This window comes from Rhinolophus hipposideros, assembly GCF_964194185.1.
Source record: "Rhinolophus hipposideros genome assembly, chromosome: 8".
Classification (NCBI taxonomy): Eukaryota; Metazoa; Chordata; class Mammalia; order Chiroptera; family Rhinolophidae; genus Rhinolophus; species Rhinolophus hipposideros.
Window position 1 is genome coordinate 74898005 of NC_138054.1, and position 144179 is coordinate 75042183.

The 144179-nt window shown below is 48.9% G+C and overlaps 1 pseudogene across 1 annotated transcript; it reads left to right on the forward strand.

Moving 5' to 3' along the window:
- The first annotated feature begins 34085 nt into the window (after window positions 1–34085).
- On the forward strand, window positions 34086–35487 carry LOC308500770 (CBY1-interacting BAR domain-containing protein 1-like; annotated as a pseudogene). Its single transcript has 2 exons — window positions 34086–34768; window positions 35348–35487. The product of its transcript is annotated as a CBY1-interacting BAR domain-containing protein 1-like (transcript).
- Window positions 35488–144179: the final 108692 nt, after the last annotated feature.

Sequence of the window (144179 nt, forward strand, 5' to 3'; positions counted from 1 at the left end):
CTTTCGCATCCGTATATAGTAATCGGGGTACCAGGATTTTAGCCTCAGTGCCTAATGCCACATCTCTGCCCCTGGTGACCTTTCCTGATTCGTCCACGGCTGCCTTTCTGAGTTTCAGCCTTCTCTTGATTTCTCGGCTGCCGTCTCCGTTTGAATTGATGACTGAACCAAAGTAAGTAAAGCCTTTACCAATTTTGCTGTCTTCATGGGCTGTGTCAAAGTGGTGTATTTCTTCCATAAGCATGATGTTTTTGTCTTCTTGATGTTCAAATGCAGTCCTGCTTCGACACTTTCTTCTTTCTCTTTCATCAGAGGTCGTTTCAAATCATTGCTACTTTCTGCCAGTAAGATGTCGTCATCTACATACCTAAAGTTATTGATATGTCTTCCACCAATTTTCACTCCTCTTTCTTCTGAGTCTAGCCCAGTGTGTGTTCTGTGTACAGATGAAACAAACATGGGGAGATAAAATGCACCCGTCTGACACCTTTGACCACAGGAAACCATTCTGTCTCTCCATATTCTGTCCTGACAGTGGCTTTCTGTCCGTAACACAGGATACGCGTCAGGACCATCAAATGCTGAGTCACAAGCACTTCTTTCGGAGCAACCCATCACTTTTTATAATCAACACAGTCAAAGGCTTTACTGTTCCTCTCTAAAATACAGACTGACCTTCTGAAATCCTTTGGAACGCTCCAGTATCCAATGAGTGCTCACAGTCAGACCTCGAGTGCCTCTTCCTTCTCTGAATCCAGTTTCAGCATCCACATTTCTTGCTCCGTATAAGGTATCACCTTGATCATCACTTACTCGTGGGCCTGAGCTTCAAACACAGACCTGTTGTATAGCTGTACAAAAGTATTTTCTTTTATTTATATCCTTATTCTATAGGCTCTTTCTGTTAATTTTTTTTTTCTTTTTAAACTATTTTTGTTAAAAACTAAGCCACAAACACATGCATTCGTCTCGGCCGATGCAGGGCCAGACATCAATGTCACCATCTCCCACCTTCACATCTCGTCCCCCTGAAAGTTCATTAAGGGCAGTGACAGACGTGGAGCTGTCACCTCCTATGATCACACTGCCTTCTTCTGGAACCTCCTGAAGGACCTGCCTGAGGCTCTTCCTGAGGAGGTGTCAGTCTTTCCGGAAATATGTCCGTGGTGGTTTGCTTGCTTTGTTTTCTTGTTTTCATCCTAGGTTTGGTTGTGAGCAGGTCGTGCGCCATGAACAGTTTTCTCTATTAGGAAAAGCTTTCGGTGTTGGGGGTCCATCTTTTCAAGCTTTTAAAGGATCTTGTTGAGGTCTGCAAAAGCTTCTGAAAACCCTTCGCTGTGAATTTTCTCAGGGGTTCTTCTGATAGGACCAACCACTGTCGTATACGAGTATGTGGTCCATCGTTGGCTGAAATGTCATTATGCAACACGTGGCTGTATAGACAAAAGGGAAAAGGAAAGACCCAGAAGGTGGAAAGGAACCGACAGCCAGGGTGGCAAGTGTGCGAACTAATGCAGTGGCTGCCAGGTTGGATGATGGAAGTCACAGGCTGAGGGGTTGGGAGGACACCACCACAAGAAGGAAGGAGTAGGTCACACATACAGAGCTGAGCAGAGAAGCTGGTGAACTTGCATTGATCATATAACAGCAGAGCAATAACAACAACAATTGTGATGTAACTAATTTGGGGGGTAAATAAGGGTGGCGCCATGACACTAAGATGGGAGGGGTGGTGAGAATTGATGTATTCTAGGGTGTCTGCCTTGTTCAGAGGGAAGGGAGAAACATGGATTCACCTTAGACTGTGTTACGTGCATTTATTAAAATGTAAAGATGAACCAATTAAAAGAGAAATAGAATGTACAATTTTCAAACCAGTAGAAAAAAAAAGGAATCAAAATTTGATTGATATGATGTGGCAGGAAATGGATTGTCTGTGGATGGCTATGGCAGGAAATGAGCCAAAACAAACAAACAAACAAACAAGCTGCAGAGGAAATCCTAGTAAGTTGAGAGTACAAAGAAGGCAGAATCCCGGCTCAGCCATTCATATTTGTGTGTAATCTGGGGCAAAGCACTTAATGATTTCACCCTCTCTGAGCCTCAGTTTCCTCATATGTACAATGGGAGGATGATGACCCCTTGCAGCTGTTGTGTAAGTAAAGAGACTGCTTATCCAGGGCGCCACAGGCTGGGGCCAGTGGCTGCCCTTCGCCGGTTTTCAACCCGCGACCTTGTGTAAGAAACGGATTTTATGGACACTGAAGCATGAATGTCTTCTTTTTTCTTTTTTTCCTTGATGATAAAACTTTCTGCAGTCAAGCTTTATTTTATCAGAAAAATAAGAGATGATCAAACTGGCTCCAGCAGTCTATCAAGGAAATTTCCAAAGGGACAAACAGGCAAGAAGCCTCTCTCCCGAGACAACCTCTGCTTTATCTTTATTCTTCACGTAGTGGATAACAGCCGCAACCACGTTTTGAGTGATTTCTGTGTCCCAGGTGCTGCGCTGTTTTACCCGTGTTCTGTCATTTCAATTCGCCTGTGACCCTGTGAGAGAGGTATAATTATCTACTTTAGAAATGAGGAGATGGAGGTTTGGAAGTTGAAGCTAATATCTTGGCTTTCCCCCACTTTTGTTCTTTGAATCAAAGTCCCAGGTGCAATAGGATGATCCTTCCTGCCTCCTCTCTACTTCTGCCTCATTGATCTTTCTTTATCTTTAACTTATAATTTTAGAAGTTGGAAGGAAGAAATCTTAGAGATGAAATCGTCCACCCCCCTTGTTTTACACACCGGGGACACTGAAGCCTAGGGAAGAGGAGCAACAGGCTTGAGACCACCCTGCCAGTCTGGGGCAGAGTCTCGATGTCCACCCAAGGGTCCCAGTCCTGCCCCAGCCCCGTTTTCTTGCTCTGTTGGGCTCTACCTCTCCACTCTCTGAGGTCACCTCTGACCTTGCCTTGGAATTCTCTCCAGATATTTAAAAAACAAAACAAAACTCAACATACTGGATGGCTGCCTTTGAATGGCTGAATACCTCAGGGCTGTTTTATTTCTTTTTAAACACACACACACACACACATTTTCTGATCTAAACTGTCTGTCAATTTCACTCCAAAAGAAATACACATGATCTGTTACCCATGTGAACACAACATGGCTATTGACGTAATTATATCCAGTTGAAATCCCAATGACAAAATGTAGTATAGGAAAGAGTTTCATTTGGGAAAATGTAAGTCACCACACACACGTATCTCTTTTCTCTCTCAAAATTTTTTTAGACCCAGAAAGAGCAAATCATTTTTAAAGGTTACCTTACCCTTAAAAATATTCTGGATGTGTATCTTTCAAGCACATGGTGAATGTGTGAATGTTAATGTTTTGTCACTTATATAATCCAGCCATCTTGTCTTTTCCCACTGTTTTGAAGACCCTGGCAAACAAGTTACCCCCTTACTGTGTCATTGGCGATTTGTCTTTGCAGCTTGAAGATTTGTCTGTTTTAATCCCCTTTGAGAGAGTGAACATAGCTACTGGGCCTCGGAGAGATGAGGGCAGGCAGCCAAGAGATTCCATCTCAGATTCCTTGGCTCCTTCCATATACTGATCGTCACAGTTACCATCTCCGGAGGGCCTACTGTGTGCCAGGCACTGTGCTGAATGCTTTTTAAAAATTCCTCATCTCTAACCATCATACTCTCACTCCGATTCCGTCCTCCATGACCCACAGCCTGGATTATTCCGCCCAACGGTCTTCTCCCTGATTCCTCCCTTGCCCCCTATGGTCTGTTCTCCACTGAGCACCAGGAAATAACCTTTAAAAATGCTGGTGCACTAGACTTCTCGGGGTGATTTCTTTGTAAGGTATAGAACTATCTAGTCACTGTGTTGTACACCTGAAACGAATATAATACTATGTCAACTGTAATTGAAAAACAAAACAAAAAAATTTTAAAAATGCCAGTACAATTACTTCCCTGTTCACACCCTCCATGGCTCCCGTGTTTCTCAGGGTAGAGCCCGAGTCCTTCACCAGCCCCCAGGACCCCCGTGACTTCCCCTCCTCCAGCCCCCCCCCCCACTCTGCCCCCGCCACCTTGCCCTCCTCACTGACCCTCTAGCGCGATGCGCACACTCACCTTGGGGTTCCCGTGGCTTGGGGCGTTCTTCCCGGTCCATTCCTGGCTCACAGCCTTATGTCCATCCAGGCTGTGCTCACACGAGTGAGGCCCTTCCTGACCACCCATATAAAATTGTACTCCAGCCTCTTGACACTTCTCCCCTTCCCCTTTCCTGATTATCACCTTAGCACTTACCACTACGCGCCATCTTCTGTATATTTTATTTATTTACTTTGCTGATTGTCTGTCTGTCTCCTCAGCGATAATGTAGACTCTATGAAGAAAAGGGTGTTGGACAGTTTTGCTCACAGCGGAATCCCCAGCTCCCAGCACATAAATATTTATTGTAAGAATGCATGGAAGAATCTTGTTTTGTGTGTGTGGGGCCGGGGCATTCAGACAAGAAATAAGCAACAAGTAAAAATATAAATTCAGAACCATGTGGAAGAGAGAGATCAGGGGCTGCTTTAGGCTGAGGTCCAGGAGAGCCTCTTGGAGGAGGTGTCGTTTGAACTGAGACCTGGATTTGACAGACCAGGCAACAGGCCCAGGGAAGGGACGACTTGCCCAGGGCTGTACAGGTGGTGAGTTGGGGAGCAGGTGTTGAGGCCATAGGGAAGGTGTGCCCAGGCTCCTGGGGTGCTCTCCTGGACACCTGAAATCGACAGAGTCCTGGGTCCTTTAGTGCGTGTGCTGACCTGGCTTCACAGCCTTTTGCCCACAGTGTTGTGGTCACTACTCACATGTTCCCCTTCCCCACGGGGCTGAAAACTGCTGGAATCTCAAGTAGGGCCTCATGCATCCTTGTATCCCCAGGGCCACCCGCAGCGCCAGCAAACGGTGGGGCCTCTGCAAACGGTTTTGAATAAATCTCAGGTGGGGCAAGAGAGGGGGTGTTGCAGAATGTAAGTTTCACTGACTATCAAGCTGTGAGCATCCTGGAGAAAACGGAGTTCACTTTACTCAAATGGAGCAATTGAGCCCCAGGGTAGGGAGGGTATGGGTGTGTCTGCGGTCCTAGACGAGTGAGTGTCAGCATTCAGACTGGAACGCTGGTCTCCTTTTCCTGGTTCTTCCCATACCACTGCCCTGGGAAAGGAACACCCCAGCAGCCTGGTCCCTGCCTGACACAGGAATCCAGGTGACTTGGAGAGTTTAGGGCTCCTGCACCTCTCGGGAGGGCATCTGGGGAAGCACTGGCTGCAAATGGAATAAAAATGAGGCTCTGCCAATGAAGTCCCCAAACCCTTACAAATGGAAAATGCCATGCCCTGGAGTCAAGGGTGACTAGTGTCTCCTGAGGGTCAGAGCTGGAGGAGCCTTAGAGAGGATCGGGCTCCGGCAATTTACTGTAGAGGTGGGGAACCCAAGGCCAGAAAGGCTGAGTGACTGGCCGGAGGCTGCGGGGACAGCCGGGGACAGCCCAGCCCAGATTGTCAAGGTGAGATGCTCTGGAGGGCCAAAACCACCGTGCGTCCTCCTGCTGCCCTCTGAGCTCCTTACGTCAGTCCCTTCAATCATCTTGCAGCTGTTCTTTCAAAGCTCCTTGCTCTCTGGGGGATTTATTTTTTTCTGGCAAGATTCTCGACAAGACGTAGTGTACGTGGAACAGAGAGTGGAAGTGTCTTGATTCAGTGTGGAGTGTTGGTCCCCTGTGTGATTAGTCCAGAGGCTGTAGTAGAGAGGAGCTCAGGTCTGAATTTGTCACTGTCATAGTGAACATTGGGATTAGGTTGGGGAAGGGCTGGGACAGGGTTGGGCTAAGTTTAAAGTGAAGGTTAGATTACCATCAAGAATTCTCCGACCCTCTTGTCCTGTCCTGACTGCTGTGTGTGAATGACCCCATCTGACCTATCCTTGCAACTATGAAATGTATTAGGAGGAGGTAGGTCATTATCCTCATTTGAAAGATGAGATAATGGAGACTTAGTGAGGTGACATCCCTAGTTGGCAGCCAGTGCTGGTTCTCAAATCTAGCTATGTCTAGTGCCAAAGTCTATTTCTTAGGCTCAGGGTCCAAGGTTGGTTTGGTTGAAACAGATGAGGATCAGCTCAAGAGTAAAGTCAGGATCAGCCTCACGGGTAGGGATGAGGCTAATCTTAGGTTCAGTATTCTAAGCTGGGGTTAGTGTAGGACAGAGGTCAGCGCTGAGTCAATGTACAGAGCAAACTGGAGGTTAAGGTCAAGGCGACCTCTCATGAAGATGCTTCTTAGAGCAGGGCAGATACTCTTCCAGGGACTCTAGAGGCATAAACAGAAATGATCCTCCCCACAAATAAAACATTCCAAAGGCTGGTGGTGTGTCTTAAAAATCTCTGTGAATTTTGCAGTCAACTCCATAACACAGTTGTATTTATTTTAGTAAAAATGTTGCCCTCCAAACCTTGAAGTAATTCTCACACCCTGGAAAGATGTTCAATGACTGGCTCCCCACCACATTGAAAAGCAGAGATGTAGGAATGCATGATGGTTTGGTTGCAGTCTGGAGTTCTAGTAGAATGACCAATTGTCCTGGTTTGCCCAGGGCTGAGGGACTTTTTGGGATGTGAGACCTGCTGTGCTGGAACCAAGAAAGTCTCCAACAAAGAAGGCTCAGTTAGTAAATACAGTTAGAGTAAGGGTGAATCTAGAGTTAGCAAAACAGGCCCCTTAAGAGAGGGTAGAAAATAGTGGTTAAGAATGTGAGTTTTGTTGTAAGCAAGACCCAGGTATTTTGTTCATCTCTCCCGCCAATTATTCCCAAGTCTCTTTGAGTCTTAGGCTCTTCATTTTTATGGAGCCAACAATGGTATCTCTTTTCTGTGATTATCATGAAAGTTACATGGCAAATGGTCAGCAGGCAGCATCATTGCTATTTGTACCCATCTTAGGATTCTCAGCTCACTTACATAACCAAAATGTTTGGGGTCAATTTCCCTACCACCTATAGACATGGCTATTGGCTGGAGGTCAAGAGTCAATCCCATTTCTGGTCCCAGCTCTGCCAGTAACACTCTCTGGGCCTCTATTTACCCATCTAGAAAATGAAGGGGATAGATGGAACAGTTGCCAAAGCCCTTCTAGCTGGAATATTCTCTGAGTCTTGGGGCTGCTTTTTTGACTTGGAGGTCTTTGCGATGTTTCATGAGGTCACTTATTAATAAGCTTTTGAGGACATCTCTAATTAGTTTGGCATTGATGGGCACAGCTACATTGATTAGTCATCCATCAAACTGCTGCTGCGTAGGGCAGAAGGGGTAAAATGCTTGCAAAGCAAAAGCACTGTATGTCATCAGTAGAGCCCTAAGGCTGTTGGGGAACTTTTCCCCAAACAGGGTCAAGATTAGAGTTGGGAGCTATTGTCTGCCTCTTGTACATCACACCAGGCATCCTAGAACCATAAGATTTAGGGGTGCTGGGGCTCACGGAGAGAAAGTATTTTGCTCAAGGTCGCAAAGCACACTCAAGGCTTGAGTTTCTAATCCAGTGACCTTTTTATCGAAACAAGTCACTACTTAATTCAATGCTCTTAGGACTTGTTTACTTGCAAAATGTAGAAACAAAATGTACTGTTGAACGGAAATGGCCTCTGAGGTTCCTTTCCATCGCGTTAGTCTCTGGAGTTGGGTAAGGGGGCTTCGTGGCTGCTGTCCAAGGTTCTGAAGGAGACAAAAGACCACCCCCACCACAGCGTATATGACCCCAAAGGGAAGAGGACGCACTTCCTTTACCCTAAAAATTATTTCTTCTTCTGATCCACTTTCCCAGACCAACATATCCTCCTCCCTATAGCCTTAAGGACCTTAGATGGCAGGTGCCTTTGGAAACAGGACCAAAGTACCACAATGCACTGGGGTTCTCAAATGGTGGTAAGGAAGCATCATGGAATGTGTTTTCTTGGCTGTATCTGCCCTAGGTTGGGGTAGTCCAGCATCAGAGATACCCAGCCAAGCTCTCTCATCTGCCTGAACAGCCTTATGTGAACTCTGGTGTCAGAAGGCAGTTGGCCTCTCAAATTGGTGGAGGGAACTGGGTGTGACCTGCCCTCAGTAGGTGCTGGATAAGTGAGGAAGAAGTAACACCCAGGGGTCATGGTCAGGCTATCATCCAAGATCCTAGATGGGTTGTAAGCACTGTGGTGGGCAGCCTGGAAGATGGGAGATTTGGGTCAGGAAGGGCAGAGAGCTTCCAACAGATCAGACTCACAGTTTGGAATGAGATTAAGTCAGAGAACAGACCGGCAGCAGGGAAGATAGATTTGAAGATGAAGGTAAAATACTGGTTGTGCTTGATGATATCAAATCCTCCTCTTTTTAAATCCATTCTACATAGTCACTGAGCACTATGTTAGCCAGTTATACATGTGGTTTCATTGAATTGTTTTAGCAGCCTAAGAAAGAAAATGTCATCACCATTTTAAATTTAGGTATGGAACATCAGAGGTTAAGGGACTTGCCAAAGCCTCTCAGCTGGCAAAGCCTCTTAACTTGAGATTGGAAATCAGCTGTCTCTGCCTGTGACGTCTACACTCATTAACCACACCGTTTCCTCACCTACCAGCATGATAAAAACAGGGCCGGCCCTGCCACCAGAGTGGATTCTGGTCATTGAGTGAGTGGGGGTGGGGGTGGGCTTAGAAGTGCACAGAGTCCCTCGTGCTGTCAGACCCTGGCCAGGTCCTGGAAGCCCATTCCCGTCAGGAAGGGTAGTGTGTGCTGACGGGCATCTCATGGCTGACCGCAGCTCAAAGGGGCTGCAGGGGCAGAGAGATGGTCTCGCTGCTGGTCAAGCCAGCAAAGACAATTGGCCTTCAGGTCACCCTTGGTTTCGGGCCAGGAGTCATGAACACTGGCTTACCCACTAGCTGTGTCTGGGACACTGACAGCATGTGATTCCTTGAATAAATAAGAGCCATTTGTTGAGCCTCGGGCTGCTCAATTTCAGGCATCCCCTCCACCCTAAATCATATGCTGGCATTAGTTTTTTATTTCCTCAGAGCTGGTAGAAAGGGAAAAACAGGTGAACAGAGGACATGTCAACGAGCCAAGCAGGGAACCTCTTCCTGTTTATTCCCATAAAAAAATAACCAGTTGAACTCAAATTAATTTGAGGCTCACCGTAACTGAAAAATAAAAATGAGCCAGTTAGATTCATTTTCTTAGTTTGGGACTAATCTATTCATCAGCTTAGCTCACGGGGAGAAAATACACTTCTTGAATAGTTTTCCAACTGAAAATAAATGCCTCATTAAGTTAAACATATTAACCTGAGAGCAGTATTGATGTCAGACAGACTAATGAATGTCATTGTAGAGAGTGCGCCGTAGTCCTCTGAGGGAACCGACCAGCCATTAGGAATTCTCCGCAAATGTGCTCCGCTATTGTACAAGGGGTGGAGTCATCAGGGAGAGAAGGAGATGGGGGACAGAGGACAAAGGGAGACAGAGAGACAGGAAATGCTCCTGAAGCCTTGACTGTCCGTATGACTGACGTTGCCTGATTAATTCAGGCATTTTTGGCCACTTAAGAAAGGGCATATGAGTAAGAGACGATCCTTGTGTCATCTTATTCCCTGTTGTTTCCAAGACCATAAGCTGGTTTTAGCCTTTAGACAAGAGGCAGGGCTGCAGGGGTTGGGACCAGGCATTTAGTCCCAGGTTCAGCCGACCTTTATTGAACTAACAACATGCTTTTACATATGTCATAGAACATACATACATATGGAACATACCTATAGAACAATGTACGTATGGAAGCCATATGGACTTATCAGTCAGGTATTTTTGTCCAGGATCGAACACAAGGGAACTGAGAAGCATTAAGAGATGGGTGCAAGGTGACACAGTTTTAAGTGAGCCAACTGAGATTTGAATTTAGGTCGGTGTGACTTGGGGTGGAGAGACCCCATCACAGCCCACACTGACCCTGTCTTGGGTGGGATGTCATCGAAGGCCCTCCCACTCTCACCCTCTAAGAGTCTGTAGAACTACAGCTACAGCTGGGTGGTGAAGAGTCCCTATGTGACCACGCAAGAAGCAACAGTGTAGAGGACGTATGTGCACCTAGAAGCCGCCTGACTTCGGTACAGATCCTGGCTCCGGAACTTACCAGCCATGAGCCCTTGGCCAAGCTACTTTCTGAATCAGTTTCCTTAGCAACTAAGCAGAAATGGATAATTCCCACCCACAGGCTTGTTGTGGGGCCTAAACGAGCCCCACAAAGAAAGGCCCCTGACATGCAGCAGGTGCTCAGGAAGCATTGTCACTTTTACTCTGCATGGGGCTCCTGGTCCGTCTAGTTGGGATAGGGTCCTTGGCCAAGGGCCCCAGGGGGTGACCTGTGGAGGAGCAGAGCTGCCCTCCTGACCTCTAGCCCTAAGCCTCAAGAGCCCCAGACATCCCCCAAGGGCCCACCATGACCCAGGTGCCTGGGGGAACATAGGACAACATGCTCTCTGATACCTGGGTGTTCACAACTTAGTGAGGAAGATGGGAAAATGGCACCAAAGAACCCAGGCCCAAAGGTAGGGCAGGGAAGAGATGGAAGCATCTGGATATAAAGGTAGAACCACTGGAAATGGCACAGGAGAGAAATGGCAGCTTGAGGAGGTGTGTGCACTGGGCAAGTGAGACTTCCCCTGAGCACTCTGGACAGCTAAAGGCCTGGCGCAAGGTTGAGGTAAGAGAAGAGGACGTGCATAATTACAATCTCCAACACCCCAGCCACTCTTGGTACCCACATGCTCTGTCTTGTGCAAATTTATTAATGAGGGAGTAAACATTTGTTAGGCATGTGTCAAGACCCACATATGCTCCTTTACATTTATGATTCATTTGATTTTGGACCCCCCACCCCAAAACCCTGAGAATTGGTGATTATCATCTGCATGTGTCCAAGGAGGGATGGAGACTCACAGGTGCCGAGTAATTGGACTAGGGTCATATCACTCACAAGTGGCAGAGCCATGGCTCACCCCCTGGGCATCTGGCTCTAATGGCCAAAGTTAGAAATTTTTGTTAGAAAGTTAGAAATCCCCACTCTCCATGGTGCCTCTTACATCAGCAGGTTCTGCTGGGCAGTGTTTGTTCTCTCCGTGGACCTTCTCTTCCTCCCTGGAGTGGCTCCTAGTCAGGATGGGACCTGTGGGAGATTATGAGAACTTGCCGAGCTCGTCCTATCTTCCAGCAGAAGCTCCCTCCCCAACCCCCACCTTCGCCCTCCACCACGTGTCAGTACCGTCCTGAGGACCTTGGCAAGGCCGGCGAGCTCCTGTTGTGATTCAGAGCTGATGTTCTCACCACGCAGGGCAAGCCAGCTCTTCATTTACAGGTGTTAGGTCCCATCCCTGCGATGACCTGCTTTCTCAAAAAGTGCCCTCTGAGCATTGAGGTTGCAACTTAATTTCAGGCTGGCGTGCCTCATGCAAACCCAATGAAATGCTATTTCTTTCCAACGTTATTATTTCTGCAATTATTTCTTTAGTGCCAATATACCCTGTATGTCTAGAATGGCAAGGACCATGTACCCTGTACATATAGTGAACATAAAATAAATATTTGTTGAATGACTGAATGAAGGAATGATTGAAGGCAAACATGGGTTCTCTAGACATGGAAGAAATTCCTCTGATTTTTGAGGAGTGTGGTTGAGTGAGAATTTGGAAGAGACAAGGTACTGGATGTAACATTGAAAGATGGCTGAGTACAATTGCTTTGAAATCAGAAAATTAGGGCGTATCAGTTAGCTATTGCTGTATAACAAGCTATCTCAACACTTAGTGGCTTAAAATAAGCATGTATTCAGTGTGGAAGTCTGTAGGTCTGCTGGGAAGTACTGCTGCTGGGGGCTGGGCTGGTCTTGAATGGGATTATTAATATCTCAGGGCATCTGCTGCGTTGGCTGGAGGCTGAGTAGTCTAGGATGGCCTCGGCTGGGATGGCTTATCTCTGCTCCTTATGTTCACTCATCCTCCAGTGATGAGTTGTCCTCATAGTAAAGGCAGGTTACACAACAGAGAATGGAAGTACACAAGGCCTCTTGCGTATAGGCTCAGGAATGGCACCAAGTCACTTTTGCAGCATTGTATTGGCCAAAGCAAGTTATGAGGCCAGCTCAGATTAAGAAAAGGAGAAGTAGACTTTACCTCTTGATGGGAAGAATTGCAAAGTCATGTAGCAAAGGGCCTGGACACAGAGGGTATGCTAATAGGAGTCAGAGGGAGGCACAACAGGAAAGTGAAGTGCTTCAGCTTTGGCAACAGACAAACCTGGCTTTGATTTGCAACTTGGGTGCTTGAGTGCAAATGACTTGTACTCTGTGAGCCACAGTTTCCACCTGTAAAATGGAGATAACATTACCTATGGCATTGGGTTGAGAGGTTTAAACGCTACAATACATGCTAAGCATGTAAGGTCAAGCACGTAGGAGCTCCCAGCGGCTGAGAGCTGAGGGCAATACTACAGTGCATGCTGTATTTTTTTATTTTTACTTTTATTGAGGGCATTCTGGCATCCGATGTGGCCCTGGGCCTTTGTCCATTCCTGGAATTCAGAACCTTGGGAAATAATATGTCTATGAATAATTAGAATTAGGAGACTGTCTCCCCTGACCATACCCCCGCCCCCCCTTCCCCCGACCCCTAGCTCTCACTTGGCCTCTAGAAATAGTCTCTGCTGGTTCAGAATCTCCACCTGGCCTCCTTTGCCTGACAGACTGTGGCACTCAGGGGGCATTTCAGGTATCCTTACTTCCCACTGCTCCTGCACTTATAAGGATGCCCAATGCCCAAACCATGAAGGGGGGCAGGATGTGGGAGCCAGAGGCTGCTCCCTGACATATTCACTGGGTTTGAAGAACAGAGACCTCTTTGGGAGGGACCTGAGAGGGGCTCCTTTGTCCACCACATGAGGCTGATTTGCTCTCTGATGAGTCTCCCTTAATCATAATGGACCTAGAAATGAAGTTTAATTTCAGCTGGAGGAAAAATAATTAAGACTCATAAAGCCTGGTTGTAAGTGGTGCTCTAGGGCTTCCAGCAGAGTGGCCCAGTCAGAGCTTTTATCATCTTCTTGGTCTTACTCAAAGGCCCCCTCTGAGATTGGTCACTTAGCATTTGTTAATGGCTTCAACTTCCACAGACTCTAGATCTCCCCATGAGAAGTGGGCTTTGGAGACATGAGATGACCATCACAGAGTCTTAAGAAGAGAAAGCAATGTGCTTGAAACATACCTGCCAGGGAAATGAAGAGCTTTTCCACTGGGAGGGCGAGGGGCCGGGGGTTGGGGCGGAGAACATGTATGGTTGTTCGCCAGGGGATGGAAGAGGAGAAATCAACATTTATTGATGTTTATATCAACATTTATTGATATTGATTTCAACATTTACAGACTTTTATAGAAACATTTCGTAAGGGACTCCGTTTCTCCCCCACCATTGCTCATGAGGTGGTGTCTCCATGAGGGTTGTTTGCTTGCGTTCTGTATCCATTTATTAGCAGCAATAACTTTTCTGTGGCTCATCCCTTCCTCTACTTTCAGTCCATGGATGAGGCAGCACCTACACAGGTGGGCCACATGACCGAGGTTTAAACGAATCTATTCAGACCATTCCTCTATCTACAATGATTGGTTCAGGGATGAGCATGTGAGCCAACCAGAGCCATTGTTTTACAAAGAGTCTTTTACTAGGGCTTCTGAGTAATAGCCTCTTGCTCTTCCCACTGAACTTGAACATGGAAGTTCAGTCTAGAACTGTTGCTACTATCTCAGTGTAGCCTAAGAAAGAAGACAACATATAGGGAGGAGAAATAGAGAGTCTTTTGGTCTTCACGACATCATTGGAGGCCCCCTCATGTTATTCCTGACTTAACTCTACCCCTTTAAGTTCCCATTACACCAGTCGTTGAATTAATTCTCTTTTTGCTTGAGCCAGAAAGTGAGACTAACTGGTTCACAAACCCAGGCAAAGAAGTTCAAGTAGAAACAAGATTTAGAATAAGAGTACAGCGATGCCTCAGGTCTCAACCCACCAGGCATCTTGGGACTTGAAAGTCACCTGGCAGAGACTCTCTCTGACTCTCCATGCCTCTCTTCCTTTTTCCCTGACTGAGTCTGCAGCACGACTCCTTGCTATTTCCCTTCTCCCATCTTCATTTGCTCTGCAGACTGGATTCTTTGCTCACTCATGACCTGGCATGGTCACACCTAAGTGATAGCCTCTACCCCTGGGCTGATGTGATTAGTTTTAAAAACTATTTAACTTTGTCCCCATGTTCCAAAATGAAATTCCCAGGAAAGGATCTGATTTATCCAGCCTGGATGAAATGCCCACTCCAGGTCTGTTAAACTAGGGGTTTAGGAAGACCCTTATCAGACTTGTGGGCTGACAAGGAGAGATGTGCCAGGAAAAAAATAACTGGCATGTCTGCACAGATGGGAGTTAAACAGTCTCTGATTTGCAGATAGGAAAACAGACTCAGAGAGGTAGAGTGACCTGCTCAGCTCTCAGAGCTGGCAAGTTGTAGATTCGGGATTCAGACCTTATGCCGCTGGACCCTGAACTCCATGGTCTTTCCACAGCTGCCTTCCCAGAGCTCTTCTGTGGCTTGCTGCCTGCTCACTTCTGCCAGGATGACCAGAGCAGGAAGCAAGAGAGCTGACTTCCCAAGAAGAGAGGTGACCACAGGGGCCAGTGAGGGGGCAGGCCCGTATTCACCCCAAGCAGCTCCTGCACATTTGCAGTTTCCCATTGGAGCAGGCAGGCCCTGGTTTCTCTTCCAGAGACAGGCCTGGGCTGTCAGTCCTCAATTATTTAACACAATTAAGAATTTCATTAAAATTTCATGGCAGTCATTGTATTTTTCCCAAATAGCTGATGGCCTTGCACGTTTGCCTGTGCAACAGTCCCACCGTGGAGATCTTCCTCTGAAGCCTTTCAACCTCCACACATCAGTTTGGATAACAAGCCCTCTTGGGGTTGCCACGAAGTCCAAAGTGGGCCAGGCTTAGGGGCCTGTCGGCTAAACAAGGCCCTCTCGGGAGCAGGGCTGAGTGTCTGCCAGCCTCGTGGCGCCAGCCTCCGGTTCTAGGAGACGTTCTCTGACATTTACTTGGCATTGATTCCAGGCAAACAACAGTCAGGAAGGACTCAGGAAGGGGGTCGTAGTACAGGCTGTACCCCAGTCATGCCCAGCAAAAGCATGATTGTACCCCAAGTCAGGGCCTGGGCCTTGAGCCTGATGACATCCTCCATGTGCCATTTGGTGGGACCTAGAGATGGGGCAAGGATGTTCTGCCTGTGTTTACTGGTAGACCAGTTGCCACAGTTCTGCCAGCTTCAGGGGGAGGGATATAGGACCCACCTCTCAACAGGAGGAGTGTCAGGGAATGTGTAGACATGTTTTAAAACTGCTATGGACCACATCTATCATTCTCACGCAGAGTTCTCATGCGAAAAACTCATGTAGAGTTCTGAGTGTCTTCCCGTGTCTTGCCATTTCTATCAAGGATAGAGAACGAGATAATACTTGCTCCTTGGTGTCTTGAAGGAGATAAGAGAGCTGTGAGTAGATGTGAACCCTGGGCTCCATTTCTATCCCATGGTCAGAACCCCTGCTTTGGGAAGAGTTGTCCAAACTTGCTGGTAGAGGCTCAGTTGAAGATAGCTGCCCAGGTACCTGCCCCGCCCTCCCAGACCCCAAAATCTGTGACGTGAGAGATTCTGGGATTCAGGCCAATCAGATACATGGCAACTCCCCACTGCAGACTGAGGGTGGGGACGGGAGGTAGCAATTGCATATTTTGGGCACTGCTTTTCCTAGGGAATAGAGGGACAGAGAAACTCTTTGGGCCAGCTTCTCTCTCTTGGTCTCCTGACTTTCTGTCTTGTGATAAAAAAATGATCAAAGTTTATCTGATCCTGAGAGGATGAAATATTTGTAATCTGAGCAATTCCTAAATAAACCCCTAAATATAATAGTGGGTAATCTGGAGGGGTGGGACAGGAGACATAGGAGGGAGTGGCTTTGTATGTCAGTGTCTACTGTATTTAATATTTAACTATTTAATATTAATACCGGGGGTGCCAAAAAATGTATCCAAGTGGACACTTTGGTCAACGTTGCTCAAGCAGTAGTTCACCATCATCAGAAGTGTCTGGATGCTGATGGTAACCACTTTCAACACCTCTTGTCATTGCAGAAGTCAGATATGATTTGTATTCATCTTTTGTTATTGGTATATATTGAGTATTACAATTTTAATGTTTTTTTTCCTTTCTTCAAATGTATGTACACTTTGTTGGCACCCTCTGTATTTATATATTAATATTCTGTGTTCAACATTAATATTAATATTATACGCATATGCATATGCAGACACATGTAAATTCACAGGACCCTGAGTGAGGGATATTTACTGTACAAAGGAATTCTACACTTCTGCACTTTACAAAAGGATTTGCCAAAGGCTTCCTTGAAGTGCTGGCTCTCCAGGGAACAACAGGAAAGGCTTTGGATTTTCAAACAGTTTCTTTTCATCCTCCGATGCAACCTTAAAAAAGTGTGTTCAATTTCTGTTTCAATTTCTGTTTGATTCCACCAGTATTTTCCCAAGATCTTATTAAGTGCTGGGCCCTGTGCCGGGCACGGTGGGGGAAGAAAGATGAATAAGATCCATGTTCAAAGGGAAACGGACTCTGTAAATGCTTTCACAGAGGCGGCTTAGAGAATAATGTGCTTGGGAAGATGTTGTCAGGGGCAACTCTGCCAGACCCTCAGCGTTGTTCATAGATCCAATTAACAGCCGAGGCTAGAGAGGTGCCCCTCGTGTCTCAGGCTGAGGCCAGGAAGGTCTGCGAGAAGAGGAGGGAGGAACGTCAGCCCCTCTCCTCCCTTCTCCCATCATCGTCCGTGTTCCCATCATTAGAGAAAGCCTGCCACCAGTCCCAACCAAGTACACCCTGAGGAGGCCGGTGAGGAGTGACAGTGCCTTGAGAGATTTGTGGGCCCCCAGTGAGCAGGCAAATTCTTTGTGATGGATCTCATCTCCAGAGTCATCCATGTGGGAAGGTTGTGGATCCCTGGGGTAGGAGGCAGTTACTTCCTTTCTTTTTTTCCTTTTGGAGAATGAGTTAGAAGCAGTGAGCCTCGAGTGCAGCCGAGACAGGTGCAGGTGAGGACGTCAGGAGCAGCCCAATATGGAGTGGAACGTGCTTTATTATTTGTATACCTTCTTTGGAGAAATGTTTATTCAACTCCTTTGCCCATTTTTATATCAAATTATTTGGTCTGTGTTGTTGAATTGTAGGAGTTCTTTATATATCTAGATATTAATCCCTTATCAGATATATGATTTGCAAATATTTTCTCTTACCTTTTCACTTTTGTTTGTTCCCTTGGAGATGCAGAAATTTTAAAGTTTGATGTATATAGTCCCATTTGTTGAGTTTTGCTTTTGTTTCATACGCTTTTTGTGTCATATTCAAGAAATCATTGCCAAATGAAGTGTTATGAAGCTTTTCTTCTAGGAGTTTTATGGTTAGGTCTTTAATCCATTTTGAGTTAATTTTTATACATGATGTAAGATAAAGGTTCATCTTCACTTCTTTGCATGTGGCTATCCAGTTACCCCATCACCATTTGTTGAGAGACTATCGTTTCCCCATTGTGTAGTCTTGGCACCCTTGTCAAAGGTCATTTGGCCATATAAGTGAAGGTTTATTTTTGGACTCTCTATTCTGTTCCATTGATGTATATGTCTATCTTTATGCCAATACCATGCGGTTTTGATTATTGTACTTTATAATACATTTTGAAATCAGGAAATGTGAGTCCTCAAACTTTGTTCTTTTCATGATTGTTTTGGCTATCAGGGGTCCCTTGAGATTCCATGTGACATTTAGGATGGGTTTTTCTATTTCTGTAAAAAATGTCACTGGGGTTTTGATAGGACATTAAACCTGTAGATTGTTTTGGGTAGTATGGACAGTTTAACAATATTATGTATTCTAATTTGTAAATACGGATGTCTGTCCATTTATTTGTGTCTTCTTTAATTTCCTTCAGCAGTGTTTTATAGTTTTCAGTGTACAAGTATTTTCCTTCCTTAGTTAAATTTATTCCTAAGTACTTTATTCTTTTTGATGCTATTGTAGATGGGATTTTGTTAAATTCCTTTTCAGACTGTTCATTGTTAGTATATAGGACCATAACTGATTTTCTGCATGTTGATTTTGTATCATGCAACTTTGATTAATTTACTACTTCGAACTTTTTTTTTTGGTAGCATCTCTAGGATTTTTTACATAGAAGATTACGTTATCTGTGAACAAAGATAATTTTACTCCTTTTCCAATTTGGAACTGAGGCACAGAGAGGGGGAGTAACTTGCCCACGGACACAGAGACAAGAAGTGGCCTCCCTAGATTTCCAGCTCAGACAGAGGAACCCACACACCTTTGCAGGAGAGCGGAAGAACAAATGCATGAAAGGAAGTTCTTGAACATTGTTCCACACAGCCCCTTGTCTATGTCCACAGTGGGGGAGACATGGCCAAGCAGTAGCACCTGCTTCTTTTCATTCATTCATTCATAAGCCTATACTGAGTGCCTGTTACACATCTGGCTCTTGGTGAGGCACTGGTGGGCCTGAGGTGAAGAAGACAAGAATTCTGTCTTCACAGAGCTCAGAGTCAAGCAAGGAAAACAGAACACTGGAGAAGTCATAATAGTAAAATGTAAAGATTTTCACGAAAGGGGTTTTGGCAGGAGCTCTGAGAACATACACAGGGGGACTGAATTAGATCATAAAAGGCTGACCTTGGGAAATCTCTTCTCCCATCAAGAGGTAGAGTCTCTTCTCCATCCCTTGACTTCCTTTGATCAATAGAATGCCGTGGAAACAGTGACGTGCCAGAGCCCAAGTGCCCTTGTGCACGGTTTCCCTGTCTCAGAACCCTGCCTCCACTCTGAGAACAAGCCCGGGCTAGCCTGCGGGAGGCTGACAGAACTTGGTGCCCAGTTGTCCCAGCCTGCAGCCTGCTACCCCCAAGCCAACCTGCAGAAGGAGACTGAGCCGCTACCAGCAAGTTTGGACAGCTCTTCCCGAAGCAGGGGTTCTGACCACGGGTAGAAGTGGGACCCAGGGTCCACATCTGCTCCCAGCTCTCTTATCTCCTTCAAGACACTGATGTGAGAAGGCTTCCCAGAGGGACTGCCCCCGGAGCTGCATGTTGAAGGAGAAGTTAGGAGGTGACCCGGAAGTAGAGGAGGCAGACCTGCGGCTTGGGCCGGGGCAGCAGAAGCAGGGGTGGTGTGGTGCTTTAGCGTCTGCCTTACTGCCCTGCCTCCCTGGTTTCTGGCAGGTCAGTGGTGCAGCTGAGCGTGTGGAAGCTGTGAAATGGCCCTGGTCACCAGCCAGCTCCGAGGTGGTGAAGGTGGCCTTTGGTCTGAGGGGATGGCATAAAGACAGCTGAGTCCAGCAGTGAGGTTGAGCCGGGCATTCCAGAGCCCCTCTAAGACTGAAGAAAGACGACATTGGCCAATGGCCCTTCCTGATCCCTGGGGAAGGAGCTCCTGGGACAGAATTCTTTTTGAGCAGTAATGAGGAAGAATGACAGCCTGCTGCTCCCTAAACCCGTCATGGAAAAGAACCACCGCTGCCCTCCCCGCCACCAGGCCCTGTCTCCCTTTCCCCTCCCTCCCTCCAGACAGCAAGAGATGGATGACTTACACGTCTAGTTCCCATCTGCTGTAGTGAGGGGGATGAGCCGGAAAATGATACAAACCCAGAGGCACCTTCAGAGCCAGGTCATCAATCATCCACAAGCCCTCGCCCTGTACCCACTACTTGTTCCACCAGCACAGGCCTGGTGGCCAAGAGAAAGTTAGTGAGCATCTCCCATGGGTCTCCCCACCCTCCCCACTGCAGAGTCAGGCCCTCCCCAGCTCCTGCCTAGACAATGCCCAGTTCTCCCCATTCCCCCCCCTTTACCCCCACACTGCCTCCAAGTGTGTTTCTAAAGTACAGGCTGATGGTGTCAACCTCTGATACATTTGATGGCTCTTCATTTCCTATTGGAGAAAGCCACTTCGTCTCACGGGCCCGGCTGCCATATTCAGGCCTGTGACAGCAGGAGGGTGGGGCAGTACAGTGGTTAAGAGCCAAACTCTGGAGCCAAATCCCAATCTGGTCTCTGCCACCAGTACTAGCTGTGACCCTGGGCATGTTACTCAACCTCTCCAGACCTTAATTTCCTTGTCTATTAACTGTAAACAATAATATCCACCTCATGGGATTGTTGTGAGGAGAAATGAGATAACACATGTACCTTGGTACGTGCTGACTCTCGTGCATATTGTTTTCTTCTAGCGTCATATTTTCCTCTGCTCAGGCCCTCCTCCCATTCTTGCCTGTCCTTGGACTGACCACTCAAATGAGCCAATGCATTTCCTTTTAAACTCAGCCAGGGTGCGCTGGCTTTCCTGCCACTTGCAACCAAAGATCCCTGACACACAGGTCATGTCTGCCTCTGCAGCCATGCTCGTTCCTTCCTGCTCCCTGAATTTTCTGCCCAGCCCACTGACTGGCCCCTCAACAGGCCCTGTTCCTAACTCTGTGCTTTGTTCTTGTCATTGTCTCTGTCTGGAATGGCCCCTCCCAAATCCTTGTTCTGCCCAAGGGCCGCGTGTCCTTCAGTGGTCCCGTAAGCTCACTGACCTTGAAGCTGAGATCAGGGTTCCTCAGACTCAGCACTATTAACATTTTGGGCTGTTAATGGGAGGTGGACTGTTCTTTATATTGTAGGATACTTGGCAGCATCCCTTAGATGCCCGTAGCACCCCTGAGTCATGACAATTGAAAATACCTCCGGGAATTGCTAAATGTCCCTTGGGTGGGGAGGGGGGAATCCATCCCTTCCCCACCCCCGGCTGAAAACCACTGATGTAGGGGAAAAAATAGACTTTGGCTTAGAGATAGCAGTTTTGGTCCCTGCTAGCCCCTTACTTGCTGTGTGACCACAGACTTGTTCCTGAACTGCTCTGACCCTCTGCTTGTACGTCACGCACGTGCGGATGGTAATACCAACCTCACAGGGCTCTTCAGTGGATTACATCGGCCATTCACGGGAGGAGGCCTGGTGCCCACTAGATGGTCAGTAAATAGTGGGGGCTGTAATTGGCTCACAAAAGCCAGGGAGATTGCCCCAGGTCCATGCGTGCCCTTCACCTCCAGGAGGGCACGCATGGCTCTGGGGAAATCTCACCCAGCATCCTCGTCTAGAGAAGAGAAATAGAAAATATTCTGATTTCAAAGTTTAAATGTCAGAGGCTTGGGAAGATGTATGAAAATAAACGTTCTGCACAGAAGAGAAGAAAGAAAGATGGGAGCGAAAGGAGGGGGTAGAAGTGGAGGCCCAATGTTTAAAAATTGGGATATCACACATAAAAATCAGATTTCCTTTTCTCCTGAATAATCGGGAGGTCTGACCACCCTGGGTGTGGCCTGGACAATCTCTGGAGCTGAGCAGCTTCTGCCCCCAGACGGCCTCACTTAGGTTCTCTGCTTAGACTTGGTCCCCACCACTTCTGAGGGCCCCTTAGCTCTAAGGCTGAGAGCCAGAATCATGTTTGCCCTGCTGTGTTCCTGTCACCTGAACACGTCACCCCCAAACTCAGGAGGGTTCCAGGTAGTGACCCCCAGGCTAGAAGATCAGCCCCAATATCCTATGACTGTCTCAGCTCAAAAGCCACCTCCTCCGAGAGGCCTTCTTGACCACCTGAGACAAAAGAGTCCCCACCTACCTGCTTCATGCTTCATTCCTTTGCTCCACCGGGAAATGGCAGCAGGGGATGAGCTGGCTGGCCCTGGGCTGGCATCACAGTGGCTGATGGAGGACTGTTCCCACACTTGGGTCGGAGAGGGATTCAGTCTCCGTCAAAGGCCGGATAGCTGCTCAGAGCTCAGGATGCTGCTTCCTGCCTCTCCTTCACTTGGCCATTAAACACAACCCGGGACACGGCCAGCACACAATAGGTCCTTATTATCACTTCATCATCATGGCAGCTGAAGAAGAGGGCTCAGCAGGCCTGGTTCTGGCTCTTTCTGATGGTCTACCTGCCTGTGTGTCTGTCTGCCTGTGTGTCTCTTCCTTTTCCTTATCGCTCTCCATAGGGAAGGTCAGGCACAGTGCGAACCGTTTCTACATGTTACCTCTTTTAATCCTCCCCAGAATCCTGTCAGCAGGCTCTGAGATTAACCTCTTTTCCCAGGGAGGGACTGAAGCTTCAGGAAGCTCAGAGACTCCTGTCAGATGAAGGGGCCAGGAGGTGGCAGCTCTGGGATCTGAACCCAGGTTGGCCAATTCCCAAGGCCTTGTGATCATAACACAACATGGTCCCTCATATGACCGGGGACAAGGCACAGATAAAAGATAGTAAGAAAAAAAGTGGCAAGAAGGAAAAGGGTGCAGAAGAAGTGAGAGAAAAAGGAGGAGAGAAAAAGATGTCTTGTCTCGAAATTGTGGTGAGACCTTGAGAAAACCACTTCTCTTTGAGCCTAGTTTCCCCTCTGAAAAATGGGGGGAAGGAGGTGTGAACTAGATGGTTCTAAGCAGTAGGCTCTAGGCCCCTCCCCGTCCCGGGAAACCACACCCTCTCCATTGTCCGCCGGCCACTCAAGTGAGGACCATCTGCCTCCCAGTCCAACACAGGAGAAGCAGCAGTAACAGCACAGAATTTCCCTAAGTTCCTTCCTCCAGGCCCTGTGACAGGGATGTGGCTGCCCTCTGAGCATTCTTGGGAGGGCAGAGGGCCAGTCCCACCCGGGAACTTTGGGCCTGCTGAGCAGCGTGGGCAGGGGACAAGCCTTCAAAGCCCCAGGGACGTTAATGCTGTGAACCTCTGAGGCCCCCTTGCAGTCTTGGCTGGTCCCTGGGTCCTACCCGTGGCAGCTCCTTCAAGTCCTTCCTCAGCGTCCTGTTTCCCAGAGGCCCCCAACCTGGTCCTATGTGACCTGGCTACCAGGCCCTCACTACTTCTGTCCCTTTCTCTGGATTCCCCGGTGACAGGGGGAATCCCCAGGTCCCTGTGCAACCTGGGAACAAAAAGACCTCCTTGCTCCCAGCCAGGCCACGACTCCTCTGCAGCTGAGACTGACACTTGTCCCCTCCCTGGGATCTGGGTCCCGGATGGGGTGGTGGCCCAGCCCTGGCTTCTGCCCTCAGAGGCCTCAGCGGACATCTGGGCGCTGGGAGCCAGCAGATGATGGCCCAGCTGTAAATCAGAGAGAGGCTTTGATCACAGCCTGGGGAGACACAGGCTCCAGCAGGATGGGGGCAGGGGGTCACAGAACTGGGAGGACTGACTGCCCCGCATCACTCATCCATGGTTCAGTGACCTCCTGATGGTGCTGGAAGGCTGCTCACCAGCTGGAACTCTGGAGGGGCCAGGGAAGCAAAGAGGAAACCACCGTTTATTGTATCTCAGATACATGCCAGACCCAGACACCAGGGGCTTTGCATGAGATATTCCATTTATTCAATTGTTTCATTAGGACAGTTCTCTTTGGGCAAGCCATTGCCCTCCTCTGGTCCTCAGTTTCTCCTTCTGTGAAATGGGGTGGTAACAACACCCCCATCCCTGGGACTGGAGGAAGCAGTGAGAAGTATTTGTTGGGGCAGGGGGTGGGGGCATCGGTCCGGAGCACTTGGTGGTCTCACTCCACCCACCCCATCCCCATGACATTTGCTGCCACTTCCTGGGATAGAGCTGAGCCATCACAGGTCTAAGCTTTTCAGCAGCATTTTATTTTTTTGTCCTTACCATGGTCTCTTTGAGATGCAAAACTTCTTGCGTCCCCCCCAACCCCCCACCCCCCGGCTGGTTAAACTCATCAGAGGCCCCTCTGCTCCTAAAGCAAAGACCCAACTTTAAGCCTGGCTTTCAAGGCCCTGTGAGTCCAGCTCCTGCCCTGCCACCCTCCAGCCCAGGCACAGGACTCAGGTGTGGAAATGACTTGCTCAAGGCCACCCAGTCAGGAGAGGGCAGAGCTAGATTCAAACCCAGGCCTGTTGGGATCAGTCCCAGACCCACTGCCTCCAGAGCCGGTGGTACATGCCCACCAGTGGGTCCTGTCACACCTGGCAAAGACGCTTCTTCCCCGTGTCCGTGTTTCATGGTCACGGTGGTAATATCCTGCCCAGCCCAGAGCGCTCATGGACCTGCGGCCCCTTGCCTCTCACCCCAGCTCCTGGCTCAGGCTCTGGCTCACCCAGTTTGCTTCCCCCCAACTTCTCCAGATCCATCCACATAGAAAGGAGCTGTGGGAGGCTCTGATGGGTGGCAACTTATTTGATGAGGACACAAGAGCCTTTGAGGGGATGAGTGACTCATAATGACAGTGGTTTAGTCCTGCCTGAGGCTCAGTGCCTCGGGTTCCTCATTAAAGAGTTACTAGGGTTGGTTTTGAAGGAGCCAAGGACAGCACAGCTGATGTGTCTGCCCTTCATGGGGTCTTTAGAAGCATCTAGATGTGGGCACAAAGAGACCAGTTAAAAGGCCTCTGCTATGATTCAGGTGCAGATGAGAGCAGAGCAGCCATGGTGGAGATGGCAGGAAGTCAGCGGATCCGAGTGTGTGTGTGTGTGTGTGGGGTTCTGAGAGGACTTGGGGCCAGTGAAGGGCCTGGCATTGATTGCTGTCCCAGAGCATAGGTGCTGTGGAAAAGCTGACTATGCTGGCCGAGCGCTCTGCAGGCCACCAGCAGGAAAGACAGACATGTTCTGGAAGGGCACTCTGCAAGGGACGAGTCTCATGGTGTGAGCAGCACTTTACAGGGCTGGGGGCCACAAGTGACAGTGGTGGTGATGTGAATGGAGGTGATAAAAACACCTGTGTGGGGTTTATAATGAGTCAGGCATTGTCTTTAGTGCTTTACATGGACATATGTAATAATCCTCACAACAGCCCTGAGAGATAAGTGCTATTTCACCCCATTTTGCAGATGAGACCCAGAGTGGTTTATTAACTTGCCCAAGGTCACACAGGAAGTTAATAGCAAAGCTGGGGCTTGAACTCAGGCAATAGTTCCTGAGTCCCTGCTCTTAACCATTATTTTGGGAAATAACTATAAAGTTAGTATAGTGAGCTTTAGTGAGCTTCAAGGCCATAAAGTAAAACCCACAGGCAAACTGGATGAGAGATAATTTCTGGGGAGTAGGCATCAGAGAAGGCTTCCTTGAAGAGGCATTGTAATGAAGTCCTACAAGGTTGGGAATTTTTGATTAGTCTAAAGGGTAACCTATCAGACAGGGTTGTTATTTCACATAACACAAACTTACTCTGGTCAATTTAGCAGAAACGTTGTCAGGAACATTCTTTCCAAATTGTGGGCTGGAATATCTTTCATTGGAGGAAACTGGTCACATGATTGCATCTAGCCTGTGAAGGAGATTGGGAAAGAAAGCCTCTGGTATGTTTAGGTTCTAGCTCTCAAAAAACTGGGAATTCCATAAACAATTCTGTTGCTAGGTGACCACCAACAATGACAGATACTCACTCCATATTATAATAGAGGCCATTTGAGCAGAGAGGTCACAAACACACGGGTGTAGTGTAGAAGAAAAAGCTCCAGACACACTGGAGCAGCCCCTCTGTTTGGCAGGAGCAGAAAGACGCCACAGGGTTCTTTCTAGTGAAAAGGAATGAAGGGAAACCTCGCTAATATAGAGTCGGGAGGCCAGAAGAGGGAGCTCTGTCTCAGTCCATGACAATTATAGGAAGAATTGTCAATTAGGGACCTCAACAGAGGAATCCTCAATGGGAAAGAATCATCCGTTATAGGCCCCAACAGGAAAGATGTACATTTCATCTCCTACAAGAAATCGACGACCTTAGCAACTCCGCCAGTGAGAACACTCCTGCCTGCCCTGCCCAGGAGAAACTTACCTCCCTGAACTCTTACTTTTGTCCAATAGACTTTCCTTCAGAACAAGCCCTCCCAACCTCCTCCTTTTTCTCCATTAAAATAACATTCCTCTTCTTTGTTTGTTGGCCTTGACTATGGCTTTTGCTGTAACGTACTTGTCCCGAATTGCATTTTCTTACTGTTCCCGAATAAACCTATTTTTGCTGGTAAAATAATTGACCGCTTTATTTTTAAGGACAACAATCCTAACCAAAACCTGCACCATGGCTCCCTTTGAGTTAGAAAAACGAAGGAAGCTGGGGCTGGGCAGGTAGATTCAATGTGTTTGTTAAAAAACGGTCAAAAAAAGTTGGGTGAGAAGATACATCGACGAGGGTCTTTGTTTTTGAGACAGCCTACAACATCAGTTCATTGCTCTCATCTCCTCTTGTCTGACCATAGTGTGGACTAAAACGGTACACAAGCAGGCTGAAATGTGGTGGCTTCGCCACCCTCTAGGAAGCTTCCTACTTCCTCCATGTCTGATACGCTTCTGTGTCACTTTCTGCAAAAATAAGGAAGGGAAAGGGAATCCGGTTTGTGTGGGTTCAACTTCCAAATGGCAAAAAGAAAATCAGATCATTCTTTAGGCTCTCCCATAAAGATTCAGAAAAAGAAATCGGATTCCTGAAGAGGCAGGGAGCAGTGGCCTACGAAAAGCAAAGAAAGTAGGTTTTAATTTTCTAGAATATAAAGGAAGTATTTGCATGCTTGAAAACAAGGGATGAGGAGGATATTGAATCACTTTAAACTTTCTCTTCAAGTTGATAAGGAAATCCAAGCCAAAGGTTTTTAAACCTTTTATTAAATTCCTTATGCCATATCCCAAATTTCAAACATCCACGAATGTGTTATTTTTTACCCATCTCGGTCCTTCACAGAGCGTCAATTACCATTCAGACTATAAGTGCTCTATTATTAACCAAAAGCTTCCTGTCATTCTTTAAATTTTCGTTGTCAGCTTTCCATAATCTTTTTAAAAAGCAATCTCCACTTTGATTCACTCTAGCTTGAATTCCACCAACCCTACTCCTCAAAAAGAACCCCAAACCCAAGCCAAACCCCAAAACTAATTCAACCTCTAGATATAACCAGTGTAGAAAATTTGGAAAATACAAAAATCTTTTCATCCAGAAAGAAAACAAGATGAACACCATGGTCTATTCTCTTTCTTTTATATAAATCCAGAAGAATAAAAACAAGATGAGGCTAAAACTACACACACAACTCAGTGCTCAGTCTTTTCAAGAAACTAATCATGTTTTTTTAAAAAAGATTTTAATGACAGGAAAATGTTCATGATAAATGTTAAGCAAAACTTTTGTGTACAAAACCTCTATGGAGTGAAAGACATATGTATGTACTATATAAAAACATACCAAATATCATTAGTGATTATCTCTGGATATAAACCTATTATCATATCCTGTACTACCAACTTCGCAAAACAAACCTGCATTGCTTTTAAGGATAAGGAAATAAATAAGGCCAGATGGAAGAAAGACCATGGAAATATTAGATTTCTCAGTAATGGAGCCCAGGCACGCTAAACAAGTGTTTAGTTTCCAAAGCAAAGAATTGGGTAGGCAGCCAATGTGAGTGCCATGTCATGGCATTGTGACACTCTGGCAGGTGAGCGCCATGTCACTGCTTTGTGACACGCTGGCATATAAGGCCCTTGTGCTGATCACACCTTGCTACTTCACCGTCAGTCTCCTGGGGCTCACAGTCCTTCCGTCTCCAGAGCACCGAGCACAGGGAGAGCGGACATGGGAAGAGGGACATTGATTAGGCTGCAACTCGGACTGCTGCTTCTGGCATTGCTCATAACCCAGCAGGTTTATTCAGCCCCTACTACCATGGCACGGGCAGGATCGACCCCGGCAGCCCCAGTGACCCCAGCTGCTACTCCTCCCAGCAGCACCAGTGCTCTGCAGTCTACAGTCGGCTTCTTCGTTTTTTCCCTCTCTTCTCTTCTTCTCCATCTCATCTATTGAGAGACTCGGGCCGAGAAACATTTTCACTTCCCAACTCATCTTTTACATCGCAGTCCAAATGGCTTCTGGAGGTCCAGTGCACGGAGGAAATATCAAGTCTCCTAATTCCACTCTGTATTTTATTTATTGACACAGCATTGAGAATGTCACCTTGGACCCAGGGAAGGAAGAACATCCAAAGGATTTGACCAGATATTAGACCTGCCGGAATCTGGTATACAAGGCTGAAAGGAGACCGAACGGCGAAAATTAGCTAACAATCTGGTGTCACTAATCAAGGCTTAAGGAATATGAACTTTTAAAACTCCACCTGGAAAGTAGGAATCCATTTCACCTTGACTGAGAGAGAAAGGATGGACTCTGGAATGGAAATGTTTCATTTTGATTCACCGAATCTGTAAGGCCATTAAAACAATTCGGTAACACCGAAAGCTTCTGTGATTCTCTTTATGTGCATGGGAAGGGCGTCCGGGTGTTACTGTAAATCAGTACTAATTTATTGCTGATGTACCCTAAAGTTTTACATTGTTAAGCTTTCACTGTTTTCTTGGGAATTGAACTCTTTCCTCTAAGGCTTTGGATTTAGCTTTGTATGAGTAATTGATACATGTCAGAGCAGTGATGGATTGAAATTACCCCAGATCCAATCATAATGAGTGTATCTTGTTTACATCCTTGTAAAAGCAAATGGTAGGCTCTTCCCGCCACACATTCCCATTTAACAAGTGTGCCGGATTTATTTAGCTGCCATACTTAACCTGGTTCCAAAGAATGGAAGTGCGTTGACTTCAACAAATCTGAAAATGCTGCTGTTTAAGGAACAGATAGATGGGGGCCCTGCTTTCTCTGAGCCATGCTAACGAGACTTGCCCCCCCCTTAGAGGTAGGTGGTGGCGATGGTTATCATTTCTCAAGAGAAATGACACTCCAAACGCCATCTTTAGTCACAAGGTTTGACCTGTAGCATTTGTTTTGCTGCCCAAAGGCCTGGGTGGAGGTCCAGAGGGGCCCCGAAGCCAGCACTGGGCAGTAATTGCTTTGGCCAGGTGGGTTCCCCAGGTTTCAGTTGCAGGAGCAGCCAAGCATCCCAGAGTTCCCCAAAACATCAAAACAAAATTGTGTTCCCCCCCACCCCCACAAGTCATGAAGCTATAACCTCAATGATGCTCACAGGCCTTCTGTGTCCACGTCATCAAATCCCCCGTCTTTCAACAGGCCTTTTGTGGGGGCTTGGCTAAGTCCCAGGCCTTGGGGTGCATTTTCACACTTTTTATCTCATGTCTTCTCAAAGGAATGAATGGTAGAATTTTAGGCACTATTCACCGATGGAGACAATCAGGTGGAGAAGTTAAGACCATAGACTTATGAGCTATGCAGACCTGGGTTCAAATTCTGACTCTGCTAAGCATCAGGAGATGACCCGGGAAAGTCACTTTGTGTCTTTTGGCTCCAGTCCCATCCTGTGCAAGATCACAATAATAGAACCTGCCTCGTGGGACTGTTGATTAAATGAGACACTACAAGTTAAATGCTTACCATCATCCTGACACAAAGTTGGTGCTCAACAGACAATAGTTTAGTGGTTACCAGAGGGTAAGGGGGTAGGGGGGAGGGAGATGAGGGTAAGGGGGATCAAATATATGGTGATGGAAGGAGAACTGACTCTGGGTGGTGAACACACAATGGGATTTATAGTTGATGTAATACAGAATTGTACACCTGAAATTATGTAATTTCATTAACAGTTGTCACCCCAATAAATAAATTAAAAAAAAAAAGTTGGTGCTCAAATAAATCAGTGAATGTGAATTACTCCTTAATCTGTCTCTTACAGTCTCTCAGAATTCCTCAGCCCCTGGTAAAGATCCCTGAGGCCCCATGCCTGCCTTATCCACTCCAGGGACCCTCTCCCCACCCTCCCCACCACACACACCCAAGTTCTGGGCAAGGGAAAGAGCACTCATGGAGATTCAACCCCCTGACTGACCCTGTGTGAAGCATTTTCAAGCAAATTCTCTCTGTCAGTTATCACAGGGAAAGGAGCTCCCCTTATCTCATTTTTTTCAGATTAGGAAGTGGAGGCTCAGGAAGGTGAAGAGCCCTCCTCCCACCAACCTCTCACCGCTGGTAAGCGCCAGCCCCAGGACTGGAGCCCAGGTCTCTATGAAACCAAAATGCATGTGCTTTTTTCAGTACCTGACATTTCCAGGGGCGCTTAGAACTGGAAGGATCAGCCCAGGAAAGGGCCTCTATGCCCGGATCAGGCACTTGCTGGATGTCAAGTCAGGTAGGAAGCAGATGGAGGAGAGTAAACCACCAGGAGCCAGCCAGGCAGCCTGGGCTCCAGCGTGTGGGGATTCCTGCGTGTACGTGTCATTTGGGCCAGTCACGAGGCACGCTGCCTGGATTGCAGCTCTGCTGCCATAGGACCTTGAACAGGTTACCTAACTCTTTTGTGTCTGTTTCCTCCCCTGTAAAGTGAAGATAACAATGATTTCTCCATCTCACGGTTGTTGTGCATAGTAAGTTACAGCCACTGGCCCTGTGCCTGGCACAATGTTAGTGCAGAATAGGAGTTACTGTTATAGCGTAGGGCCGCCAGTTGGTGGGCTGAATTGAGCATGGCTTTTCCTCGCAGTCACAGTCCTGAGACAGAGCCCGGACATAACTCATCACACAGAAGCCCAAGATCTTGCCTTTCACAGGTTTTTAAAGAAGAAGGCTGTTGATCAAATGTCTGGGTCACAGTCTCATATGAATAATGGCCAAACTTCTTTCCTCATGGGAGTTTCAGGAAGAGAGTAACAGTGTGGGTTTCACTGTGGTGACAGAGGCCTCTGAGCAGAGGGACAGGCCTAGCTCTGCCTGTAGGGGTTCAAATCCTGACTCCATCGAGGACTAACAATTTCCCCACCGCCTTTTGAGCCGCTTCTTTGTACCAAGTCTGGCATTAGCAGGTGTTATTGTCCCCATGTACAGATGGGGAAACCGAGGCACAGACCAATGAGCTGACCCACCCATTGACACCCTGCAGTTAAGTGGTGGAGCTGGGATCAGGTTCTGGCTGGGTGACCCAGAAGTCCACGATGCTTTGACAAAAGGCTTTGGTTGAACCACCTAATGGCTCTGAACCTCAGTTTCCTTGTCTGTAAAATAGGGCTCATTTTGCAGCAACTATTTGTGGAGCAGACACAGAGCTGGGCTTTGGGACTAATAATCTCTGTTCCTCGTGTTAAAGATATTTCCAGTTATGGCCAAGTTACCTATTACGAAGGCCCTTGGTCTCGCCTTGTGAGTTAGCCTCTGTTTATTTGCAGGAGGGGAGTTTGTGGGAGGGTGAGTCCTGGGGGACTGTGCCCAGTGTCAGTGGCCAAGGCAGTGGCAGACGAGGACCCAGGGCCCTGAGAATGAAAGCACTGATACTAACAGCTCCCCCACCCCATGGGAGCTGAGCTTCCAGTGAGTGGTGGCCTGAACCCCATCCAAAGCCTCATCCAGGCAATATGGTCAGTGTTCCTATTGGGTCTACTCTGTGCCAGAGGGTGCCAAGTTCTGATCCTTCCTCAAGGCAGGAACAAAGTAGCACGTCTTCTGTTGCCCCTGGAGAGAGAGGGTGGTGAGATTCTAATCAGCAGTAAGTTAGTCTCTCTGCCCTGGTGCCTGGCTCCTGAGATATGTCCATACAGGTGGACATATCTCTATGCTCAGGAGATTGGGTAAAGGACATAGGTCCTCCCCACCCTGCATTTTGTGTGCCAACATTCTAGGCTCTTGCCAGAAGGAAGCTTAGATATAATTTATTAAATGATTTTATACACATTTTTATAGTATTACTAAGGATCACCTCCCTTTTTTTCAAATGGAATATGACATGCATTCTCTAGATGCAAAACTAATAGTAGCAGAGCTTCCCAGGTTGAAATGGGGAGGAGCCAACTTGGCCCTACCCTTCTCCGCCTCTGTTCTGGCCCTTAGGCACCTCAATGCCAAGGCCAGCACCTCAGTGTCAACCTCTAGCCTCTTTATCCTAGAGTTTATAGTGCGCCCTCTGTTAACCTGCCCCTCATCTCCCGCCCCTGCCTTTCCGTCTCTTGCCCATACCCGTCGGAGCTCCTCCCACTTCCTTCTATAACATGCCTTTCACACCTCTGCACCTTTGCCGATGCTGGTCCCCTTGCCTAGACCACCCCCCACATCCTGACCTCCACCCTCAGCTTTTCCACCTGGCAAATGCAGAAAGTAGCATCCCACAGAGGATCGGATTCTGAAGTTGTCCTATGCAGCTAAGACCGATGATACACCCTGAACTTGCTTGTCTTTCCGGGTCAAAATCAAATGTCTCCTCCATGGCCTCCCTTGGGAGCAATGAATGACTTCCCTCACTGCACTTTGGTCTCACTTCTATGTTATACACTTTCTTTTAAAAAAATAATTTAAAAAAATTTCAATGACAATTGACATACAATATTATGTTAGTTTCAGGGGTACAACATAGTGAATATATAACTTACGAAGTGACCGCCCTGATGCGTCTTGTACACATGTGACATTATACATGGTTATTACAATATTATTGACAATAGTCCTTACACTGCACTTCACACTCCTGTGACTATTTGTAACAGCCAATTTGTACTTCTTAATCCCTTTACCTTTCTCACCCATCCCCTCAACCCCCCTCCTATCTATTACGCTGATAAACCTAGTACCCATCTGACACCATCCATAGTTCTTACCGTATTACTGACAATATTCTGTAGCTGTACTTTACACGCCCCGTGACTGTTTCGTACACTTTCTTACATTTGCACCATGCGTCTTACACTGCATGACAAGGTACTCAAGAAAAACCACGGTATCTCATTCAGTTCTTACTTCTGTTGCCTAATATGGGCCTGGCCCGTTGTAGATACTCCACACAGATCTGTCCAATAAACAAGGGAAAGGGGAGGGAGTTCTTTGCTCATTAAAAACAATGGGATTGGTGAGACAGTGCACAGGCAGTTGAGGGAACTGGGCCAGTGTTAAAGCAACCGTGCATTTCTGAGATAAACCTCGCTTGGACACCATGTCATTTTTCATATTTCTGAATTTGATTTGCAGTTTTTTAAAGGATTTCTGCATCAACAACATTTATGAGGAATATTAGTCTGTCGTTGACTTTTCTTGAAATATCTTTGGTTTTGTTATCAAGGTAACCCTGCTTTCAAGGAATGCGTTGAGGAATGTTCCCTCCCATGTTTTCCAAAAGAATTTTGTAAGATAGCTGTCAGTTTTTATCTAAATAGTGGGTAGAATTTACCAGTGAACCAATCTGGGCCTAGAGTTTTCTTTGTGGGAAGGTTTTTAATTAGAAATTCAGTTTGTTTAATAGATACAGGATTATGAAGATTTTCTGTTTCTTCTTGTGTTCCTTTTGGTGATCTGTGTCTTTCAAAGAATTTGACCATTTGACCTAAGTTGTTATTGGTATGTTATTATTAACATTATTTTTTTATTATCCTTTGAATTTCGATAAATCTGTAGTAATGTCCCTTATTTCATTCTTGATATGTGATTCGAGACTTTTCTTCCTTTTTCTTAATCAGTCTACCTAAACACTGGTCAATTTTATTAATCTCAAAGAACTGGTTTTTGGTTTTTATTAATTTTTCTCTATTTTTGTCTGTAATCACAGAATTATTTCCACTCTGATGTTTACTGTTTCTTTCTCCTTATTTTGGATTTCATTCACTCTTTTTTTCCTTTTAATGTTTATCATAAAAACTTAGGACATTAATTTTATTCCTTTCTTTTTTTCTAAGTAGTTCAAGGTGTAAATTTCCCTCTAAGTAGTGAATTTACAAATTTTGATATGTTGTATTTTCATAGTTGTTCAGTTCAAAATATTTTAAAATTTTTACTTGTTGGGGCGATCACTCTGGCTCCGGGGGCCACTGCTGACGCCCCAGGGTATGCCAGGCACCCCAGAGCCCCATTTTTGGGCCCCAGTCCAGGGTCCCAGCAATGAGCCAGGCAAGATGCTGAGATGCAGCTTGGAAAACCGGGACACTCAAACCAGACAACTGCAAGATGATGTCACAGATGTGTAGAAGCATTTTGGAGAGCTGTGTCAAATCTTTGCTGCTCATGTGCAGAAAACTGCCGGACCGCGAGACAAAGCAGACCTCGTGAATGAAATCAATGTGTCTGCCTCTACAGAGACCCCAAATTTAAAGCAGGGCCTGGAAAACTTTGCTGATGAACTTGCCACAATTCAGTATTATTGACAAGCAGAGGTTTAAACACTTGAAGCCAGAGTAGCTGAACCACTGAAAGCTTGTAGAACCATTGTGAAAAAGCAACATTGACAACAAGGGATCAGGAAGCTAAACAGTTAACTTAGTCAGCGAAACCCACCTGACGGGCATGTTATTTCACAGGCAGAAACCAAATTACAGAGAGCTAGATGGATGCTATCTGAACAACTTGTCATCTGGAGGAAACTATTCACAATTTTGAAAAGCAGAAAATGGAGGCTATAAAGTCTATATTTTCAGAATTTATGGCTATTGAAATGTTATTTCATGGCAAAGCTTTAGAAGTCTACACTGCTGTCTACCAAAATATACAAAAGATTGAAGAAGATTCAGAGATTTTCTGAAATTCTCTGTATTCACCAGATTATTCATCTTGTTCAGATATTGTAAGAGCAGATACTGACGTAGGAATATTTTTCCTGTAAGTCCCCCAAAAATGTAGATGATGTTGGATCTGCCGGCAGTTTCTGGGTGTGGGCCAGGATCATGTCTCATGAGATCAAAGAATGGAAACACGGACCCAGGAGAGGCAAAGAGTTTTAAAAAGATGAAAGCAAAGAGTCAGAGCTCCTGAGCGAGCGAGCGAGGGGATCCCGAATGGGGGTGCCCAGTGACTGAGGCAAAACTCTTACTTTTATACCTTCCCTTGCCTATTTGGGGCAGGGGAGCTGTTTGAAGAAGGGAACTGTTTGAAGAAGGGAACTGGTGCCTTCTAATGAAATTTGTCCACCAGGTTTGTTCTGCTTCCCCATCCTAAAGGAATTAGCAAAGTAACATACATACTCTTATCTATCAGATCTGCTCCGTTTGTCAGGCCAAAAGAAATTTTATGATTAATCTCAAGGCCTTGTTACATTTTTGTCCTGGAGCAAAAGAGTGATTTCAAAACCTGGAGTTTTAGGATAAGGCTGTCTTTGTTTATTCCACCAGGGACCTCCCTGTCTACCTGGGGACATGCTCACTCTCCTGTCTCAACACTGAAGTCACTCCTACAGAGATCACTACAGCTAAGTGTGTATCTGGAACACGACAAGTATCCACTTGTTGACTAAGAAAAGATCAACAAGCAGAAGATGATGGGGAAGAGGATGAAGACTTAAATGTAACAGAAGAAGAAAATTAATTTTCTTAAGTAAACTTCGCATTTCCATTTTTTATCTTAAATGACTTGGAATCCAGAATTACTAAATTGTAAAACTTTCTACGGGCTTGATCCATTCAACCTCAAAATGAAATCCTACTGGAAATGGAAAATAATTAAAGGAAATTTATGCTGACAAAATGAATGTTTTAAAAAATACTATACACTAGTCATTTGAACGTCCTGTCGAGCAGTATGTGATCTTTTTGTCTAGGTTCCATTTTTTCAAGAAAAGATTATGTATTTCAAAAGTATTTCATATTAATGCACATACCTATTTGAGGTCATGATAATAAGTAGATGACAAATATTTAACAATTCCACTTACTTCTTTTAGGTTAAGACAGTATGCTTTCATTACCAGAAAAAGGTTCTAGATAGTTGATTAAATACAAATTCTATTTCATAAAGCCTTAATCTAAAAGACGAGTCTTTTATTCCTTTACTTTCCCCCCCCACTTTTACTATAACTTGAAGTTTCATCATTTAATACATAAACTTACTTTTCAACAAGAGTGTTAATAACTCTTGATTAAAGGTAATGAAAACCTAGGATATCAGTGTTTTACAACTATACATAAAGCATACATTTTGGCTTTAAAAAGAAAGCCACACAAAACTGCTGTCATACTAAAGCAACACATGGTACTACAACTTTTGTAAAGTTGTAATTTGGTGGAATGTTGCCTAAGAAACCACCATGGAAAACCATAAATCATTAAAAATTCTATAAAATTTTACCAAATTACCATCTCATAAATGGGTATATAGTCACTCTTATTCCTGAAAATGTAAAAATTTAATCCGAGTCCTTTAGTATGTCTGATGCTTTTGTTTCTTTGGGTGGAGAATTGTACTTTATTTCATGGATCCCATCCAGGCATATAAAAATTACGAAATTTATAAAATCACTTGGGAAACAACAAAAAAACAATTATTCGTAACAGTAAAATACTTTCTAGAAGACTTTTTTGACTTTGTTATTCATGGATTTATTCTTAACAAAGCACTGCTTCCTGAGAATAGTTCTAATTGATAAAATTACTTCAGTACTTTTTAAATAAAATATTTAAAACACTTAAAAATCCTAAATAAATTGATTTCTTTGTTGTTGTTGTTTTAAAGATTTTATTGGGGAAGGAAGGGGAACAGGACTTTATTGGGAAAGAGTGTGTACTCCCAGGACTTTTTTCCAAGTCAAGTTGTTGTCCTTTCAGTCTTAGTTGTGGAGGGTACAGCTCAGCTCCAGGTCCAGTTGCCGTTGTTAGTTGCAGGGGGCACAGCCCAGCGACCATTGTGGGAGTCGAACTTGCAACCTTGTGGTTGAGAGCCCACTGGCAGCCTTTGGAGTTAAAAGCATGGAGCTGCAACCGCCTGAGCCACCGGGCCGGCCCGATATTCTTAAGGTAAAAAACAACAAAAAAAAAACCATTTTACTTGTGATTTCTTTTTTGACCCATGGGTTATTTAGATGGGCATTCTGTTTTCAAATATTTAGGCATTATATAGAAATGTTATTGATTTATTATTGGTTACTTTGTGGTCAAAGTTCTTATCCGTAGAATTTTAATCCTTTTGAAAATGTTTTGAGACGTGTTTTGTTGTTCAGCATGTGGTGTGTCTTGGTGTACCTTCCATGTACACTTGAAAAGAATATGTGTTCTGTTGATTGTAAGTATTCTGTAAATATCAATTAGGTCAAGATGGTGTTTTACAAGTTTTCTGTATTCTTACTGATTTAATTTGTGGACTTCTCTATTTCTTCCCTTGGTTTTTCTCAGTTCTTGCTTTATGTACTTTGAAGCTCTGTTCTGTGGTGATTTGATGTGTACACATTTAGAAATGTTATATATTACTGATGAATTGGCATTTTTGTCATGAAATGTCCTTCTTGATCTCTTTTACTATCCTTGTCTTAAAGTCTACTTTGCTGATATTAATATAACCACTCTAACTCTTTTTGATGATTGGTGTTTACATGGTATATCTTTTCCTCTTCTTTTCTTTTAACTAATCTGTGCTTTTGGTACATAAAGTGAGTGTTTCTTACAGACAGCAGAGAGTTAAGTCTCTGTTTTTTATCCAGTCTGACAAGGTCTGCTTTGTAATTTGAATGTTTAAACTATTTGCACTTGGTATAATCAACAATGTGGTTAGTCATTCAAGCCTATCTATGAATTGCTATTTATTTTCTATTTGTTTCATTTGTTATTTTGTTCCCTTTTTCCTCTTTACCTGCCACATTTTGAATAGTGTGCGTTTTTCAGTATTCTGTTTTATCTGCTCTATTATTGTTTTATTAGTTATGCCTGTTTTTTGATTTATTTTTTTTAGAGGTTCCCCTATGGTTTACAATAGGGGTTTACAATAGGGTTTACAATAGAACACAGCACAGTGTATCTTCAAATAGTATTGTATCACACCACATGTAATTTCAAAACCTTACAACAGCATACTTTTATTTCTCCCATCCCATCCTTTGTGTTATCGCTTTCATACTTTTTACTTCTACATTTCATAGATCCTGCAATACATTGTTATTATTTTGGCGTTAAATAGTTACCTTTTAAAGAATTTCTAAAAATGTCTTTTATGTTTATTCACATAATTACCATTTCCAAATGCTCTTCATTCATTTGGTGAATCTTAGTTTTCATAGGTTACCATTTTTCTTTCACAGCTGTGTCCATTCTATTAATAAGCCCATTGAAGACATCCTTCATTTTGGTTATGGTGTTTCTGGTCTCTACTATTTCTTTTTGGTCCTGTCTTAGGCTTTCTGCCTCTCTGATAGCATTGCCTGTCTGTTCTTGCATGCATACTGTCTACTTTATCGATGAGAGCCCTTAGCTTACTAATCATAGTTATTTTAAATTCCTGGTCTGATGATTCCAACATCCCTGCACTGTCTGGTTCTGACGTTTGTTCTCTCTTCAAATTGTGCTTTTAACTTTTAGTATGTCTTGTACTTTTTTTTTTTTTTTTGATAGTCCACCATGTATTGGGTCAAAGGAACCGCTGTGAATAAGTGTTTAGTAACGTGGAAGTGAGGTGTGAGGGGTTGGGGAATGTCTTATAGTCCTATGATAGGTCTAATTCTTTTCGTAAGCCTACACACCTGCACGGTGAACTTCAAAGTTTCTCTCAGTTTTTCCCCCTGGTTAGGTGAGACGGGATGGCTGTATTGGGCGGTAGTTGGGTATTTCCATTCCCCTAGATCAGTTAGGCTCTGTTAATACCCCAGAAGTTTAGAGTCTGGTTAACTAGTTCCTCTGGGAGGCGGGCCTTTTTAAGAACAGGATGCTCTAGCATATTTCAAGATGGTACCTTTTCCCCTCCTTCTGCTGGAAGCATCATGGGATTTTTTTTCTCTACTATTTGCTGTGAGAACCTGGTTGAGCACCTGGAGGTAAAACTCAGAAAAGTGTGGAAGCCCTCCTACCACCAGGTTCTCCCGGAGTTTTTAATTCTCAGAACCGTTCGCATTGAGCTTCCAACAATTCATCAATTACAGTTCAGAGTTTCCTCCCCAAGCTCTGTGTCATGCAGGGCGGCAGGCGGGGTCTCTGCTCCCGCTCCCCACATAAGAACGCAGGACATGGTGAGGCCAAAAAGGAACACCCACGGAGCCGTAGATAGGGGAATCAAACCAATATATTCTCGCTGGCGGCTGGGCTGGAGACACAGGAAGCAGGATCTACATAATCTGCCTAACAGCAGTCCGCGCTTGCCAGCCACCATCTTCTTGCTAGCCCCCATTTTTTTCTGCTAGCGTAGCCACAGCCATTATATTAGTGGCCAATGGCTTACGGGTTACAGCTGACGGCCAACTAGCCACAGCTGATGGCCATCTGGTCACAGTTGATGGCCGTTTACTACCCGAGCCAGCACCTTTCTATGTGAGGCCGAGAGCCTGGAAACTGCTTTTTGGGGCTTTGTCCCCACACTCTGGTTCCCGTGGTGGTATCCACTTGTGAGACTGTTCTGGTAAGCCATGATGATCTACATACATTTGCCTGTCTCTCCAACCTTGGGGGCAGCAGTTTACCCTGTGTTCTCACATCTCTTATGGATCCAAGAAGAATTGCTGATTTTTCGCTTATTAGGTTGGAGCGGGAACTTCCATGTTCCTTACATACGGAATCAGAAGTCCTATCGTTTTCTCTTAATCTATAGAAATATTGTTGAGTTTCCCGTAGTGAAAAATTGTTTAGCTTTTGTTTGCCTGGAAAAGTTTTTATTTTGTCTTCATGTTTGAAGGATATTTTTTCTGGAGATAGAATTTGTCACTGCAAAGATGTCATTCCAAATTTTGTGGTGTGTTTGTTTTTTTGATTGCATTGTTTCTACCACAAAGTGTGTAGTCATTCTTATCTTATTTCCCTGTATATAATGTCTGCTTAAAAGTCTCTCTCACTGTTTATTTGTAATGTGGTTTCGTGTAGGTTCTTAGTATTTATCCTGGTTGGGCGTTGTTGAGATCTTTGGATCTGTGTATTTATAATTTTCATAAAATCTGGACAAAATTCAGCCATTCAAATTTTTTTTTCTACATCCCTCTTCTCTTCTTAGAACCCCAGTTTCACCTATGGCAGACCTCTTGATATTGTCCCACAGATTTAGATTCTGACTCTGCCAGTTACTTACTGTGTGACCATAGGTATGTCACTCAACTTCTCTGAACTTGTATTTTCTCTTCTATAAAGTTGTTGACATAGACTCTGCCTCTCAGAGTTATTGTGGAGATGAAATGACATTGTATATATAAAGTTCATCACATACTGCCTGGCTCATAGTAGGTCTACTTTATATAAAAGTATTATTATGAGTATGTGGTATAAGACACCACAATAGCCAAAATCCTGGTACCAAAGATCCCCGAAGACTGGCATCTCTCTGCAGCCCTACCTGGCCTTTCAAGTGATTAACTGTACGTTTAAATATTTCAAGCAGCCTTAGCTGCTCTGCATTAAAAGTTAATGAGTTTCTATTGAGCTCCTGTCAGATGATTTTAACATCCTGCCCCTGGTCCATTCAAAGCAGGTGTCTTCTCAGGTGGCTCCAAGGGACCTGTGGGTGATTTCCAAGGTGTCAGGACAGAGGAGCTGTTGCTGGAATCTTATTCCAAGGCATGAAGGGACTCCGCATTCTGCCCTCCAGACCCTCGCTTCAAGTTTGCAGAAAATCAGAGCCTTGCGCGGTAACTTGCTTCCCATCAGGAGTAATGTGGAAACTGGACTTCTGAAAGGCAGGCCCTGGAGGAGGCATGAATCGTCCCAGCATTGGGGGCTCCCAGGGCACCTTTGAGGAGTGGGAGGGAGGAGCAGGAAGACAGGAATCAGGGGAGAGAAGTGAAATGAGGTCAAGCCTCCAAGTGGGTCTGTTTACTCCCATTCACTCCAGGTTATCTTTAAACGGGATAAAAATATCCCCTAATCCTCTTTATCTCAGTTCAGTGCCTCTAGAGAAGAGAGTTGACATTTAATGTGGTAGGAAAAGGAAAAAAGTACAAATATGAGATATACACCCTTGTCAGCGGAAACTGTAGAAGGGAGAAATTTCAGGGAACTCACAGTAGGAGCCTTTATGTCTCAGAAAATGAAACCAGGTGAGGAGAGAAGGTGAGACCAACACCGGCAACTCCTGCTGGGAAATGTTTTCAGGCTTCCTGACCTGCATTCCTGTTCCGATGAGAAGGCAGAAGTTTTGCCTTTATGTCCTACACCTGGCCTCCCCCATTAAGCAATGGGGTTGCCACATCCCCTTATAAGCCTTTTTGCCATTTCAGCCCGGCCAGCTTGTCCCTCTGTCATCGGCTGCCTGCCTGCAAAATAATCCTTTAGGATGAATATACGTGCCTCCTCCCACCCCGACCTTCCCCTTTCTTTCCTGTCTGTATGTTAATTTCCCACAAATAGTGAGGATGAGCCATGCAGGGTGGTGAAAGGCTGGGGTTGAGCAAGGCAACCCCAGGGCATCACATCACCCTGAGGCTGAACGCTGGGGGCGGAAGGTGGTGGGAGGTTGGGGCGCCAACAGCGCTGAGATCTGGGAAAAAGGTCCTTGGTCCCAACGCTAAGAGAGACAAGCTTCTTAGTATCTTGAAATGCTCTGTTTCAGAGTGAGAGGCAAAGTATGTCTGCAATTCCTGCATCAGTAGGCCAGAAGCAGATATCTATTGATGGACAGAGATGTATCATGCCTGGTCTGTGTCAAAAAAATAGGTCTGTGTTCTTAGAAACAGTGTCATTCATTTGAAATGTGTTGTCTCCCGCATCAAAAATAATCCAGCAACTTGATTATGATGTGACTTGGGATTATTTTCTTCATTTCTTGTGCTTTGCTTTGTTGAGATTCTTGGGTCTGTGGATTTATAGATTTTTTGTTGTTGTTGTTGTTGTTTTGATTTTTATTCAACTTTGGAAAGGTATTGATCAATATTTATTCAAATAGTTTTTCTTCCCAGATCGCCTTTTTGGGCAACTACTGAGGCTGCTTAAGCTGTCTCAGAGAATACTGATGCAGTGTGCTGTCATTGTTTTTGTCTCTTTTCTCTGTGTTTTATTTTGGATAATTGCTATTGCTGTCTTCAAGCTCACTAGCCTTTCTTCTGCAATTAATCCCATCCAGTATATAGTTCATGTCAGACAATGTATTTCTCCTCTCCAAAAGTTTTATTTGGCATTTAAAAATATCTTCCATGGCATATGTTTTCCTCTGCCTTCTTGACTATATGGGATATAATTAGAATATCGCTTCAATCTGTCTCTCTACTAATTCTATCAACTGTGCCATTTCTGGGCCTGTTCCTAATGACTGATTTTTCTTCTCACTATGGTTTGTATGATTCTGCTTTTTTTGCATGTTTCGTAATTTTGGATTGGACACCAGACATTGTAAATTTTGCCTTGTTGAGTGCTAGATACTTTCCTATTCTTTTAAATATTCTTGATCTTTGTTCTGGGTTACAGTTAAATTACTTGAAAATAGTTTGATTCATTGAAACTCACTTTTAAGCTTTTTTTTGGCAGGACTAGAGCAACCCTCAATCCAGGGCTAATTTTCCTCACTAGTAGGTAATGCTCTTCTGGCTACTCAGCCTGATACCCATATGTGATGAAGTTTTATCAGTCTAGTTGGTTGGGAAATGAACTATTCAAGCCATACTGTTCCACTTGCTCTGTTCTATTGCTTCCCCCCATCCTAGTCTTGGGACGTTTACTCACATGCTTGTGCTCATCAGCTAAATGTTCAAGGGGAATCCTTGGAAGTTCTCCGAAGTGCTCTCCTCTCTGGACAGTTTGCCTCTCTCTAGTAATATTCCCTGTAAATTCTAGCCACCTTGACCTCCTGGAATCCTCAACTGTTTCCTCTATTCAGGGAGACTTCTGGGCTCTGCTGGGGTTTCCCTTCCTATGTGGGGCCTGGAAACTCTTTCAAGGCAGTAAGCCAGGGAAACTGCAGTCATCACCTCTTTCACTTTCCTGTGCTGCCTATGGTCCAATATCTGAAAACTGTTACAGCATATATTTTGTCTTATTTGTAAGTTATTTCAGACAGGAGAGTATATCGAGTCCTTGTTACTCTGTTTTAGCTGGGAGTGGAAGTCTTCTGGCTTTATCTTGAGAGTGACAATGATGATATTGAGACTTAGCATTGGTTGAGTACCTGAACCATGAACTAAAATATGTCCCATGTCGAGTGTCCTTTAATTCTCACCACAGTTTCAGGGTATGATTGATGGACCTGTGCTGTGTGTTTCTGCTGAGGACACTCCTGCTCTTCTTCTATATTCAGCGTCATCTCCATTCCTTCTATTGCTTCCCCACTCACTGAGTTTTTGGAGGGTCTTGTCCCCTGGCCACAGGGGTAAGCATGTGGCCCAGAAGTGGCTGCCATCCCAATCAGTGACCACTGTGATTCGTGAGTAGGCAGTACATAGCTGAAGTGTAGCCAATAAGAATTTGTCCCTGGGGTTTGGCAAATGGATGCGCGGCTGGGTAAGGCCTCCTTTCCCCTGGGATCACTGGCTGGGCTCAGGTAAGCCTGGAGCTGTCTTTGCCATGCTCACTGCCCCCTCCCCCATATAGATCTTGGAAGAGGCCTGTCTGTGGTGGGTGAAAATAAGCTGGGTTTCTGTCCCTTGGAACCGTAGGATTCCTAGCTACAATGGACACCTATGCCATATACCTATTTTATGCATAGGGAACACAATGCCTAGAAAGTTGAAGTCACCTGTCCAGTGTCATTCAAGAAATGGCAAAGCTGGGGTTCTAACCAGGTCTGTGTGACTTAAGAGCCCTGCTCTTCACTACTCATTTCACTGCTTCTCAATGTGTGTGTGTGTGTGTGTGTGTGCGCGCGCGCGCGTGTGTGGTGAGACTGGAAGAGACAGGGTCAAATGGTACCTGCAGGGTGGAGGGTGAACAGGGAGGAATCCGCCCAGAAGAGGGAGACTAGGGAGGGCTGAACTGTCCTCGTGTGAGATGGCAAAGACAGAGGAGTGAGAACGCTGAGCACTCTCTGTCCCCTGCCTGGAACATCATTTCCTAAGTTGTGGGGACTCATGGAGAGAAAACAGGGAGAAACCCCAGGGAGCTAGTTAGGGCCAGTCCAGTATCTGAGCAGCTGTGCAACAGAGGTGGCATCTTTCCCAGGCCTTCGTGCCCTGGGGGGCCTGGCTGTGGGTGGCTATGGTTTGGCTCTTATGTTTAGCCTAGTTGCTGATGCAACAGAAATCAATTATTTGAAGCATTTTCACTGTGTTCTTTCCTCCAGCTCTGTAACTGTAGAGTTTTCTAAGTGGAAGACATACCGTTAACAAAGTTGTGAAGAGATTTTTATCACTCCCACCACCTTCGGCCACTGCTTCTCAGTTTTCTCATCTGTAAAATGGGAGTTGGGGTCCTTGTCCTCTTCCTTGATGATTCATAACCTTCTTCTTTGTTTTATATGTATCTCTTCCTCTCTAAGTCTTTCTCTGGGTTAAAATTTACTGTGTGCATCTGAGCTGCCAAACACTGTGCTGTCGTGCTCCCAATATGTGTCTAAATAAGCCCCTCTTCCTGCCTGGCCTGCATGGGAGTTAATGGAAGGATTCGAGCCCAAGGCTTATGGCTAACTTGCTCAGTGGCCTTTGGTTAATTGTTTCCTCTCTCTGGGCCTCCATGTTCTCATCTGTGGAATGGTGACAGCCCGCAGTTGGTTATTCTTTAAAGGACCAACATAGTCATTGGTTCTGAATCCAGAGTTGAAGGCAGCTGAACCCTGCATAGTCCAAAGGATCCTGTCTCTGCTCTATGGGACACATCCATGACTGTGGCCTCCTGCTATTGTCCCCAACTCTGCCTATAGTTCCAATCTCTGCCTGGGCCAAGGGGTTCTTCAGGGCAGGGCTATACCTGCCTTCTGTGCTCCCCTCACTGCAGAGGCTGCTCCCTCTTGACATACGAGGTTTGACAATTAGGTTCGCGAACTTGTTGCATCGATGGCAGCCACTTTTGGGCCACATGCTTACCCCTGTGGCCAGGGAACAACTTGTTGCATTTGATATCAGAGGGATTATTCATTATGAATTTGTACCAACTGGACACACAGTTAACCAAGTTTACCATTTGGAAGTGCTGAAAAGGCTGCGTGAAAAAGTTTAGACAACCTGAACTTTTTGCCAACAATTCATGGCTCTTGCGTCATGACAATGCACCAGCTCACACTGTCTGTGAGGGAGTTTTTAGCCAGTAAACAAATAACTGCATTGGAACGCCCTCCCTACTCACCTGATCTGGCCCCCAATGACTTCTTTCTTTACCCAAAGATAAAGGAAATATTGAAAGGAAGATGTTTTGATGACATTCAGGACATCAAGGGTAATATGACGACAGCTCTGATGTCCATTCCAGAAAAAGAGTTCCAAAATCGCTTTGAAGGGTGGATAAGTGCTGGCGTTGGTGCATAGCTCCCCTAGGGGAGTACTTCGAAGGTGACTGTAGTGATATTCAGCAATGAGGTACGGAGCACTTTTTATAGCTAGGATGAGATCGCGAACTTAATTGTCTGAACCTTGTATGCAGGCTCCCAATGGGACAATCCTTCCGTCCCACCTAATGGCACCTTTCAGAACACACAAGGTTACCAAGAGGGGGGCCAAGTGTTTCTTCCCAACCCTTTCCTGACACACGCACCATTCTCAGCATGTTTAGCCGCTTGACTTGCCTCAGTGGGTAAGCCTGTGCTACTTCCTCCTTCCTCCCAGTGGAGAGCTCATTTCAGGGGACTGATTGCCTTTCTTACCACTGGGCCTCAGTCACAGTGACCTGGACCTTTTAAGATCTTTGAATCTCAGTGAATAGGAATTGATTGCTTGTTGATTCCCTCCCAGAAGGCCCTGGGCTACTTAGGAAAATTACCCATTCTAAATCCCGTCATCCTTCATGTCCATGGTTCAATAGTTTTTCTTACAAACAGAAAAGCAAAAAAAGAAAAACAAAAGCAAGTCAAGTTCCAACCTGCTGGATACATTTCAGCATAAATAAATAGGTTTTCTAGTTCAAGATAACAATTGCAAATATTTGCTGAGTGATTTCCATGAGCCTATTGCTGTACTCAAGTTACACCATTCTTTCCTTACCAAGTCACTGTGAGGGAGAGACCTGTATCAGTCTAGGTTCAATCAGGGGACAACCCACACAGTAATTTAAACAGGGGAAGTTTAATATAAAAATCATTTATTCCAACATGGGAGTACTCATAAAGTGGAAAAGAGAACAGTAAAGAATACACTAGGCTTGTTGGGAGAGGATTCAAGGATAGAGACTCTTGAAAGGGACCCCCTTTGTAAAGTTGGGCTGCAGACCTCGTTGGAGAATGTGTGCTTGCAGCCACTGGCTGGCAGAGAAGTTTATTGGGTTGTTTTCTGCAGTTTCCAGGCAAGCAGGAAAAACCCCTGGGGGTTCAGGTAAATGGAGGTTAGTGGGCAGGACCACAAAGGGTGTCCTATGCTGCTGTGAGCGTGGGGGCTGATGGCATGGTATCTGTGTAGAGGTTCAGCTTCACAATAATAGACACGTGGTCTGGATTTGGATTGTCCTCCCTGCCCATAGCTCCTCTGCCAGCATCATCTTCGTCATCCATGAACTTCCAAAATGCCTCATCCACCATCATGGCATCCCTTCTGGGGAATTCATGTCACAGCAAGGAAAGTGCAGCCATTGGCTCATGTCCATGGGATTAACTGGTCTTACCACATACCTGAAGTAGCTGGCCTAACTAAAAGGCGGAATGGTTGCTGAAGACTCTGTTGTGGAGTCAACTGGGAGACAATACCCTAAGAAGATGGGGTTTTCTGTTACAGCAGGCTGAATGTTTTGAATCTGAGACCATTATCTGGTGTTGCTTTCCTGATAGTCGAGACACGTGGGTTCATGGAAGTGGGAGAGGCTCTTACCGCTGCTACTTCTCATAACCCAGTCACAGAGATTTTGTTTCCTGTCTGGCCACTTTGAACTCTTCTGGTTTGAAGAGCTTAGTCCACCAGTGATGGAAAACAAAGGAAAATCAAGGAGAGTGACAGTGGTTCTGTGGAATTCGAAGGTAAAACTGCCATCTGGTCATTTTGGGCTCCTTGTGCCACAGAACCAACAGCCCGTGAGAGACGGTTAACCTTTATTTTTCCAACTACCAAGGGGAACGTAGGTTGCTGCAACAAAATGGAGGCAAAGAGGTCTATGTCTAGAGCTCAGGAGGTTCTCTGGTTTGCCTTTTAATACTTCCATGTTCAATAGTAAAGGTTAATGGAAAACACAGCAACCAAAAACGGTGGAATAAATAAAGATTCAGGCCCTTCAGAAATTAACGTTTGGGATCCACTACCAGGTAGAAAACACTGACGACCTGAGATTCTGACTGAGGGCAATGGAAATATGGAATGAATAGTTGAAAAAGGAAGCCATGGATATCAACTCTGGCCCCTTGGTCAATTATAGAATATGGGACTGCAACAACTTTGCATATTCCCTCCTGGTTTGTTTCATGCAGGTGTTCATTTGTAATATTAGCATTTTCTTCTTTGATCTCCTTCTTCCCAGTCTTATTTTATATACAAGTTGTTTCATGTTAACTTTACAACTTAGTCTTTAGGTCAGAGAATATTCATTCAGTGGAGTCATCACTAAATTTCAGCAGCAATTAACATAGTTAGTGATGGATACAATAGTGTTGGGACTATATAACTTCCCATGGTGGAAAGGATGAGCATTTGTTCTCTTAAAACCCAAGAGTAGCTGTATCCTGTCAGGTAACAATATAGAGCAGTCTGCTGTAGTATGGCACTCAAGTATGTGTAGAAACATATGGAAGTTAAGCAGCCGAACGGGTGGACTGTTCCAGCATCAATCTGTTGCCTCTCACTTTGAAATTCATCCTTCAGTACCTGCTCTGTCATGATGACTGGACTCTTTACGCATGCGTTCTTTACAGTGAGCATGTTGTTAAGCTTCATCATTAGAGGGCACTGGAAGGACACTGAAGGAGGAAGGGGACTTCTCCTTCTTGTTCTGGTTGCTGTGTTCTTGCTCCAGCTGTGTAGGCCAACATTGGTTGTTCTGTGTTCCCAGCCCATGGTGGAGAGGTCCAATGTAATCAACCTGCCATCAGGTAGCTGGCAGGTCCCGGAAGGGAATGGTTCCACAGGGTGGCGTCAATGTTTGTCTCTGCTATTGGCAGATTGACTCTCAGCAATAGCACTGGCCAGATCAGCCTTGATCAGGGAAGGTGCATGTTGTTGAGCCAGAGCATGACCTCCATGCCTGCCACCAGGTCACTTTGTTCATGAGTCCTTTGCTCTTTTAAACCCATTCATTAGGGTATAGTTTGTTATGTGGCAGAAACTAACCCATGCATGCTGGAAAGAGCCAGGTTGTAGAATACCTTCTTTACTAGGAGAGGGGGGTTGGGAATTCTGGACTTTATACCCAGATGCCCAGAGTTCATCTCGGGTCTGTCATCACCAACTACGGGGTATTGACTAAGTCACTTAATGCTCCTCGCCCCCATTTCCTCTTCTGCTAATTGTGCACAATAATAGAATGTATGCTTCATGCGATATAGAGAGGATTAAATGAATAACTACATATCGAAATATTACAATAGTGCCTGGCCCACTGTAAGTGCTCGGCAAATGCTGGCCACTAACGGTTACCTCATGTTGTGGGTTCCCACTGGCCTTCTCTGCAGACCTCTGGGGCTCTGGCCCCTGTCAGCTGACTTGTATCCCCAGGGCTGGCCAAGAAGTTTGTGACTCTTCTGCTATGACATATGTATGCCCCTGACAGGCTATGCCCTGGGTCTAACTGGACAGATCCCTGGCCCTGGCCTGCCCATTGTGGCACAATGTCCTCTCCCTCGTATAGCTGAGACTGCCTGGGTTTTAACAGAACTATAGCAAGCACAGGCTCTAGGGAGAGCATAATTCCACATGCACAGGAGGCAGGAGCCATATTGTTAGTTGTCTCTAAACAGCTGGAACCTTTGGATAACGACTGCATTTAAAATGCTGTCAAAAGAAATAGAGATGACACCAATATTTCTAGGACAGGCTGTTTGGCTTTACGATCAGTTAGTAGAACGTTGAACCAACTCCAGTTATGGGGGCCTCTTCCTTTGCTTTGAGACAATGGAGTGGAGACCCTTCACCTCTGGTTCCCTCCACCCCAACCTCAGAACATGGGGATCTCAAAGATGGGGTGCCTGAGGGCAGCATCCTTTGGGGACCTAAGAAACGAGGACATGGGGGAAGATACTGTCCCTAGGAGGGGCTGAGGTGTATGATGTAGAAATTAGAGGTGTGTGATGACCTCTTTTCATCCTTACAATGAAACTATAAGGAAACGTGTATTATTCTCCTCATTTTATACATGAGGAAACTGAGGCGAAGAGAAGTGAGACAACTGTTCTAAAGTCACAGGGCCAGGAGAAGGTCATTGCAGCAGCTCTGACCTCAGGGTCGTCTCTGCTCCAGGAACTTTCCCTATGGTCTCATTTAAACCTTCACAACCCTATAGCGTTGCTGTTGCCTCTCCTGCTTCATAGATGGGGCACCTGAGGCTCAGGAAGGACCCAGAATATTAATCTTTCTAACGCAGATGGCCCTGTCCTTCAGCATTTGTCATGACTTAATGAGGCCCACGGCAAGACCCGTTGTGGCAACGAAAAGGAAGTCTTGCCCCTTGAGGGCCCAAGGCAGGCTTGGGGACAGAACAGGCTGCAGGACCCCTCTGGTCTGGACTGAATGGTAAGGCTCAGGGGGCTCAGCTGGGACCTGAGCCAGAGCATCAGAGAAGGTCTCAAGGGGAGCTTGAGGGGGTCCAGATACTCTCCCGTGGAGGCAGCTCCCTGGAGTTCACCTTGGGGCAGTGTCCTGAGGAATCAAGTCTAGTCTGCTTCTGAGGTTCCCCACCATCACCGCCACCATGGTCACCAGAGTAACAGCCACCTCTGTCACCGCTCCCAGGAGAGGAGAGCACGGAGCAGAGTCGCACCCCCACCTTTTTCAGTCCTTAGGGACCATTGGGAAAATGAAAGCGTGACTTCCAGCTCAGGGTCCTCCTGCCAGGCCTCATCGGCATCTCTAGGGGCCGACTCATACCAACCAGCCCATATAGCACAGGCTGGAGGTGCTGGGTGCAGGGAGAGGACAGCTTTGGGGCAGTGTGGCTGAGTATGGACCCCCAGCTGCCCCTTGGCCTGGGGTGCATGCTCTGGGGGCAGTGTCCACCCTCGGGTCCACTTTAGGAGCTCAGACCTGGGCAAGAGGGGCAGACAGGCTCCTCAAGGGGGGCTCAGGGACATTTGGGCAAGAATCCCAGGGGCCCTTAAGAGGGCCAACAGTCTCCCTTCCCTTGGCCTTGCAGAGTCCTTTGCCCCCGTGGGTGGAGCTCAGTGGAAGAGAGCTCAGAGGCAGGGGTGTTTTTGTGTGATCCTCTAAAGGCCCTGGGCCTCTCCTGACCTGGTTTAAGGGCCGTTCTGCCCTAAATGTTTGTCATCCCCCTTCCCCAATCTCTGCCCTAAGCTTGAAGACCCAAACAAGCCCACCTGGTGGGCGCCCCCTGCCAGAGCTGCCTGTCCTCCGTCCTCTCCTCCAGCTCAGCTCCCCCAGTCCACCAGCTCTGCCCGATGCCCAGCCCGGCCCAGCCCACCCTCCACTCAGCTCTGCTCAGATGGAACTTGATCGAAACCTCTAAAAATGAGTTTTCTCTGCACGCCAAGGCTTTGTCTCTCACTGTGCAACTCCCTGAGCATTTCATAGCACAGAAAAAGGGAAAGAAAATGAAGCCCAGACTTATGTTTGTTGAGATAAATATTGAGAATCTGAGAGGCCAAAATGTTAAAAATGCTTGTGCCACTGGTGCTGCCAACACTGTGAGTGCTGCCTGAGTCAGGTTTTCATTCTCTCTGGAAGAGTCTCCGTGCAGAGACAGGGGGCTCACTCCCACCTCCCCTACCCCCTGGCGTTCAGGCTGCAGGACAGTCTGTGACCCTTGTCCATCCGGAGGTGGCAGTGATTCTACGCAAATCCACTAGGACCACCTCCAGAGTCTGCAGCTGGGTGCAATTCACTCGAGCCAGTCGATAAATTTTCCATCTTTTTCTAGTGTAGGAGGACAAACAGCCACCCTTTGAGGAAGGAGGTGAGGTGAAGAGGGTCACTCACTCATCCCTGGGTCTGTCCATCATCTACTGGGCATCTCTGTGCGCTGAACACTTTACGGTGCATGGGGAATGTGACAGTGACCCATATGCAGTCAGTCACTATACTTAGAAGCTGGAAGGGGAGCATGTGATGACGAGGGAAACATAAAACCTAAGGGTTCGTACCAAACCCAGGCTGGGAGCCTTCTGGAGAGGATGCAGAAGGAGTGGTGAGCTGACAATGCAGACGCAGAGCAGTTAGCCAGGTGAAGGAAGGTGGGAAGAGAGTTCCAGGCAGAGGGAACAGGATTTCAAAGGCCTAAAGGATCAGAAGAGCTCAAGGTACAGAAAATAGGTCAGAGCAGACATTTCCTAAGGTCACGTGACTGGCTAGAAAGGCAAAGCCTGGATCCTAACCCAGGCTGAGCTCCTGCGAGCACAGGGCTAGCCAACACCCATTAAGGTGAACGGGTCAGTCTCAGCAATCTGAGGAGAGAGGGGACTCCTTGAAGTCCGGGGTCCCTGGGGGTGGTTAGGAAGCCAGTCAGAAGGGATGTGGCCAAGGTCAGGGTCAACTGGTGGCAGCCTCAGATCTCACTAAGCTCCAGCCCAGAGACCTAGAGCTTCCTTGCGGTGAGTAGCAGGGAGGCTGATGAGGGCTGGGCTCTGCTAACTCCCCCTCCCTGGAGGCTGCTGGGGGCCGGGGGTGGGGGAGCCCATCTGACCCTTCATGTCAGGATGTATTTGGTTGAGAGCAGAGCCTGTGGCCATCACATCTAATAAAAAGGGTGGGGGGGGGCTATTTCCAAGGCTGCACGAATGAGGGGGTAATATTGCTTTTGTGGTTGTTAAAAACTTCCAAATATTGAGCAGTGACTGTGTGCCAGGTTCTATGCTGAGAAATGGACACAGATTATGTCATTGCATCTTCAGAGCAGACCCATCCGAGGGACACATTGGTATTTCCTCGTCACAGATGAGAACGCCCCCAAATTGTTCCATTAACAGGGGAGGGGACTGTGGCTCCAGGGAGGTGGAGCGAAGGGGCCAAGTCACCCAGCCAGGAAGGGGCCCACTGGGATCAAGCTGTCCTCATGGAGCAGGGACGGGTCAGGGCCAGGAGGAAGAGGTTGGGGGCTTGGCTGAGTTGAGCACCAAGGTCGTGGAATGGTCAGGAAGGCCCCTCTGACCCACGGGGATATGACGCCAAGGGCTGCAGAAGATGCAGGGGGAGGAGGGCAGAAATGCAACCTGGGGCATGGGAAGCGCATGGCAGTCGGCAGGATCTAGCAGTGTGTCCTTGGGCAATGCACTTGACCTCTTTCCTCATGTCTCTGAAGGAGAATTCTAGCCCTCAGGCAGGGGTGAGGAGTGAGGGAAAGGAGGCGAGTCAGCGTCTCTGAGACCTCAGGCCCCTGGCCTGTCTCTGCTATTGTCCTTCACCCCACCGAGGTTTCCTGAGCTCCGACAGTGCTCAGGCCCTGTGTTCCCAACCCTGCGTCCATCATCCTGACCCCCCACCCCACCCCGCCGCTGTCTGGGATCACCCACTAGAAGGGAACTTGTGGGCATTCACAAGGCTGGTGAGGAGAGAGCGGCGTTCAGACCCCATGTGGGAGCCCCTGCTCTCTCCCAGGCCCTGGTGCCCGGGTTTCTCTCTGGCTCCTGGAATCTGGGACGTGTCCAGCTCAGTACAAAATGTAAGGAATGTGAGGAATGTTCTGCTCCAGAAACCTCTCAGACCTACACGGGGTGCAGAGTAATTTCTTCCTGGTGAAGCAAAATGTCACAGGTCACCGTGTGACAACTTTTAATGTTGATTTTTTTCTGATTTCCTCACTCCCACGACCTCATAATTTCCAATTTTCTTCTCTGCCTCCAGTTTATTGGTGCCTCTGAAGCAAGGCCTTTCGTCACCCCCCTCCCCTTTGTCCTTCCACCCAGTGTTCTTGAGCTTCAGCTGGGACTTCCGCAATGTTCTGGGCCACGGAAGGATCCTAGAGCCTCCTGTGTGGAGGGAAGACCCCAGAAGATCAAGTCCTCACCTGCCCTTCAGAGTCTGGCCCCCTCTTGGGACGCTGGGGTTGGGGCAGCAGGGGAATCTGCATTGATAATACAAAGACTGCTGTCCCACTGCAGGGTGTCCCTCTATGGGCATATTTGTCTCCTGAGGACAGGCAGACCCTAGGGGGCAGGAATCTGACTCCTGATGTCCCCTCAGAGTCCTCACCTAAATTGCATCGGTAACTGTCAAAGAAAGGCAGGCAGGAAGGCAAAGGGGATTTGAGATTTAGAAGAATCGGTAACTCAGCTTCTGGGATCTTCTTGAAAGCGGCTGGTGCAGAGAATGGACACGTCTCCCACCCACGCAGGCATCTGGCTCCCCAATAGTCCCCGCTGCTCCTGCCCCGCCCCACGTGGAGAAGACCCCACAGAAGAGCTGAAATTGATGTGTATTTTCATGCCGCCTGGGGTTGTTCTGCTTCTGTGGGTTCATTATAGGAAAATGAGCTGTCAACACGGCTTCAGAGGAGAACAGGCAGGGAATCGGACCAATTTCCCTGGTTGTGGACATAATGGGGGATTCTTTCCTTCGCAAGGTGCTGCTCGCAGTGGGAATTTGCAGGGAAATCCCAGGGCCCAGGGGCTGTGCGGTTCTCAGGCTCACGAGACACTTTGCAGGGATTGTGTCTGGTGGGGCCTATTGGCTGATGGAATGAGGTCTAATGGCCTCCTCAGAGAGCTGGTGAGACCATTGTCCCCTCACAGCAGACTTTCATCAAAAATCCCAGGGCTAAGTCTGAGGACCAACCTGTCATGTTGGTCTCATCCCTGAGCCCAACACTGTGGCTGGGGGACTGGGAGTCACTGCTTGGCTGGGCCTAGTCCATTTGCTGACTTCAGAACCCAGGTGTATGCTAAACCCTGGCCCAGTAACCTCGAAGAAGAGAGAAAGGTGGAGAGGTCCCTAAAGGAAAATCAGAGGAAAGAGGATGGAGGCAGTGAGGGAAAACAATAGCCATTCAGGGCCATTGCATTTTGAATATAAAGACACAAATAGGTTAAAATTAAAAACCAATGAAATAAAAACCAGAAAGCCAATGGAGAAAATCAATAAAAGCAAGTGCTGCTTTTTTTTTTTTTTTTTGAGACAGTAAAATGGATCAACTCTTGTTAGACTTGTTAGGAAAAAAAGAGGAGACAAAATGACCAACATCAGGAATGAATGAGAGCAATGCTGTCACTATAGATTCTCAGACATTAAAAGCTTAAAAAGGGACTATTATGAGCAACTTTATGCCATTAAATTCAATAGCTTAAATGAAATGGACAAATTTTTTGAAAGACACAATTGCTAAAGCTTACTTAAGAGCAAATAGCCCTTATTTATTAAAAAAATAAGAAAATTGAAGTTGTAGTTGAAACCTTCTCACAAGGAAAACTCTGGGCCCAGACGGCTTCACTGGTGAATTCTATCAAATATTTAAGAAAGAAATAATACTAATTTTAAATAAAATAACATTATGACAAACTTTTCCAATTAATTGAAAGGAGAAGAATACCTTCAACTCATTCTATGACGCCAGCATCACTGATCCCAAAACCAGAAAAAAGATTTTACAAATAAAGAAAGCTACAGGCCAGTATCTATCATGAATACAAATGCAAAATTTGTATATAAAATTTTAGTAAACTGAATCAAAAAAAATATAAAAATGACATATTATCATTATGACCAAGTGTGGTTTATACAAGGAATGAGTGGTTATTTGAACATTTGAAAATTAGTTTTCAAAACAAACTGAAAAAGAAAAACCGTATAATCGTCTCAACAGATACAGAAGCATTCGACAAAATCCAACATTCATTTCTGATAAAAACTTTCAGCAAAATAGGAATAGAAAGATATTTTCTTATCTGATAAAAGGCATCTACAAATAACCTACAACCAACATTATATTTAATAGTGAAAGATTCAATGCCTTCCACCTAAGATCAGGAATGTGAGATAAACATCTGTTCTCACAACCTCTATTCAGCATTGTAATGGAGATTCTAGCCAATACAACGCCCCCCCACACAAAAATGTTTAGATTAGAAAAGAAGAGATAGAAGTTTCTTTATTCACAGACAGAATAATTACCTATGTGAAAATCTGATGGAATCTGCAAAAAGTTGTGATAACGAATTCATGAGTTTAGTAAGGTTGCAGGATATAAGACTGATATACAAAAAAATCAAATGTATTCCCATATACTAGCAGCGAACAATTGGAAACTGAAATTAAAATGACTATTTTCAATAGCATAAAAATACGATATACTTAGGGAGAAGTCTGATAAAAGATGTAAAAGACTTGAACATTTAAATCTATAAAATGTTGCTGAGGAAAATCGAAGAACTAAACAAATGGAGAAAAATACCGTGTTCATGGGTTGGAACTCCATATTGTTAAAATTTAACTCCTTGAGTTAATCTACTGATTCAGTAAGACCCTGCTTTGTTTAGGCACTCCGCCTTCCATACTGGATGTTCCCATATAGGAATTTATGAATGTTGGGAGAAATGACACATAGGAACTAATGGATGTGAAATAAAGTTTATTACATGGAGAATAGCCGGAATACGCCCCAAAGAGTAGGGTTTGCTTTGGAGTGAAATAAGAGCAAGGTGTGTGTGTGGGGGACAGTGTGTGGGTTTGAGTAATGACATATCTCAGTCAGGCTGACATTTTTTCCTCCTTTCTTACCTCCCAGAGAGAGATGACCATCAATAGACCTGTGTGACTGGGCAAGACGTCCCCATCAAAGTAGAGAGGGAGCTAGGTGAGCATATGGTCCACACTGCTCATGAAGAGGGGAGCTCCAGGTAGAAGGAACTGCAGGAGCAGTTGGGGAAACCGAGGCCCAGAGTGGGGAGGCCATCTGCCCAAGGTCACACAGTGAGTTGGTGACAGAACCGAGACCAGGATTTGAACCCCTGGTCTGTGGTTAATACTGTCAGCTCTGCCTTAGTCCCATGGATCCCAGGCCTGGGTTGTGGTCCAGAATCCCTAGCCGGGAACATAGGAGGGAGGGGTGAGTTTGGGCAGGAGGCAGGGACCTGGGAGGAGGGTGATGAAATGAAGCCTATAGAGTAAATTCCTTCCACTGGGGCCCCTTGGGCTTTGGAGTGAACAGGGGAGAGTCTCCCAGTCCCGGCTGGGGCCGATGGACAGACTTGAACCTGATTCATGGCAGCCTGGGATCAAGTTTCTCAGGCTCACAGAGAAATGAGAAAAATCAGGTCCAAATCGACTGTCAGTATAAGGTTGCCAACTGTTAACACCTCCCAAATGAATGTCACCTGATCTCAGTTGGGGAAATGTCATGTGAAGGCATTTAAAAGTCAATGTGATTTAACAAGGAACTTTTACAGAATTGGCTGGACTTTCTTGAGAGTCTGAGCGTGGTGTTAGGTGGTGTGAGCTTGTGTCTGCTCTATTCCTCTGACATATGATGTAATAAGTCCTCCCGTCTCAGATGGAGCTTATGCTCTGATGGGAAGGACACAGACAGTGAATAAGCAATAATTCGGGGCAGTGAAAAGTTCTGTGGGGAAATCAAACAGGGTGGCGAAGCGGAAGTGAGGAAGGTGGTCGTGTATCAGCTAGAGTCTCAGCAGGACACAGATGACATGACAGTCAAATCAAACATCTGAGGACAGTTTGAAAGGGAAACTGTTTATGGAGGGTGGGCAGGGAGTAAGGAAACTCCAGAAAGGGGCTGTATTCCCTTATCAGTATTGACAGGACAAGGGAGGAGCAAAGGCGAGAGCCCTGAGATGGAGAGAGCTGGGTGGAGGGGCCATGTGGAGAGGGGTCACTTGACGGGAGCTGAAACCTCCAGTCTAGGGCAGAGCCAGCCCTGCAGGGTGGGACCCAAGGGGATACGCACCCTGACCTTCCTTTCCTCCTTTCCGGATCTCCTGCTGGGTCTCCCCATTGATTGAACCCACCTGCAAGTCAGAAGCACACAGGCCAGGGGCCCTTTGATACGGCCGGAATGGTCAGCTCCTCTGGACACAGAGCAAGGGGACAGGGGTAGAGAGAGGATCTGGAGGGGGACACGAGGGACCCCCCCACCCCCCGCCCTCCCCCCACCAGTGCAGGGAAGAAGTGTCATTTTAGTACTGTGCTTAGAACAGATAACTTGCAGGAGATGCCATTGGAATTGACATCTGAGAACCAGAAGGAAGAAGCCAGGGGAAGGGAGTTCCTGGTTGAGGGAACAGAGGGGGCAAAGGTGTGGAGAGGCAGGCAGGAGCCATATCCGAAGGCCACGTGGTAGGGTCTGGAGTTTTATTTTAAGTTCAGTGAGAGGCACAGGGTGAGTTTTAAACAGAGGAGTGATATGATCCAACCCCTCTGTGTGGGTATGGCTTGGAACCAGGCAGGGGTGGAGGCAGCGGCCAGGTGGGCAGGGGGCCTATAGCCCATGAGAGGCCTGGACCAGGGCAGTGGGCAGGAGATAAAGAGCCATGGCCAGAGTGGGACGTAGTTTGGAGGGAGAACCCCAGAACTGGCTGATGGTCAGATGTGGGGGCAGAGGACAGGAGCAATTAAGGGGACAGGGTCAGTGGGGTCCGGTGGGGTGTGCACTGAGCTGGGTAAACTAGAGGAGCCAGTAAAAGAGAGACAACAAGAGTCCTGTTTGGACATTAAGGTTGAAGATATTCTTAAGTCCTCTCAGGGAAAACACCAGGGTAGGCCATTTATATCTGGAGGTGGCCATTTAGAGGACAGGAGTTTATGTTTGAAAGGAGGGCTCCTTTCCTTTCTTGCTATTGCTATTAAGTTCATTTTAATAGAAGGATTTGTTCATTTTTAATAATTATATATACATATATATATATATATATACATATATATATATATATATATATATATATATATATATATATATAGAGAGAGAGAGAGAGAGAGAGAGAGAGAGAGAGAGGGAGAGAGAGAGAGAGAGAGAGAGCAAACTTGTGCTCTGGGCACTGTCCTGGGAGCAGGGGCTGTGCTGGCTGCTGGTCAGAGGAAGCCCCAGGAGCCTGGGCTCAGGCAGGGAGAAGATATGGATGAGCACACCCCCTCCCTTAGCACCAGTGCCCTTTTCCGGGGACTGGGGCTAGGTATGGAGTCTGGAGAGCGGGTTCCTTTTGCCATCTCTGAGGCTATGTGCTGGTGACCAAGTCTGGTGTCTGAACCCCTCTGGCCTCAGCCTGGAGTCAGGGCCACCCAACCCTCTTCTGCCCTCAGCACCTCTGAGCTGGAGGGTCTCCAGGGAGCCACCATTGGGTCTCTCCGGCTCTCACTCCACCCTGCATGGGCCAGGCCCCACTGCAGTCATGCAACCCCCAGACACAGCGTTGCAGTTGTGAGGAAGGTACCGAGAGGACCCCACGATCACTGAGTTACGTGTCTGGGTCTACGACTTGGATGCTTGCTTAACTAAATGTGACTAATCCTACCATGGATGGCACATGAAAGGTATTTGAGGCTGAGAGCAAGATGGGCCCTGAGTGGCCATCTGGCCAAATTGCCGAGTAGAAGATCAGTTTGGGGAAAGTCAACAGTGAGCCTTTCATTCTCTGCCCAACTACAAGCAGAGGAAAGGGCTCAGGGGCTGAGGTCTCAATGTGTCAGGACAATCCCTGCCTGGGACAGGAAAGGTACAGGCCTCAGGAGCTCTGCTGCCTTCACGGTTGGCACTGTGTAGCTTTCCGGGACACTTGACCTCTCTGTGCCTCAGTTTCCACATCTGGAAGATGGGATGAAGAGTACTTCTCTTGCACAGGTGGTTGTGTGGTGAGAGGGTGTGAGAGAGGCTCCCAGTGCAGTGCCAGCAAACTGTGCCCCACCAACACCCAGAACTGTCGTCATCATCATGAAGCTGGTAGTATCAGTGACAACCGCATTGCCATCAGTCGCCTTCCTCAGAAGCTCACAGAATTTTGAAGTCTTGAGACATCATCTGGTTAAATGACCTTCATTCAAATGTGAAACACCGAGGCCCAGAGAGGCGAGGGGTTGTCCAGGGCCAGACCTACCCCCACCTGGCACCATGTGGTTTGCAGGTGACACACCGACCATGTTGATGTGGACAGTGGAGGGTCACATGGGGGACAGAGAAGGGAAAGGAGCAATGTTTAGGCCTGAGCTTTCTATACTGGCTCCCTGGCCTGGCCTGTCTCTAAGTAACTCTGATGGCTGTGCAGACAGACCTGAGTCTCCTCAGTCCCACAGGTATCAGCCGCTGGAGGTGGCACATCCTGGGAATCAGGAGACAGACACCATGTAGGCTCTATGCACCCCGGGGCAGAGGAAAGGGCACAGGGCAGGGAGGCAGGAGGGGACTCCGGCTCGAGAACTGTAGCAACTTCTTTCACTAATTTGGAGTTTCCAGGCCCCAGGATGCCGCTCCTGGGCCTGGTGGGGATTTCCAGGGACTGGCAGCTCTGCAAATAGGTCAGATGTGTGCTCTGGGCACACCCAACCCAGGCCGGCCAGTGTGGCCTGATATAAGGAGGGCTGGCAGGGAGCCACGGCAGGTGTCCAGCCAGGTTGGCCACTGGCGTAAAGAGGGTGGATTGGAGCCAGCAAGACGATTGGCTGGGGCTCTGGTACAGGCGAGTGAGGAAGGTGGCGGCCTGAACCTGGCTGGGACAGACCCCGGGAGAGCATTAGAGGGGCAACGACCTAAAGTGTTCCTGTGGCTGGTGCTTCTTTTCCCCATCTGGTCTCGCTCAGCCAGGTCACAGAGTCTTGGCCTGGGTCAAACTGCCCCCTTAGTGACGCCAATTAATTTCAACTTGTCTTAAAATGTTAACGGTTTGCTAATCGATAAGGACCGGGCAGCCCACCGCTGGTGAGTCTTAAAGTGACAGGTAAAAACTGAAATGCTGCCTGCAGGTTAGTGTTTTAATGTGCTCCACGTTTACTGCCTGTTGCTTTGAGTCAATCACCTGATGCCTAAATGTAACTCTTGTGAATCTAAGTAATGCACTTACAGTCCACACACAGTTAATTAACAGGACTGAAGGGCAGTGGTGTGGATTGTGTGGAAGGAGGCGTGTCCCCACCCTCAGGGCCGGAGGAGGGAGTGACTGACCTGGCGAAGGGGGCACTTCACAGCCTCTGGAGAGCCCAGATTGCCCCCTGGTACTGGGGCCTGTGGCCTCCGGAAATGACAAAACCTCTGTGATTGGGAGTTTTTCTAAAATGGGGCAATAATGCCAACATCACTGGTTTGGTCTTCCCTCCCAGACTGTGAGTCTTAGACTGGCGGCAAACTCGCTGGATGTTGCCAGAAGGAAGAGACGAGTGAACAGAGAGGGAATCCTGCACCGGAGCTCGCTTCACCGGAGCTCGCTTCATGCGATAAAGAAAGGTGCAGAGGGTGCAGGGATGGGTGGGGGCTTTCCAAAGAGAACACGAGGCCTGACCTGGGCTTTGAAGCATGAGTAGGAGTTCCCTGGATAGACGAGGCAGGGAAGGGTGTTCACGGGAGAGAGCAGAGAGTGAGCAAAGTCCTGGAGGTGATGGAGGAATATTTTCCCGTGAGTCTCCAAATGATGTAGAAGATGTTGGATCTCCCGGCAGTTTCTGGGTGTGGGCCAGGATCATGTCTTGTGAGACCGAAGAATGGAAACACAGACCCAGGAGAGGCAAAGAGTTTTAAAAAGAGGATAGTTTATTGAAAGCAAAGAGTCAGAGCTCCCGAGCCGGAGGGGATCCCAAATGGGGGTGCCCAGTGACTGAGGCAAAAGCTCTTACTTTTTATACCTTCCCTTGCCTGTTTGGGGAAGGGGAGCTGTTTGAAGAAGGGAACTGTTTGAAGAAGGGAACTGGTGCCTTCTAATGAAATTCGTCTACCAGGTTTGTTCTGCTTGCCCATCCTAAATGAATTAGCAAAGTAACATACTCTTATCTATGGGATCTGCTTCGTTTGTCAGGCCAACAGGAATTTTATGATTAACCCCAAGGCCTTGTTACATTTTGTCCTGGAGCAAAGGAGTGATTTCGAAACCTGGAGTTTTAGGATGAGGCTGTCTGTTTATTCCACCAGGGACCTCCCTGTCTCCCTGGGGACATGCTCACTCTCCTGTCTCGGAGGCATCCACTGCATTTCACTACTGCCTGGTTATAACCCGTGTCTCTATCACAGCAGAAGAACAGGGTCAGATCCCAGGGTGTCTGTGCTGAAATGTGGCCCATTCCTGGGCACCCAGCTAGGAAAGCGGTTGGAAAAACTTAAATGTATTTGACCCTGTTCACAGGTATTTAGAGCCAACTGTCTAATGTTGGGCAAGCTACTTAACCACCCGGTGCCTCCGTTTCCTCATCTGTGAAGTAGGGGCAATGACAGTGCCCTTCACTGGGCTGGGTGAAGAGCAAACTTGGGTGAAGTGTTTCAAGGGGCTCCTTGCTCCTGCAGGCATTATGGGAGCATTTGCTGACATTGATACTCATTATGTGCCTGGGGCCTGTGGTACTCTCTAATTCTCAGAACACCAGGTGGGTGGGGTGGTAGGACCATCTGTCCCTTTGAAGAAACTGAATCCTAGAAGGTAAAGTGGTTTCTCTGAGGTCACATGGCTGAGCTGGTGAGTGGGGGCCAAGATCTGTCCCATCTGTCTGACTTCAGAGACCACCCAGTGTCCAGCGCAGTGTCTGACCCGGGGTGGGGCTGCCCTCCTCTCCCTCCCCTGTGAGGAGTCTCCCTAAAGCACCAGCCCTTATTTGCCCAGACCCAGGGGTTCACGTGAGACACCTCGCAGAGAAAAGCCATCCATGTACACAATGTACACAAGCCTCACACCCGCTGGGGCATGCTCTCCCCCCTGCCCAGCCCCGCCTCGCCGCAGCCTTTGCGTGCAAAGGACCTCCACCCTCAGTCCCCGCCACAGGAGACAGCGGCTCTCCTTCCTCCGCTGGTTGTGCTGCAGCCCCGTCACCATGCCTGCCTTGCAGCGAGTGCGGCAATGGCGCCTGGCTTAAAATCCGTGTCTGGAAGAGCCCCTGACTGGAGGAATTAATGCGTGTACACACAGAAAATCTCCCACAGACTTGTCTTCTAATCTTTATTCTGGAAACTGGAACATGCGGATAAGGCAGCGCCTGGTGCTGGAACCGCAGAATACATTTGCATTCTCTAAGCCACAAAGAGCTGCATTCACACAGCACTGCGGGAGGAGGGTAGGAAGAGGGAAACCTGCTCTCAGCCAAAGAAGGTTCCCATGGGCCTTTTCTCCAGTAGCAAAAGCCCACACGTGAGAATGCTGGTACTTTAGCACTCAAACGTCCTAAAAGCCTAGCCTCCGACCCCTCAATCGTAGAATTGTCACTTAACAGAATCTGAACACCATAATATTTCAAGTCAGAATCACAGGATTTTAGGTTTTAATTGTTATTTTGGCCGGTCCCTTGACCAGTGGGCCGGTCCCGTGTCCCTCCACCCTGTTCCAGCAAGTGACCTCCAGGTTTATGATCCACCCCAACAGCCCTTCATGACTCCCCATCCTCCTATTGAGAAGACATTTAGCAGGACCTGAGAGAGAAAAGGAGCAAGCCATTATACAAACAAGACAAAACAAAACAAAACAAAACAAAGCAAAACAAAAGAAAACAAAACAAATGTTTCCAAACAGAGGGAAGAGCAACTGCAGAGGTCCTGAGGCAGGAATGTGCGTGGTGTGTTTAAGGAACAGCCACACCTGGCTTGTAAATGTACAGTGGATCAGGCAGAGCAGAGAGGCTGGAAGCTGGAGGACTCTGTGACTGGATTTCTCTCCCCGGGCCTCACTGTGCACCTTGGGTGAGTCACTGCCCCTCCATGACCCTCCATGGACCCTTTAGGATGGAGGAAGTCACACTTCTGTGCCTTCAACCAAGGGGTGGGGCTTGCTGAAGGCTGGAGGTCCCTACAAGACCAGCGATGTGTGAAATGCCCCAGAGCCGCTGAAAAGGCAGGCAGGATGGTCTTTCTCAGGCTGTACAGAGCAGTGCAGCGGCCCAGACTGATAGGCTGAGAGGGTACCCCATTTGGAGTAAGCACAGGCTCTGTTTAAGGATGCCCAGAATACTTCAGCCCTGAACATGCTTATGGGAAAGTAATTGTAGCACCTGTTCTCTGCAGTTTTTAATTGCAAAATCAAAGAATTTTTAAATGCCCAGCTTGTGGCTCAGGGAAGGGAAGGGAAGAGAAGGGAAAGGAAGGTAGAGCCCAGGATGGCTTGGAGGACTCTGCCCTTTGTAGTGGCCACCATGGGTGGTCATGGTGGGAAGCCTGCCTGCCCAGGTTGCTGTGTGAACTGGATGAGTTACTGGCCCTCCCTGGACACCGGTTCCTCAGCGGCACACTGATGGGGTTGGACTTAGATGGCCTCTGTCTTAGTAGGGATCTTCCCAAACAGTTCTGGAAGCAAGGTTTTGAGTTGCTAGTGATTTATTGGGGCGGTAACCTCAGTAAAGGACACATAGGTGAGGGAGTAGAAAGAGAGAGGGCCAGGGAGGGAGAAAGGTCAGATAAAGGTGTGTCAAGGACAGATAGTGAGCAACGGGAGCCACTCCTGCTGGGACCCTCAGAGGAACCATGTGGTTCATACCTTTGCTGCGCCTTCTGCCCCTTATTGGTGGAGGGCCACCTTTGTGAGCACGAAGGCCCCATTCCCTCCAGTCAGCCCTGCTCCTGGGCTGAGCAAGCTCCCATGAGGCAGAGGAAGCCACCAGAGCCTGGAGCAGCATGGTACTTGCAATGGGAAGCTGGGAGGGTGCTCAGGAACTGCTCGCTGGCAGTTGGTCGGCTCAGGTGTGGCCCAAGGGGCTCTGAGATGGGGCCTCAACAGCTACATCCCTGCAAGCTCCCACGCTCAACATTCTGGGGTTTTCACGTCTCTCCAGGCAACGCAACTCCAGGTTCCACCTCCAGAGCTGTCTAGTCCTCAAGGGTAAGAATTTGTGTCTGTTTTGTTTATTGCTGCATTTCCAGTACCTCAAACAGTGACTGTCAATATGTATCTTGGGGAATAAATTGTCCGCATGAGGAGTATCTTTCTTGAGCAGCCCCTGTGTTAGGCCCTGGGGACATGGCGTTGAATCAGGCTTGGTCCCTGCCCTCAGAAGCCTGCTGCGTGGGAGGGCGCTTCATAATCGTGGCCATTTCAACAGCAACGTGGTCATCACCATTTATTGAGCCTTTTCTCTGCACCCGGGATTCACGTTTGTCACCTCATTTCAGTCTCCAACAATGTGTAGGACCCGTATGGTCATGCGTGTTTCACAAGCAAGAAACTCAAAGCTCAGAGAGGTGAAATGACTTGTCCAAGCTCACACAGCTGGTGCAGAGTGGAGGTGGGATTTGAACCGCGGGCTTTCTGCCCTAAGTATACCTGAGACTGTGGACAGTCCTGACCTGCCTCAAGCTGATGGATTCTTTCTTCACTCTGTTGTCCTTGTAGCAATTTCCTCAGCACATCCTGAGCCGGTGTGCAGCCTGGTCACATTTGTTCCCTAATGGGCACGTTGGACAAAGCTAGCCTTGGAGGACGTGGTCCTCCATCCTCGCTGACACTTGCCTCCACCACTTTCTCTAAAAGGGACAGTCACCATTTCCAGCCACCCTCAGAACATAGGCAGATTTCACATTTTACAGATGAAGTGGTGTCAACTGGAAAATTGGGAGGTCTCAGGCAAACACCAGACCCAAGAGGAACCCAACTTGGGGACAGGCGAGTGACAGCTCCTTCCTGAGTTTTGATCCTCTCGGATGCTTCCTTCTGGGGCTGTTGTGAGGATTTGGGAGCTAGAGAATGTGGAGTGTCTGCACAGTGATTCTCGTCACTGTCCTTCTCATACCAGCATCGTTATGAGATGCCCGCGGGGCCGTTGGAGTCCCGTTCGACCCCTTTTCTCAGTAACTGTCCCTGAGTTACTGGTCTGACCACAACCAGATGAGCGGCAGAGTCAGGACTAACATCAGAGAGAAAACGGATCTGACAGACGCCCACACTCCCTCCGCTGTGTCCACCCCAATCAGCTTTTTGTGGGGCGATGGGGGCTCTAGAATATGCTCTGTGTTCTGACCATAGTCCAGTTACATACCATGTTTCCCTGAAAATAAGACCAAGTCTTATACCATATTTCCCTCCAAATAAGACTGGGTCTTATATTAACTTTTGCTCCAAAAGATGCATTAAGGTGTATTTTCAGGGACTGTCTTATTTTTTCATGTACAGCAATCTACATTTATTCAAATATAGTCATGTCATCTTCTTCTGGAACATCGTCATAACGTACTAAATGTGTCTATCTGGCTGACTATCTTAACTGGGGCTTACTTTTGGGGTAGGTCTTATTTTCTGGGAAATACGGTATTCTCTGTCCAGGGAGGCCCCTTGCCAAGGGAGCAGAACAGAAGAGCAGGTGGGCAAAGGCCTATTTGCCCGGGGACTGGGAGGCTCACAGGACAGGACGTTTGCTCTGCAGAGTCCGGGTCTGATGCCTGTAGGTTCAGGGGGTAAAACAGCTTCCCGACAAATCCACTTTGTCTTCAGGGAAGGAAAGGCAACAAAGATGTGTGTGAGTGTGAGCGTGCGTATACATGTGTGTGTTTCATTTGATAACGGGGAAAACATAGTGCCAGGCCTGTAAAAGGGCCACAAGAGGAAGCTGGGTTGGCCTTTCTCCTGGGACATCCCTGCGTTGCAGCCCCCGTTCCCAGGCACCCCCTTCTTCTTCCCGTTCAGAATCACCCACGGAGCCCCTGCTGTAGACGGGGCTGGGCGGCTGGCACAGGGCGGTGGACGAGCCCTCTGCAGCCAGGGACAGCGGTGATCCATCACGGTCCCTGGGAGCCTGGCTTAGATGGGGGTGGGCTTCACTGAGGAGGGAGGAGGGGGCAACGGGAGCCTCGAGATGTGGAGGTGGAAACATGGAAAATACCATCAGGGCCCCTCCCTCTGGGCTGCTGAGAATATGCAACAGCTGATTCTATCTCCTTAACCGTTTTTGGTGCTGGACTCCGTGAATGCTTATGCTGAGATTTCATGGGGGAATGGGTGCAGGTTCCAGATCCTTCTATGGCAGTGTGACCCTGTGCAAGTTTTAGAATGTTGTGGGGTAGAGTGGGGCTTTAAAAAATCTAGATACTTTAAGAAAACCTCGTTGGGGCCTAGGCCTCAGTATTGCTGAAAAGCCCCAAGAGATTCTGATGTGGAGTCGGGCTTGAGAATCACTAAGCTACACCAACCATCTCACTGTACAGATGGAGAAACTGAGGCCCGGGGGCCTGAGCTCTGTGGTGGGGCTGATCTCTAAGGCCCTGCCAGCGGACAGTCTGGGAGGGGCTGTGTGATATCTTGATTAGGATCTGGGGCTCCGGAGTCCCACAGCCCCAGGCTTCACTCCCTAGTCTGCCTCTCACCGGCTGTGTGACTTTGGGAAGGTGCCTGCACCTCTCTGAGCTCCTTTTCTGTGGAATGAGAGTGGTCCTGGGACCAGCTGCACAGGATGTGTAGAGGATGTACTGGGCTGATGAGTCCAAAGTGCTCACCCCGGAGCTGGGCACACAGTGGCCCAGGCGCTGTTGGTGACTGTCCCTGGGACCCTGGTCATGTGGAGCAGCTGAGCCTGAGGTCCCATTCTGGGAGGCCATGCTCCTCACCTTTCCAGGACCACAGGGTCTCTCCTTGTCTGTCCCTCCCACTCGCTGTTCCCACTTTGTCTCCTCCTGGGGGGTCTGCAGCGTCTCCATCTTCTCCTCCCCACCCCTCCTTTTTCTTCTTCTACTTAACAAACAGCTTCTCTTAAAAAGCCATCTGGGAGGATGGATGGCACAAGGCACATTTTGTAGAATAAATTTTCAGGGAGAGGACCCAAGAAATTAAAGACACAGCACTTATGGTTCCCGTCTTATTAGGCTCCATAATTCTGATGATTGGACCTTTTGCAATTGTGAAATGAGTCACCTCTGCTGGGAGCTCCCAGAGCACCTTGACCCCACCCCCACCCCCATCCACACAGAGCTTGCCAATTCCTTGAAGTTGTGGGCAAGTCTTAATTAATCTCTTTATTTCCAGCCTTTAGGTACTGCCTGCTACCTAGAAGTCAATAAATATTTGTTGAATTAATGAAAATAAGTCTGCATTGAAGACATGACTTCTGTGAAGTTCTTTACATTTTAACAAAGGACAGATTCTCAAGCCACAGAAATGAAGCTCCAATGGCAGAATTTCAGGCACCAGGAAACTGGGGACAGAATCTTCCTCTATTGTTCAGTGCCTGCAGGAACAATAGGTGGAATTTTCCATTCACAGCTTTCCAGGGCAAAAACAATCACATGGTCTCCTGGAAAATACAAATGTGTCAGGAAAACAAATGTGTTTCCCCTTTGACTTTCTGGTGGGAGGAAACTTCTCTCTAGTCCTGTCAGGTTTCTCGGGGCGGTTATGGCTGACAGAATGTTCTGTCTTCACTGCTGCCCCCTCCCCTTCCCCATGGCAATGCCCTGGCTAATCATCCCTCTATGGCAGACTCTGACTCCACAGTCATGGAAGCCCACCTGTCAGGGCAGCTCCACCTGTGGGGAGACATCCTAACGTTACCTGGGACTTGAATAAGCCTTGCTCTGCAGCTCATACATTTCTACATTGAGCCCGCTGTCCTGGCTGCTTCTCCTGAGCTGCCGTGGGGCCCATCCTCACCCCCGGACCCCTCCCTGGTCCTCCTGCCAAGCCCCCCTGGTGCCCCAGCTCTATGCACTGACAGCTTCTCTGCCCTCAAGCCCGTCCTCTCCAGCTCACCCTCCACTCTGCCCCAGAGGGATCCAAGCCAACTGGGTCCCTCCTGCTGGAAACTCTCAGGCTCAACAGTATCCTTGGGCCCCTTGCCTAAGGACACACAGGAAATCAAGGGATCCAGGTCTGTCACTGTTTCCTGGAGCAGTATTCTGGTCCTGATACACTACCCTGTACCTCAGTTTCCTAATCCTTAAAATGGGGATAATAATTGTGCCTACCTCAAGCTGACAGTGTGGGCACTGATTAAGTTCATCCATAGGGAGCACTTAGGACAGTGCCTGGCACACTAACCCTCTGTGAGCTGTTGCTCTTGTGTGGCCCCTGCTCCCCTCTCCTTCACCATCCCCTCTTGGTCCCTGAACATCCTGGAGAACATAATGGCTCAAAGTGATGGATACTTTCCACCCCTCTAAGCATCAAGTTCAACACCTGTGTTTTGCACATGGGCAAAGTGAGGCCTAGGTGGGAAAAGACCAGCCTAAGGTCATAAGTGGAGTAGGTGGCAAAGTGGGCTGGGCATCCTGCCCGCAGTCTCTTCTGTTGCCTACTTTGGGGCAACTGATGCTAAGAAAGCTCTGCTAAGAGGAAGGATCTGAGAATTGGAATTATTCTAATTATTGTTACTGTTATCTCTGTGCGGAAATGACAGTGGATCCAGTCAAGGGCCAAATGGGAGAGGAGAAGCTTAAGTGAGGGAAGCTCGAGGCAGCAGCCCCCACGTGGGGAGAATATTGTCCTCAGGCAGTGTCTCGCTGTCTCAACCTTATGCTGTTCCTTTTTGCGGGTTTATTAAGCAGCTTCTACCCAGCCCTGGACTCCACACATGGGGTGGCCTCGGTCACACTGCACTCTCTGCCAGGCTGGGGAAGTCCCAGATTCCAGCACCACAATCATTTTACGGAGCATGAAATGAAGGTGCCAGGCATGGCCAAACCCCTCACCTACACCATCAACTATAGTTCTCACAATGACTCCAGGAGGGAGGCAGTGTGAGGACAACCCCATTTTATGGATGAAGCGACTGAGGCCCAGAGTGGTTGGGCTACCTGATGAAGCCCTGTGACGTAGGGGGGTCTCCCTGAGGTGGGAACTGAGGCTCAGAGAGGGTCAGGAGCTCACCAGAAGCTATACAGTATTGTTTCTCCTGCCAGCCTCTACTCCCACCTCATCCAGTGGAGGCTGGGCTTCTCCCACCCTCATACCCCTGTCAGGGTTGCCTCTAGGGCAAGATGAGGCTGAGTTTTCAGGGGGCCTTTTACAATGTAAATCAGATCATATCACCCTTTGGCTGAAGGTCTTCTGTGGCTGGTGAGGGGACTCTGGCTTTCCGTGCTGAGTCTGTCAGGGACCCCTAGCCAATAAGATGGCAGCCCTGGGGCAGCTGCAGCCACAATGTAATTCCGAGGCCTCTGGAAGACAGAGATTTGCAGGCGGTGCTCAGACTTCCCAGCCCCTTCAATCCTCACAACGACCCCTGTGGGCACACAGGGTTGCCCCCGTTCACGCAGGAGCAAGCTGAGGCTCCCACAGGTGAAGTGTTCTACCCAGGCTCACAGAGCTTGGAAATAGCGGGTCCAGGCCCAGGGCTGCCTGCCCTCCTTCAGTCAGCCCCTCTGAGGTCTCATTGCAGGAAGGCAGTGAGATGGATACACAACTCTGCAGCCAGACCCTGCTCTTCCCAGCTCTCTGGACCTGACTGGCTCAGCCAGCAAGTGTTTTATTACTTAAATCACACCCATAAGTATTACGCCTTTGGCTGGAACATTGAGAAATTGCCTCAGTCACCAAGGTAGAAGGTGAAAGAGAAATTGTTAGAGAAGAGGGGAAAAGATCAGCTGGACAGAGGCTGGGGCGAAACCGGAGGCAGAGAAAAACCTGTGGCCAAGGAGGCCGGCCAGGGGGCCAGGGCAACAGGCTTCCAGCATAGCGATCCCGTCACCGGCCCCCAGTGACCCAGGCAGCCTGTCAGCCTCCCCAAGCCTTGGCTGCCTCCTGGGTAAAATAGCTCTGGCCGTGCCCAGCCCTCAGGTGGTTCCATTCCTGGAATTTTCTCTGACGCTGACTCTGCTGAACCCTCTCACCTCCTCTCTCCTCCCAGCCTTTGCGTGGCTGGTGGCTCCACTGGGAGCGCTTTCCCGCCAGTGGTCTGCCTACCCCTGCTTATCCTCCTGATCCTGGCGGAAACACCACTCCCTCCAGGATGCCTCTGACCCCCCCTCCCCCCCTGGACTGTCCACCCTGCTCCCCCCACAGCCGGTGCTCCCTTCCCAGGGTGTTGAATCTGTCCTGCTCAGCACTGCTTCCCAGTGCCTAGGACAGGGCTGGCACATAGTAGGTGCTTAGTAAATGGATGACGTATATTTACTCAGCAAGTATATACTGAGCACCAACTGCATGCTAGCCCCTATGTGGGGGCTGGGAAGCCTGTGGATGAGGGGGAGCAGGACACTTGGGGGCTCTGGTTGGCTCCATCTCTTCTCCCTCTACCCGCAGGCTGTCTGGGCCTCTGTGGGCATCATCCACACCCCGCACCCCACATCCCCTGAGCCCCACTACCCCTTCTCCCACAGGACTGTCCGTCACAGGACAAGAGCAGACCTGGCCATCTATGACTGGGCGTGTGGGCCTGGGCTGCAGAGTCTCTGTGGAGGCTGCCCCAGCCATGCTGTGGGTGGTCTGGGTTGAAGTGCCTGGATATGTGGTTCCGGGGCTCAGTGAGAGGTCAGGAGCCTCTGTTGATAGCAGAGGGTGGGGGGCAGGCCTTACAAAACAGACGTGACTCAACATACAAATGGATTCCACAAATTGGACTCCAGTGGGCTGGGGAAGTTGTGCAAAGCCATGACCTTGGAGGGGCTTCTTGCTTCTGGGGAAGTCCCACCCTGCCCTTACAGTCATAGCTGCCCCTGCTGCTCCTTCAGATGCTACTTCTCTCTGTTCCCCAAGAGGCTCTGGGCTCCGCACTTCCTGGCTGCGCGTCCCCTCTCTGAGTCTATTTCCTCATTGTGGGATGGGGAGGTGATATCTCCTGACAAGACTGTAGCTGCCTCTCAATAAGGTGCTCGATGTGTGCTGAATCAATGAAGACACGTGGACAAACAACAGTGCTTGCTTTGTAGGAGTTCACTTTGTACCAGAAATGTCATTACTAGGCATCCAAGTAATGAATAAGAAACTGCCTTAGGAGGGAGCCAGAGGGTGAAGATACATGTGCTGACTATGTGCCCTGGGCAGGTGCCTTCACTTCTCTGAGCCTCTGCGTCATCACCTGCTTGTGAGGAATAAATAAGAGGAGGACAGAGCCCTACAAACCCAGCTCTGAGGCTCGTGTCCCACTCCTACAGCACCCCGCTTTCCCCCAGAAAATGGAATGGGCTGGTCCCACAGGCAGAGCATGGAGGCAGCTGGGGTGAGGGCTCGCCCTCCCCTCCTCACAGGCCTTGGCTCACTGGTGACAATGTCAGGCTGTCGCTGCCTGACCTTGGCTGTCACGGTGTGACCCTGGCTTCTTCCTGCTGACCCTGGGCCAAGCACATTATCCATGCCTAGCAGATCCTCCAGGCTGTTTGGACATTGGTTGGACCCAGGACAGGAACACAATCAGATGCCCATATATATATGAATATCTAAAAATTATAACATGTTGATAAATAAGATATATCCTATCCTGTGATCTTGATTAATATACTTTTATGAGTACCTAAGAAGCCAGATTTGACTTCAAAGCTTCAAACACTTCAAAGCTCCTCACCAGGATATGGAGGCATGGTAGGACCGATCTCGGCCCCTCTCCCCCGCCCCCCAGGCACCCATCACCACGAGAAGCCTCACACACACATACCACACACACCCTCTGTCAGCTGCTGCCCCGTGGGCCCAGGTGCTCACAAGGGAACCCAGTCCACGCTCAGGAGCACAAACCTAAGGGGGTGTCAGAGCCCCCACTCCCACTGGACTCAGGAAGTGGGACCCAGGCCATTTAAGCAGGGAACTGCAGGGTCCCAGGCACCCAAACCATGGTCTGGAATGATGGGGCTCACATCATGGGCGGGCAAAGCTCTTTAGCCATGCACACTTCTCATCCCAGGTGAGTAGTGCAGAAGGAGGAAGGCCAGAGTAAGGTCCTCTGAAGTGCAGGCCCCAGGGTGGGGCCCTCTTGCCCAGGTCTGAGGATGGTATGAAATCCAGGCTCATTCCACTCGCCATGCCTTCTGCCTGATTCTGCAGTGGGAAGGACCGAAGAGGCTGGAGCAAACCATTAGGGAGAGTGAGACTCACAGATCCATGCCAAGGCCCCAGCAAAGTCCAGAGACAGGAATGTATTTTGGGCCTGGAGCCCCAAGGAACAGGTTGAACAAATCATCTTAGTCCCCCTGACTTTCCTAGAATGTCCTCAGTCCTTGACAATTCGAGACAGTTGGTCACTAGTCTAAGGACAGCGTTGGCCAGAAAGGAGTTTGCGCTCAAGCAGATGGGAAGCCTCCATCAGCCTCCCACCTGTGCAGGTAAAAGGGTTCAGGTGGTCCTGTTTACCTGACTACCTTGCAGGGCCCAGGCAGGGCTGACAGGCCCAACCGGAACCACACCACTTCCTGGAATATCCCAGCGTTAAGCAGAAGCTTCAGCATCAGTTAGGAGCAGGTACTTGCAGACAGACCTACAATTCATTTAACACAAAACAATTCAACCCGCCATGCCAGGACCCCATGTTTTATACACTCGCACTCATTCTGCAAATAAATACATTTTAAAGAGCCGTATCTTCTCAGGAGTTCATGACTTTTCTAGATTCATCTCCCTTAATGGATCTTCCACAAGAATGAACAAGAGGTATTCTCATTTAAAAGAAAAGAAAGAGGAAAAGGTTATCAGCTGGTAGAGAGGAAATTCTGATTTTAACATAATGTGGTTGTGGGGACAAAGCCCCCAAAAAACAGTTTCCAGGCTCTCGGCCTCACAATAGAAAGGTGCTGGCTCGGGTAGTAAATGGCCATCAACTGTGATCAGATGGCCAGCAGCTGTGGCTAGTTGGCCATCAGCTGTAACCCGTAAGCCATTGGCCACTAATATAACTGCTGTGGCTACGCTAGCAGGAAAGAATGGGGGCTAGCAAGAAGATGGTGGCTGGCAAGCGCGGATTGCAGTTAGGCAGATTATGTAGATCCTGCTTCCTGTGTCTCCAGCCCTGCCGCCAGCGAGAATATATTGGTTTGACTCCCCTACTTATGGCTCCGTGGGTGTTCCTGTTTGGCCTTACCGTGTCCTGCTTTCTTGGGTGGGGAGTGGGAGCGGAGACCCTGCACGACAAATGGCGCAGCGAGCAGGGTCCCCTGCACGACACATGGCATAGTCGGCAGGATACTGTGCCGGCCAAAGCTTTCCGAGGGGCAGTGGAGCAGTTTGTGCGTATGAAAGCTCAGTCTGAGGAAGACCAGGAGGAGCAGCTGCCGGAGAGCTCGATTCCCATGGAGGGGTGGAAAGATGTGGATGGTTCCCCAACCAGCAGAGGCCGGAGAAAGCGGAGAAAGCGAAGGTTGTTGCCACCCTGTGGGCTGGGAAGTGCTTGCTGAGGCAGCCCGGATGCAGGACTTTTAGTCCCAGGAGGAAACGCTTGCTGAGTCCTCCGTGGGAGATGAGGGTGAGGTCAAGGTCATCCCTCACCCCCAGGACAGCCCTAGCGAATGACTATGGACTATGGGGAATTGCCTTCCATCCCTAATTTATTGGACGCTTGACTGTTTGGGAACATACCACCATGTAGTGGGACTGGCAGATGTTTGCTTTTGTGTCTTGACTGGCCGCCATCGAGAATATGTAAGTACCTTGATGTGAGCCACTGTTGTTCCAGCACAGTACCCCGAGAGGCCCAGAGAGAGAGTGGCAGTGCCCTGAGAGCCCTGGCTGTGCCCAGAGAGAGTGGCAGTGCCCTGAGAGCCCTGGCTGTGTCCAGGAAGTCTGGCTGTGCCCAGAGAGAGTGGCAGTGCCCTGAGAGGCTCTCGCTGTGTCCAGGAAGTCTGGCTGTGTCCAGAGAAAGTGGCAGTGCCCTGAGAGGCCCTGGCTGTGTCCAGGAAGTCTGGCTGTGTCCAGAGAGAGTTGCAGTGCCCTGAGAGCCCTGGCTGTGTCCAGGAAGTCTGGCTGTGTCCAGAGAGAGTGGCAGTGCCCTGAGAGGCTCTCGCTGTGTCCAGGAAGTCTGGCTGTGTCCAGAGAAAGTGGCAGTGCCCTGAGAGGCCCTGGCTGTGTCCAGGAAGTCTGGCTGTGTCCAGAGAGAGTGGCAGTGCCCTGAGAGGCTCTGGCTGTGTCCAGGAAGTCTGGCTGTGTCCGGAGAGAGTGGCAGTGCCCTGAGAAACTCTGGCTGTGCCCGGGGAGACAGGTGGTACCCTAAGAAGCCCAGGAAGTCTGGCTGTGCCCAGAAGTACTGTGGTGGTGCCCTGAGAAACCCTGGCTGTGCCCGGGGAGACAGGTGGTACCCTAAGAAGCCCAGGAAGTCTGGCTGTGCCCAGAAGTACTGTGGTGGTGCCCTGAGAAACCCTGGCTGTGCTCAGAGAGCTTGGCTGTGTCCAGGATATTGCATTCACCTCCAGGCTCCTTGCACAGGGCCCCTCGCAGAAGACGCTTGTCGCGTAGATTGTGAGGCGAGACCCTGTAGGGGTGGAGTGTGGGGACAAAGCCCCAAAAAAACAGTTTCCAGGCTCTCGGCCTCACAATAGAAAGGTGCTGGCTCGGGTAGTAAATGGCCATCAACTGTGATCAGATGGCCAGCAGCTGTGGCTAGTTGGCCGTCAGCTGTAACCCGTAAGCCATTGGCCACTAATATAACTGCTGTGGCTACGCTAGCAAAAAAGGAATGGGGGCTAGCAAGAAGATGGTGGCTGGCAAGCGCGGACTGCTGTTAGGCAGATTATGTAGATCCTGCTTCCTGTGTCTCCAGCCCTGCCGCCAGCGAGAATATATTGGTTTGACTCCCCTACTTATGGCTCCGTGGGTGTTCCTGTTTGGCCTTACCGTGTCCTGCTTTCTTGGGTGGGGAGTGGGAGCGGAGACCCTGCATGACAAATGGCGCAGCGAGCAGGGTCCCCTGCACGACAGTGGCTTAGAAGGAAGTGCTGCATTTTGCCAAATAGCTGGTGATGAGCTTTGTTTCACTATCTGTTCACAAAAGCAGAAGGAAAGAATGCTGAACACGGATGTCCGTCGTTAACCAGGTGGAGGAGACACCTGGTTATGCTTTCAGTGAGATTCTCAAGAAATGGACAATTTCATGAGCCCAGAGAATTCATTTCTGAAGACTGAGTTCAGGCCAGACCTGCCCTGTCAAAGCTGGACAGACAGACAAGAGATGACAGGGGGCAGGAGAGGGACAGCCCCAGACCTCATATGGGATTCTGGAAGAGACACCTGGAGTGAAAGATAGTGTGGGAGTAACAGCCCTCCTGTGGGTCCAAGGCTTCACCATCTAAAACGCCCCTGCTGAGCCCCATATCGGGGTGATGCCCACTGCCTCTGACCCAGTGCTTTTTCTGGGCCAGGCCCTGTGCCACACCTTTTATGAGGATTATCTCACTGTGTCCTCACCTTGAATTGTAGGGAGGGACTGTTATCTCCATCTTGCAGATGGGGAAACTGAGGCTCAGGGCAGGGGAGGGGCTGGCCCAGGAACACACTGCCAGGAGGCAATGGAGCAGGACATGGTCCCAGAAGCATGATTGCAGAGCCCATGTCCCTGGGCTGGGTGACCTGGCTGGGGTGGGGGTGGGTGGAGAGGGCGTCCTGTCTATCATCCCAACTCAGGGGCTGGGCTGAGTGTGTTTTGAATTTCAGGGCATATTACTCCCCACTGCTGTCCGGGGTGTGGTGTTATTGCCCTGTCTCAGCTCAGAGCAGTGAGGCGACTGGCCCCGTCACCGGGTAGTGTGCCTGCAGCAGGCTGCTATCCGTCCCGCCTGCTCACTCCACACTCAGGAGCTCGTCCTGTAGGAGAGTGGCCCTTGGGACACATGACACCAGGCACCTACAGCTCTCTTTTGGAATCCCTGCCCTTGGGGGTCCCGTGCTGCTGCCAAGTCCTCCTCTACTCTTGCGGCTGACTGCCCACGTTCTGCAGTGTCACTGCCTGGCCTGAGAGGACCCTGCTGGAGGGCTGACAGGGGGGGGCGGGCACGGCCTTCCGGAAGCCTGGGCCTTTAACAGGGGCTCCCTGAGATGACCCATGAGTGTCCGACACAGCTTCTTAAGAGTGAGGCTTCTGCAATCATGCTGTCAGAGGTCTGATGCCCTGGGGGCCTGAGGTGCCACAGAAGGGTCCTTTATTCTCTGTGGCCTGCCTGGGATTTGGTCCAGGGCACCCTGCTGGGTGAGCTGGCCCAGCCCACCTCCCTGCCTAGATGGTATGACAATGGGGCTAGGTTACTGCAGGAGCCTCCCCAGCCCCAATTATCTATGAGAACCTGGCCTCTGACAAGGGGTTCCATTACATTTCCACGATCCTCGGTGGGCATGAAGCTTGGGAAGTCAGGGAGCCCACAGCTCTGCGGAGGGAGGCCTGAGATCCAGGTCCCCATGTCTCTGAGCAGCCAGCACTCTCCCCGTCCCTCAGGCAGCACCATGGCTCATCCCCCTTCACAGCTTACCCCTGAGTCTTTTACCTAAACCTGTGGACGCTGCGCCCCTCCACCCCTTCTCCCTGCAGCTTCGGAGCCTGTGATATGCTGTTCGGCTCAGCCTCAGTGCATCTCTGAATCCTAGGCTGGCCTGGCCTCCGCTCCTGCGCCCCTCCCTTCACTCGCTATAAGTCAGTTCTCCCTCCGACTCTGCCCTAGACACCAAGAGTCCCACACCAATTGTCCCCCAGCCCCAAGCAAGCACTGACGCCACAGGAAGACCCAGCTGCTCTCACCTCATGCTGTATGACAAAGGATGGAAACACCGAGTCCACACCCCCGGAGGGCCTCCCCATCCAGCCTCGGCCACTGTGGCTTGGGAAGGGGGGTTGGCTTCCCCCTCCCACCAGCGGGCATGGCACCTGCATGTGGACCCTTCCTCTGAGTGAATGTCCCTGGCAGATGTCGTCAGGCTCTGGTTGTATTGAAATTGCTCTTCCACAGTCAGCTCCCCGTTTCATTGCGGGGCCGCTGGCTCTCTCGTTAATGCCTGCTTTTGTGTTGCTGCAAATTGTTTTCAGTTCCAGAAAAGTAGGTCTCTGTCTTTGCCTGAAGTCCCAACTCTCTGGCCCTGGAGGACGTCTTTCCACCTGCTTTCCCTGCTTCCCAGCCAGGCACCAAGTCCTCGTCGTCTGAGCCACAAAGGAAGGTGGAATGGCCCCTCTGCCCATGAAGCTCATACACCAGTGCAGTGGGCCCACTCCCCAGGCGCACTGATAAACACGCAGCCCACGTTCACCCAGGAAGGCGCCATGGATCCTCACGGTAATGACACTGATGGTAGCCGTGGTCAGGGCGCTCTTCCTGTGGGCTGGGCACGGAGCTGGGCTCTTCCCAGGCACTCTCAGTCCTCACTGGAACTTTATGAACTGGGTGCTATTACTGTCCCCATTCCTCAGATGAAGACACTGAATCTTAGAGAAGTAAGAAAACCATCCCAGCTCACACAGTTAGTAAGCAATGGAGCATGTACATACACCATCTCCCACGTGTACCTGGGGTCCCCACATCAGCAAGCCTTGCCTGTGGCTCCAAAGACACACTGCTTGTCTCACTGATGACAGTCCCCGTGTTCTCTAATGAAAAACCTTCTAGCAACACCCTCCCCATGAACACAGCTAATACTGACCCCCAGGTAGTCCATAGCCAGCCTGATAGGACGGCCTTGAGATTTAGTTGATGGGCCTGCTTGCAAGTACACCCAATAACCCCCTCCACCTGTGCCCCCCTCCAAGCCCAGGGGGCTGTTTGGTGAATTGATCAGTAACCAACATGTTCCCTGAGTGCCCCCCCCCCATCATGGTGACTGTGGGCACCAGAGGACCCTCTGACCCCTGGGCCTCCCTGCCCTTGGTCTCATTTGCCTATTTGCAAAGCCCTTCACACCCACCACTTGGCTGGGGAAAGCCTTCTTTATCAGACGAAGGAAATAGACAGAGATGGCTCTGGCTCCATCAGCTTTAGCGTGGGATATTGGGGATGTGAATTATGTGTTCCCAGCGCTTCATCACCCTCTGTTACTGTCCTATCTTTATTCGTTCTGGCAAATTAAATTAACACTGTCTTTCCAATCTTCATTCTCCAGGAGAAATTAAACAACAGCAGCAAAGAGGGAGCTGGCCATAATGGGGGGGTACCATATGTTTTCAACCTCTGCTCCCTGCATCTGAAAGGCTGGCTGCCCTGGAAAATGCCAGGCAGCCAGGCCCGCTGGGGATGCAATTTGGGGCACTCAGGATGGCACATTTATCTTTTTCTCTCTTTTTTCCTCTTTAATTCCAGAAGAGGAGGAGAGTCAGCAACTCTCCTCCAATTCTGCTTACCCAGGAGCAGGAGCATTTGTGAGAGGTAGGCCCGATTGTCCCCATTTCACAGAGGTGGATACTGAGGCTTAGAGAGGTCACTCATCAACCACAGCCACACAGCCAGTCAGGGGCATTTGAGTGGGACTTCCTGCCTCCCACGTGGGGGCTCCTTGGGCAGGGGCTGTATCTTGCCCATGGTGGGCACCTGCAGAGGCTTGTTGAGGGAATGTGGGTCGTGCCCACCTCTCGTCCCTGCAGCTCAGAATCAGCAGCAAGAACCAAGTGGCTCTGAGGCTTGGGCTTGGCGATCAGATGTTGGGCAGGCTTCCATCAATGCTCCTTCCTTCCATCAGTGCTTCTGGTTCGAGGTGAAGGCAGGAGGAGAAGAAACCCTTGTTCGATGCTGATGGATTCCGATACGCCCCCAATTCCTCCTTTTCATTAAGGGCACATGGGCAGAAGGCAGAGTGTGTCTGGGCAGCTGGAACTGGGAGAATTAACTTCACTTGGGGCTCTTGTGAGCCAAGCCGGGAGATGGTGGAGGAAAGAGGGGTGCAGGCGGGGGAGGAGAGGGGTGTGAGCTGCAAGCATCAGCTGCTGGGGCTGCCAGTTCCTCTCTCTCTCTCTGTCTCTCTCTCAATCTCTCTCTCTCTCTGCATATTAATCTCTCCCTATCTTTTCTCTCTCTTGCTATCTGTATCCTTCTTTTCTTCTATGCCCCCACACTCCATATTTTCCTCTACCTGTCTGAACTGTATCTCTCTCCCTCCATCTCTGTCTGGATGTGTGTGTTGGGGCAGCGGTGGGGGTGTGTGAGGATATTTCTCATTCTCTCTGCCTCTGTCACACTCCCATTTTTATACTTCTTCCAAAGGCTCGTTTTTTTTCAGCTGTGTGCATGTGTGTGTGTGTGTTTCTGTATCTGTATCTCTCTTTTTATGTATTTTTCTGCCTTTATCTCCCTCTAGGTGTCTCTTTGTTTTTTTTTTTTTGTTGTTGTTGTGTTGTTGTTCCCCCCTTTCTGTGTGAATCTCTTTCCTTTTTCTCTCCCCACTTTTCTCTCTATGCTGGCTGTCATCTTTCTCTCTGCCCTTCCCCCCATCTACCCTTGTACTTGCTTCTTCTTTCCATGGGGTGGCCTCTCCCCCCCCCCCCCCCCCTGCTTGTTCTCTCATTCAGGCTATCTCTATTCAGGCTACCCACCATCTGTCTATCCATCTTTCTCTGTTTCTTTCATTCCAATCTATTCTCTATTTTCCTTTGTTGTTGATTCACTTTCTGTCTCCCTCTGAGTCTCTCTTGAAATGTGCTTCTCTGATCCGTGTGTATATTTCTCCCTCTCTCTCTCTCTCTCTCTCTCTCTCTCTCTCTCTCTCTCTCTCTTTTTTTCTCCCCACTGCTGACTTCTGGCCCCTGTCCCAGGCTCTTCCTGCTGTCTGAGAGCCCTGGCCCATCTCTGGGCAGCAGCTCCTCAGCAGGCAGGCTCCAGGCATGTGTTCAGGGCTGGCCCAGGCCCGAGGAGGCCAGCAGGAGCCCCAGTGTGGAGAGGAAGAGGGGCAGAGAGCCAGGACCAGTGAGAAGGGCAGCCCTAGACCTGGGAGGCAAAGTTTGATTTTCAAAGCACCGGCTTGTGGGTGTTTCATCTTAAGTGTTCTCTGACTCCTTCCACAGCCTCTCATCTCCCTCCTTTTTGCCTCTCTCTGCAGGTTTGTTCCTAGAAGGAACCCAGCAGGTGCCTGGGTCAGACCCTTAGCACTGCAGGCAAGGCTGGGCCAGAGGAAGGGTCCAGAGATGGAGGGCCTAGTGGGCAGAGGTGGTCTGGAGCAGAGCCAGATGGGCGTAACCCCTACAATTATGGGGCCTCCCTGTCCTCCACCACCTTTCCTGGGGAGGAACCCCAGGCTCTGAGTCTAAAACTCCTCACTATTCAAATGAGGTTAGGGTGGTCCTCATCTTCCAGGGGGAGAATGGACAGGATGGCATGGCAGAGCACCAAGGGCCAGAGCACAGTGCTCTGGGAGTGGTGGCCGTTGCGAAGGAAGGAGCAGGGCCCAGCGTGGCGCCTGGAGCATAGTGGGTACGTACTATTCAGTGTGGTGAGCAAATGCATGCATGAACGCAAGCATCTCTAACAACTATCCCCACATTCTCTGAACCATTTAAAACACCATCATGCCTCCATAATAATAATCTGTGTACAGTTCATAGCACTGGGCTGCTGGGAGGGGTCAGTGAGATCCAACAATGCAATCTACCAGCATACAGTAGGCCCTCAATCCAGTTTGTCCACCTTTCCCCAGCCAAGTCTGGATGAGGAAACAGAAGTCCAGAGAGGAACTTTCCACGAGGGGAAAGAACTCATTTTCTATGATTCTCATACCACATTTCTTTCCTGCTCTATGGCCTCCAGACAAGCATGACCTCCTGTGTTCAGGGCCCTGGAAAGCCTCACTCTTGTTTTGGAGCACACAGTAGGAGCTCACAAAGACCCATTGTTATTCCTATGTTGGAATATTAACACATAACAACCATGTATTGAGCCCTGGGCTAACCCTTTCACTGGCTTGCACAGTTACTTAACTTCTCTGAGCCTTAGTTTCTTTATGTGTGCCTTGCGATCAAGACACTTGCCTCATGGCTGCTCTGGGCAGCAGATGAGATTGTGGCCAGCCACACCAGTATCAGGACCCATCTCAGGGTACTTAGGCGTCTTTATCAGTTCCCTGGCTGTGCCTGGTCCCTGGCTGCCAAGCTCAAAGCAGGGCTTTTCCTGCCTGCTGGGACCCTCTGCCTCGGCACTAAGATTTCATTTCCTGACCGGTGTGCCCCAGGGCCTGGCTCATACACAGCCTCTCACACAAAGCCTGACTGGACCCCAAGCAGATGAGCCTTCACCTGGGTCTGAAACTCTCTAGACCCTCCCTCAGCCTGAATCTGCCTGCAGGAATGATTGTGACGACAACCGTCAAAATCACAAGGAAAATAATGGGTGACTGGTGCAGAGCCATCTCTATGCCAGGCACTGTGACTCATCTCACTGAGTCCTCATCAGACATAACTATTCTTGTCCCTGTTTCAGAGCCGATGGGACCCAGGCTCAGAGAAGTTGTTGAGGTCCAAGGTCCCACAGCCAGGAGGTGGCTGTGCAGGGCCTGGGGAGGTGGCCTGCTCCCTTCCCTCCCACCCCGACCTGTGGGCTCCTGGAGAACAGAGCTTGTAATGGCCCACCTCTGGTCTGCTCCAGTACTAGCAAGGCCACTGAGGCCCGGCACATGGCCTGCAGGACACAGGAGTAGCTTCCATGCTCTGGACTCCATGGACTGGTCACGAGGAGACCCGATTCATGCCTGGACTCAGATACCATTCCGGGTGACTTTGAGCAGGTCACCTTCCCTCTCTGGGCCTCAGTTTTTCCCATCTGTAAAATGGAGACGTCAGAGTGCAGGATATTGGTTTTCTAGGTTGAATTCCCTGGTCTCTGCCTCTGGTGCTGGCAGACGATATCCAGACACTCCACCTTCCCTCTAAGCCCAATTCTCAGAAGCCTCTAACAACAGGTGGATGAGCCCTTGTTCTTGGCATGTCTTCCCCATCCCCAGACGGTGTGTTGTGAGCCTTTGGGACCCTCAACTGGGGGCTGGACCACCCCTGGGGGAACTGCACTGCACCAGATGATATGTGAATAAGCAGCTGCATTTCTTTTTTGTCTCAGATGGCAAGGGATGTAAAACATATTTTGGAAGAATCAGGATAGAGATATCATGGAGTAGATTGCAAAAGTCACAGGAATTTTAAAAGTTAGCACAAAACTTCAAGGGTTCCTCCCCAGGAAAAGTTAAGACACACTGGTGGAAAAAAGATCTTTGGAAGCACAGGACAAGGGCTCATCCCCATAGCTACCATTAGTAGCTGTGCAGCCTTAGACAACTTGTGTCACCTCCCCGAGCCTCAGTTTCTTCATCTGTTAAATGGGCAGAGGTCAGCATTTTAGATGAATAGGAACTGGGGCCCAGGTCCTTCTGGCATGTAGACTTAGGCACCATCCCTCCCATAAGTATCTTTTTGCATTATTCAGATACATTGGATTAAAGGAGAAGCGAAGAATTTATTTCACGAGGAAGGTGCCTTGAAATAAAGAGGGAAGCACGAAGACGAGGGAGGGGATGCCTGTATCACGCTCTTTCCCTTTTGTTCCTCAGGGACAGATTTCTGATTCCACGGGGAGAAGCGTGAAGGCCAGAGGGAGGCTGTGTTCAGAGATGCTGTGTGAGGCTCAGCGCCCATCAGTGCTGCCTGGAGCCCAGGAAGCGTTCAGAGTCAAGAGATGGCAGCTCTCCAGAGCAGGTCACTGACTGAGCACCTCCTCGGCCTTCTGGGGTCACTGCCTATCCAAGCAGGGAGAGACCCCAGCCCTCAGCAAAGGCGCAGGCTCCCAGGGACACTGGCACCTATGGCAGAGGTAGGAGGCACCAATGATGATCTGTAGGGCTCGGCGGTCCATGAAGAGCGCAGAGTATCGATGGCTGGAGGCAGATGGAGACCTGAGCATTTGCTCCACCCACCACGGGTGATCAGATACAAAGGGGTGACCCACGCAGGAAGTGGGGATCTGTGCTCACCAGATGGGTGAAGGGCTGTCGTCTGATGTTACCATGGCCCCTTTATTTCTTGCTCTGAGACATTCTGATTATAAGGAGAATAATTTCCTCTTCCCAGGGAAGCAAGTTCCGATGCTGTGTGCTGATATCTGCTAACAGGACTCCACTGTGAAATCTGCTTCGGGAACTGCACTTGCTTTATTTATTATTTACTTATTTATTATTTATTTATTTTGTTTGTTTGTTTGTTTGCTTTTTCCTTTTTTTTTTTTCATAACAACTTCAAAATCTCAGGGGCACATATCAGCACACATTTCTCTTTCTCACTTGTGGGTGTATGGGTGGCCTGGTGGGTGGATGTGCTTCAGGCTTTGGGTGTGCTCTGGAGCTGCCCCCCAGGCCTCCATGTTCTCATGGCCCACAGTCAAAATGCAAGAAAGGCAAGTGCACAAGTGAATGATGCCTCATAAAGCCTCAGCTCAGAACCGGCAGCTGTCACTTCCACCCATTAGCCAACATGAGTTGCACGGCCTCACACCCAATATCAGAGGGTCAGGGAAATGCAATTTGTCTGCTCTAGCACTCTGCCAGGTCACAGGGCAGAGGGGTGATGGAGGAATGGGGAACAAAAGCCACATGCCATCTTAATACTGTAGCCTTAAGCTCCTCTTGCAGAAGCGCAGAGCACCCAGGTCCCAGTCTTGGGTGGGGTTCCCAAGTCCTTCTGACTCCTTTCCCTTAATACGTGAACTGGCTTGAACCCCATCGCTTGAACTGTGGGATGTCCAGGGGCCTCTCTAGGTGTGCGGTGGCCCAGGGCTTACGGTCCTGTGATCCTTCTCCCTCTGATTTCCCGATTCTGCTCAATGCGATCCCTCTCTTCCCTGTGCTGTTCTCTCTCCATCCACCCTACACTAAACTTAGGGTCCAGGCTTGAATACCCCAAATCTCCCTCCTGCCTGGCTAAACAAAGAGCCATCTATTGTGTCTATTTTTTTGTAGTAGTCCAAAACACTATTAGAATTTTATCATTGTTGTTGTTTTGCCTCAAACATGATGATATTCTTTCCTTTGTCTGCCTGTGTAAGCCAAAGAGACTTCTAAAAAGATTTATTTTCCACCAGACCTCCAGCCACCAGGGGCACCAGGGAGATTTTCTTCCATCCTGCTGTGCATATTACCGTGTTTCCCCGAAAATAAGACCTAGCCGGACCATCAGCTCTAATGTGTCTTTTGGAGCAAAAATTAATATAAGACCTGGTATTATATTATATTATATTATATTATATTATATTATATATTACATTACAATTATATTATATAGATCCGGCCTTATATTAAAACAAGAGCGGGTCTTATACTAATTTTTTCTCCAAAAGACACATTAGAGCTGACGGTCCGGCTTGGTCTTATTTTTGGGGAAACACGGTAGCCCATGAAAGTTGTGTTTGGCCCAGGAAGGATCTTTGCTGGAACATTTATTACCTATCACCTGACAGTGGATGGTGTGGGAAGAGCCCTGTAGGATTTAGGGTGCTGGTGAAGATTAAATGAAGGAAATTGTGTCAAGGCCCTGGGACACTGCCATTAATTACATCTAGTTAGAGGGCATACACTGGGACTGTCCCAGGCCAAGTGGGACTTGTGGTTGCCCTACCCCACCCTGGACCTTATCAAGACTCTGGTTCTTCCGTTCCCTATGAGGGGAGGAGGCGGGGGACAGCCTCACGCCCACCTCCAGAACACGTGGCTGCCTCCTGGCCCTGGGTGAGGTCCTGGGGCGGGCAGGGGCTGTGGAAACCGTTCAAGACTCACTCTGACAGACCGTCCAGTCTAACCTTATGACTCTCCAGGTAAGTCTCCTTTTAGGGCTGGAACATGGGCACATTCCTGCCAGACTCCAGCCTCCCCACTTCTATCATGACCTGTCCTGAAAGCTGTCTTCCTTGGACGTTTTCAACAATACAATTAAGGCTTCTAGGAGACGTTCATGCTCCCAAGGGCACCACCTGCCCTGCACAGTAGCCGACTTCTCCAGGCCTCTGCAGAGAGGGGCCCTGGCTTCCCTGGGTAAACTGGGGTGAGGGTGGGTAGTTTGGGGACATGGGGAGAGCTGGACAGACCTTGGTCAGACCTCAGTCAGATCCTGGCTCTGCTATGGTGTGACTTCCCCCAACCCCTTGAGCCTCAGGTCCCTCATCTGCAGAGCAAGTATAACTACACCTTTTCCCCAGGATTCTTATGAGAACCTAGTGGGTCCCTTTAAATTCAAGAGTCTCATTTCTGCCACACAAGATCAATCTCACCAGTCTCTAAGCAAAAGCACACACATACACATACATGCACACACATACATACACACACACCAGACACCTACGCACACGTACGCACATTCTAGAATACATCTAGAATGCATTCTCCTCCCTGCTGTTTCCCAAATCCTCCCTGGACTTCAGGAGCCCAGCTCAGACCCCCCTTCTCTAGGAAGTTCTCCTAAGGGTAGCTAGAGCATCTGCTCTTCCGGAGCATTCCCCCCCCCCCGGACCTCCTGGCCTGGGCGACCCCTCCCCATGCTATACTCCGAAGGCCTCAAATGGGCTTCTGTGTTCCGTTCAGGCAAGAAAGGTGTAAAGAGCTCCTACCACGTGCCAGCTCTGTACCAGGCCGTGATGACCCAATGTGAATGAGATTTGAATCCTGCCCTCAGGAGCTCCTGGCGTAGAAGGAGGGACAGCTTCTTTAGCTGGACCCTTAACCCTCAATGAGTGAGCAGAGATCAACCTAGAAGGGCCTTTTAGTGGAGGATCCTGGGCTGTAATGAAAAGAGGATCCCACAGCGGCTGGGGGCCTCACCTCACCTGCGCTGGTTCAAACACCTTCCAGGCTGGAGTCCTAAGGGGATGGGGGAGCAAAGGCCACTTCCTTCTCCAGCAGGGAGGGAGTGCTGATCACGGTGCACCTGCTGCTCTGGGGACAGATTACTTGTCAAGGTTCATTTGAGCTGTTGGCCTCCCAGAGGCCCCCCCACCTCCACGAGACAGTACTGATGGCAGCTGAGGAACAGCTGCCCTGGGGGTGCGGGGAGACAAATTGCTTCTCCTCCTCCCCCTTGTCTGATCCAGCAGTGGGCAAAGCAACATCTCAGTCCTGCCAAACCTGATAACAGAACTGTCACAGTCAGACTAGCCCGAGGAGGTGAGTGGGAAATTGTGGAGATGGTCTGCAACGTGGGCCATCTCAAATTAGATTGCCTTGGTGAGCGATTTCAGACTCTGCAAATTGCATCTCGCGCTCTTCTTCCCCTGACCCTCTGCAGGACCTGTCACTGTGCTTCTCTCAGACTCCATCTCCTAAAGCTCGCTCCGAGACCATCACCATTAGAGACAGCTGGATGGGGCTTGTGTCCTTGGGCAGTGGCTGACTGGTATGTGATAGCCAGCAGGCTACTTCATGGTGGTGTGGGAATATGGGGATAAGAGTTGTTTTCACTGGGTCCATTTCTGTTACAAGGGACAGACATTCACATTGGCTTTAGCCCGTAAAGGGAATTTGCAGGCTCATGGAACAGAGGAGTGCAAGGGAACTCAGGTATGCCTGGAACCAAGGGCTCATATGAGGTTGTCAGGCATCCATCACTCCCCGTCTCTCAGCTTTGCTTTCCTCCAAGTGGGCTTCACTCCCAGGCAGCCCCTCTCCTCTTGGAGGCCCTCAGCAGCTTCGGCAGAAAAGAGCACTTTGCTTGCCCAGTATTCCAACAAAGTCCCAGGATGGAGTCTCATTGGTCACAGTCATGTGTCCACCCCTGAACCAATTCCTGTGTCCTGGTTCCCACGACACAGGGGGCTGGCGTGACTCTCCACATTTGTACGTGCTGTTCCTGCCCCCTGGAATGCCCCCTGCTTCACGTTTCCATCTGCATCTCCTAATAATCAAAACAGAGTTCAGCCCACTCCTCACGGATGCTTGCCGCACCTCATCCCCCAGTCTGCTTCACGTTCCCCTGCTCTGAGTCCCCATTGCATTGTCTTGGAATGTATCGTGTTGTAATCTTGGATTTATGTGCTGATTTTCATTTTGCGGTGAATGCAATGAAATTTGAGGTAGAGGCTCAGTGTTGCCTACCACTGGCCCCTGAGCACCAAGCACAGGCTTAGGGACACAGTAGGTGCTCAGTAAATGTCTGCTGAAGGAGGGAATGGTGAGTAGGAACTGGGAGGCCCCAGCATGTGTTCAGCAGGCAGAGGATGAGGGTTTGCAATGGGCAGTGGCCGTGGGGAGGAGGGGGGCTGACACAAGACGCATCTAGCAGGAGACGTTTAGTAGCTGGTCAGCCCAGCCACGCCCTCCTTCTGCCCACTCCAAGATTTGCTCCAGGAATCTGAAGACCTTGAATTCTCAGTCGCCTACCTGCCATCTCCACGTGAATAATTAATGAGGCATCAGCCTCCAAACTGCGCTGGAATTTCCTTTTGCGTCCGGGAACGGGAACGGATCCATTGCTCCCAGTGGAGAAAGCTCTGGCAAGGACAAAATCTCGTCCGGGGCCTTGGAGGAGCCCACAGTTTTGTTGAGCAGCCCTAGAAGGAGGGCGACCAGAACCCTGGCTCCTCAGCCTACTCCTCCACTTACGGCTGTGTCATCGTGGGCCAGGCGTTGCCCTCTCTGTGGCTCAGTTTACTCTGCTGACAAGTGTGGACAACAATCTGCTGTATTCGTTTCTTAGGGCCCCTGTAACAAAGTACCACAAACTGGGTGACTTAGAACAACAGAAATGGACTGTCGCACAGTTTTGGAGGCTAAAAGTCCAAAATCAAGGCATCAGCAGGGTCACGCTCCCTTTGGTGCCGTCTCTCGGGGAGGATTTGTCCTCGGCTCTTCCACTTCTGTAGCCCTGGGCGATCCTCGGCTTGTAGAAGCACCAGTCCAGTCTCTGCCTCCATCTTCACATGGCCTTCTCGTGTGTCTCTGCCCAAATTTCCCTCTTCTTACAAGGACACTGGTCTTATTGGATTAGGGACCACTTTGATGACCTCATCTGAATCCGATTACATCTGCAAAGACCCTATTTCCAAATAAGGTCTTATTCACAGGTATTGGGGTTAGGGCTTCACTATATCTTATTGAGGGACAAAATTTAACTCATAATACCCCTCAAGTGGCTTTTGGAAATTAGGTACTACATGTGAGAGCATAACACAATCATGGGCCTTTGTTAAATGAGAATCGTGGGCTGGTTACTGTTCTGAGGTCCCTGCCAGCCCACCACTCTGTGCCCTATGATTTCCTGGCTTCTGCAGGCTCCTGGGAAGGTGGCCCTGGTCACTCAGAAATGTTAACACCCCTCAGGTGAGGAGACGTGATGAATTGGCCGTATCTCCTGATTTGCTTGCAGTCACATTGAACGCAGGCTCCGAGTCTGGCCACTCGCTTACTGTCATCAAACATCCTGCTCAGAGCTACCATCCAATCCTTCCCTCCGATGAAGCTCTTCTCGGAGACTCTCTCACCCCAATCTTATTTCTCTTTGCTCTTCCTGTCACATCCAGAAGAAAGGGAGTGTCCAACTTGTCTGTCAGCCAGAAGAAAAGTTAAGCCTTGCTGAGGTGAAATTATCTAAGGGACTGTCTTTCTGAGGGAATATTGACTGTGGCCATTGTGTGGTAACTTCTCCATCCATATGGCTGCGTGTGACATTACCTGCAGTGACTTCTTGACTCATAGATTCAAGAAATGGATTGAAGAATTCCTTGAGAAAGATGATGTCAAGTTATTTATAGGAACAAAACTATAAACAATTCACCTTAGGGATAATTCAGTGCAACAAACTTTGAACACTACTCAGTGGAGTTTGTGCCCAAGACAGGCTACATCAAATATCCTTGTATTTCCCAGCATCTCTTGCAGTTAAGTTGTTACCATGTAATTAGTTCTGGCCAATGGAATGAGAGAAGAAGTAACATGCATAACTTCTGGTCTGGGGCTGTGAAGAGTGGGTGTGATGCCTCCACTCCTCTCTTCCTCTGCAATAGTGACCACAGGGGCCACACGTCCCAGATGGGAGAGACAAACCTCATCTATCTACTTTGTTTCTGGTCCCAGCACATAGAAAAGTAGGAGGCACATAGGAAGTATTCAATAAATACATGACTCCTGAACAGATGAATGAATGAACGAAATAATGAAGTTTCTACGTGAATTTCCAACGTTTATTTATTAAGCAATGGAAAGAAAACCCTTCATCCAGGTGTGGCTTGAAAAAGTTTTATGTCTTCCTTCGTCTTGCCTGGTTCAAGTCCCACAAACCCTTTCGTGGAGAGTCCCCCTGTCCTTGGTCACACTCTTGTGTCTCCTGAAAAGTTTGCTTCCTTATGACAAAAGCCCTTTTTTTACATGATCAGAGAATCCTCACATGGGCTTTCACAAAAGCAAAGTTTTAATTCCAATGAGGTCCAATCCGTCAGTGTTTTTCTTTTTCTAGTTCATATTTTTGAGGTCAAGTCTAAGAACTCTTTGCCTGGCCTTAGCTCATGAAGATTCTCTCCTATAAGTTTTATGTTTTACATTTATATAGTATATGATCCAGTTTGAGTTATATATGAAGGTGTGAAGGTTAATTTTTTTGCCTATGGATGTGAAATTGCTTCAGCAAGGCTTGTTGAATAGGCTATCCTTCCTCTACTAACTCGCTTTTGCACATTTGTCAAAAATCAATTGGCCATATCTGTGTGGGGCTATTTCTGGATTCTCTCTTCTGTCCCTGTGATCTATGTATCTATCCTCAGTGCCTACTAACACCTCAGTGCCTTGATTAATGTAGCTATATAGTAAGCCTTAATGTCAGGTAGAGTGATTCTTCCCATTTTTTTTCGTTGTCAAGATTGTTTTAGCTATTCTAGTGTCTGTTTTATCATAGAAATTTTAGGACAAGCTTGTCTATGATAAAAACTTGCCAGGATTTTGATAAGAATTGTGTTAAACCTGTATATCAATTTGGTGAGAATTGACATCTTTACTATGTTGAGTATTCAAATCCATGAACACAGTCTGTTTCTCCATTTATTTAGGTCTTTTAAAATTTCTTTTATAGGTAATTTATAATTTTCAACATATGGATTTTGTACATGGTTTGGTAAGTGTACAGCTAAGCTAAATATTCCATTTTATTTGATATAATTGTAAATGGTGTTGTGATTTTAATCTTGGTTTCTGCATTTTTTGTTAGCTTATAGAAATATGACTGGTTTTTGTGCATGGAGTTTGTATCCTGAGACCTTGTTGAACACACTTAGTTCTCAAAGATATTTTGTAGATTCCCTGGAATTTTCTACATATGCAACTATGTCATCTGCAAAGAGAGATAGATTTATTTCTTCTTTTCCAAACTGTATGCCTTTTATTTTATTTTCTTGCCTTATTGCAGTGGCTATAAATTACAGTATGCAGTTGAATAAAAGAAATGAGAGCAGATATCCTTGTCTTGTTCCTAATCTTGGGCAGAAAGCATTCAGTATTTCACCACTAAGTAAATTAGTTGTAGGTTTTGTATAGATGGTCTTTATTTTCTTGATAAGTTTGCATAAAATTGGTGTTCCCTTTTTTAAAAATTTGGTAGAACTCTCTACCAGTGAAACCACTCGGGCCTGAAAATTTCTTTCTCAGGAATTTAAAAAATTATGAATTTAATTTGTTTGATCGCTATAGAGTTGTTCAGCTTATTTATTTCATTGTGGTTTAGTTCTGGTAGTTTAGGGTTTTTGAGGAACTGGACCAATTCTTCCATTTAATGAGCTGCTTAGCTGGTGCCTCCAGGGTTTCCACTGGTCTCTGCTGGGGCTGGCTGAGGGGGCACAAGAGTTTTCCCCAGTCTGGTTGTTACGGGTCTCTCCATGGGGGAGACATGTGGTGAGATGCCCTGACTGGTGCCATCTGCCCACCTGTTGTCTCTGGGCTGGGGAGGGAAGTCTCAGGTCCTCAGGGACAGAGAGGCTGGACATGAGATTTGGACTCAGTGGGATGTTCAGAATCTCCAAAGAGCTCTGATGTCAGACAGGCTGTCACGCTGCTGCTCCGCAGTCAGAGCTGATGCACTTGTCTTCCCTGTCCCGATAGCCATCACTTCCTTCTGAATGGCTCCATGGGCTCACTCTCTTGAACCTCACATGAGGTCCCCAGACCAGCCTTCAGGGCACTCTTTCTGAACTACAATCCTGGCCCTTGTATTTCTCCTCCTGGAGAACAGTGCAGTGGCTGACAGCCCAGGTTCAAATCCCAGTTCCACCACCTTTGATAATTTTCCTAACCTCTCTCTACCTCGGTTTCTGCATCTGCTAATAGAAAGGGGAGTGACCCCTACCTCCAAGGCTCCTTGTTGAATGAGTTCATGTGGGTAAGTTGCGTAGGGCTGTGCCTGGTGCAAGCTAGATGTTCCATAAATATTAGGGCAACGTGTTCTGTTGGTCTCAGCAACATGCAGGACTCTTTGGCCTGGCTTTCCTTGTTCTTCATCGTCTGGACCCTAAAGACTCTCAAACTTCATTTCTCTTGCTTCCTAAATTATACTTGACCCTGCGGCTGCCCTCTTGTTCCTGAAACACCTGGTTTCACCGTCACCTGTGACTTTACCGGTTTCTCCTGCCTCCCCTTGAAGATTTAGCTCAGGAGCCGGCCTCCCAGGAAGCGCTCCCCACATCTTCCTCTTTCCCTTGTATGAGTTATGTGCCCCCATTCTGTTCTCCCAGAGCCCTTATTCATATCCCTGTCGTGGTAGTAAAATGAACTTGTTCGGCATTATTTATTGAACATCTATTATGTCCTGGGCACTGAGCTGGGGCCAGAGTTATAGCCGTGAAGATGTGTGTCATGGTTCTTGCCTTTGGGGAGTGGATGTTCTAGAAACAGAGCCCTGATGTCAGCTCTCAGCCTTGCGATAATAACACCGGCGCTCCAAGGGGCCTGACAGAAGCATCTGCTGGCCTGATTCTGAACCAACCAAAGGATCCAAAGTGTGTCAGGTGGAGAAGGAGCCTACTCTTTATCAAAGCTAGTGCTGGAGGATGGGGCATGTAGACTGCAGGCCCCAGGATTAGACAGAGGTGACCCCGGCATCAGAGGCAGCACTGAACCCCCACAGGCTTCCCCACGTTCAGGGTGTTGGGGGCTGTTGCTCTATACCTCTGGCAGTGGGAGAGCAGGGCAGCTGGTGAGCTCCCAGTGGGGAGCCAGGCTCCCCAAGAGAGAGGGATAAGGGCGGGGCCCAGAGAGCAGTTGTATTCCTGCTCAAACTCCCCGAGCTCTGTGCAAGGGGTGGCCAGTGTGTCTTGGGGACATCCCTAGCCCAGGGACAGTAGGAGTGGAAGGAAGCCTCCCCGAACTTTAATGAAATAATAGCATGATGACTCTCTCCTCCAAGCATCACTCTGTGCCTAAGGCAGGGCTGTCACCATTTTACAGAGACAAAATGGAGGCCTAGAAAAATCCATCCACTCTTCCAACCCCCTGGGAAGTGGGGCTCGGGAAAATGGGCCCAGGTATGACTCATAGCCCTTGCTCTTTACCCCCCAACACTGACCACACCAGCCTCTAGCCCCTGCTGGCCTCACTGCTGGCCTACTGGGGCTCACTCAGTGCCGATGGGCTCTGCCCCGCAGAAGGTGCTCCTGCCCTTTGAATTCCAGCCTGCCTCCTGGGAGAGTCTGCCAACTGGTCCTTGTTTTGCCCTCTGGAGCCACACAGCGAGTTTAATCTCCTCAGTAACGGCAAAGTAAATCTAATACACTCCATTAAAGTGTGTAAGCTCATGGACAGAGTGCAGAATTTCTGTGCTTTAGACTTTTTTTTCATAATTACTAGCACCGTGGAAATTGCAGGGATTAGAGACTCAACTGGAGATAGGGACAGATTGTGTCACCAAAAAAGTGCAAATGAATGGAACTCCAACACAATAAGGCAGGCTGGGATTTGCATTAAATCAGGAGGTAGGTTCGTGCCCATTAACTCCATGGGGACAAACAGTGACCTTCTAGGATTTGTTTAGAAAGCAGGGAAATGGAAGAAGCAGGAGTGGGGGTCAAGTGTGGTGATTTGGTGGCAGCCCACCTTTAGAAAACTGGTTTGTTAAGTGTCTGAAAGGAACGTTGGAGATCTAGGCTAATCCCATTTTTCACCACAACCACAGTTTCCCCTCCCCCCAAGGAGGAGGGGACCTGCCCCAGAGCACACAGCTGGTTCACAGGAGACTTAGGACTAGACATGGGCCTGTGACACTCCTCCTGGTGACCTTGCCACCACACCAGTGAATCGTGGTTTCCCTCAGCTTTGATGATAAAAGTGGCGTATGATGGCCATGTAATCTAGTTCAGGCTCTAGGTCATCTGCTCCAAGGGGACGCTGCTTTGCCACTTCCCTAGGTTGGCACTGGGATTGAAAGAGCTCAGGCGTGAGAAAGCGCTTCATGTCTAGGTGAAATGATGGAGGAGAGTCATTTAAACATAGCTCCACTCTCTCAAAACAAATGGAAGACAGCACGTAATGAAAAATAGGGAGGGGAGTGTTTGTTTTCGTTATTATTTAGACCAGAAATTGGCTACAACTCCATCCATAAACTCTGAAGCATTTCTGCCAGGTACTGTGCAATCTAGATTAGAACAAATGAGGAGCTGAGAACTCACGCAAACTTCCTCAAGCTGGTTTCCTTCAAGTTCAATGTCCCAGATGTGAATGGCTTATCCAAAAACCCTTGGCTTGGAGTTCTGAGACCCAGAACTACTTCCAGGGCAAGGGCCGTTGTCCTCAAGGAGACCCTCGAGGCCATCCCTCTAGGGAACAAGGGAGCTGGGGGATGTATCATCCAAATCTCACCCATGTGGCTGAGGCCACTCCCAGGGTCGCTAACACCCCAGAACTCTCAGCCAGCCCTCAAGTGGGAAGCACCGTTGCCTACAGTACGGCCTATCAGCCCGCCCTTTCATGGCGAATGCCAAGGGGACATGGGCATAGCAACAGTGACATGTGTGCAAATATGACTGATGGGGGAGGGGAACTTGCCCGTCTTCTCAGTCCAGACCCACCTCTTCCACCCCCTTGCCGGCCACCCCCACCCCACAGTGGAGGAGACCTTGCTAATCAGGTTCATCATCAGCATCTGAGTCACTGAGTGGCCACCGTCACGGGGGCCGGGATCATGGACCCCTCCCCCACAACCTTCTCTTTCACTTCCTGTCACAACTTGTGATACATCATGAATGGAAAAGGGGCACCGTTGGGGCAGGAGGAGGGGGCCTCATGTCAAGATGTAGGTGTAATGAGAATCTGGCTTCTTTTGTGGACGTGGCAAAATGTGGTACTGTCAACACGGTGGCCCTGTTTTGGGGAAGACTTGGGTGGTCTTTGAGGATTTGGATCTCTTCAAGTGGGCTGCTAAAAATTCCACAGTGCCACAAACCTCAACACGTGGAACAACAGTGCTTGGAGCTCATGACCTTGGAGGGTTGGCAGCTGGGCTTCGCTCTTCCACTCTGGGCTGCACAGCTCCTCTAGCTAGAGGTGGCTGGGAATCCTCAAGGGCGCAGCACCCCGTGGGCGCCCTACCCCGTCTTGGGCATCCACCTGCCACCACCGCCTCGATTCCTTCTCCACTCGCAGGTCAGGGCTCTGGGCCAGGAGGTTAATGGAAACCTGGAGGCAGCGAGCAGGAAAGGAAATTGCTGTTATGCTTTCTCTTTGTTTCCTCTGCTGCCTCAGTCCTCTGTCCTTATCCAGACATCAGGCCAGGGCTCCGGCTCATAATTTCAAAGTCTTTTAACTTTTCTAGGTTAGAGTTTTATTGCTTTTGGTCAAAGGCCACTTCAAAATGTGCCCAGCAAAGAATAGGGGCAGCGGGATCTTTAGAATAAGTTACCAGGTTCAAACGGATCCCGTGGGTCCGATTTAGTGGCTCACCTGAAAAACCTTTCACTCGAGCTCATCCGGCAGCCGGGACCCAAGCTGCAGATACATCTGCACTGGGCGTTAGTTCCTCTTTCCCAGGTGTGTTGTCGGGGGAGCCCCGTGTAATCACTGAGGATCTGGCGGTGACTCTAGGGCCTGGGCACAGCAGGGTGGGGAGGACAGCGCCACGGGCAGGTGAGAGCCCACTGCCTGTTTTGTACCCTGCGTAGCTGTGTTCTGTCGTGGGCCAAGCTCCAGACCTCTCTGTGCCTCAGTTTCCCCATCCACAGCATGGGGTAAGTAACAATACCCCGTGTGGCTGTTGTGAGAGTTCAGTGAGGTGACGCAGATGAAGTCTGTGTGCCGAGCACAGCGTCAGCTTTCAGGGACCTTGAACTCAGGGTTTCCAGAACTTTCCATCAGACCCGTCTCCTGGTAATGGAAAACGAGGAAGCAAATGTTGGCAGTTAGTTTTGTCCCTCACTGAGCCACAAGCAGGACCTGGAACCCTGAGGTGAGGTCCTGGAATTGTCATGGAAGGAAGAGCAGCCAGGTCTAGCCCTGACCGGTGGGCTCCCACAGGTCTGCTGGGCTGTGCGTCCCGGGGCCGGATCGAGGCCTGGCGTGGACAGAGAGGGGCAGTGGACAGGCGTATCACTGCTGTGTGAGCTGAGTGACAGACACCGAGGCGTTTCTGGATTTCTTCCTGCAGCTGCAGGGCCTGAAGCTGAAGGCTGGGGGCCAGGGCCTTGGCGCCCAGTCCCGCAGTCCCTCCTGGGGAGCTGGGTGGGGGTCAGCAGGGCCCTCCCCCCCAGCACCCACAGAGGCTGGGCCTGTCTGTGCCCTCAGCCCTGGGGTTGGGGTCCGCGGGAGGGACAGGGGATGGCGCTGGAGCCGAGGACAGAAACTAGTCATTTCCTCTCTGAGCCTCGCCTGGTGCCCCAGCGAAGGGCAGTGGTGGTTTAGGCCGCAGCACTGCTGTGAGGGTGGCACGGGGCAGGAGGGGCGGAGGTCAGCCCGGCCTGACGTAGAGCAGGAGGGTCTGGGGGCAGATGGGAAAGGAGTGAACTAATGTGGACAGCGGTTCCCAGAGGTGGGAGAGTGGCAGAGTAGCCTAGGGGGGTGGGTAAACAGAGATTCCCTGGCCCTACCTCACCCCCACAGGTTCTGGTTTTGGGGTCTGGAGAAAGTCCTGGGAATTTGCATGTTAACAAGCCCGTCTTCCATTCAAGGGGCTGCCAACCACAGTTGGGGCACCCTGAGGTGTCACCTCAGGCCTTAGGCTGGAAGTGGAGGACACTGAGGGGGCCAGCTGTCCGGTGGATGACTGGTGAAAGCTGGAGGGCAGTTGTGACCCTGCCGAATAACTCACCCTCGGTTTCCTGACCTGAGAAGTCAGGGGTAATGCTAATCCTCCCTTAGGGGGTGATATGGCGATGAAATGGGTGTAGACCAATCGCCCTTAGACCAGCTGCAGAGTCTGTGCTCCATGGATGTCAGTCTTCCTGCTCCCTATAAATGCCCTGCTCATGCACTGGGCAGCCAGACCCCCTGCCCTAACGTCAGCCCCAAGGCCAATACAGCTATCGTCCAGCTCCAGGACCCTCCAGGACACTCCAGGAGGGGAGAAAATGGGGCTAAGCACCAACCAGTCCACCCCAGACAGTGTCCTTGAAAAGAAACCACTCTCCTGGTGACGCAAATGAAAAACGTATGGCTTGGAAAGTGCTGTTCAAATAGAATTACCTGAACCTTTTATCATCAGGGCAGGCGTCACACGGTAGACATCTGGCGAAGGTGTCAATTATCATAATTAATTAGACTTTCCCCAGATTCCCGACACGACAGTCTGTCGGTGGGAGCCACCTGCCACATCTGCAAGGATGGGGGACAAGGAGGGATGGATCCTGCGCCTGGGTGCACCCCCCCCCCGTGGGAGCTCAGGGTGCTCAGTTGCTCCACAGCCCCGGGTGGGGCGGCTCCATCCAGGGCAGGCAGTGCTCGCCCCAAACACCGCTCGCTGAGGGTTGCTGAGACTCAGAACAGGAGGTGAATGGGAAGCAGTGTGCATGTGACAAAGGTGTGACAGTAACAGTGACGACGGTGCCACAGCTCTCGTGTACTGAGAGCCTACTGTGTGCCGGGCCCACATCAGATTTTACGGACATGAGCTCATTTAACCCTAATGACAGGGTGACCGCATGATCTGTTGTCCCACTGGGACACTGGGGAGAGTGCAGGGGGCTCTGTTAATAATGACCCCACCTCCCCTCGGCCTCCTGGACAGGCCACTCCTCCACTTCAGGTCTCAGCTCAGAGGTCGCCTCCCCTGACCCCTCCCTGAAGGCTCAGCCCCCCACCCTTCCCAGTCACGCACTGGCCCCACACAGTTCTGTGTCCCTGTCCCACCCATGGGCCTCTTCCCTTCTCCGGTCTGAGTCGTCTTCACACCCTCATCACCACCTGGCCTGCCATGGACGGTCAGGAGCTGGTGTGTCTGTCGCCTCTCCCCATTACTTGTGGGCCCACAGGGGTGGGGCCGGGTCTCTTCTGTTCACTGCTGCACCCCTGGGAGCAATGCCGGCCTGTAGTAGCTGCTCATCAAATGATGGGAGGGTGGGAGGATGGGAGGATGGGAGGATGGGAAGATGGGAAGATGGGAAGGTGGGAGGGTGGGAAGATGGGAGGATGGGAAGGTGGGAGGATGGGAGGGTGGGAAGATGGGAGGGTGGGAAGATGGGAGGGTGGGAAGATGGGAAGGTGGGAGGGTGGGAAGATGGGAGGGTGGGAGGATGGGAGGGTGGGAGGATGGGAGGGTGGGAAGATGGGAGGGTGGGAAGATGGGAGGGTGGGAGGGTGGGAGGGTGGGAAGATGGGAGGGTGGGAAGATGGGAAGGTGGGAGGGTGGGAGGATGGGAAGGTGGGAGGGTGGGAAGATGGGAGGATGGGAAGGTGGGAGGATGGGAGGGTGGGAAGATGGGAAGATGGGAAGGTGGGAGGGTGGGAAGATGGGAGGATGGGAAGGTGGGAGGATGGGAGGGTGGGAAGATGGGAGGGTGGGAAGATGGGAAGGTGGGAGGGTGGGAGGATGGGAGGATGGGAGGATGGGAGGATGGGTGGATGGGAGGGTGGGAGGGTGGGAGGGTGGGAGGGTGGGAGGATGGGAGGATGGGAGGATGGGAGGATGGGAGGGTGGGAAGATGGGAGGGTGGGAGGATGGGAGGGTGGGAGGATGGGAGGATGGGAGGATGGGAGGATGGGAGGGTGGGAGGATGGGAAGGTGGGAGGGTGGGAGGATGGGAGGGTGGGAGGATGGGAAGGTGGGAGGGTGGGAAGGTGGGAGGGTGGGAGGGTGGGAGGGTGGGAGGATGGGTGGATGGGTGGATGGGAGGGTGGAGGGTGGGAGGGTGGGAGGATGGGTGGATGGGAGGGTGGGAGGGTGGGAGGATGGGAGGGTGGGAGGGTGGGATGGTGGGAAGATGGGAGGATGGGAGGGTGGGAGGATGGGAAGGTGGGAAGATGGGAAGATGGGAGGATGGGAGGACGGCAGGATGGGAGGGTGGGAAGATGGGAGGGCAGGTGGATGGTTGGGGAAGTGAATGAATTAATGTGAAGTTGTGAAATAGAGGAAATGGGATATGATTTTACATCTCCTCTCTATGGACTTTGCTGGGGCAACAGCTCTCCTGAGGGAAACTCCTATAAAGTTAGTCACTTCGCAGGCCCGGGGGAAGGGCACAGCTGGGGCCTGGGGACCAACTCCTCAGTCTGAGCGAGTCCCCTGAGGTGTCACAGATAATCTAGAGAACTGAAATGTCTTCCACAAAACGACAGACTGGTCCACCTCACTGATGACCTCATGCTGACCGGATCTGGGCGCAGGAAGTAGCAAGTCCTTCAGATGCCCCAGTAAGCCGTATCCAAACTGGAGGGTGGGCAAAGTCATCCAGGGGCCACCACCTCAGTGCTTACTACATGTTCATGCTTACCTATGCATGCTGGCCACTTTCTTCCTCTCTCTCCTTTTCCTCATTTTAATTGTATATTCAGGGGTTGCAAGTTAACTTGGCAATTTAGTCTTTGGTAACAGAACAGTCAGTGAACTGTGAATGAATTTGAGGAGTAAGTTATAGCTAGTGATGGAGGAAATGAGTCTTGGGACCATGGGTCTCCTTGTCTTGGAGAAAGATCTCGTTTACTTATAAGGCACAGCTACCTCTTGTTAGATGGAGGCATAGAGTTCTTTTGCTGTCATGTGGGAATTCAAAGATGTGTACAAGTGTGCATATGGAAGATGTGTGACAAAAGGCGTGCACGATGCTGGTTATACATTTTTTGCCTGTCAGCTCCAGTTCACCCTTTGTTGACTGATCTGTGGAAGTGGAAATGGGCCCCACTCTCAATTTTCCCTTTTCCAGTTGGCGTAATATTAACCTCAGTCGGTAGGGGGCAGTGGAGACACATTGCAGGAGGAGGGTGTTTCCTTCCCAGTTCAGGGGTGCTCCCTGGCTCAGCAGGCTGTTGCAACAGCCCTGGGAAGCCCAGGTCCCATAGTGTATGTGGATGTTTCAGCAACGGGCAGCCCCTGTGACAGGTGGCTTCTCCAGGACTCACTTGCTGCAGCACCGAGCTCCCTCAGCACCCCACTCCTGCAGTACAGGTGGCTTCTGCAGGACCTGACCCCTGTAGTGCACAGCTGTCAGCAGCACCAAGTGGCCAGCAGTTGCTCCCAGCAACCCCTTAAAGTGGTTTCATAGCAGAGCAATCCAGCAAGTCACTTTGCTGTAAACAGCTTTCCCTGGCACACAAACAGTGAATTTCTCACAAGTTCCACCTGTGTGGCCTCCCAGGGACTTCCCTGCCACTCAGGGAGCCACCACCGTGCCCTGTGGGTCTGGGTCTCAGCCCTGGGGCCTCTTCCTTGGGCACCCTTCCTCCCCCCGAGAGGAAGTGGCTGGTCCTTACCACCCTACAGCGTTCTCTTCACTTGCTAGGTAATCCCGTATTGTTACTCTGATCCACTGTTGCACTTAAGAGTCATTGTGTTAGACGTCCCTGTTAGCATTCCTGTGTGGTTTCTGTCTCCTGGTGGGACCCTCACGGATGCATCTGGGCGAGTGGACAGACAGAGCACCCTGCAGGGTGGTGGGGCAGGCGGAGGAGTGTTCAGGGGCTTTGAAAACGTAGCTGTGTTCAACCACCCACAGCGCTGGGGAGGAGGACAAAGGAAGTGGTTTGAATCAGAGGAGGGGATGCAGGTCCCAGGTCCACCACCAAACAGCCATGTGACCTTGGGTCTGTCATCTCCCACTCCCTAGCCCCCTAGCCTGTCAGTTTTCTCCTTGGGTCCTGTGTTGGCACTTTGGACCAGTGCATGGAACTCCAGAGGGGAAAGGGCTCACTTTGCTCCCCAGAGTTCACTGTCCCCCTGAAAGGATCCCCCACCCACCCCCATTCCTCAGCAGCTAGCTCTCCCCTGTGCAGGCTTTAATTAGGGGGCTCAGCCAACCAGGCGGCCCCGGAATCCTGCGACTTGGGCTGTTAACTCCTGAGCCAGCGAATCCCTTCCTGCAGATGTGGGCGAATGGGGGTGGGAGGCAGTGCCAGCAGGAGCCAGGAGTGGGGATCTGCTTGCTTCCAGGGTTAGGATGGGGCAGGGGCATAATTCCTCTGGGAGACTTGGTTTCCCTGAGTTCTCCTTTTACCCACTCTCATAAATCTTTACTGAGCTCCTGGTACGTGATGGGCAGTGTGCTGGGGCTGGGGCATCATGGGGAGTGACACAGATATGGCTACTGACCACCTGGAGGTCAGAGGCCAGCAGGCAGGACGGAAATGAATAAACTAATCACCCACAATATAATGCCCACTGGGAAAAGTGCTGTGGGGGGATTGGAAGGGCTGCAATGCAAGTGACCTTGGACCAGCCCCTTCTCTCTCTGTACCTCAGTTTCCTTGTCTGTAAAAATGGGGCCAGTCATGTATTCAGCCCAAGGAGATGTTGTGAGGGTGAAATAAATCTCACCTGTAAAGTGCTCATCATGTGCCTGGCACACAGTAGGTGCCTAGCACTGGTTGTTGTTACTGTTGTTACGATTATTATTTCAAGTTTCTTCCTCAGAAGCACGCGCATTGGTGGGAGCTAATCATCACCGATTTGCTGTGTGGCCTTGGTCCAGATGCTTTCCTCATGTCCTCGGTTTCCCCATCTGAACATGAAGGGATAAAGGGCTCCCGCTCAGACACAGGGTCAGACTCTGAGTCAATGGCAGGCCTAGGGCTCCTTCCCCAGCCGGGGTGCTCTCAGGAGGGGATGAGGTCGCAGCAGCCGCTGACCAACATGGAACAGGAGGGCTGGGGGTGGGGAACATGCTTAGTCTTCTCTAGAAACTCTCTCTTGTCCCTCCCAGCCACTCTGCCATCTGTAGCCTCTTTTGACCCACTGCCCAGGCCGCCTGCTCAGGCCCGGCTATGCTCAGCCTGGCCTCAGGGAGTGACTCTAGACAAAAGGCTTGAGGCCCTTGGGTCGCCTAGGTGACACCCCATTTCACAGAGGGAGAAACCAAAGGCGAGGAGTCTGGCTCTGCTCGTCACAGTATCCTAGCCCCTGGCATGAAGCACTGCAAACAGTAGGTGCTTAATAAGAATCTGTAGAATGGGTTGGTGAGTTGATGAATGACTGAGGGGGACGTGACTCAGCGTCTGGGTGACAGAGTGGGCCTGGAAATGGGTCTCTCAACTCCCGTCCCTCAGCATCACCAGTACCCTGACATGAGCATGGGACCCGACCTTTTGCAAATCCTTTGTGTCCATTGTGCCATGTTTATTCTTCATTTTATTTCAACCCTCAGAACAAGCATCACTGAACCCACTTTACAGATAAAGGAAAGGGAGGCGCAGGGGAGGGAAGGGACTGACCCACTTGGCAGGCCAAGGTGCGCTGGAGAGGAGCTTGTGGGAGCTACAGCCTCAGGACCGCAGCTGATGCCTGAGCCACCCACAGGCAAGAGGGGGCTGGCAAGTTCCTGCTGGAGCTCCTGATGTTTTCCCAGCGGCTGCATGAAAGCGACTCTAACTCCTGCAGTTAATCCCCAGCTCCTGCCTTTGCTCCTCACTGCCCAAGCTGGGGGGATGTGTATTCTGGGAGGTGTGTGTGTGTCATTTAGAGGGGGCTCCATGGAGCTGCTTGCTGCCGGGCTCAGAGCCATATTCCTTGGAACAGGGTTATGTCCCTCAGGCCTCCTGTCAGGGCAGAGAGAGACTGGGGTGAGGAAATGGGAAGAACAGGACCTTGGGGAGAGAGAGAAAAAGAGGAGGAGGAGAAGTGTGCGCACGTGTGTGTACACACACACACACACACACACACACACACACACACACACACACACAGTCAGCGGAGTGACTGGCAGGGAACTCTGATTACCTCTCTCCTCCAGGAAGCCTGCCCTGACCAACCTTGGGCTGGGCTTCTGTAGTCTTTACTCTGCTCTCCTTCAGATACCTTTGCTCCCAGCTTGTGGGCTGTGCCTGGGTGTGTCTCCCCGTCCTGGAAGGGAGGCACTGTGGCATGTCCACCTCCCTCATGGTGGATGGGACTTTTAGTGAGTACCAATGACGGGGTCATCTGTTCACAGAGCGGGAAGTGGAGGCACAGAGAGTCTGAGTCACCTACCCAGAGTCACACAGTGCCAAGAGCAGAATCAGGATTCAACCCAGGTTGGGCTGCCCTCAAGGCCTGGACTCTTACCTGCTCATAGTAACCCCCATTGAATGGTGTCTCCTGACTCTGCCCTGATGGGGTGGTTGACTTTGGATAAGACTCTTCTCCCAGACTCCTCACAGGAGAATGGCTGCAAGAGGACAAAGCGGGCTGGGGCAGGTGACCCCAGTGAGGCTTCGAGTGGCAGCTGCCAGGGAGGCCCAGAGCCTCTGGCCTCCCTGCAGGGCCTCGGTGGGGACCGAAGGGTTAACGGTGGAGATGCGCTGTGCTGCCTGACTGCCCCTCCCCATCCGGGATTAATTCAGTTTGGTAAAGCAGTGTTTACGCTGGAAATTTAATTGTCATTTCTGATGGTAAAGGAATTAAAAAATAAATTGAAAGTGTCGGATGATGCATTAGGGTGGCTGATGGAGTGGAAAAGGGGCACCCACCTGGCCTCCCCATTGGGTGATTTACAGGCCCAAGAAATTAGCCAAGTTTCTGTGTCTCAAATTGTAGGATCATGAAACCATGGGTGATAGGGTGAGAGGGGTGGGGGCAAGGGGATGGGGAGACAAGAGAGGAGGTTCCAGAGTGGGGGTGGGGGCAGCGTTAGGTGTCACGCCTGAGGAGATGGGCCTGGAGAAGGGCAGGGCCTGTCCCTGGTGACACAGGATGCTGGGAGCCCAGTGAGGCTGGGATCCAGGCTCCCGCCTCCCCCCTCCAGGCCAGGGGAGGATACTGCCGGGGTCTGTGTCCCTGAGGGGAGCTCTGCTTCTGGCCAGAGCAACAGGGAGGGCTGCCTCTCCATCTGTGGTGTGCCCCTAGTCCTCACGCCCAGAGTTCAGGGAGGGGAGGGCAGTGCCCGCCTGAGAGAGGGGCCACCTCACCAATGGTCTCTGTCGGGACAGTGTGAGCTCACGTCTCTGAGCCTGCAGGCACCGGGGGCTCCTCGGCAGTGCCTGGTCTCTCCCAGAGGGCTCCTGACCCCAGAGAGGACTAGGACACTCCTGCCACACTGGATGTTTCCCAAGGCAGGACTGTTCCCTCCAGCAGACCAGCAGCTCATAGGACTGACCCCTGACTCCCTCGCGAGACGGAGGACGCCTTACGGGAGGCCCACGGACAAGCTGGCCTCCCCGGGCATCTCTCGTTAGTCCTCCCGCCATGTTGGCTGGATCCCAGGTGGGCAGAGTCTGTGGAAGTTCCAGCCATCAGGTCAGTGTGTCCAGGCCTGGGAGACCTCGAGGGGAGGCCAGAATAATACGCAGGCACGTCGATGCCTGGAGGGCCAGAACCCAGGCCCCACAGGGTCTTCCAGCCTGGGAGGGACCAGCTCTTGACCCTGTTTAAACCCCATTGTTCCAACAACCTGGAACAGGGAGAGCCTGGTGCTGGGAGGTAGGAGGCCCAGGCTCATTCATCCATTCGTTCGTTTGTTCGTTCATTCATTCATTCACCAAGTGTCTTTTGAGCACCTACTGTATGCCTGGAACCCTGAAGAGCACTGGGGACGCCCCAGGGCACAAACCAAACAAGGTCCCGACCCCACAGAGCTTGCAGCCTTGTCGGGAGACTGATGATAAACACAGCAATGAGTGAATAGGGACGATAATTGCCCCACGTGTTAAACGCCCTGAAGGAAATGAAGCAGGGTGGTGTGGTACCGGGTGCCCGGGCCGGGTGGTTTCATCAGGGTGCCTGGCAGGCTGTGGGTCTAGGCTGAGCTCTGTGGAGGAGAAGGACGTCTTCTGGCCAGGAACCACGGAACGGGGGTCCCAGGCACCGGGACAGTGAGCACAAAGACCCGAAGGTGGGGGTGGCCAAGCTGTGGTACATGAGGGGCTGTGGGACAGGATGGGACAGTAAGAGTAGCTGAGATGACTTTCGGTTTCCGTACAACCTCAGGGCCATGGTGAGGACTCGGAAGTTGATTCTGGGAGCAGCAGAAGCTTCTGGATGTTTTTAAACAGGAGAGACTCAGTTGTGTATGTGTTTACAAGGCCACACTTGCTGCCGTGGGTAATAGCATGTGGAGGGGCAAGAAAGAGCAGGGGAACGAACCTGGCAGGAGCCGCTGCAGTGTCCAGGTGAGAGCTGGGGGCCTGGGCAGGGGTGCAGGCAGTGCAGGTGCGGAGAAGCGGCTGGAACCCAGACACATCCATAGCACCCAGTTACCGTCATAATAAAGCCCCAACTCCTCTGCTATTTAGGGCTTACAAGTTATAGGTACCACTTGTCTCCCAGCCCTCTCTCATACAGCAGGAAACTAGTCAGCTTGTTCTCCTTTAAACAGATGTTTTCATTTCCCCGCTCAGGGTGGCCTAAAGAGCCCAGGGCAGCTGCTGATCTGAAGTGTGCGTTTGGGGGAGTCTCTCACCCCTGCAGGCCTGTTTTTCCAATGAATGAAATGGGGGTATGGACTTGATCAGCTAAATGCTTCCTTCTGACACAAAGACCCTTCATTTTCGGAGCCAGGCTGCTTGATGCCTCACTGCCAGCCTGGCCAGGCTTACCTGATGTCCATGTTCACCTGCTCCCTATCCTCACCTGCTGTTTTTGTCCCAAGGAGCCAGCGCAGGTGGGAAGCTGCCCCCTTGCAGCTGCTGGGCCGGTGAGCTCATGGCTGCTGCAGTGGAGGTCAGAGCTAATTCGTGCCGAGGCTGGAAGGGGCTCAGACTGATAGTTGTCCTTTATTTCTAGAATTTAGGGCGGACGGCCCAGGGAGGGCACGGCAGGGTTTTGAGCCCTGGGTGGTGGAGGAGGGGTGCTGTTGAGGGAGGTGGAACTAGCACGCAGTGCCAGGTCCAGGGACAGCCAGCTCCAGGGGGCAGGAGTAACGGAGACAATGGCATTTCCTGAACTTGTGGTAAATAAGCTCACACACAGTCTATCTCCTTTCAAGTGCTGTGTAAGTACCATTTCTCCTTAGCAGGTTTACTTTTTCTGAGAACTCCATCATCATAATAAACCTGGACTATTCATTCTTGTACCAGACCCTGATCTGTGTCTGCTAACCGCTGACCCTCTGCACATCTCACATCAGGGACACCTCATCACGATCCTCCCGGTATGGTAGAAAACAAGGAGGTGAAGCAACTAGCTCAAGGTCATGCAGCTCAGAGGTGCCGAGGGCGGGATCTGAACCCAGGTCGTCAGGGCCGTGAGTAACCAGTGCCCTGCGTGTCTCCATGTGGACCACACTGCCCCTCCCCACTCCTTGTTCTGCTTGACAGGTGAGAAGAGCAAAGCTAAGAGGAGGGGAGGGACCTGCCCAAGGTCATGCTGGAAAGTCCCGTGGTGGAATCTACATCCCACACGGGGAGAGGGTGCCTGCCTTCCTTGTACTTTCTCTATCACCCTGACCTTTTAGAGGGATAGGGGCTCCAGGGCTCGCCCCAGGCCCTCGAGTGAGTGGTCAGTGAAAGGACCCTGAAGAAGAGGGGCTCTGTTCTACCACAGACCCAGGCTTACATCCCCGCCTTGCCACTCAAAGGCTTGTGGCCTTGGGCCAGTCACTCCATAGCTCTGAGCCTCAGTTTCCTCCTCTGTAAAACGAGGCAGCGGCTGCTTGTTGAGAGGGTGGGAGCAGAGGCAGGCAGAGGTGTTTAGTGCATAGTGGGTGCTCAAGAATGGCTGTGCCTTCCCATCCCCCTGGGGGCTGGGCTCCAGCTTTGGGACCTGATGGTCCCCGCTGTGGGGTCCTAAGTTCTCAATGGGGGATTCTCAGGGCAGGAGAAGAGGCTGGCTGCTCTTGGCCAGCTCTGGGCATGGCACACTCCTCCTGCCTTGGCTCAGAAGGGCCCCCAGGCCTCCCTGTGGCCTCTTTCACCATTGCCCATCCATCACACAAGGGGATGGCCTCACAGCTGGTTCAGAGCTGATTCAGGTTCCCGCGGCCGAGCTGCCTTGTGAACGGTCTGCAGTGAATTCTCAGCGCACATAGTCAGTCCCATGGTGGTGCCAATGGGGCCAGATGGGGACGGCTTGTCCAGGCTGCAGCCCACAAACCACGCCTGGAGGATGGGTGGGTCTCTGCAGAGGGTCAAGTACCAGAGGCCTAAGGGCTGGGCCCTGCCTCCTGGACCTCAGGAGCCAAGTCCTCATCATCCATAATCATGCCTGTCACCTCTGCCATCCTGGGCTGGATGGGTGCTAATAACTAACCATCCCTGAGTGCTCACCCTGGGCCATGATGAGTACACAGCCCACTGCACGCAGCTCTCACAGCTGATGGCTCTGTGCGAAGGAACAGTCACTGTGGGAGAAAATAGATTTGGAGAAAGGAAATAAACAACCAGGAAGTGGGGGACCTGCCAGCTTCCAGGGTCCCAGCCATTAACCCAGGGACAAACCTACACCTGCACCCCGTCACCCACTGTCCAGTACCCTCATGCCATCATCTGTCACCTGACCCCACCTCCCACGTCCTGCCCTGAGGAGGTGCTGCCTGCCCGTCACCCCCTTCTCCCCAATCATTGCACATACATACAAGTACATGGTCACATATACACACACACGCACACACTAACTCATGCATCTCGAGGACACACATGCACACAGGTGCACCCCTCACCCCCAGCTGTGTGTCCTCATCCACATTCACCTCACAGCCTCCTTTCTGCAAGAATGTCCCTCTTAGTAATCCTACTTTCCAGGTGTGCTATGAAATTCACCATCAGATTTAAAGCTGAGAGGAGAGATGGGAAAGGAGGAGCCGAATCTCATTTTAATTATCTGTGGCAGGACCCAGTTGTTCGGGTGATAATTGTAATAATTAAAAATTCTGTTATCAGCTGTGGGGAGGGGGAGACACTGCCTGTACAGCCCGCTTTGGGACGGCGAGCAGACAGAGTGTTCCGATAATGAGACCCAGCTTTCTACCTCCCCGCTCCAACCGTGTCCCAAGGTGATTCTGCTGGATGTTCTGGAACTGGAGGAGGAGGACAGTGAGCTCAGAAAGAGGAAGGCAAGGGCTACTCTGCAGGGGGATACAGATGGCCAGGTGACCCTCACCTGTAGGGCCTGTGTGTCCTTGGCTGGGCCTGAGGAGACCAGGGGACCCAGAGGTCTCAGCCTGCACTACTGTAGGAGCTGAGGCTGGTCCTAGGACTGGATGTCCCCGTACTAGGAAGTCACCTTGCTGGGTTGTATCTGGAAATGCACACGGTGGATCCCCTCAGAGAGTATGTCATGCGTCTGCTCTGTGGCCACCCTGGCCTGGACTCCGCTGATGACCCACCCTGTGACTCTGTTTGTGTCACGTAACTACTCTGCATTGCCTCCGCTCTTGGCCACTTGCAGACATTTTCCCAGCCAGCTCATCCTTGCAGCCTCCTGACAACTCCCCACGATGGAAGCTTTGAGAGAGAGTGAGCGAGCGAGCAGGGCCTCGTAACTACTGCCAGGTCCTCGGTGTCCAGACCAGGGCCTGGCACACAGGAGCCTCCCAGGAAATGTTTGTTTAAGGATGTGTAAATAAAGAGTGTAAGTAATGTGTAAATAATGGCAGGAGACTGAGGGGCAGAGAGATGAAGTGCTTGCCCAAAGTCACACAGCTGGTGAGGAGGGACGGGATTAGAAAGGGGAAGGTCGGTAGTAGGGCTGAGGGAGCAGCGTGGGCCCTGGAGACAGACAGCCAGAGCTGATGTGCATTTAGACATAAATCAAACGTGGTACAGGCTCCGGCCAGCATGAGTGAGGTCCCAGTGACTCCAGTGCCTGGCCGATGACCAGGTGGTCGGGAGCAGAGGCAGGTGGAGCAGGGCTAGGTGTGGCCCAGGTGAGTGGCCAGGCCCCGCCCCCTACGCACATGATGGCCCTTCCTGAATGGCTTTTCCCTTCTTGACCTCTTTTATTCCTCCCAACAGTCCTGCCTCCAGGGCAGGAATAATCATCTTCACTGTGCAAATGAGACAACTGAGGCAAGAGAGGCCATGGGACTTGCCCAAGGTCACACAGCCAGGCAGCAGCAGAACCAGAATTGACCCAGGCCCTGGCGCCCAGCCCAGGGTGCTGAGTCCTGCCCCTCTGACTTCCTTCTGGCTGTGTTGGTCCAGAGCCCCTGCTGGGCACCCCCACCCTGGGCCTGTCCTCTGTGACCTCTAGGCCCCTCTTCCCACCGTCTGCCCTCACCCAGGGTTTAGCTCAGAACAGCTGCTGACTCCCAAGCGCCCTCTGCAGCCTCTTCCCTGTGCCCCAGCTGCTCTGCTCCAGTTGCCCCCGGACACCTGGGTCAGGGACTCTCATAATGTCGGGGATGGCAGCTGCCCCAGGAAGCATCTGGTCCATACCCCTGGGGGCACAGGTGAGAGCAATGGCTCTTCACTGTGTCCCTCCTCTTTCCTGTCCCACTTCCTGCCTCATTTACCCCTCAGAAGATTCTGCAAATCCAAGTCTAAGGTTTGGGTTACAAAATTCCTGGGGAAGGAGGGCGGAGTCTGTATTTTCCTCTCTACAGGATCCTCTCTGTTCCTCTTGCTCCTTGAAGGCTGGTATTTACTGAGGCTTCACTTTCCCAGGGATCCACCTCGTTGCTTTGGGGAGAACAACAGAGGTGGAGGAGTGATGGGGAGTCCCTGCATTAAGAGCAAACCTAGATAATGTGGAGGGAGGACGAAGATGGACTAGTGGTCATCAGGGGCTTGGGTTTGAATCCCAGCTGCCGGGCCTTGTGAAGATCACTTAACCTCTGGACCTTGATTTCCTCATCTACAAAATGGGCATAATCACACAATGAGATTAATAATAACAGCTGTGTCCCAAGGTGATGAAGCTTGGGTGAGGGGTACATATAAATGCCTGGCACATAGTAAGTGCTCAGGAAAGTTGAATTCTCCTCTCTAGTCCATTTGACATCTCCCAGACCAACTCTTTCGGGTCTCCCCCATAGCTTTCCTCCAAGTGCCCCTGCATCTGTCTTTCTGTTCTCGGAGAGAATAGACCCTGTCAGTCTCGCAGCTTCCACCTTCCTGCAGCTCAGGAAAAAGAATGAGGAGGCCTGATTGGCATGACTGGCCCAGCTGCCTCTACTAGGATGCCAGGCACAGATGGTTTATATGCCCAGGATTGTCAGCAGTGCAGCCACTTCCCTGCTAATGAGTTAACAAATTTCACCTTTGGGAAAGACCCTTGGCAGAGTAAGGGGCCTCTAGGGCCCGAAGTTCTGCTGTGATCCAAAGGGTCAGCAGAATTCTTTCATGCATCTAATTCCTAATAAAACAAGGAGGGACTAAGGTAGGAAGGCACTGGCCTAGTTAGCACAGATGACCAAGGTCCGATTGGCCCTGGGCTGGGGCCTGACCACCAGGGTGGGAGTGAGCAGGAGGTATCGTGATCGGGCCAAAGGACCCCAGTCAGCTCCCATCTCTCCTGAAAGCATCTTCAGCATGCCCAGATCTGCTCACAAACAAACAAACAGACAAACAGACAATCTTACTCCTTCTGGAAGTACAATGCAAGGAAGAGGGGCCTCTGCAGTCAGACCTGTCGGAACCCAGAGGACCACCAAGACCTGTGGGTGGCCCTTGAGAAATCCAGTTTTCTCACCTGTAAAGTGGCAGTGGTGATCCCTCCCTCACTTTCTTGCTGTGCGGTGAGTAAAGCCCCTGCATGGTGCCCAACACATAGTGGGTCCTCCACAGAGTAGAGCTGTGTTTACACTGAGGAACGCAGAATGATGACCCCTAGCGATGTCCGTGTCCTAATCCTGGGAACCTGTGGTTCACCTTACATGGCAAAGGGGAATAAAGGCTGCAGATGGAATTAACTTTGCCAATTAAGTGATCTGAAAGTATGAGGATTATCCTGGATTATCCGATGGGCTGCATGTCGTCACTAATGACAGGGGGACCTAACGTGGAAGAAGGGGCAGACGAGGACATCAGAGTGAGGAAGATTTGACCTGCTGCTGTTGGCTTTGAACATGGAGGGAGGGGTCACAAGCCAAGGAATGCAGGCAGCCTCTAGAAGCTGGGCAAGGGAAGGAGATGATCCCCCATAGAACCTCCAAGAGGGAAACAGCCCTGCGGGTGTTTAATTTTAGCCCAGTGAGATCCAGTTTGGACTTCTGATGACCAGAATCCTGAGATAATACATGTGTATTGTGTAAGCCACTAAATTTGTGGTAATTTGTTACAGCAGCAGTGGGAAACTAATATCTATGTGGAGCCATATCCTGGCTCGAGGAGGGGGAGAGTTGGGTCAGGTGTAAACTTGGGAGCCTGGATGCCAGATTCATTCTCTGCCTGGCTTGTTCCAGCACTATGGATTGAGGACGTGACCTAACCTTTCTGTGCCTTGGTTTTCGCATCTGGAAAATGAAGTAATAATAGCACTTCCCTCAGAGTTGTTGTGAGGGTTGAATGAGATAATTTGTGTGAAGTTCTAGAATAGAGTTGGGCACACAGAAAGTCAGAATATTTGTAATATAAGGACAGATTTTTTTTTAATTAAAGTTTAGTGGGTGACAATTGTTAGTAAAGTCACATAGGTCTGAAGTATACAATTCTGTAATATTAATCCATCATCTATATATCATGTGTGTTCACCACCCAGAGTCAGTTCTCCTTCCATCATCATATATTGGACCCCTTTTACCCTCATCGACCACCCTCCTCCCCCCTTACCCTCTGGTAACCACTAAACTATTGTCTGGACAGATTTTGTTTTAATATTAATGCAAGTATGGGGACCCTTGCAGGCTATGAGCTGTCCTTTGAAATGGGAGGTGGTAGACGGCAGTGGGGAGGCTGTGATATTGGGCAGACCTGGGACCAAATCCTCAATGCACCACGTTCTGGCTATGTATCTCTGAACACAGCATGTGATTCTCTGAGCCTCATTTTCCTCATCTATAAAACGGGGATAATGACAGCACCTACCTTCACGGGGGATTGTGAAGATTAAAGGAGATAATCCAGGTAAATCACTAAGCCCAGTATCCGGCACACAGCAGGTGCTTGAGATAGTAACTGTCTGTTATTATGTCACTGGCCCAACCACTGCTATTAGACCCCAATGACACAGGAAATGTACACTGGACAGAGGCTACCAGGATGCAGAAATACTTCTCAGTAAGTTTCTCTGCCATTGGAATTGCCATAACATGTCCATATAATAAAATGGGGTTCTGTTATGTGCCAGGCCAATTACTCCATTTGCAGACAATGCTTGGTACACAGGTAAATTCAGGGGCACCTTGTCATAAGCACCTCCAGTAGTTCTGGAAGCCCAGGCTGGGAACCTCAGCTGTGACTCTGGTCAAAGCCAGTCGGGATTCTGCCATTCGCAGTGATGGTGGCAGTGCAGTAAGAGCCCAGCTGGGGCCCAGGGCAGCCTTGGATCTTCCCCATATGGGGGAGGACACCCCCCCCCGCCCCAACACTCACCCTTCCAACCCCGGGCACTCAGGTTTGTGGTTCTCTTTTTTCCCAACAAATACATATCACCTCATAAGATGGCCTGAGGTGACTGCTATAACAAAACTGGTTCATTACAGTCCTCTACACGGAGCCATTTAATGAGCACACACTGGTGCTCTCTGGCCCCTTTGAACCAAAAGCAATTGAAAAACATTCCATGGTGTCATTTAATTAGCTTCAGAAGGTGGAGAGCTATGGTAAGAGGCGGGTGATGTTATGGGATAAAGGCAGAGAAAGAGGAGAGGGTGAGGGAGACAGAGGTTAGGGGAGGGCGAGAAGGAGGGGAGAGGGTAAAGAAGGCTAGAGGAGTGAGCAAGGAAGGGGGAAGAGGACAGATGGGGCTGTTCTTTGTATTTGACTTCCCAAAGCCCCCTTGTATAGAAGACAGCGTTGGGCAGCCTCATTCCTCCCAGGAGAAAACTGAGGACACCAAGTCCTACTCTGATGATGATGGTAGGTGCTGGGGATCCCACAAAGGAGAACACAGATGGGGTCCTGACTCTGTGGGTTCACAAGGAAAATGCAGAAGGCAGGTATTGAGCAACTATTCACTCAAATTTGTGCTTGCATATGTGCATATATGTGACTTCGCATACGTGTACGAGTGTGTGTGCACATGCATGTGCATGGGTGAGAATGTGAGAATGTTTACATGAGAGCATTTATGTGTGTGCGCATGTGTCTACATGAATATGTGTGTGTGCAGGTGTACGCATATGCGATATGTGAAAACATGTACATGTGTGAATCGTGTATGCGTATGAGAATATTCATGTGAACGCATGTGTGTGCGTGTGTGTGCATGTTCAGTGTTTGTGAATGCATATATGAGAGTGTTTATTTGAGTTCATCTGTGTGCAGATGTGTGAGTGAATATGTGATGATCGTGTCCATACTTAGCCCTGCATGGAATAATAAGAGCTAAGAAACAAAGGAAAAGGATTAGTGGTTCTGGACATGTCAGGGGTCAGGGGAGTCTTCTCTGAAAAAGTGCCACTTACGCTGAGACCAAAAATGAGTCAAGAAAAATGTGTAATGGGCTTCTGTTTGTTCACCTACGCCTACATCTATTCCTCTTCTTCCAGTAAGACCACTCCCAATTTCCCTTAAAAACAACTCTCAGACCATTCTCCGTTCATCCAGGTGGGCTGACCATCCTCTGGCTCCTGCCACCCGGGCCTGGCCATTCAGTTAACTTCATCCCCTGGCGACAATGATTGTTTCAGGAGTGGCAGATGACTTAATCCAGGCACATGAGAATCATACCAGAGACTTTGCTAAATCTATCAGGAAAAAGGGGTGTGTAGCCAGTGTGACAAAAGCCTGACACGACCAGTATCCATTTCACACCTGGGGAGGGCGTGACTGATACTAAGTCTGATACTAAGAGGGAAGAGATGGGAGGGCCATGTTCTGAACTCATGTCCTTTGGGGATCCAGCCAGGCCTGCAGCTATCAACTCCTGGGTTTGTCAGGTGAACAAACCAACGAATCCGTTTTTATTTATTTTGTTTAAACTGGTTATAGTTGCTTTTTGTTGCTTCCGTTGTAAGGCTCTGAATGAGATTGCCCATTCTGGCAAAGGGCACAGCGTGTGAGAAGGCTCTGAGGAGAGAAGGAAAGTGGTCAAGTCAAGAAGCTAAGACAAGGCCAGCACGGTCAACGCAATGGGAAAGGGTGGGGGTGCCTTTGTATAAGGGCTCAGAGGGGCCAAAAGCCTGAGCGTAAGCTGGGTAAGTGGTGGTGGGGGTTGATAACGTAAGAGCTAAAATGCTTGCCACGCTCCATGCATTCTTGTTGACGATTCTTTAGAGTTGGGATGCTCTCCCAGTCTGCCCCCATCGGTGTCCTCATTTCACATTTAACCCCCACGCCACCCCTAAGTCCTGAATCCAAAACCCAGAACGGATAGGGAACTCAAACGCCACCTAGTCCAATATCTTTTTTATTTTATAGTATTATGCTGTTTTAGCGTTTTATGCATTTTGCCAAATGATATATGAATACATTCTCTTGGTAAAAAGATAAAATCTAATAATGTAGAAAAAGCAAATGGCTTCATTTTACAGACAGGGAATGGGGGCCAGGTAGGTGACACAGCTCACCTAAAGTTATATAACAAGTTTACCAGACATCTGGGATCATGGAAGCCTTCTGAACCCTTTCCATCGTTTGTTAAAAAAAGGCTGTTGGGGGAGCGTCATAATACTAATGAGAACAATAATAATACTAGCTCACTTTTTAAGCACTTACCATGAGCCAGCCACTATGTTAAGCTCTTTACTTTCCCTATTTTGATGCAGTTCTCACCACAATCCCACGAGGCAGCTGCCATTAGTTTCCTCATTTGACAGACAAGGCAGCTACCGCACAGAGGTTAAATAACTTCCTCAAGGTCACATAGCTTGTGTGGTACAGCCAGCACTTAAACTCAGTCTGTTTCCAGAGCCCAAACATTCACTTCTGGCAATAATGTGCAGTTTTCCAGAGTAAATTTTCTTTAGTAACTACCTAGAAGACAAAGAGAAATGAGTGGTCCCAGGACTCTGAAGAGAAAAGCCCACCATCTGTCACCAGAATTCTCCATGGTGCTGAAAATCAATCATCTGCTACACTAGCTGATCCAGGACACTGCTCTTCCTTAGCCCATTTGTCAGCCTGATTTCCCCAGCCCAGCTCCTCGCAATTTAGTCCATTGATACTCTTATCTGCTCACTCCATCCCACCTGAGCAAAACCTGACTGAGGTTGCAAATTGTGAAGCTACTCTAACTCCCTCTGCCACACACATCCACTAACCTTTGTCTTGACAGAATCCTGGCTTCCTTTAGGAAGGGATTGGTTGGAATAGAATATAAGGAAGTCTAGAAACATATTGGGGCCAAATGTACTTTTTGTAATCATCTCACCCAACCTTCATATTTGTTGTTTGTTCTATTAAGATATAATTTGCATTTAGTAAAATGCACATATCTTAAGCGTACATGTGGTAGATTATAAAAATAACCACAACCTCTTTCCTGTATCTACACTCTTGTGATGTGCCCTTTCTTTTCTTTCACCTCTTTAAATTGTTTTCAATTATAGTTGACATGCGATGTTATATTAGTTTCAGGTGTACAGCATAGTGGTTAGACATTTACATAACTTGCGAAATGATCACCCCAATAAGTCTAGTACCCATCTGACACCATACATAGTTATAACAATATTATTGACTATATTGCTTATTTTGTACTTTATATCCCTGTGACTATTTTCGTAACCTCCAATTTGTACTTCTTAATCCTTTCACCTTTTTCTCCCAGTCCCCTACCCTCCTCCCATCTGGTGACTCACTTCTCCCCTCAGGAATGGAAGTCTATTTCTCCATCTCTTTAATCTGGCTGTACACCCATGTAACTACCACCCAGATCAAGATATAAAGTATTATCCTACCCCAGAAAGTGTCTTTGTTCCCTTTCTAGTTAATCTCCCAACTCGGAGAGATAGCCATTATTCTGATTTCTATCATGATAGATTAGTTCATATAAATAGAATCATAAAAGATGTATTTTTTTGCCAGTTTTTCCCTGACCATGTCTGTGATATTCATATGTTTTGTTTATATTGGTAATTTTTTCTTTTTTCTTCTCTTTTCTTTTTTTTAAGGAGGGCACAGCTCACAGTGGCCCATGTGGGGATCAAACTGGTAACCTTGGTGTTATTACCACCACAGCTGTAACCAAATGTGCTAACCGGCCACCCCAGTAATTTGTTCATCTTTTAAAAATGCTGTGTAGTTACATTTTTATCAGTTTACCATAATTTATTTACCCATTCTCTCGTAGATAGACATTTGGGCTGTTTTCCTTTTTTGGGCTATTTTAAATAAAGCTCCTATGAACACTTACCTATAAGTGATCTGTGGCTTTATGTAATTCTCTTGGATATATACTGTCATGGGCTGAATTGTGTCCCTTCCCCAAATTCATATAGTGAAGTCCTAACCCCAGTACTTCCGAATGAGACTGGATCTGGAGACAAGGTCTATCAAGAGGTAATTAAGTTAAAATGAGATCACATAGGTGGGCCCTCCTCCGATAGGGCTGATGTCCTTGTAAGAAGAGGAGATTAGGATGGACACACCCAGCGAAGACCATGTGAAGATACAAGGAGAAGATCATTAGCCACTTACAAGCCAAGGAGAGAAGCAGCAGAAGAAATCAACTCGATTGAATCTTGACCTTGGACTTCTAATTCCCAGACTGGTGAGGAATTAAGTTTCTGTTGTTAAAGCCACCTAGGCTATGGTATTTTGTTATGACAGCCCTAGCAAAGGGATACAGCCCTTACTGTATGTTAGACACTACCTAAGTGCTGGGTGCTAGGCTAAGGGCTACACATCTTACTGGATCCTCACAGCGCCCCTGCAAAAAGATGCCTCTAGGATTCCCATTTTACAGATGAGGAAACTGAGGCTCCAAGAGGTTTAACAAATTGCCAAGACTGTACTGTTAGTATTATTAGACTTCTGCATTGACTAACTTATTACAACTCAACACTAACTACACAATCATGTGTGTGATTATTTGTTTAAAGTTGGACTCTTTTTTATGTGGTGAGCTCCACGAGCGTGGGGACCGAGTCCATCTTGTTCAATGCTGTACCCCAGTGCCCATCACAGAGCTCGGCACATACCGTGACAGCTGACTTGAATTTCTAGGATGTCAACCCCTCCCAACTCCCGCTACTTCCTGTGATTCTGGGGCTCTGTGATGGGGGGTTGAGGGGGGAACTGCCAGGCAGGCCGCCTGCCTCTCTGCAGACAATTTGGAGATGATGGTTTCCAGAAAGAGCAGCTGTGATTAACTCAAATGAACTGTAAAATTGTTTTTGGTTTAAAGGCTTTGCTTACTGAGGTATGGGGTGCTAGGAGGAGAGGGAATGAGAGGGAGGGGCCTAGCAGCAGCAGGGCTGCCATCCCCCACTCGTTGGGCAGCAGAACCTGGCCAGCCGTTCCCCATGTGCCTGGCCCTGTGCTGGGCTCTGGGGAACAGAGACAGCTGAGACCCAGGGTGGTCATGGGAAACTCACAGCCCAGGCCAAAGGGAAGGTGGGGAAATAGTCAGGCAAGTGCTTTTGGAGGGAAAGAGGAGGGTGGATGAGGGACCCTTAACTTAGGAGGGGGTAGTTGGGACAGGGAGAGTTGACATCATACAAATGACCAGCCTGGTGACCTTGGCCAGTTATCTCAGTTTCCTCTTCTATCAAATGGGGATTATAATGGTCCCCAAGAGTTTTTGGGGTACTAAAGGAGAAAATCATGCAATGCACATAGCAGTGTCTGGAGCGTGGAGAGTGCTCAGTACACGCCAGCTGATATTATTGACCATGCGAAAATCTGCGAGGAAAGCTGGTGTCAGGTGGGGAGTAGGCTCTGGGAAAGGTATTCCAGGAAGATGGAAAGCACATGCAAAGGGCCTGCCCAGAACTGGGTCTGTGGGGTCAGAGTGTGGGCGGCGGTGATGAGAGATGGGGCTGGGGAGGTCTGAGTGGCCGGTTCATGAGGGCCCCGTGGTCCAAGTGAATTGTTGGGCTTTGGGTCCTCAGAGCAGTGGGGAGCCATGGAAGTTTTTTAAGATGGGGCCAGGCATGTTCGTAGCAGCTGTAGACTGTGCACTGGATGGGGAACCTGGGTCCGGTAAACAGGGTGTGTGCACAGTGTCTGAGGGGTGCCCTGAAAGTGCCCTGGGCCAGGTGAGGACAGAGTGGACAGCGGCTGGGTGGAGGTGACACAGGAAGGAGGGCAGGGCTGAGAGACCCGAGTATGGGCTGCAGGTGACAGCTGAGGACCTGCCCAGCTTCAGGTGCTGGCCTCAGGCTAAGATCCTGGGAAAGAGTGGTATCTGGGGCTAGGGTTCTCTGCCCCAGACTCTCGTGGGTAGAAGGGCCCAGCTTGGGCCAGTGGAGGACAGGGATGTCCAGACTCTTCAGTTAACCTTTACCGCAGCTTGGCCGGTCCTGCCACTCTCAGAACTGCCCAGACTCTGTTCTTCGAGCCAGAACTTCCCTGAACCCCAAAGCTAGTGGGGCCCAGCCTGGCCCTGCAGGCTGTCCTGTGGGTACTCAGGCTGCTGTGACCCCTAGCATCTCAACCCCAGCTACTGTGACCTCGAGCAAGTCATGCTGTGTCTCTTTCCTCCTCATGTTTGCTATGGAACAAACATAACCTCTTAGTAATGTGGGGAAGGCTCCCGGCTCATCTCCTGACAGAGAGAAAAGATGCAGGGAGGGTGACCCTTTGGCACAGTCAGGGCTCCTATTTGGGGCCACAGAAGTCCAATCCAGGAGAGAGTTGGGTGGGGCTTTTTGGGGGCCAGGGAGTCACTGGGCCTCCAATGGTGACCTCCTTTATGGTTCATTTTCTCTGAGAAAAGAAATTACTCACCATCCAATTAATCTCATTAGACATAATCAAGTTATGGAGATCTGTGCAGCAGGGTGAGTGATTAGGAAAAATTACCTCCATGCAAAGAGTTTAAATTTAATTTTTTAAATTTAATCTAAAGACCAAATAGAAACAATGGGTTTCTTGCTGCCTCTGGCCAAGAGCCAGGAATTCTCTGGGGCGGACGCATCAACTCGGAGAGAGGGTCACACTTCAGCCAAGAGGGGCTGGGGGCACAGGGGCCCTGCTGAGACAGGCACCCACAGCACCCAGGGGGGCCCCGCTGGATGACCGCTGCTCTTCCCACATCAGGCCTCTCTCCCACCTGTTCACAGTCATACACAGCCACAACCTGGGACAAATGGCACCTTCACACGCATGCCTTAAGACTGTTAAACACACAACCTTAGACAGTCACATACACACACTAATAAAGCCGCATACACAGTCATAGGTCATGCATGCGTACACAAACACACGCACACAAGCACACATAGAGGCACAGTCAGGCATACACACACACACACACACACACACACACAGCATCTCACATAGACTCGGTGACAGGCAGTCCTGTGTTAATCCTGAGTTAGTCCTAGCTCTGCCACTAACTGGCTGTGTGAACGCTAGGCTCCTTCCCAGAGTCTCAGTTTCCCCATATCTAACAAGTGACCCTCTTGCAACTGTGACAGTTTGCAATTAGAGGTTCTCTCTCTCAGCCTCTCCCTCCTTCTGTCAAATCGAAGCTGACTGAGAAAATGAAGTCAGGGATTGTCACTCAGGGATGTCCATAAGGGGTCGCTCCTGAATAAGTGAGGCCTCCGTCAGCAGATTGCGAACTCACCCCAGCCCCCCACTCAGTCCCAGAGCTCGAGTCCAGGGTCCGGGGCAGGGGAGGCACAGAGGACTTTCCTGTTCCCACCCACAGATGCACTCACACCCCCTGTTCATGCTGGGGCACGTCACTACCAGCTCCAAGGATGGGGCGTATCACCCAGCCCCAGTCCCAGGGCCGGGCCTCACCCTCCCACGGCCCAGGCCCAGCAGCGCCATCTGTTCCTTGAATATTTCTCTGAGCATTTAGCTGGCGAGGGACCAGTCCTGGAGGCCGGAGAAAGAGCATCTGGAGCCAGAAGGCTGAAGGCGGATTAATTTACGCCCTATGGCTTCTCAGCTCAAGCGGGGCCCTGGGGACAGTTTGGGGGAAGGGGTGGACGGAGTCCCCCGGTGGAGGCACAGCCTGGAGGCCAGGCTGAGAGTAAACAGAGGCGGTGAGCATGTCACTGATGGGTGACTTAAGGGTCAAGTGTGTCACTGAGGGGTGACCTAAGGGCCCTGTGAGTCACTGAGGGGTTATGATGTAAAGGCCTTGCTTGTCACTGAGGGGTGACAGGGCCTGTGGGTCACTGAAGGGTGACCTAAAGACCTGCCCTTCACTGAGGGGTAACAGGGTCTGCATGTCACTGAGAGGTGGTGTAAGGTTCCTGCCTTGTTGCTTCCTGTGCTGCCCGCCTCTGCACAGCTGTGGCCCCCTGAGCCCCACTTGTGTGACCAGAGGCTAAAGGACCAATCCCGCCCCAGCTGAGGGGTTTACAGGGTCAGGGGCAGGGAACAGGGGTGGGGTGGATCTTAGAGTCTGTCCTGGTTTTGAATCCCAGCCTCTGACTCACTGCAGGAGCCGAGTCCTATCTCTGGGCCTCAGGTTCCTCCTCTTCTCACCAGGACAAGGTGCCTGCTGGGACTCCACTCGGGTTCCCACCAGGCAAAGGTGGCATCTGCAGGAGCTCAGTGGATGTTTGTTCCAGTCCCCTCTGCAGCCCCCACAGAGCCTGGCTCCAAGTCAGTGTCTGGTAAATGTCAAGTAACCTGGTGAGATAATGAAAAGAGCTCATGCTTATGTCTGAGCCTCATGGCAGCAAAACCTAAAACTGTTGGGGAGTTGAACAACCAGAGGACCATCTGGGTGGAGTATTAGGGGTTTGGCTGTTAGACATCAGGGAGGACTTCCTGGAGGAGGCAGGCCTTGTGCTGAGTAGGATTTGGATAGAGGAGGGGAAGGCATACTAGGAGGGGGAGACTGCATGTGCAAAAGAGGGAGGTGGGAAGGAGGAAGGGTCAAGGTAAGACCTCTTGTGTCGTAAAGCTGGCATGGGGCATTGTGTGTGTGTGTGTGTGTGTGTGTATGTGTGTGTGTGTGTGTGTGTGTGTGCTTTTGGGTGGAAGTGGTCCCAGTACAGTGCTGGGAGCCCAGGGCATAAGGGGATGCTCGGTAACAGGGGTTCCTTGTCCTCTATCAGCTCACCCAGGTCACCTTCTCCTCTCTGACCCCTTCTCTTCTCTGTCCCCAGAGGTGGTCTCCTCACCCTGTCACATGTGGTCCCAGAGGGGAGCAGGCTCCAGTGCAGGGACCTGGGGGGGACATGGACCTGTCACCACTTTTGGGGAAGATGACTAAGCTCTACTTGCCATGAAACACAGACTCTAGCACCTTGGAGTTCGGAGTCCCCTTCAGCATCTTCACCCTGTAGGAACCTGGCACAGAGAGGTTAAGAGAGTAGGCCAGTCACCCAGCTCCTGCCACTGCCTCCCTAGTGCTCCGCTTTCTACCGAGCCTGGGGGAGGGTCCTCTGTCTACCAAAGAGTCCTGTTCTCCCTTTGTTCTCCCTCTGCCCTTACACCCACTTGCTCACTGGGCTGAAAAGAGCCCAGAAAAGGACCCAGGGGGCTTGCTGAGAGTCCAGTCAGTAGACCCATCTGGCTGAGGCTTGGGCCTGCACTGAGAAGGGGAAGGTTAAGCCTTAAGCAGCTTCCTGGTTGGTGCTTAACTTGCAGTTTCTAAAGGCCATCAGGAGCTCCATAGAGCAAACATTTTATCTCTTAATGACACTGCAGCAGATTAAGGAGGTGTCCAGCTCCCAGATAGCAGTAAAGAGAGGCCATTCATTACCCAGGGTGGTCTGGTCTGGCAGCTGGAATAACTTTCCCACAGACACTACTGGGTGACGAGGGGATTCTTTTGGTCCTGCTGTCAGCAAAGGTAGCATGGTTCCTTTGGGAAGGGTTCTGGGGGGTGAGGGTGGATGCCCAGATACCAGGCTGAGAGGACATTGGCACAGGCTGGGGTTTAGCTCAAAATGAGAAAAATCTCCCAGTCCCAGTGGACCACAAGCTGATAGCCATTCACCTCTACAGTTTACGTTATTCTTTTTTTAAAAAATAAATTTTATTGGGGAATATTGGGGAACAGTGTGTTTCTCCAGGGCCCACCAGCCCTAAGTCGCTGTCCTTCAATCTAGTTGTGGAGGGCGCAGCTCAGCTCCAAGCCCAGTCACCATTTTCAATCTTTAGTTGCAGGGGGTGCAGCCCACCATCCCATGCGGGAATTGAACCGGCAACCTTGTTGTTGAGAGCCCGCGCTCTAACCAACTGATCCATTTGGCCACCCCTCTGGAAGCTCAGCAGTGGCTCGTTGTCATTAATCTAGTTGTGGAGGGCGCAGCTCACTGGCCCATGTGGGAATCGAACTGGCAACCCTGTTCTTCAGAGCTCGCGCTCTAACCAACTGAGCCATCTGGCTGTCCCAGTCTACATTATCCTTAAAGTTGGCTCAGACGGGCACCTCTGTCCCCTTTGGAATCACAGAAAGGCAGGCTTCTGGGGACCCAGCGATGATAACCCCACATGAAGCATAATCCAAAATCTTCCTTCCTCAGGCATGTGGTTCAAAGGAAGATGTACTCAGAATATGTACTTCACTCATGGTTAGATGTGGATTCAGTTCTGCCTCTCTGACCTTGACAAGTAACTTTCCTAACAACGGCAACAAATATTGCTTGAACACCTACCATGTGCCCAACCTGTACCAGACACTTTCCATCTGCCCTCTCATTTCATCCTTCTGTGAGGCGAGTATTACTCTCCTCATTTTATATTCAAGAGACAGGCTTAATAGACTGGTAAAGATTACTCAGCATCGGAGCTGGGATTCAAACCCAGGTGTGTCTGTTCACATTCCTTTTACTATACTATACATGCCCTCTGGGCCTCAGTTTCTTCATCTATAAAATGAGAGTGACAGTACACACCCTATATAACTCATAGGGTAGTTGGATAGTACCAGTGAAGTGGTAGATGGGAAATGCGCGCACACACACACACACACACACACACACACACACACACAATTGTCTACCCAGGAGACACTAGTCAGTTACTATCCAAGGACGAAAAGTTACACAACAGGCTGTTCTAGAATGAGCTTTATTTCTTTATTCACTGAGGTCTGATTAATTTAGCATCTAAAAGGCCCTACTACCCAACTGTGAGAGTATAAATTTCATAGTAGGTATTTAAAAAAAATCTTAAAATGCCCATATTTTTGAGCCAGCAATTCTATTATCAGGAAACATAGTCAGGGCTGACATTCAGTCTCACACACATAGATGTTCATTGTAGAGTACGAGCAGCCAATGTTTAGAAATATTGTCCAATAGAGGAATAGTTATGTGAAACGGTGTATGTTCATATGACGGGATATTATGCAGCCAACTGAAGTCATGGTTGTGAAACACATTTCACGGACCCAGGAATGAAAGAGCAGGACCAACACCTTCATATGCCACACCATCCCCAAGGAAGCATCTCTCTAAGATGACAGGTGATTTCTAATTCTTTTGCTAACTTTGCTGCATGGAATCTGTCTACTTTAAAAATAAATGAATAAAATATACCGCACATTCCTCTATTTTTAGATTGAGGACTGCGGAACATAGTTTAAGTTTTGCTCTGCTCCTTGCATCACCAGCGTTTCCCTACACATTTTAACCCCAAGGCATCCCTTAAGACACTCCGCCCCACACTCAGGGCCCAGCCTGCTCTCCCGAGTTCTCTTGTCTAGCTTCCAGCATTTTCCAGTCTCCTGGTCACCAGATGTTTCTTCTTGCTGGTCCTGTAGGCAAGACTTCCAACAGCCCAAAGAGAAAACGATAGTTGGAAAGATGGAATTGCTAAGCAGAGATTTCAGACTCTGCCCAATGCAAGGGAAACAGAATTTGGAGTAAGAGGTCAGCCAAGAGTGAGGGCGTTCCACCAAATCCTCAGAAGTGGGGGTCACATGTCTAGAGTAACGACAACATCTCATGACAGAGGGAGTCATCCTTAGATCAGGAACAAAACTGAACTAGATCTGTCCAAACAAAACATAAAACTAAGGAGCCATAAGTTAAAAGATTATCCAACAATAATTTAACTGATGGCCAAAGCTAAACTTATTATACTTCATGGAGATAATAAAATCAAACCTCTAGAAAGTATCATTACAGTGTCCAGTACACAATAAAAATGACTAGACATGTGAAGGAAAAGGAAAATATGACCCATAGTCGAGAGAACAATCAGCCAACGAAAAAAATTCCAGAGATGATTCACATGTTGGAATTGGCAGAGAAGAACTTTGTAATGACTATAATAAATATGCTAGCCTACATAGATGGTTAACTTGAAAAGATGGCCAAAGCTTGAAAAATTTGAACAGCAAAATAAATAAACTCATATTGCATCATAGCCCAAAGTATTACATAAATATCTGCGTCCATACTGACATAAATATATGGTTGAATAAATTAATAAATTGTAGAGAAGATGCAAATCTCTTGATCAGAGAATTCCACATAAGTTATGTAGATACTCTCAACCTGTCAACCTCAAGGAGGTAGAGCATAATTCCCTACTCCTTATGTGTGGGCTGCTCCTACTGACTGCCTTCCAAAGAGGACAGTATAGAAAGGGGAAAAAAGAGGAACTTTCCTGTGGATAAACCCAACCAACAGTACCTCAGCCAGGTGATGAAGGTCAACATCAAGAGTCATAAATCATATCGATCGTTATACCCTTGATACGGTCTGAGTGGCATTTTACCTCTGTGAACTTTCTCCCCCAAATGCCCTTACTCCCCAGTCTAATCCTGAGAATAACATCAAATCCCAATAGAAGGTCATCCAACAATACTTGACCAGTACTCCTCAAAATTGTTAAGTTCATCAAAATCAGAGGAAGTCTGAGAGACCGTCGTAGCCGAGAGGGGCCTAAGGAGAGACAACAGTGAAATGTAATGTGGTGTTCTGAATGAGATCCTGGGACAGAAAAGGAACATTAGGTAAAAACTAAGGAAATCTGAATGAACTACAAACTTTAGTGAACAATTATGTATCAATATTGGTTCATTGATTATAATAAATGTACTCTGCTAATTTAAGATGTTAATAACGGGAAGCTATGTGTGCAGAAAATTGAAAACAAACCAACAAAGCCTCAGTGACTTGAGCGGAGAGAAAGAATGGGACAGAAAAGCAAACCTTTGAGGAAATCTTAGAAAAATAATTTCAAAAATTGATAAAAGACAGCAACTCACAGATCACAAAGCTCAACGAATTACAAGCAGGATAGTTACAAGAAAATCGTATTTCGGTACATCATAATCAAACTGCTGCCATACCGAGATTAAGAAAAGGTCATAAAGACAGTCGGAGAGGAGGAAGCATTAATATAGGGGAACAAGGATAATAATGGAAACTGCTTTTTTTTTTTTTAATCAGATGAATGGAGGCCTCAAGACAATGTAACATCTTTAAAGTTCTGGAAGAAAGAAAACAACACCTTTAAACTTAGCGTTTATCCAGCAAAACCTTTTTAAAACACATTACGGTGAATTACAAACATTTTCATATAAATAAAAGATGACAATATTTGTTGTCAGCAGACCCACACTATCCTAAATGAAGTTCTTCAGGCTAAAGGGAAATAAGGTCAGACGAAATTTCAGATCCACAGAAGATAAAGAGAAGCCCTGGAAATGGTAAGTATGCAAACAATTTTCTCTTCAATTCTGCAAAAGTTAGTTAATGAATTAGAGAATAAATGATAACAATGTATTGTGGAGTTTATAACACAGGCAGAAATACAATATATGACTATAACAGCGAATAATTGAGAGTGAGTGTAAATGGAATTGCATTGTTAGAAGATTCTTATAAAAGTAAAGCACTGCAGCGTTAATTTAAGTTAGACTAAGGTAAGTTAAGTATGCTTACTGACCACTCAGCTGGCCTATGCAATGCGACTTCAATAAGCGTGGGGGAAAACAACGTGTTGTAATCATTAGAGCAAATACTAATAATAACACAAAGAAATATAATTAAAACACCAATAGAGGAGATAAATTGGAATACTGAAAGGTACGCAATTAACCCTAAAGAAGATAGGAAAGGAAAACAAAGAAACCGAGAACAAATGGGGCCAAATAGTATTATAGAGCTCTAGTACAACCTTAAATAGAAGTGATGATAATATACATTTTGACTTGTTCCTTATGGAAGAATATCTTCAACCTTTTACCATTTACTTGGTGTTAGCTGCAGGTCTTGCATAGAGGTCCTTTATAAGGTGAAGGAAACTTCCTTCAATTTCTAGTTGAATGAGAGTTTTTGTCATGAATAAGTGTTGTTTTTTTTAGATACTTTCTTGACATTTATTGATACAGTCATATAGGTCATATAGCCTTCCTCTTAAGTTATGTTAATGTGGTGAATTACTTTGATTGATTTTCAAATGTTGAATACAATCTTGTGTTCTTGGAATAATTTCCACTCGGTCATGTGTTATCCTTTTAATGTATTGCTAGATTGTATGTGTTCTTCTTTTTTTTTTTTTAGTAGTTTTTCATCCATATCCTCAAGTTAATTTTCTTTCTTTGAGGTCCTCATTAGGGTTATATGTTGGGGGTGATACTGGCCTCAAAATGAATCATGAAATGTCCCCTCCTCTTCTACTATCTGAAAGAATTTGTGGAAAATTAACATTATTTATTTCATAAATGTTGGATAGAATTCACCATGTGGGCCAAGTGCTTACTTTGTAGAAAAGGTTTTTAATTATGAATTTCATTTAAATATTAGCTGTAGGGCAATTCAGAGTTTCTATTTATTTTTCTGTTAGTTTTGGCAAATTATATATTTCAAAACATTTTTTTGAGTCTGTCTAAATTGTTGAATTTATTGGCCTAAAGTTGTTTATAACTTTCCCTTATTACCATTTTAATGTCTGTACAATCCGTAGTGATATCTCCTCTACCATTCCTGATATTCATAATTTTTGTGTTCTTTCATTTTTCTCATGATGTCTTAGCTCAGATTGCTGTAACAAAATACCACATGCTGGGTGGCTTAAACTGAAATTTATCCCTCACATTTCTGGAGGCTGGAAGTCCAAGATGAAGGTGCCAACTAATTTGGTTCCTGGGGAAGGCTCTCTGCCTGGCTCGCAGGTGGCCCCTGCTTTCTGTATCCTCACAAGGTGGAGAGAGGGCATGAGCTCTCTCGTGTCTCTTCCTTTAAGGACACTAATCCGATCGAATCAGGGCCCCAGTCTATCTCCCATGCAGTCAGGTTGGGGCTTAGGGCTTCAAGATGTGTCTGGGGGTACACAGTTCAATCCACAGCACATGCCTTCTTGATAAATTGACTTTTTGGATATATTCCTCTTTGTCTTTTATATGCTCCTTGTCTTGAAGTCTACTTTCTCTGACGTTATTATAGCCCCACCAGCTTTCTTATGCTTAACCTATCTTTTTTTTTTTTGCTATCTGCCTGTCTCGTACATCTTCATATTTAAGGTATATGGTTTGCATATGATTTCACTTAGGTGGAATCTAAAAAACGAAATAAACAAAACAGAAACATGCTCATAGATACAGAGCACTAACTGATGGTTGCCGGATAGCAGCGGGGGTTGCAGGTCTGGGTGAAAAAGGTGAAGGGATTAAGAAGTACAAATTGACAGTTACAAAATAATCATGGGGATGTATAAAATACAGCATAAGGAATATGGTCAATAACATGGTAATAACTATGTATGGTGCCAGGTGGCTACTAGATGTATTGGGCGGATCACTCTGTAAGTTATATAAATGTCGAACCACTATGTTGTACATTTGAAACTAACATAATATTGAATGTCAACTGTAATTGAAAAACTTAAATTAAATTAAAAAAAGAAGAGATTGGTGATACCTTAAAAAAAAATAAAAGTGTATGGTTGTAAACATCCTATAACTGGGTCGTACTTTTTAAAACTACTTTGAGAACCTCTGACTTTTATTTCAAGTATTGTGTCTGTGTTGACTTTTTTCATCTTTCTATTTAATTATTAGGTTGGAGCAAAAGTAATTGCGGTTGAGAGGGTTAAAAATATTAATAATCGCAAAAACCGCAATTACTTTTTATCCATAGTGCACGTCTCTGATAACTAATAATGTTGAGCATTTTTCATGTGTGTTTGGCCATTAGTATCTCTTCTTTTTTATTTTTAATTTATTTATTGGGGTGACAATTGTTAATGAAATTACATAATTTCAGGTGTACAATTCTGTATTACATCATCTATAAATCCCATTGTGTGTTCACCACCCAGAGGTTCCTCAAAAAATTACAATTAGAATTGCCATATGACCCAGCAATCCCTCTCCTGGGTATCTACCCAAAGAATTTGAAATCATTTATACATAAAGACATGTGTGCTCCAATGTTCATTGCAGCTTTGTTTACGGTGGCCAAGACATGGAAACAACCAAAATGTCCTTCGATAGATGAATGGATAAAGAAGTTGTGGTACATATACACAATGGAATACTATTCGGCGTTAAGGAAAGATGATATAGGAACATTTGTGACAACATGGATGGATCTTGAGAGTATAATGCTAAGCGAAATAAGTCAGACAGAAAAAGCAGAGAACCCTATGATTTCACTGATATGTGGTATATAAACCAAAAACAACAAAAGAACAAGACAAACAAATGAGAAACAAAAACTCACAGACACAGACAATAGTTTAGTGGTTACCAGAGGGTAAAGGGGGTGGGGGGAGGGAGATGAGGGTAAGGGGGGGATCAAATATATGGTGATGAAAGTATCTCTTCTAATGTGGAGTGTATGTTTAATTCTTTTACCCATTATTCTGAATTTTCTTTTTGTGATTGATTTCTGGGAGTTCTTTACATATTCTGAGTATAAGTCCTTTGTCAGATATATGTATTGTGATTATGTTTCCCAATCTATGGTTTGCATTTTCTTATTCTTAATGATATCTTTTGAAGAACAGAAGGTTCTTATGCTGATGAAGTCTGTTATCATTTTTTATGGTTATTATGGATAGCCCTTATTTTGTGTCTTACGAAGTTTTGGTCTACACCCACGATCACAACGATATTTTCCTAAGACTTTTATCTTGTTTTTTAGTTTTTATGTCTACATCCAATTTATCTGAAATTTATTTCTACATAAGGTGTGAGTTAAGGGGTCTAGGTTCCTACGTAGCTTTTCTATGTGGATATAGTTGTTACAGCACTATTTGTTAAAAAGACAGTCCTTTCCCACACTGAAATGTCTCTTAGTCTTAGATAACAAATATATGTGTGGGTTTATTTTGGGTCTCTCTATTCTGTTTTATTGATCCACTTCTATTCTTACTTTGTCTTGATTATTGTAGCCTCATAGACTTGATATAATATATCCTCCAAGCTCTTTTTAAAGGTTGTTTTGGCTAGTCTAATTTTATTGCATTTGTATATAAATTTAGAAACAGCTTGTTGATTTCTACAAAAATACACAACAAACAAACCTCTGTGTGTGTGTGTGTGTGTGTGTGTGTGTGTGTGTGTGTGTGAAATCTAACAATTGATTTCAATTTGGGGAGGACTGATGTATTAACAATACCGAGTCTTCTAATCCATGAACATGGTATCTTTCTATTTAAGTCTTTCTTAATTTTCCTGTGAAATAATTTATAATCTTCAGCATAGAGGTCTTGCACATTAAAAAAATCCTTAAATATTATGTGTTTGATGCTGTTGAAACAGTAGTTCATTTTAATTTTTTTTGAACAAGTGTTTGTTTTTAGTATAAAGCAGGATCTAGCAAACTTTTTCTGTAAAGGGGCAGAGCGTAATATGTTAGGCTTTGCAGAGACCATGCACTTTCTGTCATAACTGCTTAATTCTGCCCTTCTAGCCTAGACAAAGTATAAACAAATGAGCTGTGGCTGGGTTCCAATAAAAGTTTATTTATAGACACTGAAATTTGATTTTTGTGTAATTTTACACGCCACAGAAGAGTATTTCTTGGATTGGTTTCAACTATTTAAACATTTTTTTAAAAGCATTCATAGCTCGCAGGCTAAAAGGAGGTGGCGGGCCATATATGGCTCACAGGCCCTAGCTGACCAACCTCTGACATGGAAAAATCAATTGATTTTTATACTTTGATTCATACTTCAAGACTTTTACTTGTTTTTCCTTTTTGCTTATTGAACTATTAGGTTGCTGCAAAAGTAATTGTGGTTTAAAAGGTTAAAAAAAATTGCAAAAACTGCAATTACTTTTGTACCAACCTAATCAAAAGACCGACAATATCAAGTATTGGTGAGAAATGTGGAACAAATAAAAATGCTCTACACTTCTGGAGGGATTATGGAACAACACAGTCACTTTGGAAACAGATTGTCAATGTGTTACAATGTAAAATATACACCCATGTTGTGACCTAAGAATTCGACCTTTAAGTACCCCAAAGTAATGAAAACTTTGGTCTATACTTGACTGTATAGGTATTATAATAGCAACTTTATTTTATACACACACACACACACACACACACACACACACACACACACACACTCTTAGGAAAGGAGCACCACTCACTGGCTGATACATTAGAGTTGTGTTGACCTCTCCCTTCTCTTCTTCCCCACATTCTGTCCATCACAGTTCTGCCCTGCCTGAGTACCTCTCAAGTCCTGCACTCTATTCATCCATGGCTGCTGTCCTGTGACCCAGTGCTGTCTGAGTTTGGGTTCCTTTGAAAGTGCAGGTGGTTTATGTGGGAGGTGATCCCAGGGGGCACAGTGAACAGGGGACAGTGGGGCAGGGAAGGAGAAAAGCCCTAAGGACTGAATCAGAGAGGATTCTGGGGACCCTCTGAGGAAATGTGTGGGAACTTCCTCAGTCTTGTCCCTCAGAGGGAAGCTGGGGATTTATTCTCGCACTTCCATCCCTCACTGGTTGAGAGGTGCCCCTGGGGTGTTAAGTCTGTGGCACTTCCAGGCTGCCCTGTTCATAGCTTCTCGAGGCCCCAGGACACTGGGGGCGGCCCCAGGTGGAAAAGCAGGGCCCGAGGGGGCAGTGGTCAGCACACTAGGAACTGCCCACCCCAGGTGCAGGTGGTGACTACAGAGCTGGCCCAGGGGACATGTGGTGGGTGTCCAGAGCTTCTGCCACAGCTGTCATCCCTCACTGGGAGACCACAAGCCCTCTTCCCCCTGTTTCCCTGTTATTTCTTGTGCCTCTCCCATCCATTCTCCCCCACCTGCCCTCAGGGATTCAGAGGGCTTCCCAAGAGGTAATTCCTGCTTTAATCCCTTCAACTGCTCCTCTTGGCTTTTGAGAAAAGAACCAAAATCCAAGCTCCTACCCCAGCTTCAGGGGTTGGACCTGGTGTGACACATGTCCCAAGCCTGCCTGTATAGTAGCAGCCACACAGGCTGCCTTTCAGCTCTGCAGACACCCTGGGATTCAAACTGTGGTATGTCCAGGAAACCAGACAGCTGCTGGCCTCCTCCCTCCCTCTCCCAGTCCCCCTGGGACACCTGGCTGGGGTATTGGCACAATTCCAGTGCTCCAAGGCACTGAGGTTCCCACTGGGAATAACACCTTCCCAGGAAAGGTCCTGATGCTGTGTCCCCAGTAAGTGCTCTATCCTTGGCTCCCGTTATAAACAGCCGAACGCGATCTCCACTCCAACCAGCAAACAACCCCCACTTCACACTAACTGTGTAATTTGCTGCAAATTAAACTTAATGAGTCTAGAATAATTATATTGACTTTTAAAAGTACTTAAAGATACTACGTGCTAAGATATTTCAGAATTTAAACTTTTTCCATTGTTTTCTGAGGGAGATAGGAGAAAGGAGGCTGAATTGGGAGTTACAGAGAGGATGTTGAAAGAAGTGGGAGGGAGGTGTTAGAAGCAAATGTTCCCATGTGAGGACATTCTTAGACCCTGCGTGGGCAGTGGGACCCAGGCCAGCTTTCCAGGAGGGTAATTTTACAATATTTATCAAAAGCCTTAAAAATGTCCATATCCTTTGACTGGTTGAGACCAGAAATCTGTCAGAAGGAAATAATCAGAGACGCAGACAACGATCTATGTGCAGAGTCGATCATCTCAGCATCATTTATAATGGCTAAATGTACATGGGAACCGCCTAAATGTCTAACAGTGGTGGATAAGCTACGTCAGTTATGGACAACCCACAAGACGGACTGTTGTGTGGCCATGAAAAATGAGACCTTCATAAAGGACTTCTTGCTGGGAGAGTGCTTATAAATATAGGGTAGGAAACAAAAGCAGCGTATAAAACTGAACATACAGTAAATTCTTAATTTAGCTAATATAAGCAAAGGGAAAATAAACCCCAGAAGGATGTTGCAGAAATACCAACAGTTGTTGTCTCTGCATAGGGAATTATACAGGATTTTCATTTTCTTTATTTTTTCCTACGTTTGAAAATTTTCTGCAATGAGCATCTATTAATAAATTATTTTTAAAATTTGTTTTAAAATGGAGGTTGCTATGAAAGGATCTCTACAAGGAAACTTCTTCTTTATTCTTCCTTTTCTTTTTTCTTTTTTTCCCACAAGGAGACTTCCTGGACTCAGCTCTGGGCCTAGAACTCTAATCTCAGAATCTCTAGGTCCTTATTTAAAACTTTTCGTTGCTGGACAGGGCCCAAGCTGTAGGTTGTCACTCAGGATCCTGTCTGCTCTTCTTTAATAGTAGAATGGGAATGCTGTTGAGGGTGGATAAGTATCCTCTTAAAAGCTACATCTCCCTCCACTTTCAGATACTGATGGCCACCGGATTGTGAACAGAAGTGGTAAGTGTGGCTTCCAGGATAACTTTTTAAAAAATATATATATATTTCAAGAATGAATATTTTTATTATTAAACATTGTTTAATTACTTAGCATTTATTTCTGTAATATTTAATGAAAATAAAATTACCATTTAGTTTAAAAATACTTTATTAAAATTTTTTTTTAAAAAGGATGTTGTTTAATCTCCACATGTTTGTGGTTTTACCTGCTTTCTTTTTGCAGTTGATATCCTTGTGATCAGAAAATATGCTTGGGATGATTTCAATCTTTTTAAATTTGCTGAGGCTAGTTTTATGTCCCAGTATATGGTCTATCCTTGAGAATGTTCCATGTACACTAGAAAATAATGTATAGTCTGATGTTTTAGGATGAAGTGCTCTATAAATGTCAATTATGTCCATTGCAGCTAATGCGTCATTGAGGGCGGCTATTTCATTTTTTATTTTCTGTTTGGATGATCTATCCATAGCTGTCAATGATGTGTTTAGGTCCCCTGGAATAATTGTGTTTTGGTCAATTTTCCCCTCTAGTTCTGTTAGCAGTTGCTTGGTATATTTCGGTGCTCCCTGATTGGGGGCGTAAATATTGATGACTGTTCCGTCTACTTGTTGTGTAGTCCCCTTTACCATTGTGAAATGTCTGTCTTTGTCTCTTGTTACCCTTTTTACAGGATGGCTCTTTGATGAGAGCTTAGCAGCTGGAAGAAACCCCTCTTTGCTCCTTTGTCTCCCTTATTTTTTCTTTCTGTCTGGAATACTGCAGTGATTTCTGGAGCTCCGGAAGCCATAATAAGATCAATAGGCAATCTTTAGGATGAGGTCATGCACGTGGCTGGTAAAGCATTAACAAAAAAGGAGACTGGGACATTGACAAAATATGCGGAACTAACAGCATGCTAGGAGCTCCTGTGTCCAACATTCTCTTAAAGCAGAGAAAAAAAAATAGTAATCTTCAATTTGTTTAAGACACTGTTCTTCAGATCCCGTTACTACTAGCACCTGAATGCAATACCTAAAAGACACACTGGGGGACAGTCAAGGATGGCGGAGAGATGGCAAAACTAGGTCAGCCACAGAAATTTCAACGAGATTGGTATTCTTTCATCACACCTGGCACCAGACAAGGCGCTTCATCACAAGCTCATGTCATCCTAACAAGATGGTCCCCATTTTACAGATGGGAAACCAAGGCCCAGAGAGGGTGGCTGACTCATGTCATCTCGCAGCTGGCGGGGCCGGTCTTCCTGACAGCACAGTCTGAGCTTCCCATGCTGCCCCCAACAGAGCTCGACCCGGATCCAGGCCCCCAGGGGTGAAAGGCAGCTCTGTGGCTCCCGAGGGTTTCAGGATAAAGCTCACCGCTTGAGGAAGTACATGTGGGAAGGCCTGGGGACGTGGCTGGGGGTCCTCTCTGTCCTCCCTGACTAGGTCTGTGGGTGATCTGTTCCCAGGGACATCCAAGCCAGCGTTCCCCCTCCGGTACTCCTCTTGGCCTGAGGAGGGGTCTGTGTGGTGGAGGCCAGGCAGGGCCACCTCCAGGATTAGTCCCAGCAGAGCCTGGGTCAGAATGAGTGATTTGGGGGCTGCAGCTGGGAGGCTGGGAGGGTTTGGGGTTAGGACGAGACCTGACCTGGAGTCAGGGGGAGCTTGTCCTGGGGCAGTTGAGCTGGAGCCAGGACGTAGCCTGGGATGGTGACTTGTTCTCTGGCCCCACGAAGGCCATGGTCTGAGGGCTCAGGAGCCATTTAGAAGCCCCTCTCCCTGCCGCCAGCCCAGGGACTCTGCCTCCTTTACTCTATTGCAAGCAGAGCAGAAGGTGGCTGGCCTGGCTTCTGTCCAAAAGCCCTTTGGGGTTCAGGTGGAAGGATATGGTGGTCCCTCAAGAGGAAGAACTCCAGCTGTTGTTTCTGAGGGGCCCATCTGTCTGTGAACAGTCTGCTGGTGTCTGTGTACATGTGTATCAGTGTACATGGGGGGCACAGTCTCGCGTGGGGGCATCTGGGCCTGCTAAGGATGTCAGCGCCCCTGGAAGGGTGGCATGGGGTGCCAGGAAGACTACTGGACTGAAACTTAGGAATCTGTGACCTCCCTCCCAGCCCACTTGTGGCCTCAGCGTGCCCATCTGTGTACTGGGCAACTGGAGAAGAGGGTCTTGTGTGTCTCTGAGCTGGGGAAGGTCACCTTAGGGCTCCCCGGCCCTGAGTGGGAATGGGCTCATCAGATGGAGAAGCTGCTGGGGCAGCCCTGACCTCTCCTGGGGTCCTTGATACCTGATCCCAGCCACGTAGGTCTTATTGGATTAGGAGCCAGGAGGCCCTGATTCTCAGACCGTACTGAACTGGTCCTAGAGGGGCCAGCAGAGGTCTGTTCTGAGGGTCAAGTGTGCAGGGAGCACCTTGATTGGGGGAAGAGGGGCTGTCACTGTTCACCAGACCTGGTGTGGAGTCTCAGCACCTGAGTCTGGGAGTTGGAAGGGACTTGAGAGATTCATTCACTTACTTAAACATTTCATATCGATTGGGTGGTTGCTAGGTTTTTGTTATTGCAAACGAAGTTGCTGTGAACATTCTTGTACAAGTCTGCCACGCACATGTACAAAAGGTTCTCTGGGGCACATTCTCCAAGTTGAACTGCTGAATTACAGGGTATGTGCGTGTTTGACTTTTACAAGACAGAGCCAAATTGATTTTCAAAGAGCCTGCGTCCTCTCCACGCTCCGCAGCAGTGTGGGAGAGTTTCCATTGTGCCCCACCCAAACTGCAACTTCCTTTTTGCCTGACCAGCAGGTGTAAGATAGGAATTCTCATTGTTCCAGAATTTGCATTTCTTTGATTACTAATGAGATTGTACACATTTTCAAATGCTTATGAGCCATACAGGTTTCTTCTTGAAATACTTACTCATGTCTTTTACCTAATTTTCTATTCGATTTTTAAAATTGGTTTCTTAGTCTTTTTAGGAAGTCTTTATATATTTAAGATAGAATAATGTATTGCGTATGTGTTTTAATGTCTAGTTTCACATGTGGCTTATTTTCCAGTTTGTTTATTTACAGTGACTTTGGAGGAACAGAAACTCCTTATTTAAATGGAGTCAAATGTATCAATAATTTCCTTTATGTTTGGCACTTTTTATCTTTTGGTAAATGCTTCCTTTTCTACCTAAAGTCATAAAAAGTCTATATTTTCTTCTAAACGCTTAGAAATGAACAGCACAAAATGCAGGATAGTTGGTTGCCTCTAGAGGGGTGTGGGGGGAATGGCTGGTGAGGGACCCTGCGGGGCCTCCCTGCTCTTGGTGACATTTTAAATTTCAAGGACGGTTCACTGGTGCTTGTTGTGTACTGATGGTTCCTAACATATTGATAGATGGATAGGCAGATAGACGTGGAATGCAGAGGCTGCTGTCCATATGGAAAATTACATCAGAAATAGAAGAGATTTAATGAAGTAGTATATGAAAAGCTCCTGGCACAGGGCCCAGCACATACAAATAATGCCAGCCAGGATTGTCCGTGCTCTTTCCTGAGTTGGGCACGGCACCAAGGTATCTACAAGCATGGTCTCATTTGATTTTCAAGGCAGTCCTAAGGGGTTTACTCCACTTTACAGATGAGGAGGCAGACACCCAGAGAGGGCAAGATACTTGCCCTGGGTCACACAGCTAAGAAGGGAGCTGAGAGGCAAGCCCCCATCTGTGTGGCTCCAGATCATTCCCTCTCAGTCACTGGACCCCCGCCTCTCGCACAGCAGGTGCTCAGTAAATGGTGAGGCTGCTCTGAGCTCTTCTGTTCAGACAGCAACACTCCCTCCTACTCCCAGCCCCACCTGCAGGCTCTGGGCATCACCCTCACTGTGGCCCAGGGCAGAGCCAAAGACCACTTTGGGGGCAGAAGAGCAGCAGCCTCTGTAGCTGTGACCTTGACCATCAGCATAAGGGAGAAGGTGGAGAAGGAAGGAAGGAAGGAAGGAAGGAAGGAAGGAAGGAAGGAAGGAAGGAAGGAAGGAAGGAAGGGGGAGGTGAGGAGGGGAAGAGAGGGGGTGAGAGAATTGGGAGGATACAGAGAAGGCGGAGGGAGAGGGGAAAGGGACAGAGGGTAAGGGGACAACGACAAGGAGAGAGAGAGAGAGATGGAAAAGGAGACATAGAGAAGAAGGGACGGGTCTGACACCAGCAAACCACAGGGAACACAGACAGAGGACCATGGACAGAGGAGAGCTGGTCAAGCTGGCTGGACAATGGTGCCCAAGGAGGACCCATCATGAGGGGACACTGGTCTAGAAGGCAGTCTCCACCGATGCACCGCAGGGCTCTGCTCCAGGCCAGGCCTTTTGGCCTCCTTGGAAGAAGAACTATAAACACCAACCAACCAGACCCACAGAAGACAGGACCCAGGAGGGACACTGACCACTGCCCCAGTTTCCTGAAGTGGAAGATAAGGGTAATTACAGCCACTCCAAAGGCTTCAGGAGCATGAAATGACTCCACACCTGTGAAATCCAAGCGTGATGCTGGGTCACAGGGCCCTCAAGACACCATCTTTGCCATTGACACACAGTGGTCAGCTGGGATATGGCATGGACATGCCTAGGCTTGGACGTCTGTGCTTGCACATCCTGCACACCTACCCCCCAGTGCACACACACACACACAACTGTCCTGAGTGACGTGCCCATTGGGCTCCTGGGGCTCCTCTCTCTCGAGGAAGATCATGTCCTCCAGTGGAGTGAAGGTCAAGGACTCGGCCACCATCCTACCAGGCACTATAAGGAAAAGTGGCCTGGAGCAGGGGAAAGCACGCTTTGGAGCTAGATATCTGCGTTCAAATTCCAGCCTTGCCATTTCCTAGCTGGTACGCTTGGACGACTCAACCTCTCGGAGCCTCAGTTTCCTCATCTGTGAAATGGGAATGATAATAGTCCCATTTTATTCCCCCCTGATGGGGGGAGCACTGAGAGGGGGGAAGTGTCCTCAGTGCTCCAGCATATAGCACATACTCAGTACGTTCCCAATCCAGCTGAGTGGAGACTGGAGAGATGGGAGGAAGGATCATGGAGGAGGTGAAACTGCACAATGGGGCACCCACTCCGGGGATAGGAGCACAGTAAGAGCCCACACAGAAAGGCAGGGCATCTGTGCAGTCCTCCAAGTTCTTGAACCTTTGAAATGAGGGCCTCGCGAAGGGGGAATGGTTGCCCCAGGTCACACAGAAAACAAATGGCAGAGCAGGACTAGAACTTAGCCGGAGCTGGTTCTTGAGCTCAGTGGCCTGCCTGTTTCTTGAGGCCAGAAACCTGTCTCCTTCACACTGTCAACTCTGCCCTCGGCCCCACACTGACCCCAGGGCTCTTGGCATGAGGGGCAGAGGAGGTCAGTTTCAGCCGAGCCGCCGTGAAGACACTCCAGTGAAGCTCTGGCCTTTTTCCAGAAGAGCCGAATTCCATCTCAGTGAGGAAGGCGTGGTGTCTGAGGTTCCTCCCTGGTAGGGTTGTTGAAAGTGCCCAGTACTGCAGGTAATGTTTCTAGTCCCTGCACACAGGAGAAGCTCAAGAAATGTGGGCCACTGTTGTTAGGACCTGGTTGCTGCCTCCAGCTGCTTGACCTTGAGGAAGTTATGTCCCCTCCATGCCCATATCCACAGCCTAAAATGGGCACCATTCGAATGACAGCACAGTGCCACAGGTTGTAAACATCAAATGGGATTGTGAGTGATTAAAAAAGAGAAAAACCCAGGATGTCTGTACACTGATCCGAATAAACCAAACTCAGCATAAAGAGCTGTGCAGATGTTACTCCTGCCGGATTGGCTGCTCCCCCGGCCCCACCCCCATCTCTCCTCAGTGGTCCCCCAGCCCCTCCAGCTGCCTGCTAATGAGCCGGAGGCTTCAGTAATGAGGCTGCTTCATCATTTAATGCTCTGGAATAGCCTCAGAGGGAGAGGAGACAGGTCCGGAGGAGGAGGGCTCCTGGCCCACTCCCGGCCTGGCAGCTTCAGATTCTGCCCACAGAATCCCTTGGGTCTGCAGTGCTCAATTAGAGGAGAGGAGCTTCCCTACAGTTCTTCCTGAAGAAGCCCCCGGCAGGATGGAATTTGGAGTCAGCTTCGGAGTGTGTAACACTTACCTGTGGCATCAACTAGACTAGAAAAGTGGTCTGATTCCTGAGTCAATTGAATACCAAGGCTTTATTAACAAGCCCAGTGGGCCTGTGCCCACTAGAGAAGGAATGCCAAGCTGGGCTCATAGTTGTGCCTCTCTGTCTTCCACCCTCTTCCAGGCAGCCAGCAGGGTTCAGAGATCGGCAGACATCCTGGTCATGGGGTAACATCCAGCCAAGCCAGTCCTGAGGGCAGAGGGGCAAGACTGGACCCTCTAGAAGGGGTGGTGGGGATGACGCAGGGAGTGAGGGCTCTCCCAAGCAGGCTGGGGTAAGAGGAGAGCATGGTGGTGAAAGGTGAGAGGGCCTGGAGAAAGGAATGTGATCAGAGTCCAGTGCCAAGGAGGGGTCCATGGGGCAAAGGCTGGCAGAGAACACAGCTCAGAGGTGTAGCACTGGGCGGCCTAAGTGTTGTGTCCCCTGGGCTGTTGTTGTGACCCCTGACCTGGTCAGGCCTAGCGTGGTTCCCAGGCTGACCTGAGTTGTGTATGGTTGGGGGTTTAGGGGCCTTTGGGGCTGAGCCTCAGGATTTTCCATGAAAGCAACAAATGGGAGAGTGTACTTTTAAGACTCAGTCATTTGCAGGCCTGGAGAGGCAGGTCGGGGGAGGGGTTCCCTGTCCCTGCCCAAGAAATCTCATGTCACAAAAGAGAGTGCAAGATGTACCTGGAGGGAGAAGCAGTCCAGGAGATTAGACCACAGTTACATGGGTCATTATAGGCTGAGTTAGAGCTGCTGGTCGCAAGTGACAGAAACTCCACACCAACCAGCTCAAGCCCAAGAAGGGGGTTGATGGGATCCCATGACTGAAGGTGCTGGGGGAGGTGCTGGGCTCAGCCAAGTCGTTATGCCATGGTTTCTCTGTACTCTTGCCTCTGGTCTCCACCATGATGGCCTCAGCCCAGGTGGGTGCTCTCCTCTAAATGAACTCCCAACTCTACACTCACACCCTGCCCACTCCAAGTGTGTGGACATTCCCATAATTCAGTCCCATTGGCTCTTCCCTGAGTCCAAAATTCTGATTGGCCAGGCTTGTGGCTCAGCCCGCTCCTTTCTCTGGGAGTGGAGTGACTTCTGCAGGACTCCTAGGACTGGCAAGGCCAAGCAGTGGTTCCCCAAGGAAAATAAAGGAGACTGTTACCAAGGCTGGGTCCACAAGCTGGGTGAGCAAAACCATCAGATATCTACTGTGGATGGAGTCAGAGATGGGAGTGGTGGAATTTTAGCCCCACCCAGATGTCCTTCACCAGGTCAGCACACCCATCCTCCAGCTTTGATGAGTCATGGCTGCTACCAGCTCCCAGTGGTACCCTTTTCAGAGAATTGTCCTCAGCTGAAGGGAGCTGACTGCTGACTAGCTGGAAATGCTTAGAAGGTTATTCCCACTGGGACAAACGACAACCAACCACCAGCTGACACAGGTGCAGAAGGCCCAGCTCATTGCCTAAAGGGGCACAGCCATGTGGTCTGATAAGTGCTCCAGGGCTCCCCTGGGGCTCAGGCTGAGGCCACACCCTTGCCTGGCTCGTCTCCTCCCTCCCCTGCATCCCTCAGTCCTTCCTCCTGAGAGGGCACCCTCCATACCGCACGTGCCCATGGGTCCCCATTTCAATTTGCACTGGATCCCTGCCTGCATCTCGTGGGACCACGTCTTCCTTGTGTGGGTCCAGTTTAAAAGGACCATGTCACCAGGCTCTGAGAAAGGCAGGGGCTGGTGTGGGGGTCTTTCAAACCCAATCTCCTGCTGCTAACTCATCACAATTCTCCTGCATCGTCCTCCCGCAATCTACCCTGTCCATGTAATTCCCACATCTCTCTCCGATCTGGGTTTGATTAACAGAAGGTTATAAACAAGTTCCAGAAAAAGGAAAGCCAGTGTCTCCCCAGGGCAGCTATGGTCTATCGGCAGACGGCAAATTGCTTTGCAACCAAAATGTTTTTTCGTCTTTTATTTTTGTATAGATAAATAGGACTAAACTAATTAGGATTTTTTTTTTCTTTCTTTCCTCAGGTTTTGGACCACAATGGGAGTCTCTTGATCCACAGTGAATGGGTTACCAGGTTTCAAGAAGGGATGTGTCTTTGCAATTACAGTTCATTAGTAGATTTACAAGGGAGGGAAGATGGCGGGTTGGGGGTGAGGGTCCACAGTCTCAGCAAGAGTATTGTCCTCTTTTAATTTCATGATTATTTCCTGGACCAATGCTCTGTGAAAAATGAGGAAAAAGAGACCCAACGCATCCATCTAGTCCAGATGCAAATGCAGTTGACACAGGAGAAGACAGGTGGGGGGAGGGGCCTCTGTGCTGGAAGGCTGCTCCTCCCTCCTCTTTGCAGCTGCCTCTGGCTGGGAGCCTCGACCACTAGAGCCCAGTTGGCATCAGGCGTGCTGACCTGGAGAGGGGCCTCAGTATCTGGGGCCTTGGGTCAGGGCAACCTTGATCTTCTATTGAGCTACCATTTCTTGGGCACTTACCATCTGCTGGAGGCATTACATGGATTTTCTAACTTAAACTTCACAGAGCTCATTTTACAAAGCCATTTAACAGAGAGAGGAACTAAGGCAGACAGTTGTGTGCAGGGCACTGGGCTGGGTGCAGCGTACCCCAAAGCAGTTGAGTTGGAGCTGGAATTGGAAACCAGGCCTATTGTCTCTAACGTTTCTGATATTTCTACTCCCTCTTTGCTGCCTTCTGGTGAACTTGATACTCAGTTTTCCCACCTGTGAAATGGGCTGTGGAGACTGTGTAAGATGAGCTTGAAGGCTATCTTGGGCTTTAGTGTGCTGTTTTCTGAAGAAGGGGATGTACCTGGAATGGCCGACATGAAGAGGGGCTCTGTGGTCCAGGAAGGAGGGGCTCCCTGGCGCTGGGAGTAGGGTGCAGGCATGATCAGAGAGGGCCGCTTTCACCCCTGTCACTTGAGGCACTTGGGCAGGCAGAATCAACCCTTCAGGGTCCCCCTACGAAAGAGTCGAGGGGTTGGTGACTTTCTCCGCCAGCTGAGCCACTCTCCTGACCCCTCATTCTGAAATGTCTGTGTGAAGACCCCTGGATACTGTCTCTGCTCTCCCTGGCTTCGAGCTGTCTGGAGGCCACCAGGGGGGTGTTGGCCCAGACTGACTGTTAGGGTGGGGCGGGGGCTGAGCGGGAGCCCCCAAAGAAAACGTCTTCTACTCCCCACTCTCTCAAGTTCCTAATTGCAAATGGCCAAGTTTTGACCCCTGATCACAGTAAATGTCTCCAAGCCAATTGTCAGGGAAGAACTCCAACCTCATAGGGATGGGAAGAAGCAACAGACTGCAAAGGAGAGATGGCCACGGGAGCCAGCTGGTCGACTTGCTGAGCTCCATAGGTGCTGAAAGGAGGTGAGACTGCAGGAATCAGAGCAGCAGAGTGGATGACATACAGCACAGCCAACAGCCCGGGTACTGCAGGGCCAGCCCTTTGCTCCAAGTCGCACCGGGAGAAGCTTTGTGTCCAGATGGGGACTCGCACACCAGTGGGTTGTCTTGCAGCTGAGGAACCAAGGGCACAATACCTTTTGTAGCAAGCAGCAAGGCCAGCAGGCCCTCCCCTGGGGAGTAAGCAGTCACTCGGCAGTAACGCTGTAGTCACCTTAACCAACTTGGGGAATGTGATTGCCAGAGGAACTGCTCAGCATTGGGATGGTTCAGCTTTGCAGTCTGGCACACTCAGCAAGGACCTGCAGGGACGTCAGGGCCTGCCTCTCCCAACACAGATAAGCCACAGCCCGGGCAGGGCAGGGACGTACTGGGAAACCCAAGAGATGCCTAACGGGCCTCAATAAAAGTGCCATGGAAGACAAGGCAGACTCCACAATCCAAAGAGCTGGGGTGAGTCACACTGTCCCTTACATGCTGTGTGACTTCAGGCATGTGACTGCCCCTCTGGGTCTCAGTTTGCTTACCTAGGAAATGGGGAGAACAATTCCTTCCTCGCTGGGGAATGGAGACTGAAAGGAGACTATAAGTGCTGAGTGCAGGGCAAGTGCCGGTCAGGGCTCACGACGGGAACTGCTTGTTCCTTCCCAGGGTTCTGGGCCCAGGAGCTGCATCTCAGGTACAAATCTCCCACCAGGGCTTCAGGAGGTGGTGGCATCTCCTCCAGATCAAGAACTGTCCTTTCCTCCCTTATGGAAACCTACTAACAGGTCAGAACGCGTCCCCTCCCATTGCCCCCTCAGGTTTACAGGGCCTGAAGCCTCTCCTTTCTGTCTTTGTCACTCATTGTAAAGTGCAAGTTGCTGCCTTACTTGGTGACAGTGCCAGGGCATATGGTCTCTGCAGGGGGACAGTCTAGAGAGTGCGCAAGAGTGGGCCAGGAGGCTGTGCCAGCACCCCAGACCAGGCTGGGAGAATACCTGGGGGGCCCTCAGAACAGCTGAAGGACCTAATTATCAACGAGCTACCGTGCGGGCAGCAAGCCAGGCCATCCACGGCCTCTGGCTGCGCATCTGGCCGAACACTCAATGCAGGGTTTTCAGACCCCAGGATAGTGGAGGTTGGAGAAGACCCTGGAAATCGCCCAGCTGATCTCTCTCCGGGGTTCCCTAGTGTGGCCTCTGTTGCCCCAAATCCCTCTGGGAGTCCCAGAACCCAGCCCTGGGATCCTAAGTCTCCAAATGTGTAGGGGGCCCTGGAGCCTGCATTTCAAGGAGACCCTGGGTGGGGGGATTCGGAGTGGTCACCCTGCCTCTGCCCAGGCCTGGGTGGGAGACCTGCTCCAGCACCCAGCACAGGAGACGCTGGGGGAGTCCCTCCCCTTCTCTGAGCCTCCTCGTCCGTCTGTGAGTGGGGTGAACGCTTCCTGCTTCCCAGGCTTCTACTCAAGGCTCAGCAAGACGCTGCCATGAATTGTGCCTCAGCTTGTGACCTGTGCACAGTAGGCATGTGATCAGTGTGAATGTCCCTGAACCTCCAGATGCAAAAATTGTGACAGCTGACAGATTTCGAACGCTTCCCATGCTTGGCATTGCCTTCCTCCCAACTTCGGGACACAGGCACAGTGACAGCCCCTTTGACAGAAGAGAGAAGTGAGGCTCCGAGGGCAGGAGGGGAAGCGCGGGGCTCGGACACAGGCCCGTGTGTCCCACATGCACGGCCCAGATGCCTTTTCTCCTGTAGGTGGACACACAGTGTTCCAGGAGCTGCCTGTTGTAAACGTGTCTGTCTGTGCAGTTGCTATGGCAGCCACCTCGGCTCTTAGCAAAGGGACAGGAAATTAGGCCAGAGGGCTAACGAGGCGCAAGGTTCTGGTCTGTCCCGACAGCTTTGGCTTCACAAGTTGTCTGTCTTTTTACATCCGAGGCGGCCCAGTGACTGGGCCCTGGATCAAAGGCCAGCTGCCTCTCAGCCCAGACATTGGGCCTGGCTCAGGCCTCAGAAAGTCCTCCTTGATCGTCCCACAGTGAGTCATGCTGTTGCTGGCACCAGCCCCCACCCGTTTCCTAAGGGTGTCACTTACTGC